Source organism: Corylus avellana, chromosome 4 (genome assembly GCF_965113065.1).
Source record: "Corylus avellana chromosome 4, dhCorAvel1.hap1.2, whole genome shotgun sequence".
Classification (NCBI taxonomy): Eukaryota; Viridiplantae; Streptophyta; class Magnoliopsida; order Fagales; family Betulaceae; genus Corylus; species Corylus avellana.
Window position 1 is genome coordinate 29,402,069 of NC_142493.1, and position 142,952 is coordinate 29,545,020.

At 35.6% G+C, this 142,952-nt stretch overlaps 11 protein-coding genes, 2 non-coding genes and 1 pseudogene across 16 annotated transcripts; 10 read left to right on the forward strand and 4 right to left on the reverse strand.

Moving 5' to 3' along the window:
- The first annotated feature begins 3,185 nt into the window (after positions 1-3,185).
- On the forward strand, positions 3,186-28,375 carry LOC132178526 (DNA topoisomerase, type IA, core). The gene is made up of 15 exons (XM_059590963.2): positions 3,186-3,338; positions 3,423-3,479; positions 3,863-3,966; positions 4,963-5,056; positions 5,885-5,984; positions 6,193-6,436; positions 6,914-7,076; positions 7,165-7,284; positions 14,590-14,669; positions 17,566-17,844; positions 20,498-20,666; positions 21,430-21,558; positions 21,678-21,890; positions 26,429-26,608; positions 27,604-28,375. The coding sequence occupies exons 1-15, from the start codon at positions 3,315-3,317 to the stop codon at positions 28,225-28,227; spliced, it is 2,580 nt and encodes an 859-aa protein (XP_059446946.1). The 5' UTR covers positions 3,186-3,314; the 3' UTR covers positions 28,228-28,375.
- LOC148586592 (5S ribosomal RNA) lies at positions 26,927-27,041 on the forward strand (annotated as a pseudogene).
- Positions 28,376-29,077: 702 nt separating the features above from the next.
- Positions 29,078-36,482, forward strand: LOC132177184 (coatomer subunit beta-1). Its single transcript, XM_059589430.2, has 6 exons — positions 29,078-29,256; positions 30,281-32,333; positions 33,236-33,745; positions 34,513-34,598; positions 35,865-36,115; positions 36,212-36,482. The coding sequence occupies exons 2-5, from the start codon at positions 30,288-30,290 to the stop codon at positions 36,067-36,069; spliced, it is 2,847 nt and encodes a 948-aa protein (XP_059445413.1). The 5' UTR covers positions 29,078-29,256; positions 30,281-30,287; the 3' UTR covers positions 36,070-36,115; positions 36,212-36,482.
- Positions 36,483-38,017: 1,535 nt separating this feature from the next.
- On the forward strand, positions 38,018-50,298 carry PDS3 (phytoene desaturase 3). Its single transcript, XM_059589716.2, has 15 exons — positions 38,018-38,249; positions 38,799-39,098; positions 39,184-39,316; positions 40,653-40,741; positions 42,288-42,345; positions 42,676-42,831; positions 44,409-44,557; positions 45,163-45,282; positions 45,982-46,195; positions 46,313-46,415; positions 46,918-46,965; positions 47,696-47,741; positions 48,772-48,959; positions 49,197-49,359; positions 49,929-50,298. The coding sequence occupies exons 2-15, from the start codon at positions 38,877-38,879 to the stop codon at positions 49,986-49,988; spliced, it is 1,749 nt and encodes a 582-aa protein (XP_059445699.1). The 5' UTR covers positions 38,018-38,249; positions 38,799-38,876; the 3' UTR covers positions 49,989-50,298.
- An 8,367-nt stretch (positions 50,299-58,665) lies between these two features.
- Positions 58,666-66,163, forward strand: LOC132177384 (Nucleic acid-binding proteins superfamily). The gene is made up of 10 exons (XM_059589670.2): positions 58,666-59,051; positions 59,530-59,689; positions 61,313-61,374; positions 63,277-63,436; positions 63,528-63,648; positions 64,555-64,636; positions 64,743-64,846; positions 65,524-65,602; positions 65,690-65,740; positions 65,825-66,163. Exons 1-10 carry the CDS (start codon positions 58,785-58,787, stop codon positions 65,906-65,908), a joined length of 1,170 nt encoding a protein of 389 aa, XP_059445653.2. The 5' UTR covers positions 58,666-58,784; the 3' UTR covers positions 65,909-66,163.
- A 1,612-nt stretch (positions 66,164-67,775) lies between these two features.
- LOC132177351 (large ribosomal subunit protein eL21z/eL21y) lies at positions 67,776-69,494 on the reverse strand. Its single transcript, XM_059589621.2, has 2 exons — positions 69,177-69,494; positions 67,776-68,143 (listed from the first exon to the last, which is right to left on the reverse strand). The coding sequence occupies exons 1-2, from the start codon at positions 69,411-69,413 to the stop codon at positions 67,886-67,888; spliced, it is 495 nt and encodes a 164-aa protein (XP_059445604.1). The 5' UTR covers positions 69,414-69,494; the 3' UTR covers positions 67,776-67,885.
- Positions 69,495-73,833: 4,339 nt separating this feature from the next.
- Positions 73,834-75,546, reverse strand: LOC132177352 (large ribosomal subunit protein eL21z/eL21y). Its single transcript, XM_059589622.2, has 2 exons — positions 75,204-75,546; positions 73,834-74,226 (listed from the first exon to the last, which is right to left on the reverse strand). The coding sequence occupies exons 1-2, from the start codon at positions 75,438-75,440 to the stop codon at positions 73,969-73,971; spliced, it is 495 nt and encodes a 164-aa protein (XP_059445605.1). The 5' UTR covers positions 75,441-75,546; the 3' UTR covers positions 73,834-73,968.
- A 1,847-nt stretch (positions 75,547-77,393) lies between these two features.
- On the reverse strand, positions 77,394-98,711 carry EMB1974 (NHL domain-containing protein). 4 transcript variants are annotated; one of them, XM_088515738.1, is made up of 18 exons: positions 98,624-98,711; positions 97,617-97,788; positions 95,381-95,501; positions 94,903-95,003; positions 92,906-93,062; positions 92,645-92,783; positions 91,135-91,225; positions 89,426-89,563; positions 87,700-87,800; positions 86,745-86,858; positions 81,591-81,817; positions 80,473-80,531; positions 80,196-80,381; positions 79,974-80,097; positions 79,684-79,742; positions 78,833-78,978; positions 78,557-78,721; positions 77,394-77,977 (listed from the first exon to the last, which is right to left on the reverse strand). In XM_088515738.1, exons 2-18 carry the CDS (start codon positions 97,717-97,719, stop codon positions 77,672-77,674), a joined length of 2,337 nt encoding a protein of 778 aa, XP_088371864.1. In that variant the 5' UTR covers positions 97,720-97,788; positions 98,624-98,711; the 3' UTR covers positions 77,394-77,671. The 4 variants fall into 4 exon arrangements, with proteins under 4 accessions (XP_088371864.1, XP_059446320.2, XP_088371865.1 ...); XM_059590337.2 differs by lacking the exon at positions 98,624-98,711 and adding an exon at positions 98,093-98,191; XM_088515739.1 differs by lacking the exon at positions 79,974-80,097 and having other exon boundaries at positions 78,833-78,892.
- A 65-nt stretch (positions 98,712-98,776) lies between these two features.
- Positions 98,777-98,849, forward strand: TRNAK-CUU (transfer RNA lysine (anticodon CUU)). Its single transcript has one exon. It is a non-coding gene; the product is annotated as a tRNA-Lys (tRNA).
- A 6,031-nt stretch (positions 98,850-104,880) lies between these two features.
- On the forward strand, positions 104,881-105,360 carry LOC132178381 (uncharacterized). The gene has a single exon (XM_059590822.1). The coding sequence runs from the start codon at positions 104,881-104,883 to the stop codon at positions 105,358-105,360; it is 480 nt and encodes a 159-aa protein (XP_059446805.1).
- A 4,184-nt stretch (positions 105,361-109,544) lies between these two features.
- On the forward strand, positions 109,545-110,180 carry LOC132176884 (auxin-binding protein ABP19a-like). Its single transcript, XM_059589041.2, has one exon. It carries the CDS (start codon positions 109,545-109,547, stop codon positions 110,178-110,180), a length of 636 nt encoding a protein of 211 aa, XP_059445024.2.
- A 9,372-nt stretch (positions 110,181-119,552) lies between these two features.
- On the forward strand, positions 119,553-121,355 carry LOC132177807 (uncharacterized). The gene is made up of 2 exons (XR_015911879.1): positions 119,553-119,840; positions 120,740-121,355. It is a non-coding gene; the product is annotated as an uncharacterized LOC132177807 (transcript).
- A 5,433-nt stretch (positions 121,356-126,788) lies between these two features.
- Positions 126,789-135,765, forward strand: LOC132177362 (MACPF domain-containing protein At1g14780). Its single transcript, XM_059589643.2, has 7 exons — positions 126,789-127,302; positions 129,730-129,968; positions 132,164-132,365; positions 132,444-132,521; positions 132,615-132,798; positions 133,377-133,543; positions 134,898-135,765. The coding sequence occupies exons 1-7, from the start codon at positions 127,051-127,053 to the stop codon at positions 135,603-135,605; spliced, it is 1,830 nt and encodes a 609-aa protein (XP_059445626.1). The 5' UTR covers positions 126,789-127,050; the 3' UTR covers positions 135,606-135,765.
- Positions 135,766-138,682: 2,917 nt separating this feature from the next.
- Positions 138,683-140,726, reverse strand: LOC132178668 (rho GDP-dissociation inhibitor 1). The gene is made up of 5 exons (XM_059591156.2): positions 140,087-140,726; positions 139,892-139,958; positions 139,218-139,436; positions 139,005-139,129; positions 138,683-138,906 (listed from the first exon to the last, which is right to left on the reverse strand). Exons 1-5 carry the CDS (start codon positions 140,357-140,359, stop codon positions 138,826-138,828), a joined length of 765 nt encoding a protein of 254 aa, XP_059447139.2. The 5' UTR covers positions 140,360-140,726; the 3' UTR covers positions 138,683-138,825.
- Between the last annotated feature and the right edge of the window lie 2,226 nt (positions 140,727-142,952).

Below are 142,952 nucleotides of genomic sequence, written 5' to 3' on the forward strand. Positions count from 1 at the left end.
ATGATAAACACTTCATTCAAATAAAATAGTGAGATCAAGCCTAAGCCTTACAAATATAGAGCCATCTGCTCTAAAAAAACAACTTCTGAGATACAACTAGAGGACTCCTCCAACCATGCTTGAGCTTCTGAGTTCCTTATAGCAAACTTTGCTAGTCTATGGGCTGCAGAATTAGCCTCCCTTTTAACATGTCTGATACTCCATCTATTTAGAAACCCTAGAACCCATTTGATGTCATCAATAATCTGCCCATATCGTAGCCAGCTTTTTTGGGGTTCACTAATCTCCTTCACCACAAGCAATGAGTCCCCTTCATTCATTTTCATCAAAGAGTCATTATCTTACCATGTTTCCAATTACTAATAAAATAATGATGATTATTAATATCATTAAAAATTTATTATTATTTTATTAGTAGTGGGACACGTGACGTGACAGGATAATGACATTTAGATGAAAATGAATGGCTTGCATTTTAAATTTTAGAAACTAAAATTTTCCTAAGAATTCCAGGGGATCTGGATCTAGGTAGGTGGATGTGCGCAGCATCCCTCAAGTCAAATCTCACCATTAACAACTGCAACTTCATGTCCACAGCCCCTTTCCAATCAAATTAAAAGAGGAAACCAAATAGAAATATATGGAACAGATTTGAACCGGAGAATATCTAGTTACTTATAGTAGATGAGTATTTTTGTTTTTTTTACTTTTTTTATGGGACAAAAATACTTCTCCATTATAACAAACTAGATATTCTCCAGTTCAAATAAACTAGAGTGGATCATAATTCGAAATATATATAAAAGAAGAAGAAGATTGGTGATACAAGGTTTTCATTTTTAATTGTGCTGCCAGATTATTATTATTATTATTATTATTATTATTATTATTATTATTTTCTAGATTTCTACCATTAACATAAGAAAATTCCGGTCAGCTTTTCTATCATTAATTTTGTCTGACCTATAAAGTAAGAGTGGAATGCATTAAGAGTTTGTTGGGTAATCGAAAATTTTGAGTTATTTTATTTATCTATTTATTTTTAGTAGACTTCTTGCTCAGCAAGTAGAGAGCTATGAATAAAACTGGGACAGTCCCTCAACCACACCTGGTCTAATAATATGATAATAGCATTCTTTGTCACTATATATGCAATAGCATTTGCCTCCCTACGGGTATGCCTAACAAACCATGACCGGAAGTTGTGTAGATAGACTCTGGTATCCTCTATCACTTGGCCGTATATAACGGCTATTTCTTGAAAGTTTTAATTTTAAATAAAATTATAATAATTATAATTCAGAGTTGCTTATGGTTTAATCCAATCTTAAACATATTCATCTATTACCAAATAAATTCACCATTATGGTTATGGATAACTTTTTAAATAATAAAAAAAATACTCTTGAGCTCTCATAAACATAATCTGGGTGAACTATAGATATTTATTTTACTAAAATTAAATTTATTACATTTCATTGAACAATGACTTTGAGAGTAAAAATACTAATTCTGCGTAGTAAACACACTAATTTTTTTATTTTTTTATTTTTTTTAATTATAGGTCAACTGCTTGAGAGCTAAACACAAATCTTTTGGTTCAAAATAATAATAATAATAATAATAATAATAAAAAACACAAATCTTTTCAGCCTAGCCATGTGGGCAAGAGGCCGTTTAATGGATTCCAAACCCATTAAATCAGGCACACTACTTTTATCTTCATGGACTTCACAGTCAAGCCCAAGTAATTGAATTAGCCCATACCCAAGTTAATGGTCGAATGAGCATACTGCCATATTTTTATAAGTAAAGCCATATTTAGTTAGACAATTGTATAATTGTCATACAATCAAAATGATGTGACTATGGAAATCAGTTTATCAGTAATTCTAAATATTTAACTCTCATCAAACTCGACTGGTGTAGCAATGCTCACCTGTTCTTAAATTTTTTATTTTTTAAATAAAAGTTGATCCAAGGAATGATGGACACTGTCACACCAACTCAGTAAAATAAAAGTTGAGTACGTAGCATTACTCTTTAATCGATAAGGCCTTATAGAAATAAAATATTAATAATTAATTTTCACTGTCATGTTACTCCACATATATGACAAATATATCTAGTATATATCATTACTCTTACAACCATCGTCAAATGGCTAGTGCTTTTTTTCTAGTTATCTAACCGGATAGCCTCTCATCTCTTCCTCTTTCCTCCCCTCCTTGTGAGAACATCGATCGGGGAGGAGCTCCTCTCCATCACCTCCTCCTCTCTTCACCATTTCTCCCACCTCCCCACTTTATTGTTTTTGTTTTTTTTTTTTTCTCCCTTTTTTGTTTGCAACTTGAAAGCTAAATCCATCACGCTCCTCCCACAAGCCACCCCTTCAGCACCACTAGCGTCCGCTGTTCTCGTTGTTAATGTACGCTCTAGCATGTGTTCACCACACCCCCCATTCTTGTGTGTGTACACGCTGCCATCTCCTCCTTTAGTTTTTGGTCCATGTGTCAAATCATTGACTCCTATCTTTCTTCGTCAATGGATTTTCAAATTCGGTACCTTAATTTTGCTTTTGAAAAACCCCAAATATGGCTATAATTTTTGCTTTTGTATCCACCAAGCTCTCCTTGTCCAGTACCGCCCTTATCGAACAATGTGGTGTTTGGCTTCTCTTTAGCGGCTCCTATCAAAACTTCTTTAGTGCTTGTTTTTTGTTGTGAAGCCTATTTTTACTTGTCGCAGTTGTTGTTGTGTAGATAATTCCGTCCAAGCAACATTGCCTCTGCATACCACTATTTTGTGGCAGCCCTAATTCTCGTGATGGTTCGATCATTTATTTGACAAATTTTTAATAATTTTAGGTTTTATTGTACTGTCTTCAAGAGGTAGCTCAATCGGCTAGGACCACACTTAATGAAGTGGAAGTCACTAGTTCGAATCCCTCTCCCCTCTTGTGCGGACATGTAAAAAAAAAAAAAAAAAAAAAAAAAAGGTTTTATTGTACTAATTTAAGGTTGTATTGGGACTCATGTTTGGATTTCCTATAATTTCTTTTTATTTTATTATTATTTTTGGCCACCCTTTGTTCTTATTAAATCTCCCATTTTTCCTTCCCTGAATGAAATAGAAAAAGAAAAAGAAAAGTCTAGTGAGATGCGAGACACATTAAAAAGTACACGAAACAGAGACCCAAAAAAGAGAGGAAAGAAACTTCGTTTAAAAGCTGAGTAGCGCCTTCGCCAAGACACAACCAAAAGAACGCAGAAGAAAAACACCTCTCTCTCTTCATCGGTGCAGTCACCGGCGAAATGGCTCAACAGAAAGTTCTCATGGTTGGAAAATCAGTTTAAATATCTTCTTTGTTACTATGTGGTTTTGTAGATTCTTATTACTGTTCTCTTTAATCTCGTTTGCAGGTGGCTGAGAAGCCCAGCATCGCTCTCTCCATTGCTTCCGCACTCTCCCGTGGCCAAGTATTCTCCTCTCTATCTCTCTCTTGCTTCTTGGTTCACGCTCAGAAACCCTAACTTCAATTAAGGCTCTGTTTGGACGCCAATTTCGACTTTCAGATACTCAATATCTCATTGTTTATACACCGCTATTTGTTTTTTCTTCCTTTCTCCTATTCTGTTAACCATGAAAAACTGGTTGATACAATTTTATTTTTGGTAATTGCGAAATTTGGTGATAAATAGTAATTTCTTCTATATGATTATGTATTTGAACCATTTCAGGACTACCGATTTTTTTTTTTTTTTTTTTAATTTTAATTTTAAATTTTTTTAAAATACCGCTAGTTTTTATTGTTGAATTTCAAGTGTTGTTGACACTCGAGGCAAATATTTGGATGCTACAGATGTCTACAAGAAGGGGCAGCACAGATGTCCACGAGTTTGATGGGATTTTTCGTGGATTTCAGGCGCGTTTTAAAGTCACCTCAGTTATTGGGCATGTTTTCAGGTCATTATTCTCTCAAATCCATCAACAAAAAAAGAAAAGTTTATTTGATACTACACTGTCTCTTCAATTGCTCAACATCAGAGGCACCATCGGCTGTCTAGCATGTCCTCGACCAGCCATAACCACAGAAAACTCGCTATAACCAATCCCACTAGCTTTGATTCCAAATGAGGCAGTCCACAGCACACTAAGCACTGTTGAAACTGATTTCGAGCAAATAAAGAGAAAGGAAGAGGAAGTAGATGGAAAGACACAAACCCAAAGTAGGGATGTAGAGAATAAGGCTATGTTTGTTTAAATTTTCGTTTTCTATCTTCTGTTTTTGTTCTCAAAACAAAAATATTAACAAACAATTCAAAACAAAAAACACTCAAAATTATTTTTACCACTATGTCACGTTAGAATACTTATTTTATTTTATTTTTAATTTAAAAAAAAAAACTCCCCAAATTAAACACATTAACAAATATACCCTAGTTCTCTTCACTAGGTTTGTTTTATCAGAAAAGTCTGCCTTACAGTGTTTCAGAACTTATTTATATAACTCAAAATCTCATAATAATTGTCTCCTAGTTCCAAGACTTTCTAGAGACAACTAGCATAATAATTACTTTTATTTTCAAGAGCAAGCAGTCAAAAGTCAGTTGAGACTTATTGACTCACATAAAGACTCTTGACCGTCTTAAATTTAGTGCAAACTCAAAATAAAATACTTAATAGTATAGCTGCCTCAAAAGTAGATTAATTAATAATAATTTGCTAGAACTTTAAGAAGTACTAAAGACACCCATAAACATGAAATCAAAGCTTGTTGGCTGCATCACATTGCAAATGCTACAAGTAGTATTTTTAATCTCCTATAAAGATATCACTTCAATTCACTACTGCTTTTGAATTATTTAAACTTTATTTGATATGAATTTTCATGCATTTGCACGTCTTTATAACTTGTGGTTGGATTTTTCAATGCTGTGTTTTCTCTTTGTCTGAATCTAGTGTAGATTTTCCATCAAAATTCCAAGATTGGGGAAAAACTAACCCATTGGATCTTTTCGATGCACCAATTACTAAGACAGAATCAAACCCTAAGGTATAGTTTTTTGAACCTTCCTTTCTATTTGTAGTTCCTTTCTCTCTCCATATGTGTTTTTTCTTTTCTCTTTTTCTTCCCCCAAATTTCTTCTGGAAGTTTTGTACAAGTTTAACAGGAGAGGTTGGAATAAAAGTTCCCTTGTTGTCCAAAACCAAAGCTCTTGCAGTAGTTGGCAGAACCTTTTACATGGTTTAATGTTGTTGATAATTATGTAAAAGCTGCATTATATGAAATTGTGAAAATTGAGTTATATTTACTGTTGTTTGTTTTCTATGGGAGTATTACGGAACTATACATATATGTGATGGGTTATATTATATAGTGCTTGGAACTTCAGGATGCTGTTATGAGTGTTTCTCCATACAAGTGTTTTCTGACTAGGATGAATGGATACATCCTTGTCTGTTTTCATGTCTACCAGCATGCACCAGTTGTCATCTCTTGCAAATGCTTGATCTTTTTTAATGCATTCTATAATTAAACTTTTAAGCTTTGCTTTTGTACTACATTATTGCCTTCTAGGTAATTTTTTTGATAAGTAATCAACAAATTTTATTAAAAGCGGGAGGCGCCTTTCAGTAAACAAGGAGGATACAAAAGGAAACAGCTAACTAGAAAAAAGCAAAAAACACTCCCCCGAAACCCCAAGAAACTTTTTAACCCTTACCAGGTTCCAGGTAATTTTATCTGCATATAGTTGTTAGTGTAGGTCAAATTTAAAGTTATAATTTGTTGTTTGCAAGTATAATACATTTGCCAGGTTGTTTTGGATTGTGCATACTTTCCTTCTTTTGCAATAATTTTGACAAGTTTTCTTGGTATAAGGCTCATATTTGTAGGCATTTAAGTCAAGAAGCTCGTGGCTGTGGTCATTTGGTCTTATGGTTGGATTGTGATCGTGAAGGAGAAAATATATGCTTTGAAGGTAACACTTGCCTCCCCACCTCCCCCACCCCAACCCCGCCTCTCTCTCTCATGCAAATTTATGTGATTGATTACAATTACAATTTTCTTGTTTCAATAACTAAATCTTAATCTTTAACAATATGAAGGCCAAGGATGTGATGTTGAGGGTGTTTGAAACATTGACCTGCATTTTGAGACCTAGAAATAAATTTAATTGTTTCTTGCAGTTATTGAGTGCACTGGCTTTCATACTAAGGAACCTAGAAGAATGGTTTATCGTGCACGGTTTTCTTCTGTGTTAGACAAAGATATTTTGAAGGCTATGGATAACCTTGTTGAACCCAATGGAGATGAGGCACTGGCAGTAGATGCTCGGCAAGAGATAGATTTGAAAGTTGGAGTTGCCTTTACACGATTTCAAACCACTTATTTCCAGGGAAAATATGGGAATCTTGACTCTAGAGTCATCTCGTTAGTTCTCTTCTTTCTGTCTCATGTTTTAATTTGTAGTTTATATATCTAACATCATATATTCCCTTTGCCTTTTGCACTTTTGCTCTTTGTTTTGATTAGGTGAATGTCAGGAAAACTCATATTTCTTCAGAATGTTGGTTAAAATATGCAAATTCCAGTTTGACTAGACATTCTAATATGAAACATTGAATGAGTAAACTGACAAGAGGGTAGAGAAAATTGCAGTCTTATTGATGGAGTTTCTGGATTCCTTTTGCTTTCTAATAATTGCAAAGGGATAAGATAGAAATATAGATATATGGCTAGGGCTTTCAGTTATACCCCAGTTTAAGTTTCTATTTGCTTTTGCTGGTCAACAAAATTATCACATTATCCTAACTAATTGATGACTGATACAAAATTTGTGAGAGGTTGTTTACTTTTGCTTTTAATTTCATTAATCAGTAACTCATGCTTATGAATTGCTTGTTTCAGCTATGGACCATGCCAAACTCCCACCCTAGGGTTTTGTGTACAGCGCCATTTGCAAATAACTACTTTTAAGCCAGAAAAGTTTTGGGTTTTGCGACCTTACATAATACAAAATGGTTATGAACTTCAGCTAGAATGGGAGCGTAACAAGTTGTTTGATGAAGATGTGAGACCTTATTTGCTTTAGCCTTGCAGTACTCTTTCTTCACTTTTCTCGGCAATGATAATCCGTCTCATACTTCTGCATATTGCAGGTCGCTACGATGTTTCAAAAGTTGGTAATGGAAGATGGAATTTTAGAAGTTACTGAAATATCAGAAAAACAGGAAAACAAAAGTCGTCCTTCTGGTCTTAATACAGTGAATCTTCTGAAGGTCAGAAAAATTTGCAAGATTGACTTGTCTTTTGTTATGATCTAATACCATTTGAGTTGACATTAATGTTACATTGTGCATATCAACGTATTTGAAGTGATGAGATAGATACGCAACAAGTATTTTTACAAGGAAAAGGGCTAGAGATTGATTACTATAGTACCTGGGAACAAAGGTTGCCTTGTTGAATGAATAGTTCAGCATGAGTGAAATGTTCACGTTAAACATGCTCTTTTACTTGAATACTCAATTCTGTCCTAGGTTATGGAGGAAATGAGAATGTATAATTTTTCAGCCATGTCTAGGCGTGTACAATGGGGAGGTAGGTGGAGTTAGGAGCTTGAGTTATTTGGCTAGTTAGGAGCTTGAGTTATTTGGCTACACACACACACACACACACACACTTATTTGGCTACACACACAATGGGGAGGTAGGTGGAGTTAGGAGCTTGAGTTATTTGGCTAGTTAGGAGCTTGAGTTATTTGGCTACACACACACACACACACGAGTTAGGAGCTTGAGTTATTTGGCTAGTTAGGAGCTTGAGTTATTTGGCTACACACACACACACACACACACACACACACACGAGTTAGGAGCTTGAGTTATTTGGCTACACACACACACACACACACACACACAGATATATATATATATATATATATATATATATATATATATATATATACCTGATTCAAATGATATTTGAGGGCATATTAGCAGTCTAACAATCTAGGAGGTTGAGGAAAGCCCAAATATATGATATTGTTCAATTATTTTCCTCATGTTTGCTGCACTAGACGACAAAAGAAAAAAGCTCTCTTCTCTCTCTTCTTTTCCTTACCGGAGAAGGTGTTGAGGAGGGGTTTTCTAGTCTAAGGTGGGCGGTCAGTGGTGGCTAGATGGGGTTATCTAGGAGATGGTCTACAGAATCTAAGGATTTTGAAATGCTGGTGAAGGATGGGGAAGCTGGTTTAGTGATTCAGGAGAAAAACAGGAGGTTTTTGAGGTCAGTGAAATTGAGTAGCAATGAAGCAGTTTGGCTTCTTCACATATTCGAGGAGCTGATGGCAGTAAAGGACTCAAGGGTTTTTCATGATCAATCTAAACCGGGCTATCCCAGAATACTAGCTCAAAAGTGCTCTAATAGATTTGGAAGCTTTTTGGTGATCGAAGAATGCGATGGGAGGGAGAGGCGCAAGTCAGTGATGGTGCCAGAAGGGAAGAACCAGAAGGGTTGGAACAAACTCGAGTCCGAAATTCAGATTGCTGTTAGATATTTCCAACCATTCTTGGTGGCTCCAGATAAGGATGAGGGGAAGAAAAGGAGGAGTTTTTCGGAGGTGTTACAGGCTACGGTACGTCCATCAGAAGACTTGTTCTTGACGTCGTCTGAACCCATCGCAAGGGTTCCGAAGTGGTTGTTGGGGGTGAATGCAAGTCACGGAGAGCCACAAGCGATGAAGAACAAGAAAGGTCCAGTCAACTGCGCAGGTCCGACGGCCATACTCAAGCGTCCAGCTGGGTTACCTCCGGCGAAGGATAAGGGGAAAAAGCCGATAGAGGGGGGCTGCTCGGAAGAATCAGAGAGACAGTGTTACACCAGAAACTTTCCGGCCATTTCGTCGCCGGTGCTGTCTGTGCCTCCGGCGAATGTCCCTCCGGCAAATTCTGGTTTGTTGGGTAGTGGCCCTTTGTCTCATGCAAGGGTGGCTGCGCAGGGACGTGAGGTACCTGATGGGAGGAATATTTCTGACATTGGACACGTGGATTTTGGAGGATTCGAATGCGTTAAACTTCGAAATTCTTTGGAAAAACTCCAAATGGAAATCAGCGTGTGCCTGGAACGGTTGGCGATGGGAAAATGTGGATATTGCGCTGGTGGGCTTTCGGGCTTTGGGCCTAAACCAGCTCCTAACATCGAGAGGGAGGAAGTTCAGCCCATGGGTTCGTTGGGCAAAACCCAATCGATGGGAAAAGGAAAGAAGTCGAGATTTAAAAGGAAAAAGAAGAAGAGGCCGGTGAGGGTGAAAAGAGTTCAGGTGGGCTGGACGACAAGCAAGGTGGGAGATCTTGGAGCTTCGTCGTCATTCGCTGGGCCTCAAGCCACGATGGGTCAATCACCGGCAAGTCTGCCGGCAAGGTCTGAGCAGGGACTGATGGGAAAAGTTTCCTCTAAAGTTGGTTTGGGGCTGTCCGGCATGGTGGATGGCGTGCTGCACCTGAAACCGCGACAGACAGTGACGATAAGGAAGGAAACAACGTCGGAAGGGGAGATAGGCGGCGGGAGATGCTGCGACTCTCCAAGGGGACCGAGTTCAGTAGTTCCGGCAGGCCAGGATCCTCGCGTATTGAAGGCGGGGGCTGGGTCTGGGCTTCCGGCAGTCCAGGATGGTTGGGCTTTGGTGGTGACAGCGGGTTCTAAGCTTCCGGCAGTATCTGATTCCCGGGACTCGTTGCCTCGACTTGAAGCACCGTGTAATCATAAGGCTCTGGAAGTCTGCGAGAGAGAAACAGGAAAAGGGGAGGTTGTTTCTATAGGGGCGGGGCTGGAGGTTGGTCTGATAGGGGGAATGGAAGTTATGGAGGGGGACGGTCTGGAAGCTCAACTAGAATCCCGGGATGATGTGGACAGGGGTCATAGTTCAACTAACGTGGAGATTTTTAATTCTCCACAGTCTGTGGAGAAATCAGCTACACCCAAGCAGAGCTTGATGGCAGGATGGGAGTTGGCAATTTTCGAAGGGGAGGATCACAGTCCGCTTCTAAGCTGTCCAACATTGGGACTTAAAGGAAAAAAGGGGAATCAACCCACTGACAAGGTCTTGAAAATGGTGGAGGAATTTAGTCATGTTGTGGGTATCTCATGCGATGGGTTTGAAGGGAAGCTTTTGGAGTTGTTTGCGACTATTATTGCAGAAAATGAAGGGAAAGGAGCAGGAATGATCTCAAATGGGGGAAAAAAAGGCTCAAGGGAACTTAATAATTTGGTAAGTTCTATCAATTATGATGGTAATAGTTGCAGGGCTAGGGTGAAGGGAAGGGCACAAAGAGATTATCCATGAAGCCTAGGATAATCTCTTGGAATGTGAGGGGGCTCAATGAGGGCAATAAGTGTTTGAGGGTGAAAAACATGCTCAGACAATGGAAGGCAGACATTGTGTGCCTTTAGGAGACAAAAATGGAGTATATTTCCAGGAGTTTTGTGAGAAATTTGTGGGGATGTGCGTATGCAGACTGGTGCTTTGTGGCAGCTAGAGGAGCTTCGGGTGGAATCTTATTGATGTGGGATAGAAGGGTGGTCACGAAGCTTGAGGTTTGTGTGGGGGAATTTGTTGCAGCCTGCTCGTTCAAGAATGTGGAGGATGATTTTGTTTGGGCCTTTGCGGGGGTTTACGGTCCGAATTTCGATTCCATTAGACATCGTTTATGGGAAGAGTTAGCTGGTCTCATCAGTTGGTGGGAGGTGCCGTGGTGTATTGGTGGTGATTTCAATGTCACTCACTTTCCTAGTGAAAGGGCGGGGGGAGCACGTCTCACACGAGCAATGTCGGATTTTTCGGATTTCATTTCTGAGCAGGGGCTCATGGATCTTCCCTTGGCTGGAGGTACATTCACTTGGTCTAATTCTTACTCACGGTCTAGGATTGATCGTTTCCTAGTCTCTCCAGAATGGGAAATCAAATATCCTGGTGTGTTACAGAAGAGGTTGCTTAGACTATGTTCGGATCATTTCCCCATTTTGCTTGATTGTGACGCCATGATTAGGGGTAAGAGGCCTTTTAAATTCGAAAACATGTGGCTGAAAAATGTTGGTTTTGTCGATAGGGTACGGGCTTGGTGGTCGTCTTATAGTTTTTTTGGCTCTCCAAGTTTTATATTGGCCAAAAAGCTTAAGGCGTTAAAGGAGGACATTAAAAGATGGAATGAGATGGAATTTGGTAATGTAAGTGCAAGATGCTTAGAGAAAGCGGAAGAATTGAAGAACATGGACAGATTGGAGGAGGAGAGGGAATTAGATGAAGAAGAGAAGGAAAGAAAAAGGGTGGTTATTAGGGAATTGGAGATCTCTCTTTTACAAGAAGAAATTAGTTGGAGACAAAAATCCAGGATTCGGTGGCTCAAAGAGGGGGACAAGTGCACTAAGTTCTTTCATCGGTTCGCCAATTCTAATCGTAGATGCAACTCCATTGAGTCCATAGCCATTAATGGATCTCTTTCCTCTAACCAAGACCTCATCAAGGATCAGGCGGTGCAATTTTACGAGTCCTTATTTTCGGAACGTTGTGATTGGAGGCCTAGGGTGGACAATCTTGCTTTTGATATGTTGAATGCGGATGAGGCCAACCAGCTAGAAGTTCCTTTTGATGAAAAGGAGGTTTTGGAGGTGGTTAAAGGCATGGACAGAGATAAGGCACCAGGTCCGGATGGTTTCTCTATGGCTTTCTTTCAAGAGTGCTGGGAGGTGATTAAGGAAGACATTATGGCGGTATTTTCAGACTTTCATACTCGTGGTAAGTTTGAAAAAAGTCTTAATGCTACTTTCATTTCTCTCATTCCAAAGGTGCCCGGGGCTTCCGAGTTTAAGGAGTTCCGTCCTATAAGTCTTATAAGCGGGACTTACAAGATTATTGCTAAAGTTCTCGCTAATAGGATGAGGAGGGTTGTGGATAGGGTGATTTCAAAGCCTCAAAATGCTTTTGTGAAGGGCAGGCAAATTACGGATTCGGTCCTTATTGCAAGTGAATGTTTGGATAGCCGAATCAATTCAGGGGAACCAGGGCTGCTTTGTAAATTGGATATGGAGAAGGCTTATGATCATATAAATTGGAAGTTTCTATTGTATCTTCTCAGGCGATGTGGTTTCGGGGAGAAATGGTGTTCATGGATTGAACGATGTATTTCGACTGCACGCTTTTCTGTATTGATCAATGGTACTCCCTCAGGGTTCTTCAGAAGTTCTCGAGGGGTAAGGCAGGGGGATCCATTGTCTCCCTTCTTGTTTGTCATTATTATGGAGGTGTTTAGCAGGATGATTGCTGCCGCCATTGATAATGGACGTATCTCGGGCTTTTCTGTGGGAGCCAATTTGCCTGAGAGGGTCACCATCTCTCATCTTTTATTTGCAGATGACACGTTGGTATTTTGTGGGGCAAATAGGGACCAAATTCGCTCTATTAAAGCTCTTCTCATTTGTTTTGAAGCTGTCTCAGGTATGAAGGTGAATATGGCTAAATCAGCCTTGGTTCCGGTAGGTGAGGTGGCTATTATGGAAGAATTGGCAGGGGTTTTGGGCTGTGGTATAGCGTCCCTGCCTTTGAAATATCTAGGGCTTCCTTTGGGCGCCCGGTTTAAGGCCAAAAACATTTGGGATGATACGTTGGAAAAAGTTGAGCGTAAGTTGGCCAGTTGGAAAAGGTTATACCTTTCTAAGGGAGGAAGGGTCACTTTAATCAAGAGCACACTCTCTAACCTTCCTACTTATTTATTATCTCTCTTTCCTATACCTGCTTCAGTGGCCAAGCGAATTGAGAAGCTTCAACGTGACTTTCTTTGGGGTGGTCTCAACGAAGAGTTCAAGTACCATTTGGTCAAGTGGGACAAGGTATGCTCTCCGATCTCTAAAGGTGGTTTAGGGATCAGGAAATTGAGAGTCTTTAATCAAGCCCTATTAGGGAAATGGCTATGGCGTTATGTGCATGAGAGAGAGGCTTGGTGGAGAATTGTAGTGGATGCAAAGTTTGGTTCCGAGTGGGGTGGATGGCATTCCGTCGACACTCCCGGCCCGCATGGGGTGGGTCTTTGGAGGCACATTAGGAGGGGGTGGCGTTTGTTCTCTAAACATATTAAATTTGATCCAGGAGATGGGTCTCATATAAGATTTTGGGATGATGTTTGGTGTGGAGATATAACGCTGAAGGAATCTTTCCCAGGCCTTCACAATATAGCTAATGCTAAAGATGCGTCCATTGCCGACAATTTGGAGATTATGGGTGGAACCCGCCAATGGAATGTTAGTTTCTTTCGGTCGGTTCACGATTGGGAATTGGAAGTGTTAGCCTCGTTCTATACTCTGTTATATTCCCAGAGAATGAGAAGGGGAGGGGAGGACAGAATTTGGTGGATCCCGTCTAGAAAAGGGAAGTTTGATGTTAGATCTTTCTATGATGTCTTGGTAAGTAAAGAGGCTGATCCTTTTCCTTGGAAGAGTATTTGGGGTACCAAGGCACCTTCGAGAGTGGCTTTCCTTACTTGGACGGCGGCGCTAGGAAAGATTCTCACTCTTGATAATCTCAGAAAAAGGAATTTTATCATAATCAATAGATGTTATTTGTGCAAAAATGATGGGGAGTCTATTGATCATTTGTTCCTTCACTGTGAGATCGCTCGATCCTTATGGTACGCTATCTTCAGCCGTTTTGGATTGTCTTGGGTCATGCCTAAGAAGGTGGAGGGATTATTTGCTTGTTGGTGGTCAGGAGGTCGCTCCAAGAGTGGCGTTGTTTGGAAAATGGTTCCTCAATGCATTGTGTGGTGCCTATGGTTAGAAAGGAATGAGAGATGCTTTCAGGATTCTGAGCGATCCTTGGAGGAACTCACGGCCTTCTTTTTCCATACCCTCTACTCATGGACAGCGGCTTGGCTCGCTCCTTTAGTTATTAGCTTTCTTGATTTTCTTGTTCTTTTCTCTTCTTCTAGTTAGTCGTTTCCCTTGTATACTTCCTGTGTACTAGGGTTGCGCCCCTCTGCGCTTTTGATATAAAATATTACTTATCAAAAAAAAAATGTTTGCTGCACTTGTATGATAAAGGAAAGCCCAAATATATGATATTGTTCAATTATTTTCCTCATGTTTGCTGCACTTGTATGATAAATGGGGTTTCCTAGGAGTATTGAATGTATTGGCCTGATCTTGTTTTAATTCTTATTTTCAGTCAAGTACCATTTGTTTTATTTTATTTAAAGTTTTTTAAATAGGTCCTGTGAGTCACTTAAGTAGGGGTAATAAAATCTTTTCAATGATTAGGCAACATTAGGGTTATGTTCTAAGTTATAAATACATTTTAAAGAAATTGTAAGCAGCCACGTCTGATTGGTTTGTTGGAATTAAAAGATGAGAGACGTTCTTGGGCCCAAAACAAACCCTAGAATTTGTTATTCCCTTTTTTAATCTATACGCTTGTGCTTCTTTATTTCTATGTGAGATTTTTTATTGAATTGACTTCAATAATCTGTTTATTTGACTTTATCGTAGACAATTTAATCCTTGAGATGATTTAAGTACCTTGCCTTAATTTATCCAGGTTGCTTCAAGTGCACTTGGCTTTGGACCACAAATGGCTATGCAAATGGCTGAACGCTTGTATACTCAAGGATTCATCAGGTCTTTTAATAATCTTTTTACCATTGATATTATTTTGTTTGGTTTATACCTATAATGAAAAAAATTATTTTGTTTGGTTTATATCTTTTCCCAGTTATCACATTGGTTGTTATGACTAGAGACTCTTTAGTTGGATTATCAAAGTTTGAAAGTCGTTGGTTTGCATCAACTACTACATGAGGCTTGTAAAAGCATTGTTGGATTAGTGGAGATTTTGTTTGTTGCGACCCAAGCATGCATTACATCTGTGCGATGTCCAAAAAGATTAGTCGCAATTAGAGCTCTCTGATTAGTAATAGTTTATATAGCTCATATTGACCTAGTACATGGTCCAATGCAGGACTCTATATGCTTGTGCAGTGCCCACTCAATTGAATCTACTTATTATAATGTATTATAATTATCCCTGCTCTTGTTGTTAAGGGAATTCCGTTACCCTATAGTGCCTTGAGTCTCATGGCATTACCAAGTTGGCTCTGATACCATTTTTCATTGCTTAGGCATGCTACATTTGCATGATATCCGAAAAGAATGTTACGGTGGGGTCTCCCAGCACTGACTTGTACAAACAAGTTCCACCTTGTATACACCAATATAAGACATAATGCATGCCTAGGCAGTGCCTTCACTATATCAGAGACGTACAATTTTACCATGTTGGCTTTGCTACCACAAGAATCAGAATATGAGAATGTGTAGATGTGGCTAGCGTATCTTTGGATTGTGACAAATGGTAGGCTAATTTTTGCTTGAGAGCACTGTATCACAGCTTGAGCGTTGATGAAGGGTCAGAAATTTGAGTGGGAGAGACTGGTATCCTAGATCAGATTGTGAAAGCATTACATAGGTATGTGTTGCATCCTAAATTGGCTGTATATTTAATCGAATTATGCTACATAAGTGATATAGAGAGCCCAATTATGTCTGTAACTTTAAAGAGAATCACACAGGTATTATTAGCATGTGCCTGAGTCACGACATTTTCTAATGTGGATATGATTCCTTAAAATTGTTCATTGGAGATTATGTTTATGTGGATACAAATCCTTTTTAAGTACTGAAACACCATTTATATACCATAACTTTCAGAATAGATTGTTTTGGCTAGTTGAAGGTTTACTGTTAACTCATCTTGTCGGAAAATTTTGTGCTATGCATGAGTTGCAAGAAACTTGTGAATCAGTCAAACCCTAGCCACCTCCCTATTTAAATGCCTTCCCTCTGCCCGCCTGCCTAGAGGGGGGGAGGGGGGTGGTGGTGGCGGTGGCGGTTTACCTAGCATTATGTATGTTGTACATGCACTTGTGAGGTTTGTGTCCTACATTGAGAAAGTATAAAGAGTAAGAGTAGTTAATAAACCTAAGTGGACCCAAGCCCATTAGCTTAGGCTTTTGGGCTAGAAGTGGTGTCCTAATATGTATATTGACTTACTCTTGTTTGACTCCCATTGGTGTTTGTCTCCCCAACAATTGGTATCAGAGCCCATGGTCTTCCGCTGCTGCTTATATAAGTGTCTTGCTTTGACGTGCATAGTTTGACTCCGGTAAAAAGAGTGGTTTCTCTTGGAGTACGCATGACACTCTTGTGTGTGGGGGAGTTTAGTCAATGTGGTAGAGACTCACAAGTGATAAGAGATTTGTTGTATATGCACTTGTGAAGTTTGTGTCCCACAATGAAAAAGTATAGAGAGTAAGAGTGGTTAATATACCTAAGTGGAACCAAGCCCATTAGCTTAGGGTTTTGGGCTAGAAGTGGTGTTCTAATATGTGTATTGACTTACTCTTATTTGACTCCCATTGGTGTTTGTTTCCCCAACAATGTATCTAATAAAATTCTAAATTTGAAAGCCAAAAGAATTGAACCTAGGGCTCTGAAAGTATTTGTTACTTTATGCACCATCAACGTCTTAAATATATTCATGAAGCATGTTAGAACTGTAGTTCTCATCTTTGATGTTGCCCTCTTTTTTAGTAATCTATTTGTTGGTCAATCTTTCTCGCTCTATTCTTCTGTTAGAGTCAGCTGGGAACTCATATTGTCTGTGGCTCTAATATTATTGTGACCCTCATTTAAGACACTTTTCTTATGTATGGTATGACCCACTTTCAATTAAACTTTGTTCGGATCCCTCATTAACACTTTTGCCCTTGTTTTCCAAAAGCTCGTCAAAGCCCAATACTAATATTGTATTCATTCCTGAAATCCTCCATCAAAGAAATACTGTGTCCTTGCCAAGTTGTTTCCTGTGCTCTCTATGTCCATGCTCCATAGGTTATATGCTTTCCTGATTCTATGTTGGAGGCCGTAAATCTAACTCCATGCTCTGGAAGTGAAAATCAGAAACTTATTTGTCTCGACACTGGAAGAAAAATAAAAAAAAAACAAAAGTGAAACTTATACATCTCTCTCTCTCTCTCTCTCTCTCTCTCACACGCGCATGCGCACACGATCAGGTCTTATACATTTCTTGATATATAGTGTTAGGATTATTCACTTATTATCCTTGCATGTATAAAACTGTCTTCATAGTAGTTTTCATTATAATTGATACTTTTCCTTCTCTGCCATAAGAAAACTTGCACCATGTTTGTGAGTTCTTGATGAACAGTCAAGGAAAAGATAAGATCTGTTCTTAGGTAAAGGAATGGAGAGAAAAGGGATATTTACCATCCTTTCTCTTGTTTGGATGTTCATCATAAAATTTAGGAAACTGACCATCCACAGTTTGGTTAATAAAAGGAAAAGAAAGGAAACAATGTGTATGATATCTCTTCTACCCGAAATAGGATTTTATGTGCTGCAATATCTTAATAAATTCCATGTCTTCAGCATATTATTAGTCCCTTAATTGTTTATTGTTAAAAGGACTGTTAATTATTTTTCTATGCTTCTATAGCTATCCACGTACGGAGAGCACAGCCTATCCTTCTTCATTTGAGTTTAAAGGCACACTTGGTGCACTAGCAAACAACCCTACATATGGCAATGATGTGCAGAGACTACTCACCGATGGGTTTCAAAAACCACGAGTTGGAACTGATGCAGGTGACCATCCTCCTATTACCCCAATGCGGTCAGCAACTGAGGATATGCTAGACAGAGATGCTTGGAGGCTATACCAGTATGTCTGTCAACACTTTATAGGGACTGTGTCTCCCGACTGCAAGTATGTAAGGTAAAAAGATATATTTTGTCATTTTTGTTCATTGTTTCAGCTTGTTGTCTTAGTTCATTAGAAGGCATTTTTCTTACGACTGCAAATGAGCCATGCCTTGAAGCTCGAAGGCCAACTTGATAACAGCTTATTTTTCCTAATATGTATATTGTTACTGGGTGCTCTAAGAAGAAATAAAATCCCCTCTATCAACCTGTTTTTGTGTTTTCCAAAGGGAGAACTTCCATCAATAACCAGTCAGCAGGTCTTAATAATAAAAAATATATGAATTAAAGGTTTAGGTCACGTTTGGTAGACATCATAAATTGGTCCAGGAATAGAATAATCATTCTTGTTGTTTGGTTCGTCTATTATTCTTGGGAATAACCATTCCACAGGAATGACTATTTTATTTTGAGAAATAGCCATTCCTCCCAGAAAGGAGAGAAATAGCTATTCCTGGGGGAATAGAATTGTTGCCCTATTCCTCCCCCCCCCCCCCCCCCCCCCAAAAAAAAAGCCTTTTGTTTTATTTTTATTTTTTTTGGGAAAAAAAAGGTCTCCATAGGGTGGTCGGCCACTCCAACAAAAGCACAGGGGATGCTCCACCCTCGATTGGCAACAAGGGTGGTGTGACCACACCCTGTCCTTTTGTTGGGGTGGCTGACACCCCCTTGGAGGTGGTCAACCACCCATCTGAACATTCTTTTTTGATAGGGTATTTTAGAAAATTTGAGCAAACTATAATTCAATTCTAGTTAAAAAATTTGGGCATTCTTGTGTTGTTGCCAAACAAAAGAATAGGAATGGTCATTCCATTCCAGTTTCTTATATTCCTAGTAATACCCATTCCTATTCCTATGGAATCATCATTTCAGTGTACCAAATGTAGCCTTAAGCTGTTACTTATAATGCATAATGATAGAAAACAGTCTCATGAAGAAAAACAAAATTTCTATCAGCCTACCTTTGCTTCTATACATACTGGAAAAGGATTTCAAGACAAAAAGAGATGCAGAGAGAGTCAGCATACCCAGATTTGCCTAGCCTGAATTAGTTTAGAAACTAGTTGGAGATACTAATTTTCTTTGTCAAAATAATCAAGACTCTTAAAGCAGCACCCATCAGTGTGCAGGAGTAGTTCAACGCTAAATAACAGAGGGTCCTTCATGTTCTTCTCTTCATCCTTTTTCACCTTCTCGTTCCAACACAACCCCACCCTGGGTCACAGAATTGGTCTTGTCCTTGGGCTGTAAGAGAGTTGTAGAAATCAGCTGCGGAGTCGTTGTGGTTTACTTTATTTAATCCTTTTTTGTTTGCTCAGCTTATTCTTTGATGAGAGATAGAGAGAAGGTTCGGATGCCGTAGCTGACATGATCGGCCATAAAATATTTTGTGGTTCTTTTTTTTTTTGAATATTGCCTATTGGTTAAATTATTTGATCTGACAAATAAAATATATTAAAGGACATGTTCTTCACTTGAGAAAGTTAAAGATTATATCACTTTGGTTACTATTGATGTTTCTTTTCTTCAAAATGATCAAAACTCTCTGAACCATGACTATCAGTGTGGAGGAGTATTGAAAGCGAAATAATTGTCTCCTTCATGTTGTCCTCTTCATCCGTCTCCACCTTTCTTCTTGTCCCAAGACAGCCTCCTCAATGACTTCATCTCCACTAGATCCCAACGCAAACCCTAGAATACAGAATCAGTCTTGCTGGGCTCTAGGAGATTTGCAGAAATTAGCCGAGAAGTCATTGTGGCTTATTCAGCTTAAATTTTTTTAATATCCTTTTTGTTTGCTGGGCTTGTCCTTTCTTCTGAGAGATCCAAGAAGATTTGGATCTGATTCTAACATGATCAACAATGTGATTCAAACAGCCTCTCAATGACTTCTTCTTTTTGTTATTTTTTTTTTTTGGCTTGAATATTGCCTGTGGTTGAAAGCTCTTTGATCTGACATAGTAGATATATTAAAGGACATTTTGGTCACTTTTGAAAATTAAAGATGACATTGAATTGTGTAGAGGGCACAGTTTTTTCTTTGGGAAAATAAGTTGATAGTGGAGCATCTATTGTTTCTTATCGGGAACCCCTAGTGCACCCGTTAACATAACCCTTTATGTAATTATTAAACAAGATTAAGCTTGATCAAGGCTAAGCTCAACTTTATTTGTTCCACTAACAAGGTTTGTGAACAAGCTAGTATAGTTCAAAAATATATTCATTTAGAAAAAGTGTATATATGTGTGTGCGTGTGTGTTCATATAGGGATGAAAAATTATATTAGTTGTATTTTAGATATCATTAGATGAACAAGGGCTGAATAAATTACAGTTTAAACTTCAAGGGTTCATGAGATGTCAAAGCTTGGGCTCATATTAAGCCTTGGTTCTTGTTTTGGGTAATTTATCGTGGTTAAACATGAATTCGTGAGGTAATTGACACATGGTCACTGCTTGCTCTCTCCCTCTGTTTTTAACTGTAGCATCTAGTTTTTTTTTTTCTTCCTATTTTCAGTCTTTTGTTTTCTTTCTCTATTCTTTTATGATTAATTTTGCTTATGCTCTTCTAGGTTCAAAGCTTTGCCTACTTAAGGAAAAGTTTCCCATCTTAACTAAACTTGATGTATGAAGCTGAAATAATCAATTTATTCTTTTAATCTATTCCAGGACAAAGGTTGAATTTTCAATAGGTGGAGAATCCTTCCATTGCACTGGGCAGCATGTTACAGTCGAAGGATTTACATCTGTTATGCCATGGTTGGGGGTAAATGAGAGAAATCTTCCTCGCTTTATGAAAGGAGAGAAGATAGAAGTTTCAAAAGTGGAGCTATATGAGGTAGGGATTTTATCCTCTACACAATTTTTATTTGTTCAAACTTTATGCTTCACATTTTTCAGTGTATTCAATGTCTGTTTTTATTTTTATTTTTTGAGATGTGAGAAATTCAAGATGTTTTATATTCACGCTCTTTTGGATTTAATTATATATGTTGCTTCTTCTTCTTCTTCTTTTTGTTTTTGTTTTGTTTTTTTTTTTTGTTTTTGAGGAAACTTAAGAAAACCTTCTTGAACTTCTACTCGTTTTGATACTACCCCCAAAGTTTAAAAACTCTCAATTCAAGGTATTGAACTTTCAATTACCCAATTCTGTTTGAATTTTCCGCTAAATCTTGTCAAAATTTCCAAAATACCAATTTTTTATTATAAAAAAAATAAAATAAAAAATTGTAAAGATTCAGGCTCTTTGCAATTTTTTTAATATAAAAAACATGGGTATTTTGGATATTTCGAAAATAGGGAGAATCCGAATGGAATTGGGTAATTGAAAGTTCGATACCCTTAATTAAAAGTTTTAAAACTTTGGGTGGTAGTGTCAAAACGAGTCGAAGTTTAAGAGGGTTTTCTAAAGTTTCCCCCTTTTTTTTTTTTTTTATAGAGGGAGAAGACGGGTGAGGGTTAGTGACTTGGGCTCTAACTTGCTGCATCTCCTTTAAGGAAAGGATGATGCTATTGTCTAGGACATAAAATGAGAATGAAAAAATTGAAAGTCTAAAACCAAAATATCTTGATGTAAATCTCTAAATGCCTAAAATCTACAGGGGAGCACCATTTCTCCAGATTATCTCAGCGAGAGCGAGGTGATTTCCCTGATGGAGAAGAATGGAATAGGCACGGATGCATCAATAGCTGTGCATATTAACAACATATGTGAACGCAACTATGTACAGGTTATTAAATCTTTATTTGTGCTAAATAACTTCCCTCATTTGAGACATTTAGTGAGTTTATGTGGAAAAAAATGTCTCTTTTCAAACATTTGGATATTTTCTTTACAATCAAATTGCAGGTACAAGCTGGCAGAAAGTTGGTTCCAACTGCCCTAGGTATCACCCTGATAAGAGGCTATCAATGTATTGATCCAGATCTCTGTTTGCCCGATATTCGCAGTTTCATTGAGCAACAGATTACTCTTGTTGCTAATGGTCAAATGAATCATTCTCATGTTGTACAGCATGTGCTACAACAATTCAAGCAAAAGTTCACTTATTTTATCAAGCAGGTTAGAAAAGTTCATCCTTTGTTACTTGTTCACTGTTATTATTTTCATATATTGTATTGGAGGATTGTAAAGTTGTTGTATGGTACATGCTAAGTCCCACATCAGCTGTGTACTAGGTGGAATTGGGTTGTATAAGTGATTCTTAAGAAATCCAATTATGATTTTTCTTTTTGGGTATACTGCAGATGTGGCAAGTGGCAATTGTGTCCCTAGGTCTTGATAAATGATATGACAACTAACCTAGTAACACCATGTAATACGGGAGTACTGCAATGTAATGTAGGCCTTGACGAGGTTAGAGATTTGAGTGGGCATGCACTAAAATCCCATATTAGGTGAGTACTAGGTGGAATTGGATTAGATAAGTCATTCTATGGAGTTTTAATTGTGACTAACCCTTTAATGGTATAGCTTAAATGTGGCTTATGTGTCGTCAGTGGCAGAGTTGTGAATTTACCTTGGGGAGGGCCGAGTACTTCTTTTGTATCTATTTGTTGAATATTTAATGTCTATCCTCAATTTATAATATGCAGTCTCATAGTTTTGCAATGTGTCAGCTCACATATGTATTCATAAGGTAATTGATATGAATGTAAAGACTGAAAGGAAAAAAAATTTACTAGTTAAAGTGTTTCTAACCTCGGAATATATAATTAAATGTAAATTTAAGGGCTTTTTTGGTCGTGGTCTTAGAGAAACAAGTGTTGTAGATTGTTTAATTTCCTTTTTTACACTTTTCTTCTCCGTGGGGTATGATTGTGGGATTAAACAAGGTCATTTGGAAGTCAAATCGGCTTGTCTCCACTTCATAGAAATTAGGATATCCAAACTTCTCAAAAAATGTAGTTCACATTAGAAGCATATCAACCTGGTGAGATTGAAAGTGTAACAATAATATAAAAGCATGGTAGAGAAACCAAGGAAGAGCTCAAAAAATGGTTTTCTTTAAAGAAAAAAAAAAAAAAAAATATATATATATATATATATATATATATATATAAGTAAAGATATATTATCAAAGCGCAGAGGGGCGCAACCCTAGTACACAGGGAGTATACAAGAGAGCGACTAAGAGGGAGAAAAAGAAGAAGAGAACATAAAGAGGAAGTCAGGGAAGCTGATCACTAAGGGCGCTAGCTAACTAGCTGTCCAAGTGAAAAGGGTGTATAAGAAAAAATGTAGAAGGTCCTCAATATTCCTAGACGAGTCCTCGAAATATCTAGCATTTCTCTCGATCTAGATGCACCACATAAGGCAAAGAGGAACCATCTTCCACACAACAGCACTACGGGATTTGCCACCCACCCACCAAGAAGCATATAACCCCTTGATGCTACCAGGCATCACCCAACACAAACCAAACCGAGAGAAAATGGCATTTCACAAGATACGTGCAACCCCACAATGAAGAAAGAGATGGTCAATTGACTTCCCATCCAATTCACACATGCAACAACGGTTAATCACAACAATACCTCTCTTCCGAACATTATCCAGGGTTAGAGTCTTCCCAAGCGCGGCCGTCTAAGCAAAAAAAGCCACTTTCGAAGGAACCTTGGTGCGCCATATACTCTTCCAAGGGAAGGGAGAGGGATCTTTAGAAGCAAGGATCCTGTAATAAGATCTAACCTCAAATTTTCCTTTTCGTGAAGCGATCCACCACATCCTATCCTCCCCTACCGCACGCATCAAGTGCAAATACAATAGAGTATAAAAAGAGGCCAAGACCTCCACTTTCCAATCATGAACCCTGCGAATGAAGGAGACATTCCATTGCACAGAGCCATTTGTACACTCCCTATTATCTGCAATAGACGCATCCTTATTGGTGGCAATATTGATATCCTCCCAAAACCTGATATTGGACCCAACCCCAGGATCCAATCTAATGTGGCAGTGAAACGACCTCCACCCCCTGCTAATGTACTTCCATAACCCCACCCCATGCGAACCACTGGGATCCCTGGATCGCCAACCACCCCAAACCGCACCATACTTTGCCACTAGAATCTTTCTCCACCAAGCCTCTTTCTCATGTGCAAATCTCCACAACTATTTCCCCAACAAAGCTTTGTTCATCATGCGCAAATTCCAGATCCCTAAACCTCCCTCAGAGATCGGAGAACAAACCTTGTTCCAACTAACCAGATGGAACTTAAACTCATCATTCATCCCACCCCATAAGAAATCATGTTGAATCTTCTCCATACGCTTCGCCATGGATGCAGGGATAGGAAACAGAGACAAAAAATAAGTGGGAAGATTGGATAAGGTACTCTTAATGAGAGTAACCCTCCCCCCCTTAGACAGATACAACCGTTTCCATGGGGCCAGCCTTCTTGCATACTTCTCCAACATGTCCTCCCAACTGGCCTTGAACTTAAACGGGGCCCCAAACGGGAGACCCAAATATTTCAAAGGCATAGAAGTAGAACCGCAACCAAGGATGCCTGCCATAATGCTTGCATTGTTCATACTACTAACAGGGACCAAGACAGATTTAGCCAGATTCACCTTTAACCCAGAAACGGCTTCAAAGCAAACAAGTAAGGCACCAATATTTCTAAACTTGATTAGGATTTGCCCCACAAAAAACCAAAGTGTCATCAGCAAAGAGAAGGTGAGAGACAATAACCCGATTCGACTCTCTGCTTCCCACAGAGAAACCAGAGATGAGACCCCTGTTTATCGAGACATTGATCATCCTACTAAACGCCTCCATGACAAGAACAAACAAGAAAGGAGAAAGAGGGTCTCCTTGCCTCACTCCCCGCGAGCTATCAAAGAAACCGGAAGAGGATCCATTGATCAAAACCGAGAAACGCATAGACGAAATGCAATGTTGAATCCAGGAACACCATTTCTCTCCAAAACCGCACCTTCTTAGAATGTAAAGTAGAAACTTCCAATTCATATGATCATAGGCATTTTCCATATCCAATTATATATATATACAAAAGTAATCGAAATATCATTAAAAAGTGCAAAGCGCAACCTAGGTACACAAAGAAATATACAAAAGAAACGCCTATTTAGAAGGAGAAAAAAGAATAAGAAAATCATTAAAAACAATAACCAAAGGAGCTACAAACGCAGCTGTCCAACTAATCACCTTTTCCACAAAGTCCTCTATATGCAAGTAGTGTCTAATTGGCATGATGACAATCTGGAGTAAGAGAGGGCGACGAGGGGGGCTAATTTTTTTTATTTTTTTAATCAAGTCCTTTCGTTATTGGTGTTAATTTAGTATAATTTTAAAGCAAGTTATATGTAATACATGCAAATATTTTACAGATATTTTTCCAATTACCTAGTGTGAGATGTTGCTTGTGGAGGTCAGCACTTAGACCACCATGAAATACAAAGGTTACCCTGAAATAAGAACACATACTTTGTGATGTAGGATGTGGTGGGTTTGCACCAAAGTGCATATAAGACTTCCAAAAGGACCAAAATATGGGTCAATACCATATTGGTCCTCCAATAATTAAAAGAGAGAGCTGCCTGTCTCATAGTCACAAGCAAACAAAAACGACTATCCAATACCTCAGCTGTTAGTGACATGAAGTGGTTAAGCAATTCCAGATCAAATGACTTGGCACTAGTAACTCAAATTAGCTAATTGCACTTATTTCATATTTTTTTGTGCATGAATTAGCCTATTGCAATAGTGGAAAGGTTTAGATGCTTTTCTGGGATGCTTTTGATGTGCATCTTGATGTCATATTTCTTATATACATTCAGTCTTGGTTTGTCCAAGAATAGAGATTAAATTTCATTCCTATCTTGATAAACAAGAACATAGTAGATTGGTTGCATGTACTGAATATAGCTATGCTGTGTTCTCTACTCTCTTTGAAAGGGGTTATAGTCTTGCATATCTCCTTCACCCTCAGTATTAGAAATGAGGGAACTCCCTATGCTCCCTCTTCAAACCATGTTTTAAAATTCTAAAAATCCCTCTGCCAGTCGAGCAAATGAAGCTGCCAGGCCGTTTGTTTGGAAGCGGACTCAAATCACCTTTACTGATTTGAAATCCTTGATAACCTTTAAGCTCATTTTCAGGAAGAAATATCATAGTCGTGGCTTTGAGTGCAAGTTTATTGGTCCATAGAGTAGGCCAAAGAGGCCTAGCTCATTGAGCCTCTCCCTGGCTCCCTGTCCTTCTCCCCCATATTTCAGTGCATGGATGTTCAGTCTCATTCTCAGTTTCCATTTAGTTGGCCAGTTCTAATATAATGTAGCAGGTGAAAGATCTTTGACAATAATTCACCTGACAGTAAGGCAAGTCTATCAATATTGAATTCATCATGCGTAGAAGTTTTTGGGTTTAGTGGGTAATTATCAAAGACTATCACTAGAAGCATCAAAATGATGTGCATGATGCATGACTTTTTAATCTGATCCAAGCCTTCACCAGATTGAACATGCTCTTTTAGATATTCTTTACTGTGGCATCTGGTGTACTGTTATGAAATTGCGATGCTTATGCTTAACTCATCATATATATCTTCTCTTTTGTTATTCTCCTGTTCCAGATTGAAAACATGGATGCGTTGTTTGAAGCACAGTTTTCTCCACTTGCTGACTCAGGACGTGCTCTTAGTAAGTGCGGGAAATGCCTTCGATACATGAAATACATCTCTGTGCAACCAGCACGGATGTACTGCGGAACATGTGAGGAGGTTTATTATCTTCCTCAAAAGGGAACTATCAAGGTAAGATTACTTATTTAGATAAATTAATTTTTATGCTTTTAACATGCAACTCTCAATATCTATAAAATTTTTCCTGTTTTTTAGTGCAATTGGCGGAGATATTTCAGTATATTCTAAGGTCTTCATAAAGCACATACTGTTAGTGTTGGTTTCTGGACAATGGTTTACCTTATAATTATTTCCATCCCACCCTCACTGTCTCTGTCTCTCTCTCTTGTATGTTACAAGACACAAGGTTGGGTTGAATGTATTGGTTCCTTGGACTCTGAGCTAATGAAATTTAAGTGCAAAATACAAAATGTGATTAGAATTAATAATGCACCGGATCATACCAGCACTAATGCACCGGATCCCATCAGAACTCCGCAGTTAAGCGCGCTTGGGCGAGAGTAGTACTAGGATGGGTGACCTCCTGGGAAGTCCTCGTGTTGCACCCCTCATTTTACTTATCAAAAAAAAAAGAATTAATAATATCTAACTTATACTCAGTCCAAAATCTATAGAACAAGCTGGTTTCATATAATGTGAAGTTTTGCCATATTAATGAACGCAATGGATTCATAACTGAGTAGTCAAGATGCTTGACTAATCATTTTTCCCACCTAGATATTGTTTTGGAAATGTTTTAAGGGATATGCAGGCCGGAATAAGTCTGTAGTAAATTTAGTCGAAATGCTGTACCTAATTATTGCTCCACCTTGGTATTGTTTTTGAAATGTAAAGCTTTCAAGGGATATCTTATTCAGATTTAGTATCATGGTTTATCATTATCAGCCTCAATATAAGCTCTAATAAACTTGTTGGAAGTGAATTACATTTAATCTTCTCAATCCCTGTAGGAAGTTGTAAAAGCCGAGAGTGAAGGGGCCTTGTATTTCTCCACTCAACTGACCTGTTCTTGCTTTTGTCCAGCATGTATTTATTGGCACTCTGTTCTAACATCCTTCACTGGATATCTTCATATTTGATTTGAAACCATTTTTTTTTTCTCGCAGTTGTACAAGGAACTTTCTTGCCCTTTAGACAACTTTGAGCTTCTGATCTTCTCCTTGCCTGGCCCAGAAGGCAAGTCATTCCCACTCTGCCCATACTGCTACAATAACCCTCCATTTGAAGGTGTTGATACGCTCTTTGGTGCCGTTAAAAGCAGTACTTCTGGCAAGTTGGGGAAGGGAGCTGGAATGCCATGCTTCCTCTGCCCGCACCCAACATGCCGACATTCAGTGATTGCCCAAGGAGTCTGTGCTTGCCCGGAATGTAGCGGGACACTTGTGCTGGACCCTGTAAGTGCCCCCAAATGGAGACTTTATTGCAATATGTGCAGTTGCCTTGTCTTCCTCCCTCAAGGTGCTCACAGGATTTCCACTACTCGGGAGCGGTGTCCGGATTGTGACACTACAATCATAGAAGTTGACTTCAATAAGAAGACGACCCCCTTGGAGGATGGAGCTACCCTTTATGTTGGTTGCATTCTCTGCGATGAGTTGCTTCATTCACTTGTGGAAGTGAAGCATGGCAAGTCATTTTCCAGGCGCATGAGAGGAAGAGGAGCTGGAAGAGGAAGAGGACGGGGTGGTGGGAAAAGGGTGGACCCCAAAATGAGTTTCCGAGATTTCTGAAATAAACCGTGAAACTATATATATATATATATGTATATATATATAGCACTTGAAACTGTTTGTTAATAATATTTAATTTTATGATTACCTCTTTGTGAAAGATTTGGGTTATATGGACTGCCAATCATTTATTGCAAGGGATTATGTCCTGTTATGTGGAAGGGTGAATGAAAAAAGCACGCCGCGTGCAAATTTTTTTTTTTTTTGCATTAAAATATTAAAATAATATTCGTAGTCTCAATTTTAAAAAATACCATTAGTTATCCAGAGAAATAAAAAAGGAGAAAACAAGAATATAGAAAATGAAAAACATGTTTTATTATTACGAGATTCCGACCAACAAAAATTACTATAACGAGATTACAGTTTAAAAATGGTACGTCATTTTTCGTTTTTCGTTTAGGGTAAGCCAAAAAAAGTAGAAATTAATTGTTGCATTAGAAAGATTGACAAAATCGTTAATATGTTACATTAGTATAAATCGAGTTTTGGGGAGTCCCGAAAGAGTTGTTCAATTGGATGGAGTCATTCTGAAGCGATAGTTATTAGTTTGAATCTTTTTTTTTTCTTTTCTTTCTCTTCTTGTATGAACATATGAAAAAAAAGAGTTATAAGGATGGTCAAACCATTCACTGGCCATTGAGGGTGGTCGAATTATCCTTAAATAATTAAGGATGGTTGAACTATTCCAATGACTATGAGAATAGTTTGGTAACTCTTATTTGGCGCTGAAGTAAATTATGTCACCTTTTTTATAGCATAAACTAATTTGTCCTTATTTTATTTTATTATTATTCTAGGGATTAATTACTTTACAAAACTTATAAAATTATCTATCAAAACTCTAACCGATAGGCGATGATACGCAAACAGTAGAAAGATTGGGAACAGAGAAGGAACTTTGCTCGCTCCCTATAACAATTCCTACGGTATAAATAGCCAAACGCTTCAGATCTAATTTCGTCGCAGTCTGCACGCGGAGTTCACATATTGCTCCAACTCTCTCGTTCAACCGTCTCATACCACAAGGTTCGTCTCTCTCTTCTTCTTTTAAAGATCTTGTTGATTGATGATTCGCCTTCTGTTTGGATGCTGAGAAATTCGACTAGAAAGGGGAAGAAGATAATTGAAATCTGAATCTCATTATTTTCATGTTGTTATGCTTATTCAAAACAAAAACAAAAAAATGTCGAATGCCCTCACGTGATAAAAATCTTAACGTTCGTGATAGCATGTCTTTTCTTCTTCTTTCTTACATTTTCTCGGCAACCAAACAGACTGTCACTGTGTCTTGTTTCCGGATCTGAAGCTGTTTAATTGGCGTTACAGGCTGGTTTTTTATCTGATTTTTTTGTGAAACGAAACATAGATACTGTAGTTTCAGGATTGAATTTTGATAATTGATCTGAATTGAGAAAATGATAAATATCTTGTGCCGTGCTTCTACGACATTCTATTCCCTTTAGCTTTTCTCGGCAACCAATTGGATGAATTGTTTGTTTCCAGTATTCATTTCAAGCCAAACTCATTTAGTTTTGGTTTGGAATTATAACTTCAGATCTGATGTGATTGGAATATTCTCTGACTTATTAACGCATGCTTTTGTCTCCAATTACGGTTGAACGCTTATAATGGAAGTAGCAAGTCTCAATGCATTTTTTTTAGTGATTGGAAACTTTCATTTCTGGTGATATGTAAAGGTTGAATGGAAAGAGTGGAAGGAACTTTTTGTGAACTTTAGGAAAAAGATGGCTGTTGGTATAGTTTGGTAGGCCAACTGGTTGTGCACATGGATTGGAAGAAAGTGGGAGGGGACACTTATGAAGCATATTGCTCATGTTATTTATAATGTTTTTTTTTTAGTATATTGGAGTATTGTAAATTATCATTCTAAATCTTGATGTATTTATTTGTTTTCTCCCCTCTGAAAATGAAATGTTTTTTAATGTTGAAATAAAGCATCTATGCATTTTCTATGGTTCTTAATTATGTTGCTCATATTTGAAATTCTTGATGTGAATTAATATGAACCAAATGTGCTTCTTGGAAGCAGTTAAGAAATGGAGAAATCTTGTACTCTGCTCATTCACTTTGACAAAGGAACCCCTGCGATCGCAAATGAGATTAAGGAAGCTCTTGAAGGCAATGACGTGCCTGCAAAAATTGATGCAATGAAGAAAGCCATCATGCTTTTGTTGAATGGTGAAACACTACCTCAGCTTTTCATTACAATTGTTAGATACGTTTTGCCCTCTGAGGACCACACGATCCAAAAACTTCTGCTGCTATATTTGGAGATTATTGACAAAACCGATGTGAAGGGTAGGGTCTTGCCCGAAATGATTTTGATATGTCAAAATTTGAGGAACAACCTCCAGCACCCAAACGAATATATTCGTGGTGTAACTTTGAGGTTTCTTTGCCGCTTGAACGAGACAGAACTAATTGAGCCGTTAATCCCGTCTGTTTTGCAAAATTTGGAGCATCGGCACCCGTATATAAGGAGGAATGCTATATTAGCTGTGATGTCAATATATAAGCTTCCACAGGGTGAGCAGCTTTTGGTTGATGCACCTGAAATGATCGAGAAGGTTCTTTCCACGGAACAGGATCAATCGGCTAAGCGGAATGCATTTCTCATGCTCTTTACTTGTGCACAGGATCGCGCGATTAATTACCTTTTGACTCATGTTAACAGGGTGTCTGAATGGGGTGAATTGCTTCAGATGGTTGTATTGGAGTTGATCCGAAAGGTGTGCAGAACAAATCGAGGTGAGAAGGGGAAGTACATAATGATCATTACATCTTTATTGGATGCGCCTTCGACTGCAGTTATTTCAGAGTGTGCCGGAACACTTGTTTCTCTGTCATCTGCTCCTACTGCTATTAGGGCTGCTGCAAACACTTACTGTAAGCTTCTTCTTTCTCAAAGCGACAACAATGTGAAGCTTATTGTGCTTGATCGGCTGAATGAGCTCAAGTCTTCTCATAGGGAGATTATGGTTGATATGATCATGGATGTGCTTAGGGCACTTTCTAGCCCGAATCTTGACATCCGGAGGAAAACACTTGACATTGTTCTTGAACTTATTACTCCCCGAAACATCAATGAGGTTGTTCTTACTTTGAAGAAGGAAGTTGTTAAAACTCAGAGTGGAGAGCTTGAGAAGAATGGTGAATACAGGCAGATGCTTATTCAAGCCATTCATTCTTGTGCAATCAAGTTCCCAGAAGTTGCGAGCACAGTGGTGCACCTGTTGATGGATTTCTTGGGTGACAGCAATGTTGGGTCAGCTGTTGATGTTGTTGTTTTTGTTCGAGAGATAATTGAAACAAACCCTAAACTTAGGGTTTCAATAGTAACAAGGCTATTGGACACTTTCTACCAGATCCGATCTGCACGTGTATGTACTTGTGCTCTTTGGATCATTGGAGAGTATTGCTTGTCACTTTCTGAAGTTGACAGTGGCATTGCAACCATTACACAGTGTCTTGGAGAGTTACCTTTTTACTCAGTTTCAGAAGAAGGAGAAGCTGCTGATTCTTCAAAGAAGGCTCAGCAAGTAAACTCCATGACCGTTTCTTCCAAAAGACCAGCTATTCTTGCTGATGGCACCTATGCTACACAGAGCGCTGCCTCTGAAACTGCCTTTTCCCTTCCTACCCTTGTTCACGGATCCTTGGCATCTGGCAACCTGAGATCCCTTCTTCTCACTGGTGACTTCTTCCTTGGGGCAGTCGTAGCCTGCACACTGACAAAGCTTGTTCTGAGATTGGAAGAGGTTGAGCCATCTAAAGTTGAAGTGAATGGGGCATCTACACGAGCATTGTTGATCATGGTCTCAATGCTGCAATTAGGACAATCTCCAGTTCTTCCGCACCCAATTGACAATGATTCTTATGATAGGATTGTCCTCTGCATAAGATTGCTCTGCAATACTGGTGATGATATCAGAAAAATATGGTTGCAATCTTGCCGTCAGAGTTTTGTTGAAATGCTCTCAGAAAAACAATTACGGGAAACAGAGGAGATGAAGGCAAAGGCTCAGATTTCTCATGCACAACCAGATGACCTGATTGACTTCTACCATTTGAAGAGCAGGAAGGTATAGAAATCTTCTGCATTTGTGATCAATTATGTGAATATTGGAATGTATGTGTGAGTTCTACAGACTCTGATGAACATGACACTGTCTCATAGCTTTTGTCACAGTTATCTGTCCTTCCACTTTTTTGTGATTATTTTAGACCTTCCGCCATAGATACAGAATCGGTGATTGACTGTCAATAGTTTTACTGATAGAATTCCTAGTAGTATCACTATAAATGAACATGAACAGAGTGCACGGATGTGAAGTTTTGTTGACCTTCTCCTGCTATGTTCTTGTCTTTTATATGCTATGTTGGTTGAATTCACTGTCGTTATTTTTTCTTTGGGATCCAGTTCACTGATTGGCATTTTATTTGAATCTTAGCATAAATATAAAAAAAAAAAAAGAGTCCATAAACTTGTTATGCAACCCTGTTGCCCCAGATCGTGTTTTTTGCCTCTTTCTTTCTAACTTTTTTTTGCATAGTTTTTGAATTTTCTTTCTATTTCCTTTTTATTTATAAGATCAGATCAGATCATAATAAATTTTTTTTTTTGATAAGTATCAAAAAAAAAAAAAATTTATTATTATGATCAGATCAGATCATAATAATTTAGGGCGGATATCTCAAGATGTGTATAATTTCCTTCCAAGTTAAATTTCTGAGGCTAATTTAAGAGGGTATGTTTACTAGTAATAGATGCCAAAAAATTATGGAGGTCTTATCTTTTCTTGATAGAAATATTCTCCTCTCTTCTTAACTACTTTGATTTTTGTGAGTATATTGGTGTTTCTTGATTTATGATGGTTAGATATGTGATCTTTTATTGATTAGTGTCTATTTTTTTTATGTATAACATGATGCGTGCTCACACACACACACACATATCAGTTTCCTGACTGCATTTAACTTCCAGGGTATGAGCCAACTGGAGCTAGAAGATGAGGTCCAAGATGATCTAAAGCGTGCAACTGGAGAGTTTGTGAAGGATGGGGATGATGCAAATAAGCTTAACCGCATTCTCCAACTCACTGGATTTAGCGATCCAGTGTATGCTGAAGCTTATGTGACTGTTCATCATTATGATATTGTCCTTGATGTTACAGTTATCAATCGAACTAAGGAGACCTTACAGAATTTGTGTCTGGAGTTGGCAACAATGGGCGATCTTAAACTTGTTGAACGTCCACAGAATTACACCCTAGCTCCTGAATCAAGCAAACAAATAAAGGCCAATATCAAGGTTTCCTCGACTGAGACTGGAGTCATATTTGGGAACATTGTTTATGAGACTTCAAATGTACATGAGCGAACAGTCGTTGTGCTAAATGACATTCATATAGATATCATGGACTACATCTCACCTGCAGTTTGTAGTGATGCAGCTTTTAGAACCATGTGGGCGGAGTTTGAGTGGGAAAACAAGGTATCTGTAATTCCTTTCTTTACTTATGCAATAAAACTGCTAATTTTTGCATAGTTAAAAGGGAGCAACTTACTAGTTATCGGGACTCAACCAAAGTCTCTACTAGTATTTTATGAAGCAGTGATTTATTTGCACCTCTTTCAGTCATCAATTCCTCTATGGTTGGGAAATCAATAGTTCTAACAGTTTGAAGTTGATGCCAAAGATTTGGTTCTAGTCTCAAACGGTAAAAAGATATGCCCTCAAGGCTGAAATAACATTGTAAGAAAATCAATCTTGCTTGAATACTTTTGGTAATGCTATAATATTAGCTTAAAATGAAAAAAGAAAAAAAGAAGACAACATTGGTTTTTGGCTTAATGCTCAAGAGCTTATATGTCTAAGGTGTGTGAACATTAGGCCTCCTATAATCTTTTCACACTCATGTAATTGTTGGATCAAGAATGAAACTATGCCAAAAACAAGCTTCTTCAAATGTTAGCATGGCATATTCAGCTTAAATTAAAGATAAGAATTGTTAACCCTAGTAGGCAGAAATTTGGTCTTTGTACTCATTGGGTTTCTCCTTTATATTCAAGCAGTATTTGCACTTTCATAAAGCCAGAGCTGCTTTTAACTTGCGTCCTTCCTCTATGTCCTTGCTTCTACTTTTTCACAAAGCTCTGCTTCTTTTAGTAGTTTTCCCCTTTCTGAACAAACATCTTCTTTCACAGTAGTGCTTGGTTAATGAATTTGATTAATGTGGATGTGAATGTGTTATGCTGCAGGTTGCTGTTAACACTGTAATTCAAGAAGAGAAGGAATTCCTTTACCATATTATCAAATCAACCAACATGAAGTGCCTAACTGCAACGTGAGTTATTTCTACTCGTTGGCTGGCTAAAATTCCAACTTGATTGGCAGTGAGCATGTGATAGGTGTGGGATTAGTGATCTCAAATACTGTATATGGATTTGAGTGCAAATAGTTACCATTTTCAAAAACATTGGGAACAAAAAGTAGTTGACTGAATTGCTTGTTATGGTGTGACTAGTTGTGGCTTCACATGAAAAACATTACAACTGTCTTTGCTAGTACATTATTCAAGTAGGAAGATGATAATATTTGCCTGGACTTCACTGCTTTAGTGGAAAGGTGCCTAGGCTTGATACTGAGGCTGAAACTTGGGCCAGGCTGGGATGAGTTTGGATTTGGATTGCAGTTTAAGCTGTGTAGGTCATTGTTGGTTTGTCTATGATGGAGTTGAATGGTGAAAAGGGATTCGTGTAACTCATTCCCAAGTAGTTAAGATTAAAGGGCTTGGTTAAGTAGTTTAGGTTGCCGTGTTACTGAGACATTCTCTTTCTATTTGTTATTTTTTCTCTTCTTTTTTTCCCAACACCCGCCTCGGGGTGGGGCACGTGCAAATGAAATGAAAAATGACTCATATTCCTTGAACTTTGTAAGTAATGCTATTTGGATAAATTTCATACAACATGCTTTGCACAATAAATGTTCATTACTAGTGTCAATAGGCCATAGTGATTGTGGGTTCAACATCCACTAGGTGCATGTAATTTACCAAGAAAAAAAAAATATTACAAGTTGAGTTGATGATTACAGTAGTGCAGCCTTATGATTAGTAATTTAACCAAGCCTTTCACTTTTATGACCAATATACATACGAGTATAATGTCATATGAATTAAAATTTATTAAACTATTATGATTGGGCTTGCATTTGTTTTTGTCTGAGACCTCTGGGGGAGATCAAGCCAATTTAAGTCGCATTAAATTATGTCGACCAACACTCGAGCTTATTTCTAATTTTTGAGCTCAAGCTCCTCCAATGGTTGGGAAGGAGGGCTTACTGAAGTTGCTGCCTTCCTATCTCAATAGTTAGACTTAAATTATAAAAAATAAAAAAATAAAAAAAATTCTGGAATGCGAAGCCAGAAACAGGAATGAAGGCATAAAATGTTTACCATGGAACAAGTACCCAAATTGCTGATTGAGGTGCTGTCCAGAGACAATATTCCCATATGTGCTCTGTTTCTCTTTGTCATGATATTAGTATTCGCTGGTATTCTATCCATCCATTTTTCCTTTGTTATCTTTTCTTGGGTGGTTTGCATTTTCAGGTCAGCACTAGATGGTGAGTGTGGATTCCTGGCAGCCAACTTGTATGCGAAGAGCGTGTTCGGGGAGGATGCTTTGGTGAATGTGAGCATAGAGAAACAGGCAGATGGTAAGCTGAGTGGCTACATCAGGATAAGAAGCAAGACCCAAGGGATTGCTCTGAGTTTGGGAGATAAGATCACACTCAAGCAGAAGGGTGGACGTTAGTCGTTAGTACAGTCAACATTAGTGTTACCGTTTCACATCATTGCTGGTATTCATGTTACTCCTCTAAGAGGATAATTTATTCTTTTCCTTTTTCCTTTTTCTTTTTAATCTGAATTTCTATTTCTAACTGCGATTTGTGTAGGTTCTTGCTCCCAAAGTAGGAGGATTAAGTGTGGCTTTTTGTTTTCTTCGTGTCATTGGATTCATTCTGGAGCTATACTTTTACGAGGTTGCGGCAACAATGCAGTATTTCTTTTACTTGCATCTGGACAAGATTTTTGCTCCAAATTTTCATAAAAATTCAATTGTAGCTAGTTTCTAGCTGTAAGGTTGATTCACAAATTTATACATACTGTGACATTAGTTTATATATCTACTTGGCTATTCTTGTGTTGCTATTTTCAACCAATTCATTGGGTGTTGATAATACTGTTCAGTAATGATAAACAATTACCATCACCTTCTCAGAAACCTCTAATTTTTTGCTTTTGATTCCTTTCAAGTTTTAACCGAATCAAATGAATAAATTAAGTGATAAACTCTTTTTGAATTCATCGAAAGGTTTAAATTTCTGTAGTTATTTGTATTATTGGATTTTTAGAACTAGAATATAGAGGGGAAGAGCTTGGGTTTATATGCTTAGAAAGTTAATGTTATCTTTGTTGCCTTGTTTAGAACGTTCCTTTGGTCTTTTCTCACCCATCCACTGTTAATCAAATTTCACCAGCAATAATAAACAAAAATAAGTGGTGGTTTCTGGTGTATGGCATTGGCAGGCAGTTGGTATGCCTCTAAATTAGCATTTCAAGCTACTTGGCGGTATTCCTAGCTTTTGATACTATTAGTGGATCTATCTTCTAAGTTCTATATGAGTAGGTGGAGGAAACGATAGAATCCACTAACTCTTCATTTGTCCTGCTCATACATCATGCCACCTTGAATGTCATCAGGAACTCGGCAGCGTTGGGTGATCCTTTGACAAGCGAATATTAGCAGGATGCTTTGTACATTTGGCAAAACTTGTTAATTAGCAAATTTAATTGTTTAGTAATAAATGTTGTTATATTTCTAGTAACACACTGTGATTGGGCAGCATCTTGGTGTACCACAAGGGAAAGGATATAAATTAAGTAATGTTACAAGTCATTCTTGTGTCCTATTAAGAATGATGTGGCTATTAAAATTACCATTGAGCTTGTGATTGATTATTATTGAATTTTGATCAAATTATAATTTTAATAGCCACTTCATTCTTTAAGGGACTTAAGAGGAACACAAGATGGACTTCTATAATTATTCAAATAAATTAGGAACAAAAATAGAAATACAAGTTTGTTTCAAAGAGTCCTTTTTTTTTTTGGACAATTTAATAGGTTGCAATACCTAATGTCAATTCCGTAAGGTAAATACTTTTGGACATAAATTTTTTTCAAACTAGTCTAGAGGAAATATCTTCCAATTTATTTAAAATAGTGTCAAAGTGTTTATAAATATTTAAAACACACATTAAATTCTTAAGGTCATTAATAGTTGTTTATTGACTTAGACTAACGTTTTAAATATTTATAGACATTTGACACTATTTTAAATAGGTTGTAAGATATTTCCTCTAGACTGATTTTAAGGAAATTTATGTCCAATACTTTTAACCATTCCTCGCTTAATAAACAGAAAAAAAAAAAAAAAAAAAAAAAATTGAATTTATTCATTTTTTAATTATCTTTTAACTAACTTTATAGTGAATGAATGAATTCACCATTAAATTTGTGTGGAGTTTACTTGAGTTTACAAATCTAATGGTTAATTTATTAAATTTATAAAATGGTATGAGAAAAAGATGAAAAAAAAAAAAAAAAAATTGACCTCAATCATTTCTATATAAAAATAATAATAATAATAAAAAATAGTAGAATCCTTTCGCTCGGTAATTGTCTCGACCTTTGTGAGCGTCCGTTAGAGAATATTCTTATCAGTGACCAAACCCAGTGCCAAATTGGGAAACGGCCAAACCACTAACTTGACAAGGACGAAGGCACGAAGCTTTAGCAAATTCCACTAAGCTTCAGCACTTCAAAACACACGCTATCAATTATCACCACATCCACCACTACCGCCTCTCTTCCAAACATCGCTCTCGCTCTCTCCTCGGAATTGGACCTCAGCTACCCATTTCGTTGAAGGTAAACGAAACCCACTGTAACGTTTATTACTATTCTTCGTTGAATTCTGAATTTCTGTTATTGGATGGTTATAGCACTGCCGCTTTCGGTCTTGTCTTGTTTGGTGTGTCCTGAGGAACATCGTATCTGATTTCTTTCTTCCATGAGCTAAGTTCTCTTTAACCTTGAGCTTCCCAAAGCGACAAAAACTACTTTACAAAACTGTAGCCGAACAGAAAGAGCCTGAGCAGAACTTCTCAAAATGATTATGGGAATTGGGATGGTGTGCTGGTTTTATCAAGCACTTGAATTCCGTTTATGCAAAAAAATTGCATTTCCTTAATATGCAATACTGGGGTTTTTTTTTCTTGGTGCTTAATTAGCATTTTCAATGCGCTTTTCATGCTTATGGAAGTAGAAATTTCGCATTGATCTCGAGCTTCTTTAAGCGTGGTGGGTAATCTTTCAAAACGCTAGGAAAATGATAACGGATTGCCTTCCTCGCTTTACCAATCCATTTGGATATTGATTTTGCGCAAAATTCAATTTCATGGTATGGTTATTTTGCAGGGTCTTCACTGTTGAAGTTGGAAACTGTTATTGTTAGTTTTGTGCTGAGAAGATAATTTTGAGATTGGGTTTGGTGAAATGACCATATGCGGGTGTGTTTCCGCCGCAAACTTGAGGTGGCAAAGTACTATGATAGAAAATCACACTCTGAAATCTGCCCCAAGATGTGGATTTCTTACTGGTTCAGAGAGAACCAATGCATTAGCATTTGGAGGTTGTGAATCCATTCGTCATAGTTTGAGAATTCCATGTACACATTCTAATAGATCAAGGACAAGGAAGGGTGTCTCCCCTTTGCAGGTTTGTTTTTGGAAGGGGAAATTTGGTTTCAAGATAATTCTCTTCAAGTTTCCTGGGGAAAGTTAGTTATTTGGTTATAATGCAGGTGGTATGTATGGACTTTCCAAGACCGGAGCTTGAAAATACTGTTAATTTCTTAGAAGCGGCATACTTGTCTTCCTCATTTCGTACTTCTCCCCGTCCAACTAAACCGCTAAAGGTGGTGATTGCTGGTGCAGGTGAGGAAAATTTGTTCAATCTTTGTCTTGATATATATATATATATATATATATATATATATATATATATATATATATATATATTCTTTCTTGAATCTTTCACACATTAAACCTGCATCTCTCAATTGAATGGCTCTTTGTGCTTTTTTCTAGCTGAGTTGTCCTGATTTTTTCTTCCCTTGGTCTCGGTATTTTCAAGCTTTCAAATTGCTGCAGTTCAATCACCATAAGATCTCCACGTCTTTCTAATAATGAATGGGTTTTGGTTGTGTATATGCACATAGGCATGTGTATACTAAGGGGTCTTAGCGGGCTTATGTTGCTACTTGCAATCTTGATGTAAATCTAGAGTCTCTGGCTATAAACATTTTTCTTGTTATTATGTGATAAATTTTAATTCTGTGCATCCTGGTTCATTTTGAGTTCTAATGTTGTTTATGGAAGATTTAGTTTATCTGGTACTACTGGATTGCCTTCTATAGGAATTTCCAACTTCATGCTTGGCAATGTTAATTGTCTTTTTTTGTTTCCAGGAGTAGCCTCTGAAGCAGTCACAGAATCACCGTAAAATTGGATTTTAATTGTTTTGAGCATATAGCATTGATTTCTGGGATATGAAGATATGGAATTTTAAAGTAATAGCTATCAGGCATGGAAAAACCTTTTGGACTGTCGTAAATCTAAGTCTGCTCATTACTTGGGATGTGTTATTTCAACCTTATTGATTAGGGATGGTTTTTGTTTAGGAAAAATTACAGTTTACCCCCCTAAAGTTGACAGCGTTTTTCAATTCGAACACCAAAGTTTCAATTTTTGCAATCCACCCCCCTAAAGTTCCAAATTTTTGCAATTTGACCAATTGTATCTAAAACTTCCCATATTGCCCCTAATTTTTTTTTTTTTTTTTTTTTTTATAAAAAAAATTTTAAAAAAAAATTCGGCATGGCCATAGCCACCCTTTGCCCATCTAGCCATTTTTGCACCCCCAAAATTTTTTTTTCAAAAAAAAAAAAAAAAATCAGGGGCAATATGGGAATTTTGGGATAATATTGGTCGAATTGAAAAAAATTGAAACTTTGATGTTCGAATTGAAAACCGTTGTCAACTTTGGGGGGATAAACTATAATTTTCCCTTTTGTTTAATTTCTATAACTTTTTTTCCCGGACATCTTTTCCTCCTTCATTGGCTTTTTTCTGTGATTGGTAAGTTTCCCACAATATAGTGAAGGCACTTTTTGCAGGTCAAATAATACTAGCTTTCATGGATGGTTACATTTTCATATCCTGTTTTTCATTTTTTCCCTTATTGGACTTATAATTTTATAATCTATTGCAGGTTTGGCTGGTTTATCTACTGCAAAGTATTTGGCAGATGCTGGTCACAAGCCAGTTTTGTTGGAGGCAAGAGATGTTCTAGGAGGAAAGGTTTTCATGCTGCTCTATCTTTGTCACACTTTTCATTGAGTTGACACCAAACTGGTGCTTGATTGCTCTTCATTTTTTCCTTGCTTTTTTACTTCTTAAAAACTAGAAGTTTTTGTGTTTTTATCAAATTTAAGAAATTGTCTGGTTTTTTAGCCTCAATGAGCAGCATTTAATTTTCGTTATATTCGATTGAAGGATTATATGTTGTGCTTGATAGTGAGGCTTCAATACTCATAAGGTTCTTTTAGGATCATATATGTAAGTTTTCCAAGATTCACATTTAATACTGGCAAAAAGCTGGAGATAGAAAAGCTAATATAAAAAGGTTTTGTAAATTGAGTGCTTTTTTCTAAGATAAATTGAATTCTGGGTATTGAGCACTGTTGTCTAAGAAAAATTTGTCTTTCTATGAGATTCATTGGGATGATACTCGGTCCCTTTCGTTGTTGCTTTGATAATGCATGGGATTGTTTTGTGATCATCAAGTGCCCTTCAACTTAAATGAATATAGAAGGCTATTCATGCTTTACCGCGTCAAATTATGGTAAGTTTAACTTGTCCAGAAAATGAATCTGAAATGAAATGCTGAGATGAATAATCACATGTAAGAAAAGATAGAACAATAAATTGATGGTATGTGAGAGGCTGACATACGCACAAATTTAACACAAGATGAAAAAGAAATTACTTAAAGATGATTTGTGCGGGTCAAATGAAGACCCTTGGTTAGAGTGATGATTTGAATAAGCTAGATACAATTTGCCAATAAAAGGGTGGCCGAAATAATGTGAGTCTAGTCAGCAGGATTCACATGGTTGCCTATTGATAATTCAGTATTATCAGCTAGATAGTTGAGTAATCTCTTACGCAATAATATCGGTAAATCTTCGTTGATCTGATCTTGGATCGGTATATCAAATGCCTGCAACTTTGGATCCTTCCTATACTTCCTATCTGGTTTCCTATCAGTAGCCACATGATGGGCTTTCCAAATATCATGAAGTTAAATTGAATCTTATGTTTCAACACAATGTGGACTAACATTGTTCTAAAATATAGATCTTACATATCAATTTCGAATGCAAGGGTTTTTGCTGCACATGTACTCTTCTTTGTGCTGAACTTTCAGAGTAATGGGGACCTTGTTCTATTCAGTTGTGGATGGTTTATTCTTTATTCCATATACAGGCTTACACCTAATCTTGGCATCATTATCTTTGGTTGCATATAAGATAAAATATCAATTAAGTAAAGGCTATGCAATGTAACCTTTTCTTTCATCGTCCTCCTCCTCTCCTCCTACTCCTCTGTCTTTCTCTTTCTCATGTTGAATTTGTATTGGCTTTAAGAAGTTATATATAACGTTTGAATTATGTATGGTAATAAATCTCTAAAGTGGAATGTTCTTTTCCATACGTAGGTATTAATAACCAGAACTTAAATTTAAGGGGCTATTGCACAATAATTGATAGCTTCCAACTTGATTATTCCATCTATAGTTGGGAATTTATTTTTCTTTGTTAAAGTTTGTCCTCCTTTACTATAGGTGGCTGCGTGGAAAGATGATGATGGAGACTGGTATGAGACAGGATTACATATATTCTGTAAGTTCTAGTACTTTTTAGTTTGCAATTTGTGACTAAAAATCTATTTCTTATCCACTTCTTTCTGACTTGGTGGAAACCGCCTGGTCCAAATGCTTTCACTCGTGTTTCTTCATTTTTACTTTATGGTTCTTAGTGTAGTATCATTATTCACGATGTTTGTTGTTAGTTTCATATGTAGCCTTTGTGGTAATTTTTAATTATACAACAATTTTTATCCATCTTCTACTTAGATGTTTACATTCTACCTTCTATATCAGTAGAAAACTGGGTTGTTTCTTTATTTGAATGCTTTTTTTTTTTTTTTTTTTTTGTGTTCTTGCTGGTAAGTTGGGGCTTACCCAAACGTGCAGAATCTGTTTGGAGAACTTGGTATTAATGATCGGTTGCAGTGGAAGGAGCATTCTATGATATTTGCAATGCCAAGTAAGCCAGGAGAGTTCAGCCGATTTGACTTCCCTGAAGTTCTTCCTGCACCATTAAATGGTAAGCATTTTGTTTCCACCATTATATGACTTATGGTACATATGTTTGTTAATACAACTATCAATATTTGGTCTTGTGCAAAATTTGTTGCTTCGATTATATGATGATTACCCCATGCTTTTGAATTGGTCTAAAAATCAGAACTCACTCTCCTTACACTATATCATCAGGTAACGACTCAAAAAAAAAAAAATTGAAACGCAGAAACAATTTTTTCTTTCTAGTTGCAGGATGATCATACCAATTTACAGCGATATTTCCCATGTCATGTATCCTTTTCCATGAAAAAAAGATTTTTGTTTCCTGAAAAGTGAGTGGTCCCACCGGGGGATAACCATTGACCTCCACTTCATTAGGTATGGGCCCCAATGGAGTACACTAACTCTCAGGATTAAGAAAGAAGTTATCAGCACTTATGACAATTAAGATATCTTATGAGAAAATAATTCCAACATCCTTCACTCCTTATGGAACTCTGTTCCTAGTTTTCTTGGTCTTTTCTTTTGAATTTATTTACTATAAACCTGTTACTGTATGTTTTGTTATCCATTTTATGGCATTCTTTAGTATCTCCAAATATTTAGCTGTTTCTCATTCTCTTGTATCTATCAACTTGTTAGATGACTTTTATTGGGTGATTGATTGTTAGCCTAATCATCATCATAATTTTTGTAATGTGCTTATCATTTTAAGAACAGGGAGAACAAATGTGGTCATTGAGTTTATGTGTGACTAGGTGCAATTGTGTAATTGTTGTTTACCGATATAAATAGTGAGATTCAAGAGGGAGAATCCTGGTACTCTCATAGATAATGTGTGTGTGTGTGTGTCATCTAGTAAAGCATGTTAAGTTATTCTTGTTTAGAATGTCAAGAATTTTTCATTGATTGAATTCTTTTATGCATATCTGATTCAGTTACTGTGACAACCTCATACTGGGAAACATGCCATGCATTACACACCTGGAGGCACTTTACCTGATGCATAACTGGGTTGGTTAGATTTTCGATTCCAAAAATTATCCGGACTGAGAACCTGATTTCCTATCCTTTTTCCTAGATGCTGGTCTTCAACTTCTATTTTATTTCCAACCACCAGATCCTTCTTCTTCCAAGTCTTATTGTTGAAAAGAAACTTCTATCTGCCAGTTTAAACTATGAACAGGGTTTATTGAATTCAGAACCAAACAACTATAAGGATGTAATGTATTCATGCACTGCATTAGAGTTTTCTGATCAGGATTAAAAAATTATAAAGTCTACTTAAAATGGAAAGCTTATTAAAATTAAAACCATGGGACTCCAGGCGTGTTTCACATAAGAGGATTTAACATACTGTGCAGCAATTGTTACATATTTTTGTGGCAAATATATGCAAGAAACTTCACTCATTGGATGGTGAATCTCATTTCTTGCTTCTGTTGCGTGTGAGCCACGCTGTTGTTAGGCCATTCTGTATATCTAGTAAGCATTTTGTCTTCCTTTATTATTTTCATTGCAACCAATATTATCTGCAAGTGTTCCATGTCACTGTCAACCATAAGGTTGTCGTAAATTATTTATGAATGTAATCGGCAGGAATATGGGCTATATTGAAGAACAATGAGATGCTGACTTGGCCAGAGAAAATCAAGTTTGCGATTGGACTCTTACCAGCAATGCTTGGAGGACAGTCTTACGTTGAAGCTCAAGATGGTTTCACCGTTAAAGACTGGATGAGAAAGCAGGTATAGTTCCCCCACACCCGCCGCCCCCCCCCCCCCCCCCCCCCTCCCCCCCAGCAACACAATGGGAGAAGCCCTCCCACTACTTATAAATCTGCCAAACCAAGTGATGGCAGGATTCAATCTCAAATCTTTTGTATGAAGCCAAGAGACTTGCCAATTGACGTTATTTGATATAGGATTGGTGGTTAATAATGGATGAAACTATACATTTAATGTTAAATGTTTGTAACTTGTGATTTAATCATGAACCTAAAGAAAGGAGTTCGCAGATCCTCTAGAAATTTCAAAACCAATGAAATCATGAATAATTTGTCCATCAGAATGATAAATAAGAAAAATCCAAAACACCCTCGTGATAACAAATGGAAATTCATGGAATTTACATTACTTAAGACGACTATATGGATTTTTAATGCTTTAGAATGTCATGGCTAACATTCTGATAATTTTTGTCAATGCCTACTTGATTCATTGGAATAATGACTAGTGATTCTAATTGTTCAAAATATTTTCTACCTCACTAGATGATCTTATTGAATTTTGTATAACTACTATGAGGTTGGTATATACTTCGCAAATGACACATGGTTTTGTCCTAAACACAGGGAATACCTGATCGAGTAACTGATGAGGTATTTATAGCGATGTCAAAGGCACTAAACTTCATTAATCCTGATGAACTTTCAATGCAATGCATCTTGATCGCTTTGAACCGGTTTCTTCAGGTATTCATGTTTTTCTTACCCTTGCTATTGTTCTAAAAATTTATTATTCTTTTATCAGACGTAAAATTGGTACAAAATAAATCAAAACGATTCTTTGTTGCAACATATATAATGTTGATGGAAGTTAAATCAACTTTCATCATCTTCTTATATATCATGTGCAATCATGGTGTATACCTAGTGAAATAATTTAATCAATCTGCACTGAAAAAATTAAATTATAATCATAAAAATGTTTGTCAATCACGAATAAAATTTTTCTTGAAGTAGCTTAAACTCACTGGATTTTTTGAAATATCATCTTGGTAATTTAGCTTTACTTGCTCTGACCCCAGGTGGGTTGAATTTTTTTTGAGGGAAAGGTATGCAGTTTGAGTCAAGTTTCTCTTTCTTCTCATATATTATCAGCAAACATAATCTTTTCTTGCTGAAGGAATCTACTTTTTTTGAGTTTGAACACCTCAGATGACAATCATAAATAATTGTTGTCAACCATGGTGACCTGGAATCTCATCCCATCCCTCCCAGTAATATAGTTTCTTACTTAGATGATAATTAATCGAGATATCATTGTGGGTGACTATTGATTTATATAATGTTGTAAATACATGACAGTAGTGTACATTAAAAATAAAAAGAACAACAATTTCTTTCAACATGACATTAGCTACTTTATGAATTATAAAAACACATCTCTAGGAGAAGCATGGTTCCAAGATGGCTTTCTTGGATGGTAATCCCCCGGAAAGACTCTGTCTGCCGATTGTTGATCATATTCAGTCACTGGGTGGTGAAGTAAGACTAAACTCACGGATACAGAATATCGAGCTAAATCATGATGGAACCGTGAAAAGTTTTTTACTAACTAATGGGAACGTGATTGAAGGGGATGCTTATGTATTTGCTACTCCAGGTATACTACTAACTTTTATGTTGATTCATATAATTTTATCATATTGCTCATTAAAAATATAATTTTATCATATTGTTATCCCAGCTTTCCTAATATTGTTATGACTGTTCTAATCAGTTGATATCCTGAAGCTTCTTTTACCTGAAAACTGGAAAGAGATTCCTTATTTCCAGAGATTGGAGAAATTAGTTGGGGTTCCAGTTATCAATGTCCACATATGGTTAGTGACAGATTCGATTATTGTTAACAAAATATAAAAAGCTTCTGACTCTCTCTCTCTCTCTCTCTCTCTCTCTCTCTCTCCATTCCATTCTATTCATATAAGAAGTATTGAATCTCTCTATATACATGATTAGAGATGGTCCTTTATTGAAACATAAGATACATTCAGTTTTTATTTGCAATGGGTTTGGCAAATGAATTCTGGAGATGGAGATAGGATGCAAAATCCATTGCAAGCCTTTTAAAATGTGATTTTCTGATACAACACAGGAATATTCTGTCTAATTGCCCTTCTCATATTGTCTATATTTCTGAATTTTACTGGAACTAATGTAATTATTTGATTTTTACATTGGATATTTTCTATTAATAAGATAAACAAATATTTTAATTCTTGTCATGTTATGCATCAGTTGCTTTTTGGTTTGGAGACAATGCATATCCTTTTATGTCCGTCAGTGACAGCTAATCTGTTAGCGCCCTGGTTTCGCCAATTGCAGGTTTGACAGGAAACTGAAGAACACCTATGATCACCTACTATTTAGCAGGTCCTGCGCTGATACTTGTCTCATTAATTGTGGTGTCTAGTAGAGATACGATTCGATTGTTTGCTTAGTTTGTCTCTCACAGATTTTGTGACTTACTATTGAACAGCTTAGTCTTCTGAGCGGTTTCATGCAATCTTAGTGAACCATATATATATATATATATATATATTTTGAGGTTTAGAATATTGACAATGAGCTCAAGCTAAAATGGCTCTCTCTTCCTCTATAAGGAAAGGAAGGTTGTAACTTTGAGACCCACCACGTGTTTGTAATTTACCAATTAAAAATAACAAATAAAAAATAAACAAAGAAGTTCAGAGCATTATTAATAATTATACTAAGGTTGCATGACAAAAAGTATCTTTTTTCTTCCTCATAGAAAGTGGAGTCTGCATTACAACCATTCTCGGTAATTATAATTTTGAGTGTAAGCTAGAAGATCATTTTATGCTCACTGATTTTAATCCTGTTTAAAACTTTGTAGCACTGCTCAATTAAGATTTGCTTACAAAATTTTCTAGGAATGGAGAAATTATTTACCGTCTTATACCTGCTAAGAACTTTCTTTCCTTTTTTTGTTATATTATTTTGGTTTTTTTCCCTAGTTTACCTGAGATAGGACAGGTTTTTTTTTTCCTTCACTTCCAGTTAGAGTTCCTTTAGGCTAATGATTTGATCAATTTTGCTTCTCCATCTGATTTCTGGCTATTTTCTTACCTTCCCCTTGCAGAAGTCAACTTCTCAGTGTGTATGCTGACATGTCAGTAACATGTAAGGTAAAAACTGGTATTAATATATATTTTTTATGTACTTTATGCACCAAAATGCTAATATCTTCATGCAATGTAGGCTCACTATTGAAATAAATAGTGTCCTAAACAAATTATTGGATGTTAATTTAAATTCTTGCTTCTACCCCTGAGAAAAAAGAAAACAGCAAATTTAATACGGTCCCCCCATGAGAGCGGCGTTTTTTGCTTGGTCGGCCATCCTAGAGAAAATCCTCACCATGGATAACCTAAGGAAGTAGCATGTCATTGTGGTCGATTGGTGTTGTATTTGTAAGAGAAGTGCGGAGTTTGTGGATTGTCTTCTATTCTATTGTGAGATTGCTAGTGCCTTATGAAATGCTATTTTCAGCCGTGTTGGGTTAGCTTGGGTTATACCTAGATGATTGGTAAACCTTTTCGCTTGTTGGAGAGAGTTGTGTGTCAGTCTTCAGAGTGTAGCAGTGTTGAAGATGGTTCCGTCTTGCCTTTTATGGTGTGTTTAGAGGGAAAGAAATGATGGAAGTTTTAAAGACCGCGAGAAGATGGTGGTAGAACTAAAGTCTTTCTTCTTCAATACTATTTACCACTGAGTTGCTGCTTTAGACTATCTTAATTTGCTTTGTTTCATGATTTTCTTGACCTTTTTTCTCTTTTTAACCAAGTGTATTTCTTGTATATTTTTGTGTATCTGGGTTGCACCTTTTGCGATTTTTAATGATATTTGATTACTCTTTAAAAAAAAGGGAATAGGAGAAACAACAGATAGGAAAATTTGGTATACTATGAGACAGGTTGCTATTTATGTCCGAGTGTTTTATGGACATATGGGCAGTTGGGTTGGTATGGTACAACATAAGTATATGAGTATGACTTATACATGGCATAGTGGCCATATCTGTGTCTGTATTTGTATTCTTGATTTTAGAAATTCAACAAGTATCCCTTCACCGAATTTCCTCATATATTCTAAGCTTAGTAATTAATTTAATTTTCCTTCATTAGCATTTGTTAATTCATGATTGATTGTTCTATGCAGGAATATTACGACCCAAACAAATCTATGCTGGAGTTGGTCTTTGCGCCTGCAGAAGAATGGATTTCACGCAGTGACTCAGATATTATTGATGCTACAATGAAGGAACTTGCAAAGCTCTTCCCTGACGAAATTTCCTCGGATCAAAGCAAAGCAAAGATTGTAAAGTACCACGTTGTTAAAACACCAAGGTTTGACTAAATGGCCAGATATTTGGATCTTTGGGATTCCTTTAAATAAATAATGAACATTTATAGATATAAGAATTTAGTACCCTTTATATGAGTAGAGCAAAGTAACAAGTAATATTGTTGAACAGGAAACGTGTTGTCTAAAGACTATTTATTTGAAATTTTTTAATTTAGAATTCATTGTAATCAACATGTTACTCCATTTTCCCTTTGTAACCTAACTGATAAATGTCTCAGGTCTGTTTACAAAACTGTTCCGGATTGTGAACCTTGCCGTCCCTTACAAAGGTCTCCTGTTGAGGGGTTCTACTTAGCTGGTGACTACACAAAACAGAAGTATTTGGCTTCAATGGAAGGGGCTGTTCTGTCAGGAAAGTTTTGCGCACAGGCTATTGTACAGGTAATTTTACCATAGGTGTACTATAAAAGGTAATATGATATAGTTATCATTTTTGGAAAAATGCTACTTTTAGTGTATTATGACAGTAGTTTCTTCAAAAAAAAAAAAAAGGTTCAGAAACCTTGTTTTCTTCAGATCCCGTGTCATATTAATAGACATTTATTGAAATTAAATTCATGAATACATAACAAGTACTTTTGTTCCTTCATTTTTCCATTTCTTTTCTCCTTTCTTTTTAATTGAAATTTCCTTGGCTACTCAAAAAGGAATCTCTGCTTGTCCCATGTAGTAGCACTAGGGAAGATCCTATTTGCTTGAAGGTTAAATTAGTTGGCAATGAGTTGTTGGATGCAAAACACGATGGTTGATAGAGCACAGCAAGGGGTGCTCTGGCTCCGAGAAAGTCTGAAAATTTTAAATATACACTAAAACTTTATTTTCACATTAATCCCTCAGAGGTGGGGAGTTAGAACAAAAATAAGGATAAATATGTATTGAAGCAAAGAGCAAGCATTTTGTTTTTTTGGGTGCTTATATGTACTACTTAGTCCTCATGTTGAAATATGCAGGATTATGAGTTGCTTATTGCTCGGGGACAAAGAAGGTTGGCTCATGCAAGTGTTTCTTGACAAAAACCTTTGGAAATGGAGGCAAATTTTGCCTTCGTTCTTGAGGATCATCAAAGAATAGTTATGGCTTCTAGGTCAATGACATATCAACCATTTAGGATATCTTTTCTGCCCTTGAGGGATTATATGCAATAACAACATATCGAGCTCTCTGATAGTGAATCTTTTCAGGATAAAAATCTCCTGTTGTGGTTATACTTGTATGATGCTTATCTTGCTGTAAGTGTACATAATTTGTTCTCAAAGATATATCCAACAGCCAATGCAATTAAGGTGAAAGTAAATAATTCTATTCAGCTTGTGTACTTAACCCCATGACCCATGTACCTCACTATGTTTTGCACTTGATGGGACCCAATATGAGAAAGGTATTCTTGGTTAGAAAAGAAAAAGAAACTGTATCTATCCCTATACTGAAAGCCCTGATTAAGAAGAGACAGAATACAATTTTTGTCTGTATAGAAAGTACTTTCAATCTAGTTTTCAAAGATAACCTAAAGAAAAGAAGTAAATCTGGATCAATTTTAGCTGGAAAATGATTTAGGAAATTGATTTTTCAAGTTCCAAAATGGTTGTTTAGGGCTTGTAATTCAAAGATCGATCTGCGTTTGCAAATCATCTTTTTCTTGGATCGATAAATTGTTTTGCTTGGAATATTCAAGTAGGAATGCGTGCGTGTATGAGGAAGAGAGTTTTCACGTGCATCAGTTCACCCTCCTCGAGTAAACTTCTCATTTTTTAAGCCCCCACCAAACATGTAAGGAAACAAAATTCCAAGCCTAGTCCTAGTAAACTACGCACAACACACCTTCCATGAAAATGCCTTCCTTTTCTTTTTCCCCACAACCAAGCTTAGCTGGCTACGTTCACTCCCTCACTTGAAAAGCAAGCCAACCTTTCTCTTTTCAGTGAACTACGTTCGAGGCTACGGATTTCAATGAGAGTCCACTTTTCGATCCTGACCATGTTCATTCCCCCCCCCCCCCCACCCCACCCATTTCTGTCGCCAGCTAATCCTTTCTTAATTTATTGCATTAGGGATTTCTTGTATAAATATGTGCATAAGGGCTGGTCCCTTTAGCTAGCTAGTTGTTGTGAGCTTTCTTGCTTGCTTATATAACTTTCTCAACCATGGTTGAGCTTGAGTTAAGCAATAAGAGCATGGCTAGAATCCCGTCCAGGAGAAAGATGCATTGCTTCACAAGAAAGTGCTCCTCCTTGGTTAAGGAACAAAGAGCCAGGATTTACGTTCTCCGACGCTGTGCCACCATGCTATTATGCTGGTATATTCATGGAGATGACTAGCTAATTCGCATTATTTTCTCTTCTCTCTTTTTTCTTTCTTTTTTTTTTAAAAAAAAAAAAAAATAGATCACTCTTTTCCTTTCAGCATTGTCCATTAAGCCGATCAGTAGTACTTTTGGTTGTATGAGCTGTGGTGTGGCCTTTCCTGCAACACTCTCACCTACGTGTCGTACTCTTTTTGACCTGATTGGTATAATTCACAATGGGTTTACGGTGGCACATGAGAGGTTTCTGGCTGGGGGCTGCATTCTTGCTTTTTGATCAATCAAACCATGTATTTGAGGGCATCGGCGGAGCTGACATGCTGGGATTCTTTTTTTTTTTTTCCTAAAACTTTCGAGTTGCTGGTGGATGGCACTCAATAAACGTTGCTTGTAACTTGTTTTTAAGCTGTCAAATCAGTCTTTAGGCCCCCCCTTTTTTTATTTATTTTTTTTTTTTCCTTTGAAAAGTGCTACCGCTACTTACTTCTAAAAGCATACTTTCTGACTTGATAATAAATTTAATGATATTTTTTACTGTTATGTCAATGAATGTGCACTTGAGAGTGTGATTAACATTTTTCTTTTTATTTTTCTCCCCATTTTCAAGAATAAAATAGGGAAGCCAATATATATTTGTAATGATCACGTTATTTTGGGCATACTTGAATAGTTGAATGCCATGGGTTTATCAATGATTTTGCAGTTTGCTGATACTTCTCTTTTCTTTTAAGAAGAGAGCTTGAGATTCAACTCATCGTATGTATGTATGAGATTTTTTAGAATTTGTTGGATAACGAGTACTTAAATAAAAAATAAGAAGATTGATAAGGATGGTAATTCGTATGTATTGGTTTAGCCACTTCAATTTTGCATACTTGAATGTCATGGGTTTGACCATAAAAGGATCTTCTCATAGAGTATCTGGTCATTTATATTATAAGGGCAAAATTTGAGATTTACAGGAATTTATTGAATGAAAGATATTTTGCTTAACATGACAAAAAGTCACGAGTTCTAATATCTTATGTAAGAGTAATGCTATATTAGTAAATTGTTATACTGTCATATAAATTGTCTGTGAAAATCAATCTTTGTATTGATGCTTGTAAAAGAAAGAACGAAAAAACTAATGATTGATTTTGATTGTTACATCCGTCATTCTAATTAAATTGTAGTCAGTAGTCTACTATATAATAACCATCAAGCCAACACAAATTCAACATTTTACCATATCATCTGGATCAATGGTTGGACAACTTGAACAACTTGGAATGTATTCAATTGGACTACCATAAGAATATATCACATGAATATATTTATCTTATCTACCAAATCATAAAGACTCTTGATCCTAAAAGAATAGTGGACTCAATTACAAAGTGTTTATTGTTTGATTTCTCCACGAATGAGATATTGCAGGTCAACACATCAATATACTGAATAATTGACATTGTGTTGTAAAATTAAAGAAAATAACAAGATAAGATAAAAGATTGCAATATATGAAACTAGTTCTTCAGGAACTATGTATTATTCTTCTCTATTATTGTGTGATCTATATACAACTCAATACTCCCTTTTATAGGCATAGAATCATAATGGAAGGTTAAGGAATATGAAAAGGAGAATATGAAACAAGAGGGTACATTAATGTATTACATGGATGTTATAGGAATTCTAAAAGATGATATGAATGTGTAGAATTCCAAGAGATGGAACTAAATGGTCATCCACCAAATGCATGAATGCATTCATAACACTCCCCCTTGGATGACCATACACTAAGAATATGCCTCGTTAAAACCTTGCCAAGAAAAACCCAGTGGGAAAAAACCTGTGGCGAAGGAAAAATAGTACAATATTCTTGTGTGCCTTCGTATGCTTTAGGATTGCCTCATTAAAACCTTGCAAAGGAAAACCCAGTGGGAAAAACCTTAGCGAAGGAAAAAGAGTACAATCAGCATAATCATTTTACTCCCCCTCTTTAGCATGAAGAGCTTCAATTGTTTATGATGAAAGATCCTTCAGTCGGCGCATTCCAATGTTATTCACCAACTTCTTAAATGTTGCAGTTGGTAATGCTTTGGTAAATAAATCTGCCAAATTGTCACTTGATCGTATCTGTTTAACATCAATATCACCACTCTTCTGGAGCTCATGTGTATAAAAGAACTTTGGTAAAATGTGTTTGGTTCTATCACCCTTAATATATCCTCCTCTGATCTGTGTGATACAAGCAGCATTATCTTCATATAATATTGTCGGGCTATCTTTGATTGTGGATAAACCGCACTTTTCTCGAATGTGTTGAATTACTGATCTTAGCCATATGCATTCCCGACTTGCTTCATGAATTGCAATAATCTCTGAGTGATTTGAAGAAGTAGCAACAAGTGTTTGCTTGACAGATCTCCATGAAATAGCAGTACTTCCACTTGTAAATAGATATCCTGTTTGAGATCTACCTTTATACGGATCAGAAAGAAAACCCGCATCTGCATATCCAACTAATTGTGAATTTGAACCTTTTGAATAAAATAATCCCATGTCAACTGTTCCACGAAGATAACGTAGAACATGTTTGACCCCATTCCAATGCCTTCGAGTTGGTGCAGAGCTGTATCTTGCTAATAAATTAACTGAAAATGCTATATCAGGTCGTGTGCAATTTGCAAGATACATCAGAGCACCAATTGCACTAAGATATGGTACTTCAGGACCAAGAATTTCTTCGTCATCTTCTCGAGGGCGAAAAGGGTCTTTTTTCACATCAAGTGACCGAACAACCATTGGAGCACAAATGATGAACTTTCTCCATGTAAAAGTGCTTCAGGACTTTTTCTGTGTATGTTGACTGATGAACAAAAATTCCATTTGAAAAATGTTCAATTTGTAAACCAAGGCAAAATTTTGTCTTTCCAAGATCTTTCATCTCAAACTCATTTTTTAAATACGTGGCAGTTTTTATGAGCTCTTCTGGAGTCCCAACAAGATTTAAATCATCTACATAAACTGCAATGATAGCAAATCCGGATTCTGATTTCTTAATGAAAACGCATGGACAAATTGGATTATTCTCAAATCCTTCTTTCAATAGATATTCACAAAGACGATTGTACCACATGCGTCCGGATTGCTTTAACCCATATAAAGATCTTTGTAGCTTGATAGAATAAATACTTCGGGATTTCGAATTATATGCTTCAGGCATTTTGTATCCTTCAGGGATTTTCATGTATATATCATTATCAAGTGATCCATATAAATATGCTGTAACCACATCCATTAAACGCATATCCAAACTTTCTGTAACTACCAAGCTAATCAAAAATCTAAATGTAATTGCATCCACTACAGGGGAATATGTTTCTTCATAATCAATACCAGGTTTCTGCAGGAAACCTTGTGCAACAAGTCTTGCTTTGTATCTCACAATTTCATTTTTCTCATTTCGTTTTCGTACAAATACCCACTTGTATCCAACAGGCGATACACCTTTAGGTGTTTGGACTACAGGTCCAAATACTTCACGTTTTGCTAGTGAGTTCAATTCTGCTTGAATTGCTTCCTTCCACATTGGCCAATCATTTCTACGTCGACATTCTTCGACAGTTTGTGGTTCAATATCATCATTACTTCTGGTAATGTTAAATGCAACTTTAAATGAAAATATGTTGTCGACAACAATTTTATTTCTATCCAATATTTCTCCTGAACTTACATAATTTATTGAGATCTCATTATTTTCAGGTACCTGTTCCTCTTCAGGAGGTAACTCTTCAGGAGATTCCTCTTCAAGAGATTCCTCTTCAGGGGATTCCTTTCCAGGAGAATTTTGTACAGAAAGTTTGGATGGATCAATTTTCGTTGCCTGTTTTGTGGGTAAGGCCTCTTCAGGAGCACCGATTTCATTTCCTTGTGCTTTTCTCTTCCGGGGAATTTTATCCTTTGCACCAATAGGTCTTCCACGCTTCAGGCGCGCCTTAGACTCATTTGCTGTTGTATTAATTGATTGTCCGACAGGGACTTCTATCTTCGCTGGAGTATTAGCAGCTGGAATGTGAGACTTAATTATTTTCTTGTTGTCAGTAAATGCATCCGGCAATTGATTTGCAATACTCTGCAAATGAATGATCTTCTGAACTTCTAGTTCACATTGATTTGCACGAGGATCAAAATGAGATAATGTCGAATTATTCCAAGTGATTTCTTGTCGTGTTTCTGGCAACGACTTTTCTTTCCCTAGTGATGGGAATATGTTTTCATCAAAATGACAATCTTCAAAACGTGCTTTAAAAACATCACCAGTTAAAGGCTCAAGATATCTAATGATAGAAGGAGAATCAAAACCAACATAAATTCCAAGTCTACGTTGAGGTCCCATCTTAGTGCGTTGAGGTGACGCAATTGGAACATATACAGCACAACCAAAAATACGAAAATGAAAAATATTTGGTGGTTGACCAAATGCAAGTTGCACAGGGGAATATTTTTGGTAAGCTGTTGGTCTGATCTGAACTAATGATGCAGCGTGTAATATTGCATGTCCCCAAGCAGAAACATGTAATTTTGTTTTCATAAGCAAAGGTCGAGCAATTAACTGAAGTCGTTTAATAAACAATTCAGCTAAACCATTTTGAGTATGAGTATGAGCAACAGGATGTTCAACATTAATTCCAATTGACATGCAATAGTCATAAAATGCTTGAGATGTAAATTCACCCGCATTATCCATCCGAATAGATTGAATTGGATAATCAGGAAATTGTGCTCGTAATCTAATTATTTGAGAAAGAAGTCTAGCAAATGCAACATTACGAGTAGAAAGCAAGCAAACGTGTGACCACCTAGATGATGCATCTATTAAAACCATAAAATATCTAAATGGCCCACATGGAGGGTGAATCGGCCCACATATATCCCCTTGAATCCTTTGTAAAAATGATGGAGATTCAACAATTATCTTAGAAGGGGATGGTTTGATAACAAGTTTACCTTGAGAACATGCAGCACAAGGATAATCACTTGGTAAAAGAATCTTCTGGTTCTTTAAGGGATGCCCATGAGAGTTCTCAATTATTCGACGCATCATAATTGTTCCCGGATGTCCAAGACGATCATGCCAAAGCATAAACATCTTTGGATTAGAGCACTTCTGGTGCATCACAACATGTGATTCAATTGTTCTTATTGTTGTATAATACAACCTGGAAGAGAAAGCAGGCAGTTTTTCCAATATGAGCTTCTGGCCCGAAATTATTGAAGTAATATAAAGATATTCGTCACTGCCTTCATTAGTGGTTTCAACATGATAACCATTTAGACGAATATCCTTAAAACTAATTAAATTTCTTCTAGATTTAGAAGAATACAAAGCATCGTCAATACAAAATTTTGTTCCTTTTGGCAATATAATATTCGCTCTTCCAGAGCCTTCGATTAGGTTTGATGAACCTGATATTGTATTGACACTAGCTTTGTTTAATATCAAGTATTGAAAATATTTCTTATCTCTAAGAATTGTGTGCGTTGTACAACTGTCTGCTAGACACAAATCTTCACCAATCATCTTGAAATTAATCATTCCATCAATATGACCCATACCTCTATATATAAACAAAATATATATTAAAATTTCATTAATCAAAAAGAAAATAACAAAATACAATTAAATTTAACAATGTAAACTCAATGTGATTAAGACACAATGAAAACATTTTAATTGTTATAGACATATTTATCACTAATGAAAAGATCAGTTTTTGTGTTAGAGTCTACAAAGAAATCAGAAACATTAAGATGAATGTTACCCTTTCCATTTAAAGTATTACGAAAAATTGGAGAATCTTCAGGATTACTGTGATTAACAAAATTCATTTCAATCTCCTTTTCTTTTAGGAGGTTTGATATAGGTCTACCAGATGTTTAGGCGTACGACAGGTACGTGATCTATATCTTTTTCATACTACACATGTAACATTTATCTTCATAGTTCTTTGTAGGTTTATTCTGTAAACCTTTGTTTTCATTTTGTTTCGCCTCAATGTGGTTCCACTTCTGGTGGTATGAAGCATTTCTTTTGTAAAAATTATGAGTTCGTTCCCTTTGACCTTTATAATTTTTTTTTTCTTCTACCACGTCTACGTCCACGACCATGGTTTCCTTTATTACCATGAAATGAGGTTCCATTTGCTTCAGGAAATGGTGTAGAACCCGTTGGACGAGATTGATAATTTTTCATTAATAGCTCGTTGTTTTGCTCAGTCACTAGAATGCAAGATATCAGTTCAGAATATCTTGTGAAATTACGCTCTCGATATTGCTACTGCAGGAGCACATTCGAGGCATGAAATGTGGTATATGTTTTTTCTAACATATCCATATCAGTGACTTTTTCTCCATACAATTTTAATTGTGGGCTGATTTTGAAGAGTTCAGAGTTAATCACTGACACTCTTGAAATCTTGCAACTTCAGGTGCATCAAATCATAACGAGCTTTTGGGAGGATAACTATCTTCTGGTGCTCGTATCTCTCCCTTAAATTATTCCACAAGATCAAGGGATCCTTTACCGAAAGGTACTCAGTTTTTATATGCTTCAGGCATATAAAATTAGAAGACATCATATTCATAACATTAGTATGATAAAATTCTAATTTATAATAAATCTCACATGAATCATAATATGCAAGTATTATGATAGCTTTATAATAAATCTCACATGAATCATAAAACAATAAAAATTTAATGAATTGAGAATACCTCACGGATAGCTTTTGATGTTGATGATCAAAAGAACACAACAATTGGCTAGAGCTTCGTGCTGATAACGTGTTGTAAAATTAAAGAAAATAACAAGATAAGATAAAAGATTGCAATATATGAAACTAGTTCTTCAGGAACTATGTATTATTCTTCTCTATTATTGTGTGATCTATATACAACTCAATACTCCCTTTTATAGGCATAGAATCATAATGGAAGGTTAAGGAATATGAAAAGGAGAATATGAAACAAGAGGGTACATTAATGTATTACATGGATGTTATAGGAATTCTAAAAGATGATATGAATGTGTAGAATTCCAAGAGATGGAACTAAATGGTCATCCACCAAATGCATGAATGCATTCATAACACATTGAGGATTGTAAGAATACTTAATTAAGTTCAGACTTAGCGATTATTAGAAGGGAAAAATTCATTAAAGCCCCCTGATATCATCACTTTTGCAACTTTAGCTTATAAAGTTTAAAAAGTAACATTCGGCCCACAAACTACCATTTTGTCACAAATTAGCCCCTCCATTAAGTTATTTCGTCCCAGGAGCGTATGAGATTACTGGGGAATGGGCCAGAAATGGATTTGTGGGCGTTAGATATGACACCTGGAATACTCACAGGCTCATCAGCCATCACAAATCCAACCCAATCCGATCCAAATACCCCCCTTGACCCCTCACTTCCACTCTCTTCTGCTATCGTCTCTTCTGCTTCCATTGCCGAAACATGCTAATATTCAGTACTGCGACGCTAGGATCAGTCTCGGGCGTTTCCTTTCTCTCGCACATCTTCACCAGCGATGCCACTTACACTCCTCCTCAGTTCCCTTCTCTCGTAAACCATTGCCACAAATCTCCCGCCAAAAGATACTCTTTCCACGCTGCCAAAGTCTCCGTCTCTGGCAACGCCAACACCGAAGTTTCCGAGCAATCCTCCGCTGCCCAACTTTCCGATGACTCGTCTGCCTTACCGGAGGCCGTTCGGCAAGCTCGGGTGTGTTTATTTATTACTATTATGAATGCAATTGTACCTCTTGGCCTTTGTTTATGGATGGGAAGTTACCATTAGATGATGAACCCAGGTGGAGAACCATGACGTTTGTTTGCCCCTGCAACTTCTGCAATTTTGCTAATCTGTTCATATTTGCGGTTTACCTGTAACATAGTAATTTCTATTCTGTGACATAGTACAATGACTCCCAGTAGTTGTTTGGCTTGTGTGCGCCGGAAGCAAGCTGGGGGTGGCTTGGATCCTCCAACTTCATATATTTACTAATCATCTTAGAACAACATGAATAGAAGGTGTAGTTGTGAAACAATCAATTAAAGTGGAAAGTAACTTGAGAACTTAGATTTGACATAGATTCTATAGCGCATTAGCAAAAGAGATACAAAGTTTGTCTCATTTCATTGGTTTTATGTCCCATTCTTCTAGGTGTCTGATCTAATACTTACTTTCTGCAAACAAGTAGATATCTGGTGATTGGGAGGTAGCAAGGACTTATAATGGTAGTGGATTCATGTACGAGGGCAGGATTGAAGGTTATAATGGTGGAGGCTTGCTGGTCCGGTTTTATTCTCTTGTAGGTTTTCTGCCGTTCTCACAGTTGAGTCCATCACATTCTTGTAAAGGTACTAATTTTGTTGGTTCTGGTCATACTTTGTTCTTGAGTGTTATTTTTTTTTGGGGGGTCTATTTTTCTATTCTCCTCTCTGTCTCGCTTTTTTATTTTTTATTTTTGTCTGGAAGTTGGTGTAAGATGTGGATGGATTTAAGCATGTTTCCGTTTTCCTTTTAATTGATAGTCAGAGAAAAATTTTAAATGCATGTAATTTGATATGAAACATAAATAATGTATTTGGCTGTCATGATGTAGATAATGTTTGAGATAGCAGATGGACAATTGACGTATAAAAATGATGATGACTTGAATTTTCATGGCTGAAATTCAGAATTGCAGAAGTATAATCCCCTGGGTTTTTTATTGCTCTCTCTCTCTCTCTCTCTAAAGAGTAATCTATATTATGAGATCGCGTTTTTTATTTTTTTAAGCAAATAACTAGTAATTTCAAGAAGAGAAACAAACTTGAAAATTGAACTCTGGAATGATAGATGGACTAGAGTAGCGAGTTTGAATCCTTAAATATATTTGCTTCATAACTTAAATACGCTCTCTCTTACAATCCTTATATTTAATCTTTCCCTGTTCATGTTTTAGAACAAACCTTATAGTTTTTTTTTTTGGATGAAGAAAATAAATTTAACCAAGAGGATATTGATTCCAAATCAAATGCAAAGCAGGTGGCATTAACTGCAAACAGCTCCTCTTAATTAAACTGAGACCCAGGCTACTAATTACCTATACATCTGAAACAAGCAACTAGGAGTCAAACATTCCACCAAAAACATAATCTTTTATCAAAAATATAGTTTCTGATTTTCCTGCAAATAGTTCACTTTTCAAACTTACATCGTCTGTTCTATAATTACCTGAGTGAATTCTCTCATTCCTTTTAGCTCAGATAGTGTAGAAGAGCAGCCAAGGTACTCTGAAAGTAGTCATGATAAAAGTTTTTTTTTTTTTTTTTTTTTGTTAAGTTGTCATTACAAAAGCTTTCCCCTTTGAGATTGGAGTAGCCCATCAACACCGTACCCGGTACCAACTTGTCTCATTTAATAGTCTTGCCTAAATTCTTTGAAGAAAACCACATTCATAATACAAGTGATCTCTGATTTCAATACTATCAATTGCACTTGTACAGAAAATACAATGATTATTTCATAATCCTGATGCATTAGCTTTTTGATATATATGACATTACTTAGAAAAATAATAATAATAATAATCCGGATGCATTAGACTTTCCCTTATAGTCAATCTGTTGTAAATAATAAGCCAAGCAAAAAATCCGTCTTGGAATTTCCTTTCAATACAATTTCATGTATTTTCCTTCTCAAATCTGCTTTTTTCTTTTTTTCTTTTTTTTTTTCTTTTCTTTTCTAGTTTTTAGTAGTAAAGTCTCCTATAAAGGAAATAGATGCTGGCATTTGTTAGTAGAATACTCTTTTATTTCAAAAAATTTCAAACTTGTGCTTTAGTTTTCTAGTCATGTATTGGTAAATATTTTCTTTTCCTGATGGCTTCATAGTTACCGTTCATACAATGAATTTTGTGGTGCCAACTTACCTTCTTTCATGGCAATTGAACTTCAAATTACTGACATACTGCAAAACTTTGTTGCCATTTTATGTAGAATCACGCAAAAGTATCCATGAGATTGCTAAGGATTTAACAGGTTCAGATATTTCTGTGAAGGTAATAACTTGTTTACGTGTAATACTTACAATTTGCCACACTTGAAAATTTACCTCCTATATCAGTCAAATCTTGTCTCTAAGGCTGTATCAAAGTCCATAATGTCTCAGTGTATACTTTTGATGGTTTAGAATCCAATTGCGAGTAATCGATGTTGAGCATGAATACCATTTAAGGAAAGCCAAAAACTGAGGTCTTTCACATACCTTTGTTGCAGCCAACACAACCAGAATAGGAACATTGGGAGATGTTTTAAGCCGTCCAGAATATTGCACAGGTAACACCAATTTGGGTGGTAAACTTTCTGTTAGGCTATGTGGAGCCTGGTTTGTATTCAACCCGGTTTGCACCCGACTTAGTTTGACGTTGAAAGTGCTACGGTTTAAATGGGATTTTTCTGAGGCTTAGTCCATGGGAATAGGATAGATTTCCTAACACCTTCCATGGGTAGACCCTCATTACTCACATCTGGAAATTCATTACCCAATGGTGATGCTTGCTACCCGAGCAAGAGCACACACAACTCACAGCATAGGAACACTAGAGAGTGAGATAGAGATCTATCAATGAGTGTGTTATGAGACTTGAATGTGAGAGCTGAGTAATAGCTCCCCCGTAACGTTGATGCTCCAGCTATCCAGGTAACGCCACATTTAGCATGGGCTGGAAACTGAATGAGCTGACAAAAAAGCTGGGTCAGGTCCACTGATGGGGGCCTGAATTTTGCCCAGGCTCAGCACAATTTGTAACACGCATCAATGTATCCTTGGGTAGACTCTTGCTTTTTAGAAGAGGGGTTCTCTCTTTATGAAATTGTTCTTTCAATACCATATAATTGAAAATGGTGCAACCTTATATACTCATTTTCTGCCATCTCTTTAGGATATATATTGTTTTAGTCTTCATTCTATGCCTGCCAATCATGTGGCTGAAAAGTTGTATATGTTGTCCTTAATTATTTTGTTCTAACATACCAGTCTCTCAAAATTTTTTTGTTAAGTAATTAATCTCATTGAAAAGCACAGAGGGGTGCAACCTTAATACACATGAAATATATAAGAGAATCCCCTATTCAATAAGAAAGAAGAGCAAAAGTTCAAAAAGTTAGAAAAACTAGAAAAAAGAAGACTATTATGAGTTGCTATCCATGTGGACCATGTGTAAAGGAAGTTGAATAAAATCATTTTCAGCTCTGTGACCAAAGTCTATCTATCTTTAAAGCTTTGTGCGTTCCGCTCTTTCCAAATACACCAAATTAAACATAAAGGAGCTAACATCCACACTTCCAAAATGTCATGATGCCTCACCTGACCTCCCCAACTCATCAACCACTTTCTCACCTTTCTAGGCATAACCCACTCAATGCCAAACAAATTAAAAAGGGAGCTCCATAAATCTTTTTCTACTTTACAATGAAGAAGAAGGTGATCGATAGACTCCCCACTCTTATTGTACATACAACACAAATCCACCATAATAATGTTTCGCTTACTCAGATTATTTAGTGTCAATATTTTCCCTAATGCCACCGTCCACACAAAAAATGTCACTCTCGAAAGAGCCTTAACTCTCAAAATACTTTTCCAAGGAAACAGGGAAACAGTAAATATGGTCAACATATGATAAAACGACTTCACTTCAAACTTGTACCTCTTGGAAGGGATCTAACAAATTCTATTCGCATACATCTGAAAATGTGTTAAAAAAAAAAGGGGGATTTTGCTCTCATCAAATTTCTCATGAAGTTGTTTACAATCTGAAAATGTGAGATCCTTCTGACATGATCTTACCCCTTTAACTCGTCATAGTGATCAATGATATATATCTTTCTTTCTTCTTTCAGTATAGTAATTCAGGAGTTGTTCTTAATATACATACTACCTTAGTTTCTTTTTGTATTAGGTAATCCAAGCAGATGAGGAGAACAAGAAGTTGATACTCTCTGAAAAGGAAGCTGTCTGGTCAAATTTTTCTGAACAAGTTAACATAGGTGATATTTTTGAAGCAAGAGTGGGTTCTGTTGAGGACTATGGTGCCTTTATCCATTTACGTTTCCCTGATGGTATGTTCTATTTTGACTCATGTGATTGTAGTTTTCCTTTGTATTTGTTATGGGACAAAGTTTAAAGTGGCATCTTAGAGCTGTCTTGCAGGTTTTTATCATCTCACTGGACTGGTGCATGTCTCAGAGGTTTCTTGGGATTTAGTTCAGGATGTAAGAGACATCCTAACTGAAGGTGATGAAGTAAGGGTGAAAGTTACAAGTGTTGATAGGTTAGTTCATGGTGCTTATTACCTGATTTCTGCCTCTCTTTTTCCCCCTTAAATACTGAATAAATCCAGAATCACATCAACAAGGTACTAATCATACCGAATCCTCATGTAGTAATGCAGATCATTAACTTTGTTGTATATTCAGTTATACCTAGTACATACATGCAGATTTTCACTTCCAAGTTGTGCTAGGTCATAAAAGCACACGTATAGCTTGTTTCAATTAACCATCTTAACTAATTTATTTAGAAGTACTTTATGTGTCAATGCAAACCTGCAGTTGTATATTCTGTCTACTTCTTGTGTACTCGGGTAGCGCCTTTGCTTTTAATGATATTTTGATTTCTTATATATATATATATATATATAACATGCTAACGTTCACCCCCCCCACCCCCCCCAAAAAAAAAAAAAAAAAAAAAAAAAAAAAAAAGAACGCCAAATCATGCTTTATTTGATCCAATTTTGACTAAAGAATGAAAACTTCATTCATTTTTTTTTTGTTTTCCTTCCAAAGAACTTCGACTATGCACAAAGCAAAATTTGCATGCCTCTACTGGTGTGTTCCTGATAGACAAGACATTCTTTGGCATTTTCTTAGACTTGTGTCATGAATTATCAGCAATCATGTTTATGAGGCTAAATTGTTGGGTGCTTTCTCTTGAGCTTCCCATGCCAATTCTTTAAGCAACTAAAGTGATGGACCTTCTCTGAAGTTGAAAACTGCTAAATGTCTCTTCATTTGGTATAGGCTTGCAAGGCAGTGCTGTATTATGAAGGGGAAAAGATCTGTTAATTTTCATAAGCTTGCTTATTTTTCTTTTTAACTTTTTGCTTGTCCTTTCTGTACATGAATGTAATCTTTTAGCACCAACCATGTGGGTTTTTGACGAACAATCTATTCAGGGAAAAGTCAAGGATTACCCTGTCAATCAAGCAGTTAGAGGAAGATCCACTTCTAGAAACTTTGGACAAGGTTATACCTCAGGTTTGTCATTGGATATCATCTTATGTCCTTTGGTCATGTTCTTGATTGGGACTATGTCCACTTAAAAAAGCATGTTTCCATTATGAATGGATAATACATTTCACAGGATGCCTCTACTATTCCTGATTCTTTGAGCAATAGCGACATCAGTACTATTGAACCGCTTCCAGGGCTTGAATCAATATTTGAAGAGCTACTACAGGAAGATGGGTATGAATTCATCGTTGCTTGACTCATGAAGAGTTTTTTCTGAAGTTCTATAGTATGGGTTAAACTCTTCTTTTTTAAAATTAAAAAAAAAAAAAAAAAAAAAAAAAATGTTGAATGAAGTAACCATTGTTCCATTGTCTATCTCATCTTCATAGTATGGCAACATGTATCACATTACGCAGTTGGCTGAGCGCATCTATTAATAAGACTTAATCTCCTCAGCAACTTGATTTGCCTCCCTTTCAGTTAAATATTAAGTGATAACCTTACGGGCCAGTAGACCACAAGTAGTATTTCTGACGGATGGTTTCAAAGTTGGTCAATCTGGTCCATCCTGAATTTAGACTAAGAATCGTTAGAAGGAAGTTGGGGTCCCTTAAGATCTTGATTTATTATGATTTTGGATGCTATATTTCTGTATCAATGAACTGTCTTTTGGATGACTATATTCCTGATCATTTGAAGGCATGCGTATTGTGCCTAAAACTTTGGAGAAACAAAATTTGCTGGATGCTTACTCTCCCTCTAGGAGAATCACAGGCTTCCTACTTTTGTGGCTTGATGTCTATAAATATCGAACTTGCTACCCTGTATTCTTCTTGAAATTCAATGTTAAAAACATAAGAATTTTTGGTTTTCCAGTAACTAATAACGGTATTTATTCTTCTTTGATCCAGCATAGATGATGTAAGAATCATTAGACAAGGGTTTGAGAAACGGGTGGTTTCACAAGATCTGCAGCTTTGGCTTTCAAATGTGAGTTTCATTTATTTGCATGAGACCATCTAATTTGTATACATCTTCATTCTTATATACCAACTTTGTCATGTTGCATTACCGCAGGCACCACCCACTAACCAGAAATTCACTCTCCTTGCCCGTGCTGGAAGGCAGGCAAGTCTCATCGAAGCTTCCCTCCCTCTCTACCTCTCTCTCTCTCTCTTTCTCTGACCGTACTATTATCTTCCTTGGGTTCAGGTGCAGGAAATACATCTGAGAACGTCGCTTGATCAGGAAGGAATCAAAAAGGCATTGCAGCGAGCATTAGAACGTGTCCCATAATTTATGCAATGTTCTTCTGTACAGAAGTTATAATCAATGAGTAATGCTGCACTTCATACATGTTTTATCACACTACTTCACATTGATTGATGTGACAAGCTGAATAGAGATAAAAAGTTTTGTTTTCTTAAGTAGCTATTTAATCCATGCCACATCAGCGGGTATGAAGTGGGTGTATAGAATATATTTATTCATTGTGAATTTAAAATTTGGCCATTGTGAGCGGTATATATGCCTACAGGTAACTTTGTTAAATTTTCAACTAAACTTTATTATTTAATTGCACGAAAATGCATTGATAGTTCAATTTCTAGTGCTAATTGTCGTATTGTTCCATACCAATACGCTAAATTTAACATCTCATCTAAAACGAGCAATAACTTCCAGCTGTGTACACAACAAACTTTCAGAACATTCATGTCTAATTTTTAATATTTTCTTTGTAGCATGAATATTTGTGGTGTTAAGAGGCCATTTGTCTTTTATGTTATCTAGTTCTTATTAAAAAAAGAAATTAAAAAAAAAAAAGAAAAGACAAACATGATCAGTCCAAGATTAGATTGTCCTAACATGAGGGTAATCCCCCAAGCATAAGTTTATATTATGTAATCCTACCCTGAGCATAAGCCAAAAAGAAACTTTTCAATTTGTGTCAAGTGTATAACATAATTGTATAGGGATTTGTTAACACAATGACTACACACCAAACATGAAGCGGAGAAGACATGCAAAAAGACGGAAGGTCGAAGTAGTTCATTGGGAATGACAGTGAAACCACCTCTATTTTTAAGTCAATAAGTGGAGTAAAAATGAAATTGTGGGTTAGAGGACCAGCTAGTAGTCGGATACTTAAAACGCCATCGCCGACTGAGTCCAAAGGGCCAGCCGGTACCTGGTACTCTAGGATTCATGCTCTGGCTTTTATCATTTCGATTTTTTTTTTTTGTGCCCTTAAACTTGAGTTTGATGCTGATGAACAATATGCTTCTAGAAACGTAATGTTAGTCTTTACACCTATTTTAGGGTTGAAGTAACATATTTTAAATAGCTTTTTATATTCACCACTTAAAAAACATGAAAATCTACTTATAACACACCACACAGCAAGTAAACCAACATAAAATGAATGTAATAAGAGTACATAGAGTTGAATTCCTCCTAGAATGTGCAACTTGCACGCTCTATCGGGCTAAACTAAAATGTTGGTAGATTGGGTGAACGAAATAAATTCCTTCTTAGAAAAACGACTTTTGAAGAGAAAAAAATATATATATATTTAGAAAATCTATCTCACCAAAAATTATAAAATTTAGAGGCATTTTTAAAATGACAGCCTCAAGCACAAAAGACACTTTTTTTTTTTTTTTTTTTTTTAGCAAATTCCAAATGACATATTAGACCTACAATTTTTTCTTCTTAAGATTTGCTAATATGAAAAAACACAATTTCCTATTATACACTCGCAAGGAAAAGAGATTACTCTTTATTTTTTGGGATAAATGTAATTTTGATCTCTGAGATTTTAAATTTCGACAATAGTTCATTGAGTTCTAAAAAAAGACCTAAAATTAGCAAAAAAGAACAGATTAATAATAGCATTTGAAAAATCGCAAAATCTGATAATTTATCAAATAATCAAAACAACCCTACAAATGAATGATTTGGCCACCCCCAAATATGCTCAAAGGAAACCACCCACACTAGCACATTACACAATTTTGTCAAACTTCTAAACCCCCCAAAAAGTTTCTTACACAATTTTGTCAGTACAGAAAAATTTAACTCAGGAGTAACTACTAACGCCGGAATAACATAATCCATGGAACTGGAATAAGATTTCAAAAACCATTTAAAATAAGATCCAGTATTCAATCAAAATTTTAATATAGCAAAGAGCATGCATAAAATCTGAGTAACTTTCCCAAAGTTATGAAACTAACAAAAAAACACAAACCCAAATAGGACAATAGCAAAGACCTAGTAACCACCCTTGAGATCATTGACAACATCGTAAGGAATGGGAGTGACAGTCTCCAATGTTGCACCTTCCACCATAAAACCCGGTTTAGGGCCCTGTGGCTGCCTCTTTGTGCTAATGACCTCACCTTTGGCCTTTGCCGCAACCTTCAGTTCATCATTCTTCAGTTTCCTCAGGCGGAACTCCTCAGTGCACCTTGAAGGTTGCACATGCTCCACACGCACGTGAATCCTCTTCCTGATGATTCTATTGCCCACCTGCAATGACATACATGCATCCAAATTATTTGAAAATTTTCTATCAGCTGAAGACATCCAGAGTACTGTAAACAACATTCATTACAAACCATCAAAAATGGTTGACAGGCCATCAACATAATTATCTAATGCTCCATGGAGAAATGAAAGAGATAAAAGTATTACAGTTAAAAACTAATGCTCCATGGAGAAATGAAACAGATAAAAGTATTACAGTTAAAAACTAATGCTCCATTTGTTTAAATTAAATAGCAGTCAAATCTTACCGGTGGCCACTGGCCGCAAAACCCACTAATGGGAACATAATATAACGTCTCTCAATATGCATCTTCACTACTAAAGATAAATAATAGCCAATCATAAAATATGGAGGTGAAACTCAAGTAAATGGCACATACATCCTCCCCAATGTCAATTCTTAATGCGCTTGACACCAATAATAAATGACTATATGCCTAGTTGGCTTATTTGTATTGTCTGTCAAAAGAAGAAATGGCTTCAACGGGACACATGTTGCAATTAAGACTAGCTTTGTGCGACGGTACAGATTCAATCCCGGATACAAAAAACTTTAGACCACCACATCTATCACACTAAAAAACAAAGAATACGAGCAAAATCATCGAAAACATCAGCTACAAATGCAAGAACATGTAAAATATTAATAAAAAAACCCAAAATTGTAAACAGAAGGTGAACCAAACATAAAACCCGAGTCTCCTGTACCATCTCCCAGCAACAAATATGTACTCCAATTAAACAAAACAGACAAACCAAACCAACATTTGCAGAAAAACCCAGACACCCAAAAGCAAAGAACATAAGCAAACCATCAAACACATCATCTACACAAACATGTAAAACAACCACAAATCCAAAAGCCAAACGGGGAAACAACCAAACAGGAAGTCTGAAAGCAAAAATCTTCTACATAATCTTCTGAAAGGCCATACATACTTAATACCAACAAATCCATACTACCATTTCCACAACGAAAAGAAACCCATAAAAGAGTACAGTGAATAGATGTTACCTGCTTGTTGATCTCAACGCCGATGGCGCGCTTGGTAACGTTCCAGACTTGGCCAGTGCGGCCATGGTAAAACTTATGGGGCATGCCCTTATGGATGGCCCCATTAACCTTGACGTCTACATAATCACCGATCTTATAACTCCTCAAGTAAGTTGTGAGAGGGATATACCCCTTCTTCCTGAAGGGCCTGGCAAAGAGATCTCGTGTACGAGAACGCAGGCCGTGACCAGCCGGCATGTTTGCTCACTCTTTCTCTCTCTCTCTCACGCTCTTCGGGAAGAGGAAGATATGGGTGTGGCAGCTAAAGCCCTAAAAGAGGGCGTCTTAGTGCGTGCTTTTATAGCTGCTGCGTCTAGGGTTTCAAGGCTTTACACTGGGAGTTATGGGCTGGGCCTCCCCTGACTTTTCATGGGTTGGGCAATCTCTAGTTGCTAATTTATTTGTTTGTTTGCTCATTCGTTTGTTGTTTTTTTTTTGCTACTTTTCAAATACTCTTTTATCTCTAAGGTTTCAAGATTTTATTTTTTCCTTCTTAAAGTTTGGTTTTTATTATAGGAGGTATTTATGATTTTCATAAAGATCAAGATAGTACCTCCGTTAAAATTCCGTCAAAAACTTAACGGAACGCCACGTCAGCACTAATCAGATGTCGCCACATGTCATATAATTATTTTAAAAAAAAAAGCTTAAAAAAATTATATTTTAAAAAAAATAAAAAATAAAAATAATTTAGGGTGATCCATCCCCATCCAGCCGTGGATCTTGTTCTTTTCTTGAAGGCATTTTTTAAGTTATTGTTTGTCTGTGTCATCGAAGTAGATGTTCATGAGCATTGAGAAGGGTCTTTCTGGTTTTGTACTAAAACCTCTGTAATTTATTTTTTCTATGAAGGGAATTTTTACTAAAAGAAACTCAATGAATTGTAGATGATTTTTTTTTTTTTTTTTTCCTTTCTTTCCGATGAATGAAACTCTACTTGTTTGTTGGTTTTTTTTTTTTTTTTTTTTCCTTCATGGCCGTGAAACTTTATAAGGCCTATAAAACTGTAGCAATTAATAATATTATTATTATAGTTTTCATGGACAATCTGTTGAAAACCAGAGGAATGGTAGCAGAAAAAGAAAAAAAGAAGAAGACGAAGTATAAAGTGATTGATTTAAACTGCCTACATGCATCCCAATTCCCATGGACGCATGCTTCAATTCGTTTGGGGGGGGGGGGGATATATAAAAAAATTTAATATTTTTATTTTTAAAAAAAAATTAATTATATTACACATGGCAACATCTGATTAGTGCTGACGTGGCATTCCGTTAACTTTTTGACGAAATTTTAACGGAAGTATCATCTTGGTCTTTATGAAAACTACAAGTATCTCCTGTAATAAAAATAAAATTCAAATGAGAAAAAAATAAAGTCTTGAAACCCTATGGGGCAAAAAAGTATTTAACCCAAAAAAACTACGTTCTCATTTAATATTAATCTTATTTTATTTTTAAAAACAAAGAGGTCTTAAACGTAATGTGAAAATCCTAGAAGAATGTCTATAATTATTTTTATATATTAGAAAAATGTGTTAAAAAAAATGATTTTTTATTGAAGCTATTGCTAGAAACATAATTGAAATGATAACCGTCATATTCATTAAACTAAATAACTAGTTGCTCTCGCTTCGTACTTATCTCCATATCCATATGTATAAATGAATTAGACTATTAAAGTAATGTTACTCTGTACTCTATTTATTACATTCATTTTCACACTCGCTGATATTATGTATTTTAAGTGATGAAGTTAATCGGTATAAATAAATATGATATATAGATGTAAATAGGAGCTAACCTCCACAGTGGCGGAGCCACGTTATTCCTTGGGGGTGCCCAAGGATTTTAATTTTTTTTTTTTTTTTAACCCAAGGCACCCTCAAAATAAAATAATAATTCTTTTTACAATTTTACCTACCCATTACCCAAGACACAGCAACCCTTCTCTCGCACCCTCATTTAACCCATGGCAATTTGAGTACATATTTATGAATTTTTATAGATATTTTTTGTGATGCATATATTGTGTGAATTACCAAATTTTTAGGGTGGAAAAAATTTTCAGGACGCTAAAAAAATTTTAGCGGCACCCCCAATATAAAATGGCTGGCTCTGCCACTGAACCTCCACGCTTCAAAGTACAACCTATCACACTCATTGTATATTGTGTAATACCTTTATTATAATTTCAAAATTAAAATTTCACAAGTAACGAATTAGCATGACATGTTTTACTACCAACGCTATTAAAAGGCTATGAGGACTTTGTTATTATAATTTGTGAAAATATTTTCTCTAGGGAACCTTCAGTTCATCATTCTTCAGTTTCCTCAGACGATAATCCTCGGTGCACCTTGAAGGTTGCACATGCTCCACACGCACGTGAATTCTCTTCCTGATCACTCTATTACCAACCTGCAATGACACACATACATTCAAATTATTTGAAAATTTTCTTTTAGTTGAAGACATCAAGAATACTGTAAACAACATTCATTACAAACCATCACAAAGTGGTTGACAGGCCATCAACATATAATTATCTAATGCTCCATGGAAAAATGAAAGAGATAAAAGTATTACAGTTAACGCTAATGCCCTTGTGCGCTAGGGCCATTTGAAACACCGAGCATTTCCCTAAGGGCATACCGCACAAGTTGTATCACAGCCGACCAGACTTGGCCAGTGCGTCCATGATAATACTTATGGGTACATGTCAGTGGTAAATGCCCGGTGTTCCAAAACGGCTTAGCGAATAGATCTCCAACCGTGACCAGCCGGCATGTTTGCTCATTCTCTCACTCTCTCTCTCTTCGGGAAGAGGAGGATATGGATGTGGCGGCTAAAACCCTAAGATGTCTTCCTTTTATAGCTACTGCGTCTAGGGTTTCAATGCTTTACTCTGAGAGATATGTGGGCTGGGCTTTCCTTGACTTTTTCATGAGTTGGGCAATCTCTAGTAGCCCTTTCTTCTTCTTTTTTTTTTTTTTTTTTTTTTTGGGCTACTCTACTTTTCAAATAAAAAAATATCTATGTAAAAAACTTCATTCTTATTTAATATTAATCCTATTTTATTTTTAAAATACAAAGTGGTCTTAAAGGCATTGCGAAAATCCTAGAAGATTGTCTATAATTATTTTTATATATTAGAAAAATGTGTTACAAAAAATTATTTTTTATTGGGTAAGAGATAGAGCTAGCATGGCTTTTTTGTGTTGAATCCTGTTAAAGTGATCATCACAAAGTGGTTGACAGGCCATCAACATATAATTATCTAATGCTCCATGGAAAAATGAAACTGATAAAAGTATTACAGTTAACGCTAATGTCCTTGTGCGCTAGGGCCATTTGAAACACCGAGCATTTCCCTAAGGGCACACCGCACAAGTTGTATCACGGCCGACCAGACTTGGCCAGTGCGTCCATAATAATACTTATGGGTACATGTCAGTGGTAAATGCCAGGTGTTTCAAAAGGGCCTAGCGAACAGATCTCCAACCGTGACCAGCCAGCATGTTTGCTCACTCTCTCACTCTCTCTCTCTTCGGGAAGAGGAGGATATGGATATGGCAGCTAAAACCCTAAGAGGTTTACTGCGTCTAGGATTTCAATGCTTTACTCTGGGAGATATGTGGGCTGGACTTCCCCTAACTTTTTCATGAGTTGGGCAATCTCTAGTAGGGCATTTTTTTTTTTTTTTTGGCTACTTTTCAAATAAAAAAACTACATTCTTATTTAATATTAATCTTATTTTATTTTTAAAATACAAAGTGGTCTTAAACGTATTGTGAAAATCCTAGAAGATTGTCTATAATTAATTTTATATATTAGAAAAATGTGTTACAAAAAATTATTTTTTATTTTTAGCTATTACTAGAAGCGTAATTGAAATGATAACCTTCATATTCGTTAGACTAAATAACTAGTTGAACTAAAGTAATGTTACTCTTTACTTCTATTAATTACATTTACTTTCACACTCGCTGCATATTTAAAGTGACTAGGTTAATCGGTATAAAATAAATAAGATATATATATAAATGTAAATAGGAGCATTACTTAACCAATACTCTTCAAAGTACAACCTATCACACTCATTGTATATTGTGTAATACCTTTATTATAATTTCAAAATTAAAATTTACATGTAAAAGTGAACTTTGTTATTATAATTTGTGAAAATATTTTCTTTAGGGAAGCACGTTTAATTATTGAATTAGATTGATATTAGTGCCCCACTCCCTGCCCTGCCCCTTCCCACACCCGAAAAAAAGAAAAATAATTGAATTGATAGTGGTAGCTATTTTTATTGAGCTAAATGAAAATTAAACTTAACATTGAGATGCCAATAGACTTAAGGGCTTCCCTTTATGCTGTTGGTAGTCAAGAAACTTACAATAAGAGAAGCTAGATAAAATAAAATCTTCAATTCTGTTAACTTCTATATCGACAAGCTAATATGCTCTTCTTTTTGCTTGTCACAGAATGATTAAAATCACTTTTTTGGGGTTTCTTGGTTCGGGCAGTACAGAAAATTTAACTATAGGACTAATTTTAACGCTGGAATAACATGATCCTTGGAACTGGAACAAGATTTCAAAAACCATTTACAATAAGATCCAACATTCAACCAAAATTTGAATATAGCAAAGAGCATGCATAAAATCTGAGTAACTTTCCCAAAGTTATGAAACTAACAAAAAAACACAAATCCAAATAAGATAAGACAATAGAAAAGACCTAGTAAGTTAGTAACCACCCTTAAGATCATTGACAACATCGTAAGGAATGGGAGTCACAGTCTCCAATGTTGCACCTTCCACCATAAAACCCGGTTTAGGGCCCTGTGGCTGCCTCTTTGTGCTAATGACCTCACCTTTGGCCTTTGCCGCAACCTTCAGTTCATCATTCTTCAGTTTCCTCAGGCGGAACTCCTCAGTGCACCTTGAAGGTTGCACATGCTCCACACGCACGTGAATCCTCTTCCTGATGATTCTATTGCCAACCTGCAACGACATCATGCATCCAAATTATTTGAAAATTTTCTATCAGCTGAAGACATCCAGAGTACTGTAAACAACATTCATTACAAACCATCACAAAGTGGTTGACAGACCATCAACATATAATTATCTAATGCTCCATGGAGAAATGAAAGAGATAAAAGTATTACAGTTAAAAACTAATGCTCCATTTGATTACATTGAATAGCATTCAAATCCTACCGGAGGCCACTGGCCACAAAACCCACACATGGTGACATAATATAACATCTCTCACCATGCATCTTCACTATTAAAGATAAATAACAGCCAATCACAAAATATGGAGGTGAAACTCAAGTAAATGGCACATAAATCCTCCCCAACGTCAATTCTTAATGCGCTTGACACCAATAATAAATGACTATCTGGCCTATTTGTATTGTCTATCAAAAGAAGAAATGACTTCAACGGGACACATGTAGCAATTAAGACTAGCTTTGTGCGACGGTACAGATTCAATCCCTGATACAAAAAACTTTAGACCACCACATATATCACACTAAAAAACAAAGAATACGAGCAAAATCATCAAAAACATCAGCTACACAGGCAAGACCATGTAAAATATTGATTAAAAAAAATCCAAATTTGTAAACGGAAGATCCAAACATAAAATCCGAGTCTCCTGTACCATCTCCCAGCAACAAATATGTACTCCAATTAAACAAAACAGACAAACCAAACCAACATTTGCAGAAAAACCCAGACACCCAAAAGCAAAGGACATAAGCAAACCATCAAACACATCATCTACACAAACATGTAAAACAACTACAAATCCAAAAGCCAAACGGGGAAACTACCAAACAGAAAGTCTGAAAGCAAAAATCTTCTACATAATCTTCTGAAAGGCAATACATGCTTAATACCAACAAATCCATAATACCATTTCCACAACGAAAAGAAACCCATAAAAGAGTACAGTGAATAGATGTTACCTGCTTGTTGATCTCAACGCCGATGGCGCGCTTGGTGACATTCCAGACTTGGCCAGTGCGGCCATGGTAAAACTTATGGGGCATACCCTTGTGGATAGCCCCATTAACCTTGACGTCAACATAATCACCGATCTTATAACTCCTCAAGTAAGTGGTGAGAGGGATATACCCCTTCTTCCTGAAGGGCCTGGCAAAGAGATCTCGTGTACGAGAACGCAGGCCGTGACCAGCCGGCATATTTGCTCACTCTCTGTCTCTCTCTCTCACGCTCTTCGGGAAGAGGGGGATATGGGTGTGACAGCAAAAAACCTAAGAGGTCGTCTTAGTGCTTCCTTTTATAGCTGCTGCGTCTAGGGTTTCAATGCTTTACTATGGGATATATGAGATGGACGGCATCATGGGCCTCCCCTGACTTTTTCATGGGTTGGGCAATGTCTAGTAGTCCATTTGTTTTTTTTTTTTTTTTTCTTATTTTTTTTTGATATGTCCACACAAGGGAAGGGGAGGGAAGATTCGAACTAGTGACTTTCGCTTCATGAGGCGTGGTTCACAGCCGATTGAGCTACTCCTTTGGGACTTTTTGCTACTTTTCTAATAAAGAAATATGCATGTAAAAAAGGGACAGTTTTCTTTCAAATTGAGTTTGAAAAACTTCTTTCAATTCAGCTATAAAAATAATATCTGTCACTTTTTTTAATAACATGTGATATGTACATGAGTTTTAAATATTATTTATTTCAACTTTGTCCATGTTATTAAAAACAAAAAAAAATGTACATCTCACATGTTCAAATGACATATGTCATTTTTATAGACTGAGTTTGTCAAAGTTTTTCCAACCCAGTTTAAAAAAACCTCTGTCCATAAAAAACTACATTCTCATTTAATATTAATCTAATAATCTTATTTTATTTTTAAAAACAAAATGGTCTTATACGTATTGTGAAAATCCTAGAAGATTGTCTATAAATATTTTTATATATTAGAAAAATGTGTTACAAAAAATGATTTTTTATTGCAGCTATTACTAGAAACATAGTCGAAAGGATAACCTTCCGTATATATAAATGAATTAGAGTAATGCTACATTGCTACTCTTTACACCTATTTACAACACTTTATTTCACAACCATTGATCATGCGTATTTTAAGTGACTACGTTAATCGGTATAAAATAACTATGATATATATAGATGTAAATAGCAACATTACTTAACGAGTAATCTTCAAAGTACAAAACATATCACACTCATTGTATATTGTGTAATACCTTTATTATAATTTCAAAATTAAAATTAGCATGACATGTTTTATTGCCAACGATATTAAAAGGCTACGAGGACTTTGATAAAAAAATTTGTGAAAATATTTTCTTTAGGGAAGCACATTAAATTATTGAATTAGATTGATATTAGTGCCCCCACTCCTTGCCCTTCTCACAACCGTAAAAAGAAAAAAGAATTGAATTGATAGAGTTTATTGACCTAATTGAGCATTAAACTTAACATTGAGATGCTAATAGACTTAAAATCAATGAAAGAGTCCTCAAGAAGTAGCTCAATTGGCTAGGACCACGCCTAATGAAGCGAAGGTTACTAGTTTAAATCCCTCTCCTCCTTCTCGTATGGACATATAAAAAAAAAAAATCAATGAAGGGGCTTTCCTTTATGCAGTTGGTAGTCAAGAAACTTACAATAAGAGAAACTAGATAAAATAAGAGTAAATTACAATTTGCAACCCAAGTTACCATTAAACTTTAAATCGCGGCAATTAATTCCCTTATTCGAAATTTTAATTTCAATTGGTCTTTTTTGTCCAAATCAATCGATAAATTGGATGAAAAAAAAAAAATTCGTACAATTTAAGAATGGATAATCCATTATCGAATCAAGGTGTTCATATGGAATTGGCATTCAAAACCCTGGAAAGGATTAATATAGCGTGTTTCGGGTTTTTGCAGATATTGGTGAGTGATTTTTTTTTTTTTTTTTACATCAAGGATACTTTGATCATTACCTTTGAATTAGGAACGAACTAAAGTTATTTAATGGTAGTTTAAAGAAGTAAAATATAATTTATCCATAAAATGATCTACAATACTTGACTTATTTTAGTTCCATTTTTTCTTCAATATTCTAATAGAAAAATAAATGCAATCATTTTTTTCTTTTGAAAGCATGTAAGAATACATGTCGTTCCACCAAACAATTAGTTATAAAAATAGTAGAATTATAATTACACTGGCTTGTTACAAAGTTGTTTCTTCAAAAACTTATTAAACATAAGAATTATTTAAATGAAATCAAAATTATAAGAATGATAAACATTACTGCACCCACGGCTTCTATCAGAGACTAAGAGACTTCAATCTTTTAAATAGAATTGGGCCAGAAAAAACCATTATTAATGACAGATCACAGAACATCACAACAAAATTGAATTACAGGAGTACTTACCAAACTGAAGCACTATGAGTTGAGGGAGACATTGACTTCAATGGAGTCGTCAGTTAGAATGATATCCTTTGAACTATCAGCTTTTGGGTGATCAGGAGTACTGAATTTTATCCTCACATGCAGAGGTCTAATGAAAATGAGGTCTCTCAAATCTCTGTTTGATTTTAACAAGAAATGAATGCATGAATCTCTTCCCACTCTTTCAGTTCTTTCTTGGTTCATGATATCCACTATCCTTGCTGCGTATTTCTCCTGATTGTCCTCTCCTTTATCTGGTGTTCTTCTAAGTTTTAGATGCAATACTGCACAAATAATAACCTGTGCCATTATTAAGAAAGAGAATAGTTAGTTTTAATTGGACAAAATAAAGTCTACACATAAAGAACAAATCCAATCAAGTATGAACTTGAAAATGTTATGCGCAAAATTTACACGGAAATGGTAGACAAACCTTTTAAACTTCAAATACTAAACATGGTTTAGATTTCAACATAAGTTACATGCTGAATTCACACTACAATGATATATCAAGAGGTTAATTTGTCTTTTGTTCAGATTTTGCCCTTTTGATAAGAATACTTGAGCCCATATTGGAGGTATAACCTATTCACTTGACAGTTCACAGCAACCAACCCTGTTTAATTGGCTTGACAAACTCACTTGAAACTGGTTTTACTTCTTATTACATTCAACTGATTAGGTTGTTTCTAGGTCAAATAATGTTATTTCCTGATCCCACAATTTAAGGGACAGTAAATGTTTTCACTCTGAATTTCAGTTTCAAGCACAGCTGACCAGAGGAAAAAAAATAGTTGAAATTTCTCACTGCTCCCAAGATTATGCTGCTTTAGAAGAGTGTAAAAAGCAAATAGAAATACAAAAAATTAACAAGCATACCTCACTTGTTCCGGGACTTGTATTGACAGCACAGTTAATGTGAACTCTCTCATCTTGAAATTTATTATCCTTAGTTGTATTATTATCTTCAACAATCAACTCTGGTTCAGGAGTTGTGAATGCAAGATTATCCAATTCATCATACCACTGCTGAGCAACACCAACCTGCATGCATCCAAGAGCTGAACTCCTAAGCAACTCAAAGGATAGAACTAGCAATTTCATGGTGGACCAAAGAAAGTATTTAAGAAAAGAAAGTACTGCGAGAGAGAGTACCTTCTCTGATGGTCCTGCTATAGCCTCTAGTCCTGAGACTTCAGTAGCAGCTCCTCTTGCCTGGCACCATATAGATCCTTCTTGTAATGGTTCTACAAGCTCAGTATCCACAGGGATATCCACAATTAACTTTATGTCAATCCTACCTGTCGCATGTGAAAAATTCTAAGATCACCAAAACTGGTTAAACTAAAGTTCACACCATGAGCATCTTCCAAATGAGAATGCCAAAATTTTGGCGGGGAAAAATTACCAATGACTGGCAAACAAGTGCTTATTTTTCTGCCTGGCACTTTAGCTCCCACACTAGTATTTTTTTTTTTTTACTCTCTCCCAGCACTTTCAGGAACAAGGAAAGTGAGTAGCAAAATCAAAGTTTTCAGATATACTGCCCAGCAAGGGTAAACACTTTTGATTTGATTGGCTGAACTTCCCAAAGGAGGAAAAATGAATAACAAAGAAGAAGAAAAGAAGCAAGCATTTCGCAGGGATGAGGTTTTACATTGTGAAGCGAGTTAAAAATTATTTCCAGTTTGCTTTGTTTTACTATTTTGAGATTCAGCATCATGAATCTGTTTTGAGATTCTGCCTAAACAAAAATCAAATATCACAACCAAATTTCAGAAAAGACCAGCACAACCTAGTTTCATCCTAATCTTGTTAAAAAAGAACGTTACTGACAAATAAAATTTAACACATAGCAAGGAAGAGAAGGCAAAAGTTAGCAACTTTTTTAACATCAGTGAATTTGAGTTCAACTGCCTTGGGAATCAGTAGGGCTATCAACTAACCTTGGCTAAGTGTTTTGACGACTATAAAATAAACATCTTCAAACACAGACTGTAAAATACCTGGAAACAAGCTGAAACATTGAAGATGATCAATCTGTGCTCCCCAAACTCCATAACCACTGTCAAAGCAGGCAGAAAACCAGGAAAGAATTAACCGGGGTTCAGAAGAAAGAAAATCTTCACGCTGCCATCACATTAGCCAGATACTGGATAAAAAAATAAAACTTAATGTGGGTTTCAGAGGGAACCATGTGCTTCATATTTGCATTTGTAAAACAAACACATCCACACTTCAATTTGGGTTCAGAATAAATGCGGGTCAATAACTTCAATTTAGTAGTCATACTTACACAGCATAAACTCTCTCCAAAGGGGAAAACAACCAATAAGGTAAACCAAGGATCCCAAAATTTGAAAAATGGATGTTCGAAGAGACACCAGATTCTCTATCAATTTTCAGAATCCTCTGTCCAACTTGAAAAACAAACAAAATGAAATAAGAACTGCAGACAATCTATAGAATATATTCACATAAAAAGGTAGATAGTAATCATCTAGTAGAGAACAGATACCTATGTCACAAATGACTATGTGATTCTCAAAGGTTGATAATGAAGATATGAGACCAGCATATGGGAACCCCTCTAGTGAACAGGAAGTATCAATCTGCAGTGGCAACCCATCACATGGCATCTGTTTCAAAAGGGATACTTTCTCCATGATCCACTGTTGACAGGTCTCCAAAATATTTGGAAACCCTTTTAATAATTTTCATAAGATACTATTAGACTTATAAGTTGACTTGTAATAAAAACAAGAAACAAGAGGCACTAGAAATTAATTCCAAACCTTTTATAACTTCTTTAATCTTCCCCGAAGCCAAATCCATGATCCATAGAGTTTCAAAGCTGCAAATAAATCCAGTTTATGATACCAGCCCCCCCAAAAAAATTGCATAGATGAATTCTAGATAGACATCAAGACACTTAGATGGATACTAGAGCATCATTAGCTAGCTCAAGATTATCGCCTAGGATTGTATTAGAATTTAAATTTCTGGGGCTTCAGACCCCAATTCCACAATTTTCTTCCCAAGGTTACCAACCTTCACACAAGAACCACTTACCACTTATGAGCGAGATAAATGAGTACAAGGCAACATACATTTTTCGGAAAGTTATATGTTTGCACTGCTTTGGTGGGGCAGACATTCGATAATTGCCTTTTTAATATGTTTTCACTCAAGAAAATGAATATTTTCTGTCCCTTTTTTTTTTCCTTTCTCCCGGTATAAGAGTTGATATAGCTAAAAGGTTATGGATATTTCAGAATTTACACATGTTGTATGACAACCTCTATGAGAAATTTTAAACATGTATACCACAGGTGCAACTAGTAAAACAACCTCAAACAAAATTAGTAGAATGCAATACTACAGATTCTTTTCCTTCACCACACTCAGAGGCTATGGACAGACATGCACAGCTGCTCAGTTCAGAAAATATAAGAACTACATCCTTTTCCTTCACCACACTCGAGAGGACAACAAGATACCAAGAAGAGCAGAAAATCACAAATGATGGCTTTGACATCTACATCAATATTATGGGTGAATAATGTGAAATGAATATAGAACAACAAATAAATTGGTTACCTTTCATTTTCGATAGTCTATATATTGAGTAATGATTTTTACTTATAAAAAAAAATATATATTGAGTAATGATTTTTAATACAACGAACTTTGAAAATGAGGAATGCCATAGCAAATAAGGTTGAAACAAATCAGGCACAGATACTACCAACAAGCAATAGCGGCGCACACCTCTAGAACACATGGACTAAATTGATTCAAGACAATACCTTACAAAGTTAAAAAGGGAAAACTTTAAGTGGAGCAAAGTCCAGGATAAGTAACAACCAACTATAGCTAGTATAAGATATATTTAACAATTTGTTTCCTTTACCTGCGGTTTATGACAAAGAAATTGCCATCCTCTGATTTCATCAGATGCCAAGGGAACATCAGTGATTTGGAATCAAATTCATCAGAATTTGTATCAACACTTTTTCCCAGACCCAGCTTGTTCATGATCCAGATCCACAAAGAATTACTCATTTTATCATTGTTGCTTGTAGGATAGAGAGTCTCTAAAATTCTCCTTCCCATATCAGCTTTCCTGATGGCATGGTTCTTAGTAGATAGGGACCAAAACAGGTAAAAGGGTCAGTGAGAAAATTACATAAACAGCGATATCTAACAAAATCATGCCCCCCCCGCCCCCCCCCCAAAAAAAAACAAGTGCAAAATAATAGAACTGAAAAAATAAGACTAGTTTTTAGAGCAAGGTATCCTTAAAAAGAAAAAAGGAGGTGAAAAAGTATATATTTATGTAAAAAAAAAAAACATTAATAATTTATTTATGTCTATTAAATAAACCAAATGCCTAAGTTGGCAATGAAGATCCAAATATATTGTTTGAAGGATAAAGTCACAAGAAATAATACAACCGAAAAGGTAAAAAGAAGACGAGAGAGAGAGAGAAGATCTCAACTGATGACAAACTGAAAAATTTATTATCATCATTGCAACAATCCTTTAAATAGTAATCAAGAAACAGCAAATAAAGCATGGAAGAAGTAAGATTTACGAGGATGTTGGCTTTACATTTAGAGTGCAGAAAATTGCTGCTTGGAAAAACATATTAAACAAAGGTTATAAGGTTTATTTCACTTCATGGCAGTAAATTTAATGGTCAACAAACAATAAATTTATATTAGGGGTTCTCTTGTATACTTCCTTTGCATTAGAGTTGAGCCCATTTGCACTTGATAATGATAACGATTCAACAAAATTACTTACAAAAAAAAACAATAAATTCATATAATCAGCATAGATAAGTAAACAAAAGAGTTTTATATCTGTCAGAGACAAATAACTGCAGCAGAAAGGAGTACTTAAGTTGGAGGCAGTGCAAGGAACAGAACACGAGAAAATTTGTGCCTTAAACTAATGGGAAAAGACATAGCACCTCTGATATAAGAAAAAGAGCAGCACCTAATTTCTTGAGATCTCTCTTGGATTGGGCTGTAGTTTATGTTCTTATTCTCATCTTCGAATTGGTTACATCTTGTATACTTTTTAGATTGCAGAAGCCTTAGGGTGTTGGTTTCTCTTATATATTTTTTGTGTGCTAGGGCTTTCCATAGAGAACTAAATGGTGAAGAACAATTTGCTGAGCTAACAAAACCTAACTAATTGGAATTGTGAATTCTAGTCGAGTATAATGCAAAATTACTTTGTTTCAATTATTAGCTGTTTGCTATTTGTAATTTATAGATGATGCAAGTATGCAATTCTAGTATTTTTTTTTTGATAAGTAATAAGAAGTTTTATTAAAGAAAGAGAAAAGCGAGAAGCGCCCCTAATTACACACGAAGTATACAAAGGGGGCCAAAGCGAGCCCAAAGCAAAACCCCAGCACACCCACCCAAAAAAAACCAAACAACCACCCAAAAACCCTCAAACAAACACACCAACGCAAAGCCCACTAACCAAACACCCTCATTCCTTCACAAAAGACTATGACACTATAATCCTGCCCTTCCTTCTCCTGGACGACGCACTAGCATTGCCATAGTTAACAGAGCTTTCTAAATTTAACAGCTCTCTTTTGCTTTTATTCCTAGGCCTTTTTCCTTTAGCCCTAGGCCGGGCGACGTCCATAACCTGAAGAAAATCTGCTGAATATGGATCCTCCTCTTCACCGCAACCCAACCCCCAATCAAGGGGATCGGGGGGCAGCTCCCCAAACTTGAAGGCTTCATCCAAGACTGAAGAGTTGTCACCCACTACTTCATCATCCTTAATAGCCACATGCGATGAAGACTGAGACTCCCTTATCTCTTTCGGACTTGGGTTAAGAAACCCTCGCCGTAGAAAGCCCCTCATTGGATTAGAGTTCTTAGAATCAGGCTTTCTTATAGAAACCTCCTCAGCCTTGGATGAAGCCTGAGCAACGAACCCTGCAACTGGTTGGTAATGTATCTGCGGAGCACTAAAAGATTCCACCGCCTCAAGAAGAAGAGAATCATTCACCCGAATTCCTCTTTCTTTCTTAGCTCTCCGGTAGTATCTCAATATTTGCTTATATATAGGAACCCCACTGCCCAGAGACATGCGTAACCTCTCTCCCAAAGCTAACGCCCCTGCAGAATTGGCATCATGATTTTCCGGCAGACCCATCTGCCCAGATGATAGTGTAGAAGAGGGCGGGACCGAGACACGTCCTCCTAAAAACCTCTCAATTACTTTCTTCATAGACGCCAAATTCTGTTCCTCCTCAGGGGACGACACCTCACGAGCTTCCTTGCTTGCCTGACGAAAAGACACCTCCAAGTCCTTCAGTATTGCCATATGCGTGACATCGTCCTTAACCACTTCTCGAAAGGACTCAATCAGCCATTTTTGTGATTTGTTCAGACCAGAATCAACGATGGCATCAGAGGTGAGCGTCGGCGAGGAAAGAGGGACAGAAACCTCCTCAGCCTCGGCCACTATCACACCTGCGGAAGAATCAGCAGACGAGGAAAGGGCTGAGGTAAGAGGGTCAGAAGGAGGGACACCGGCATGGACTGGCTGGAAGCCGGCATGAACAGGAGACACTCGCTTAAAAACCGAGGCTCTGTCCCCCCGCTTAGCTATCGCGGCCCCTGTCTCCCTGTGAGACAGATAATCATCACTGCCCAGAGCTATGTCTTGCACTAACAGCCCAGGAGCCTCAGCAGATGAGGGAATCACCGGAGATGTCACCGGCGAGGTCGACCCAGAACCCGCCGACAAAGCAAACCCAGAACCTGCCGACGAAGCAAACCCAATACCCTCCGACGAAGAACCCAAACTCGACATCACATGAGCCGCCGCACCCGCGGGAACCACTGCGTTAGAGACCACAGAAGTCGCCGAAAAAGACCCCGGATTGAACATCGGCGAGGCAGAAACGAGCGGCGAAGACGACTGCTCCGATAGGGCAGACCCAAGACCCGCACGAATCCCAGAAGCAGACTTGCGTCCAGCTCTCCGCCTAAACCCAACAATAAGTTTAGGCTTCAGGCCCGTCCTAAAGCAAGCCCGGTCCAGAACAGGCCCAGGCTTCGCAAGAAGCTTCTTCCAACGACCAGGACCCCAAGAGCCTTCAAACCAAGAATTGGGCTTAAAGCCCAGTCCGATAGAGAAGACCCGAATCACATCAGCCCTAAGATTATTCAGATACGCCTTCAACGAGCGCACAACCCTAATCAACTTCGTCGCTAGATCGCCGCCACCACCCTTAACCAACTCAGGACAGCCCACCATCGGAAACTGAGCACCAACCGGCTTCACATCACCAGAATCCTCGGACAGCACCGCCGCATAGGACCGATTCGAAATAGCATTCGGTATACCCCCTAGACCCTTCGTCTTCGCTGCGAGAGACACCAAAAATTTCCGTAGTTCATCCACAAAGCAGCGCCAACCCCAACCTTCACGGCCCTCAGGGAGCCAAATCACCCCTTTCCGAACACCATCAGCAAAGACCCCGGCCACTAAGAACCGACCGGCCTTATTGCAGCCCTTATGGATCTTCAAAATCATCTCATCCTCCCGAAATGATTTGGCGAAGAACTCCGACCCTTGAGATTTCAGCGCCTCCTCCACCATGTCCGCCAGCCAATCGGAACATCGGAGGCTCAGAGAAAAAGAGCCAGAGAACCCTTTTCTCTTTTCTTCCAAGCGCAACTCAGGCTTGCCCGCTTTCGCCCAAAAAGAGAACGATTTAGCTTCCACAACAAATCTTCGCTCCATCCTGTCCATGGCAAACGCATCCCACGATCCCGTACCTGGGTCTAGCGGAAACGCGCCTGCACGCGCCTCCGCTAGAGAGGAAATAGAGAAAGCTAGGAGAATTCTAGAGTGAGAGTCTCTCGTCTAGAGAGAGAGTCTCTCATAGATTCTGTCAATTCTAGTATTAATAGGGAAAAACATAGAATTTGTCTACAAAATCAAATAATTAATAGACCTCGGAGCCTATGATCTTCAGAAAACATATCTCAGTATATTCTGAGTCAAGGCAGAGTCATTAAGAGAACTAGCAGCAACTTCCCTTTGATTTTCCCTACGTTTAAGGAACAAAACTACTTTTTGCTTCTCTATCAAAATATATTTCACAATAACTTCACTTACATTTTCCTATACCATTAAAATATTATTTCTTTACAAAATACAAGTTCCCTACCTATCCTCACATTTTTCATAAAATTCAAACACAATCCCCAATGAAAGACAAAAAGAAAAACAATGAAAGAGAAATATTTATATTAAAATAATGTATGGGGAACCACTTATGGTTTCCTACACATTGGAAAATACTGTAGCTACCCAAGGGTGTTGGTTAAATTTAGGGAAACTGATGTGGGTGAGTTTTTGTGATTTTTTTTAAATTTTTCATAAACATAAGGAAGGGAATAGGCTATAGGGTATCTACTGCTAATACTCAACGGGCAAGAAAAAAAAAAAAACTAAAGAAATTTTTTTTGAAATACAGAAAAATTGAACATGGAAAATAAAAACTAATACAAGGGACAAGAAACTTGTTGCCAATCAGACTTGCTGGAAATCAGAAGACTTATGAACTTCAAACGTAAGGCGCTAAAAATCAGATTATATGACCTTAATGACATCATTACTCATTTATTCATTCACTTCGCTATTGGTTGAAATATTGGTAGTCTTTATTACCTTGCGTCTGAAATGAAAAGGCAAAAAACTGTGGTCCATTTACAAGGGGAAGTAAGGAAGGCTATTCTTATAGATAAAATCTGTTACTTTTTCCCTCTAAAGTCTTGTAAAATCCCTCAACAATCAGATAGCTATCAGAGCTGTACAAAGTTTTGAAAAGCAGGTTCTCAAAGAAATAGTTATTCAGCACACTTTCATCTGTCTAAATATATGATTTTTATGAAAATAATAATAACTCAATCCTCCCTTACACCAGTCTTATTCCCAATACATCACACTTTAGGGTCTCGATTCAAAATCTATCACTAAACAATTCACTAGTCAGCAAGATTCAAATGCATACCTCTGAATCCACAAAATACAGGCAATCCTCAACAGCATTATAAAAGGAAGCTGCTGGACGGAGCAACTTGGCAGACTCAAATTCTCCATCCTCAAAACCAGGGGAGGAACCAATCTGACATGTAACAACGATATGTTAATCTAACTTTCCATTTTATCTCTGTACAAATTCTAATCGAATATACAAATTAAGCAAGATATGATTTGAAAAAAATAAGGTATATTGGAAGTTTTTCAGACCAGTATCTACATCTAAGAAGTACATAAAGAAAGCTAGAACTGCAAAAAACTAATATCATAAAGAAGACCCTTCTAAAAGTACACCCCAAAACTAAAAGGTAGTTTTCTTTGAAAAAGCAAAAAAGAAAACAAAACAAAAAAACGATATTAAAATATGCTTTTTCAGCACATGATGACCATAAAATAGCTATAAAATATTAATTTAATGAGCATTACTATATCAAGTGGATATATATTAACTAACAACGAATTCCTTAAGGGAAAAGAATGGCATCTCATGTTAATAAATAGATAAACCTGAATGGTGGGGCGAAAATGTGAATATTAAAACCTAAGGAAAGCAACAACAAAAAAGTAATTTAAATGTATCATGAAACCCAAAAACAAAATGGAAACAAAGAGGACCTAGTAAAGATTATGAAAAATTACATAATACGGAATCCCAAAAGAACAATCATACATGACATTTGGAAATGCTTTCCATGAAATTCAGAAGCACTTATGCAATCTTCTCTCTACCCATTAGTGTTTCCCTAATCCTTTTAGTGTTATTATTTTGTGGCAAACGTATCCACTAATTTACTTGTGTAAAATTTGTCTGTGCGTGTGTGTGATGATTCAATATCCATTTTATTTTCATTAGAAAACGCCAAACACCAGAACTTAAAGCTGAATTGCATTTTGACATGAAATCACTAACAGAGTTCCATACATACACAATCCAGAATCTTTCCACCGCTGTTAAATATGATAATCCGATGATGATTGCTGTCCGAAAGGAAGAGGCGATTGCCACGTTCGTCTGCAGAGATGCAGCCTGTAATAAAGCATGGCAGATTTTGAGAAAACTGAATTGCTATTTATCGCATCAAGTAGTAAAGATCATACACCATACTCATCTCAATAAGACAAAGCGTATCAAATTAACTAATACTCATTAATTAAAAACATTCTCAAGATTTGGCATTAATGTGGTCTTGTTTCAAAAACAAACTAAATTTCATTAAAATATCTATGAAGGTTTAAATCAAGTGAAACGGATCAAAAATAACAGGTATCAAGTTGATCTTGAATTATGTTGAGCAATAGCTTGAACTCGAACAAGTATAGGACCTAATACTTCCTTAGCACACACCAATTCAACCAAAATCAACATCCCATCTTTGATTTAAAATAAATATATCACGATGTTATTGATTTAGTCCAAGTCCTTGCTAACAATCTACACTTAAGTGGATTTCAATTTTCTATTTTTTGGTAGATAAGTGGAAAGTAGATTCGCAAAGTCAACACAAATATCTTCATTAAGATAAACTGGGGTTTGATGGTTCATAATAGGACATGAATTTTTGCCTCTCACATGAATACAAAAGCGCGCACACACATTTCCAGAACAAGCTATACATGCCACTTTTTCAAACAAAAAGAAAAGGTAAGTAATACAAAAGGTAACTTGACCGCATGCAGACACACTTCCAGAACCACAACTTTTTTTTTTTTTTTTCGCATCATTTGCACATGCGTCTAATTAGAGATAGATGCAAATTCAGTGGATTAGGGGAACCGTCACCCACCACAATGTTTCTTCGTCATTGAAGGAATCCACAGAATACAAAAACTTATCTTGGAAGTGTGTATGCTTCAAAAAACTAATCTTTAAACCGTCACCCACCTCAAATCTTGTATACTTCAAAAACTCCTCCCAAAATCCCTCCTAATGAATTTTCAAAGACCAACCCCATGCAACCCATAAACTTCATTAGAAAGCCACCCACCCCACCGACTATCATATTTAAAGTCTTACCACTGCTCTCCACAGAGCCTAAGCGTAGCACTATATAACCACTTCCCTAGAAGAGGCCAGTGTCATGAGGCTAAAATGAGTCACCAGAGATAATTTGGACATATGCAATGAAAGCTATGCACCAATGTGAAAGAGTAATTCTACTAATATGGAAGAAGCAAAAAGGGCAAAAGGGACGCCATATATGATGTGGGTTGAAATTATTATTATTATTTTAAAAAAAAAATGGTTGTTAGAGAGATGAATCGAAGGTGGTCCGATAAGTGGCATAAACGATCCATTTAGCTCACACTAATTTATTGGGATTAAGTTTTTATTGAGTATTTCAAATAGGATTTGACCATGGGGCCATTCAAAAACCATAGAATCGTGTCTTTAATCAAAGCAAGTTAGAGCTAACATCTTTAACAAAGTCAGGAAATATGATAGAGGAACATGAAGATCATTCTTTTCTTTTCTTTTTCCCAACTTTAAGTGAGGCAATAATTCTTAAAAAGCACAATAGAAAGGGGCAGAACCTAGTACAAGGGGTGTATATCATGAAGATAGTCAACAATTCAACATTTTCATAATACCCCAAAAGGCAAATGCAAACAAATGGCAACTCAACAACAAACCAAGCATAGGAAGCATGTCACCTGGGAAGTAAAGAAGCAAGTTCCGCAAAAAAGAACATAAATATGGTTCCTTAATGATCTCAGCTTGCTTCACCCAAGTGCTTTTCAAGTTATGGACCAACCTAGACTCATCAAGTTGTGCACCTAACTCTTCAACGGCTGCATAAAAGAGCACCAAAAGAGAGAAAATGATATTGAAAATGCATATTTATGTATATCCACCAGATACGTGCATTAAAAAAAAATCAACAAACAATATTCACATCAGGTCAACAATAACAGAATGCAACAATTAACCAAAAAAAAAAGGAAGAAGAAGAAGATGGGGGTATGTGTTAATGACTCTGATATTCATTTTTTATTTTCATGTGTATGAATTCATTGGGAAAGGCCAAATAAGACAGAACCAGGAACAGAGAATGTGAGCATGGGAAACTCCCTGAGAAAAGCAAAAGAAAGGAAAGAAGTACATCGAATTCAAAAATAACTTGATATATAGCTTTACACAATCTCTTTTTTTATTTCACATAGTTAATGGGATGTTTCTCCTTAAATTTTAAGTAAATTAAAACTTACTCCCCTGTGAAATATTCTAATTACAATTTACCTTCTTGACTTTTCAAAGTGGCATTAAATCTACTAGAACTTTGGACTAAGAAAAATGTGCAACATTTTGCATCCAAACTAGAAGATCAACAGCATGTGACAGTCACATGACTAAATGAACCCTAAGTGACACTCAAACCTCAACATTATCAAACCCTAACACTGAGTTCTCCCAAACCCAGTTCTGCTCTTACATTATAAAATAAAAACTAAAAAAAAAAAAAAAAAAAAAAACAAAATAAAAATGTACTTCCTAATACTTATCAAAAAAAAAAAAATTCCCCTTGCTAATTAAACTAATAAAGACATAACAGTCCAAAACCCCTATCCCAAATACAAGTTAAGCAGAGCCCCTTCTTCTGTTTGCAATAATACTTATCAAAAAATTTTTTTTTTTTTTTTTTTTTTTTTTTTTTTTTTTCAATAAAACTGGCTTTTACTTATCAAAAAAAAAAAATAATACACTAATTTTTTTCTTTTCCTGTTTTTTCTTTTTAATTTGGGTAAACAAATTTCACAAACCCATACAAGATTGAACTCTTGATCTCACTCAACACCCCCAATTAATGAGAGGAGGATAAACCATTTATCAAAGACAATTGAGAATAATTAGCGTTTCTATGGGTTACCAGAAATCGGCAAACTTCATTGGTTACCTTATGGCACACTTGTTATGTTCAAAGTTTTGATCTGACCTATATACCACATCCCCCCACAAGCTTCAAGAGGTTTTGTCTCCTGGAAGCAATGAATAGCTACATCCAAACCAGCAAAGACCAATTCTCGTAATAAGATTCTGAGGAAGAAAAATCTTTCTTGCTCCATAAAGCTCATTATCTCCCAACAGGTTCTTGCATAATGAAGCTTACAAATTCATGAAGTAGTTGAACTTACAAGAAGAGATTAAACACACTTAATAATTCTGCCCCCACTCCTGCCTAAAAAAGTGAATAAAACTATTTCATTGGTGAAGTGGGAGAAAGTTACAGTTGGTTCCCACCATATTAACTGGAAAAAAAAAAAAAAAAAAATCTACCTGGGAACTTCATGCTTATATAAAAATAGACACTCGCAAGGAAGTAAATTTGGCACTGTTGCAAGATCAGACATGGGAACAAGAATACCTTTGTTTAAAACTTCAAGATCCAGGTCCTTCTCATGGTAAAATACATGACTCTTAGAATCTTTAAATAGAATGTAACAAGCATTTGCCACCTACATACATCAGCACGACATTAATGTAAATAAAAACAACCATCAACAGCACTAAAACATCTGCAGTATAATAAAGAATAGAACATGTAAAGAAAGCAACACAACGAATTAACAAAGCAATGATTAAAAAAAAGAGTAGATGATCCACTTATCTATTAGAGTTGATTATGTTAATGAATTATTTATAGCTCAGAATATCTTGAACTATTTACCAAAGTCATATATATCAACAAATATGTTTTCAAATGCAGCAAAAATCCATAACTTTGATGTACAACAATTTTAGGATATAAAATAAGGGTGGGCCATTCTTTCCCTTTGAACAGCGTATAGAGATCTAAGGCTCCTTTGAGGGTGGCTTTCTTCACGTAGAAAGCATCTTTAGGGAAAATTCTCACTATAGATAACATCAGTGTCATATCATAGTAATAGGCTGGTGTCGTATGTGCAAAAAGTGTGGAGAAACTCCTGATCACCTCCTTCTTTACTGTGATATTGTGAAAGACTTGTATAATTTCGTTTTTAAGATATTTGGTGTAGAGTGGTTATGCCTAGGCAATGGTGGAGCTACTGGTGTATTCGAAAAGAAGGTTTAGTTGGAATGACTTTAATGTTGTTTTAAATGTAATCCCTTCTTGTTTAATGCGGTACATGTGGAGAGAAATGAGAGCTCGAAGTTTTGGTGATTGTGAGAGGACAAGCTTGGATCTATAGCTTGGTTTCCTTAAATCCCTCTTCGAGAGGATCTTTGTTGACGCCCTTCTCGATGTTTCTAGCTTTGTAAATTTTTGTACTCATTTTCCTCGTTCTAGATGTTACTAGGTGTTTCTCCTGTACACATTCTATGTATTTGGGTTGCACCCCTTACGCCATTTAATAAATTTGCTTTACTTATCAACAACAAAAATAAGGGTGGACCATGGCCACTGCCACTCAGTTGGTTCCGCAAGGCTTTAAGTAAAATATGCATCATATGGTTGAAGAAGAAATGAAATAAAATAAAAGCCACTGAATCACTTTTCTATAGTTCTTTGTATCATCCCCTACTTGTCCTCCACTCCATAGCATAGGTCTAGCCCATGCTTCATACCATTCAAAAATGTATTACAGTTAAATCTGATGAGGTCCAAATTAATAATATTAAAAACATATTCAACTGGCTACTAACAAATATATACACACACACACAAGTATTACATGCAATTATATAAAAGCATACCTTTAGAAAAATTCCAAGCATGACTAACTTAATTAATTACAAGATCTTCCATTTCACCTAACCACATGGCCAGAAAATAAAATTCAACTGGAACAAGTTAGCCAGCCTATGACTCTATACAGCATAAGGAAGACTAGATTTTTTGTTGGCAAAAGATCTTACTATAGTTACAAAAGTTGAACAGAGAATTTTTACCTTACCTGAGGGAATGTCTTGCTAGACAATAAAATCGGAAATGTGATGTATTCATTCATTATTAGTTGGACTAGGCGTGTTTGATCAACAGAAGATAAAACTGAACTGCCACACTGAAAACCCATAATATGGAGCTGAGGGGACCTACAACAGGGGAAATGATGCACGTGCACCGCAGGGAGAGAGAGAGGGGGGGTGGGGGGCTTTAGGATAACAAAATCTGTTACTCAACATAAGTGGAAAGAAACTATCTGACATTATTCTACCTTTGCTGAAGTGACTTTACTTTTTCAAGCATGCAGGGAGAATTGGAGCCGTTTAGTAAACTGTCAAGGAACCGTCCAGCAAGAACCAAGAAGGTTCCACCTCTCTTGATGGAATTGTTGTTTTCCCCAAATGTATTCAACCAACAATGATAGGGACCTATGCATTCATATGTAAAAAAATTAAATAAGAAAGGGAAGCAGGAAAAGAAGCATTCCAGAACTCAATTATTATTATTTTTTTTTTAATTTAAAAAATCAATTAAATATAAGATCCCAAACATACTAGGTAAGAGTAAAACAATAAAAATTCATATCTACAGCTTGCTTCAGCAAAGGACATATAAATCATATAAATAAGGTAGACAGGAATGTTGATGAGAAACCCTCAATAATTAGAATCGAAAGTTTATACAATCAATAAAATCAAGAAAGAAGAGAAACAGGGGACACTGGTTACAACAGATATCCAACACACAATGTTCTAAATAATTTAAGACGTAATCAACATAGTAGAATGCTAAAGCAGAATTTCATTCCAAATAGTAATACTTTTGTGTCCGAACTTCCTTTTCTTTCAAGTGAGAAACCCAAATACCGTCTTCACATCATTCAGCGAACTCCGAAAAAAGAGTGAAATAGAAGATCAACCGATTAAAAATAATTTTTGCACAGAACACTATGCCCTATAATAAACCTCCTCTTAATAAGATTATCTACTGAGTATTTTCTATAGCAGCCACCCAACCAAAAAAAAAAGGTAAACACAAAGGAGCTAGCCTCCATATTTTCAAAGCATTCCAGTTTTCCAATTGTCCCCTCCAACTTCCCAACAAATTACTCACCCTTCAAGGCATAACCCAAGTAACACCAAACAACTGAAGAAGTGCACCCCACAACTCTGTTGTAACCTCACAATGAAGGAGTAGGTGATCTATAATCCTAGGTAACACTCAAACCTCAAGATTATCAAACCCTAACACTGAGTTCTCCCAAACCCAGTTCTGCTCTACATTATAAAAAAATAAAAAATAAAAACAAACAAAACAAAAAAAATGTACTTCCTAATTTTCCCCTTACTAATTAAACTAATAAAGTCATAACAGTCCCCACATTTCTTACACATCAACACCCCTCTACCATAATAACAAACATCTTTCATAAATTCTCCAAAAGTTAAGATTTTCTCTAAAGTTGTCGTCCACACAAAAAACACCTCTCGAGGGCGCCTTAACTTCAAATGATATCTTTTTAGATGGAATCCAACAAATTGTATCATCACCTCCATGCCTTAAAGAATACAGCAACTCAAAGAACCTAGAAACCCCCCCCCCCCCCCCCCAAAGAAAGTCCCTCTAAAGTTTTTCCAGTCGATTAACCACTCTTACCATTATAGAGAAAATGAACAAATAATACATCAGTAAATTAAAGAGAGTACTTTTTATCAAAGACTCTGATAAATAAAGCTTCTTCCAACCCGCCAACCTATGCTCTACCTTTTCAATAATGCCACTCCAAATGGTGGAAGCCTTATAGTGAGCACCCAAGGAAAGACCCAAACACTTCATCAGGAACCATCTCTGACTTAGAAAAGTTTATCTTCAACCCCGACACCACTTCAAAACATAAGAACAGGCATCTCAAATTTTGAAATTGTTCTACACTAGGCTCACAAAAGATTAAAGTATCATCTACAAACAACAAGTGTGACACTACCATCTCCTCATGATTTTTCGATACCACCGAAAACATAGATAGAAGCCCTCTATCCACCATAGCAGACATCATCCTACTTAATGCCTCCATAATAACCAAAAACAGTAATAGAAACAATGGATCCCCCCTTTTCTTATTCCACGCGAACTACTAAAAAAATCCGAAGGTGAACCATTAATGAGAATGGAAAACCGAACTGTAGATACAACAATCATTACATCACTAGAGCAAGAAATAAAACAAAAAAAGAAAAGGAAATATATCTTAGGAAACAAATTCAACACCTTTAGGCTCATCTACAATGGAGTTGATGTGAGACAAAAGATCAGTTTCAGGGGGACATTCATGTGATACTTCCGTTATTGTTTGAGAACCTGAAAGAAGACTGTCAATCATAAGTTAGGAAAGCTATCGAAGCTACAATCTCCAAAACAGGGATAAAAAATAGACCAAAACCCCAAAATTAATCATTCACAAACATAAAAAGATCCGCACACTTAATTGAATAGCATAAATCCATTTCACTAAAACAAAATGGAATAGGCTGTAGATATTTCGTATTTGGCTAGTCCATGACCATCATCAGCAATATGAAAATTCCAAGATGAAAAACACCACAAATCCACAACTAAGCAGTATTGGAGAAACCATGCACCAAACACAGGTATTACGCAAAAGAAAATATCAGCAACAGATAACAAAATAATATGCAAATTAAACTAGAAGATATAGAATACTGTAAACAAATCGAGATTTAATTACCGCTTAGCATGATAATCAGTCTCCACGATCAATCTGTTATGTATTTTTGAAGAATGCGGCAGAGGGATTACTGAAAAATGCGACAAGTTCATATCTTTTCCAGATTGTTGAGGATAACCACCTAGCAAAAATAGAAAGCACTATAAATCTTAGGTTGTCATCTTTCACTTCTATAGATACAAATTGAAGACATAATACATAACCAAAGCAATAAATGCAATGCTGTTCCTAATGAAAAACAGCCCCTAAAAGGCACTCAAGGCCTCTGTCATGACAGATTGTATATAATACCGATGCCTTCTAAATTGTGACACAATAGAAGGCCTACACCTCCTACCAAATCAAGTTTAAGATCCTAATGAAAGGAGGCTATAAAAATTGATTGGACTACACCTTCTATCAAATCAAGGTTAAGATCCTAATTGGAAGGAGATGATAAATAAAAAGCAAAATCGTAACTTAGAAACCAAATAAAAGAGAAGAACAAATTAGTAATAACTTCAAAAAGAAAATTACTAAAATTGATTGGACTTATTGTTCTCTCAATCTCAATAAATGCAGGATATGCCAAAGCTTTTCAGGAGTAAATGGGTTAGGCCACAAGAGTATCCACATTTATACTTGTGGAAGTAGTAACTAAGGGTCCGTTTGGGATTGTGATTTCAAAAGTGCGATTTTAAAATGTGCGATTTGAAAACATGATTTTTAAAAACGTAGTTAAGTGTTTAGTAAAATTGTGATTTGGCCTTTAAAATCGCAGTTTAGCCTTTAAAATCGTGCGTTTTCAAAAAAACGCCTCCTTTTTATAAAAAAATGCAATCTCAAACAATCAATTTTCTGCGATTTGGCTTAAAATCGCACATTTCGTCTATGAAATCGCAATGTCAAACGCACCATAAGTAAATGTTTGGTCATAATTATTTTATGTTATCTAAAAAAAGATAATTGAGTGACTAATTATTTTATTGGAGTTGCTTCCCTTCCCACTATCTTTACTTATCAAAAAAAAAAAAAGATAATTGAGTGACTAATTAAATGCAAAGAAATTGATGAGCAGTAATGTTCATTTAACTTATACATTTGAAAAATTTTATTTTTCTATTGATATCTTAAAATTGCAATAGTTTGACATATAATCATCCCACGATTAAATTGTCTTTTGGTTAAAGTGGCTTTCAATCAATTTTATTTTGGTTAACCAAACACTTATTTTGACATAAAAACTTACCTAATCTATTTTTATAAGTCATTGTGAATTGGTGTTGTATGTGGAAGCAAACTGGTGAATCAGTAGACCATCGGTTACTTCAAAGCAAAATTATAGAGGATGTGTGGTTGCTTGTTTTTCTTCTGTGTGGTGTCAAGTGGCTTATCTATTCCAATGTTGAGAAGGAAGTCTGGTTCATTTAGGAGCAAAGACGGAACATTGTGCTTCTTATGTGGGTTTCTGAAATTCTGAAATCTTTGTTTGTTTGGATGTATATGGCTGGAAAGAGTATTGCTAGGACTACATGGAAAATTGTGTCACTCTCTTGATCACATTCCCTTAGTCTAAGGCAAATAGTCTCTACAACTTTTACTGCAGGTGGTCTACAAATTGATGTGGCAATCCACATGACACTTATCATGTCAGCGACTAAAATATAGATTGTCACATAGCAATCTCCACGACAAATGCCATGTTTACAAACTGATATGACAGTCCACGCAGTACTTACCATGTCAGCCAATAAAATGTGGAGTGACACATGGTGGTCCACATGGCGCATTTCCATAAAGTGTGAACAAGGTTGTAAAGGGGTTGTAGTTAAAGTCATTGTACTCCAACCATTTTCTGGTTGGCAATTATTCCTCAGCTTTATTGGATAAAAGCTTCAAGGGATACTACACCTTTTTCAACAAGTTCTTTATAAACTAACGTGGCACTTACTACGTCAACCACTAAAATGTAGATCATCACGTGGCACTCATTTCCATAATTTTCATAAAATGTGGATTATCACGTGAGTTTGTAAGGGAGTTGCAGTAGAAGGTGTAGTATTCAAACGATTTCCTTGTTGGATTATCTAGATTACCTACATTGGTGATTGTCATGTACTGCGATACTTTAGCACACGAGCTTTTTCACTCATAACAGGAGATTTCAAAGTGAAAAGTTGCATTTTCGTTCGTTCTCTTTTTCTGAAGAAATAAAAAGTAAAATTTAGAAGGGGAGAAAGTAATTTTTTTCACATACCGGTGCTCCTATGCAGTCCACGTCGAGACTTGTATGGAATTAAATGTTCCCTCTGTTTGAGCAGATTTGAAGTTGATGAAAGAAGGTATTGCAAAAGTTTCATGGTTCACTTCTCAGGCACGTCAAACAAGAGAAAATATGGCTTTTGGTTTCTGAAGCAAAATCTTCAAGACTGCAGGAAAATGTGAAACAGTACAATATCATTAGACTCTATTAGTGGCATCATTCAGACATTTTGAAAACATGCATATGAAGCGCATGCATTACAAGCTCATTAGACTTTTAAATCCCTTCCCTCTCAACATAACGTTTAATGTAGTATCATGTTAGTGCCCCACAGCTGTGTTTAGTAGACATAGCCACTATATTTCCCAACCACACCAGCATATGGGCAGATGAGCTTTTGCTCAAATAGAACGTCCTCTCCGGTAAGAGTTAGATGAAGTGGGTTAGAAACCACTTAATGCGTAACTTACCAATAATAATAGCAACCGGCATACAGGAAAAGACTAAGCCTAGCCTCCACATATAAACCTTCACAAAATATGACCCAAGTCGGACATTTCCTCAAACATGTTGCGAGCAAGACTCAATCCCTCCACCACCCGTTGATCCAACCCATGACTTGGCCCGCACAGACCTTTACTACAACTACATATTTAATTTTATACCCAAAAAAAAATACCATATTCAAAAGCGCAATATGGAAAGAATGTAGCCGTTATCTTCAGTAAACGACTGCTCTATGCCTAAGTTACAACAATGGCATTAAAAGTTGAACTTGTATTAATTGGGCGATCATCATAAGAGAATACAAATAATTAGGATGAAAGATGGAGTAAAACGAAGCTGGAGAAACCTAGAGAGCATGTAAAGTAGAATAGGCTAGAAAATGACAAAAACAAAAACGCCCTCTCAGATTTACGTCCAAAGAACGAAAAACCACAAAGAAAATAAAGTAAAAAACTTCCATAAAGAGCATAAGTACAGGACAATAATGAAGGTACCTGTGACTCTGTAAGAGAGAGAGAGAGCGAGAGAGAGAGAGTGGGGGGGGCTGAACAAGGCTGCCTGCCGCTGCTTCCTATGTTTCCGGTTAAGACATTGTGGTGATTAGAAAAATGAACAGTAAATTTGTGTTAGTTACTGCTTTCAGGGAGGCCCGTCTAGCTCAGTTGGTAGAGCGCAAGGCTCTTAACCTTGTGGTCGTGGGTTCGAGCCCCACGGTGGGCGACAAATGCATTGGTTGAATTTTTTTTCTTTCTTTTTTCTTTTTTCTTTTTTCTTTTTCTTTTTCTTTCTAATAAAAAATGGAAGGGGGAAAGGATTACAAGAGAGTTTCTCTCCCACTCACTGAGGATAGAAGAGGGAAAGAAGCAGAAATGTTTCCAAACACATTGTTGGAAGTGGCCCATCATCTTGAAACTTTCGACAAATATTTTCATTATTTTGGTTGGTTGGTTGAAACCTCAATCAAATAGATGTTTAGACCTTTTTTTTTTTTTTTTCTTATTGTTTTGGATTTTTAATGTTTTAAATTTGTAATTATTTTAATTTTTTATTTTTAGAGAAATCGAGCTGATTTTACTAATAAAGGATATTATTAGACATCCTAACACTTTTTTTCAAATTCTCTTTCCCAAATTATCTGGTTCATTCAATAAATAAATAGATTTATATTTTTTTTTTGTTTCTTAAATGAATGTGGGGTCCAAATCATTTGGAAAATTGAATTTAGGAAAAAGTATTGGGATGCCAAGTAGCCGTCATTAATAAAACAACTTAAGCATAACGCTCTACAGATATGATATCAGAGATACAAAGAAAAACTTTCTCAATAAGACCGTTTTCCATACTCAAAAATAAAGTTTCATTTGCTAAGCCGTGGGCAGCACCATTTAATTGTCGTAGAACATTATTTACCTTCCATGCATGCAAGACCCTTTTTTTTTTTTTAAGTGAAACTCAAATATTACATTACTCAATATAATGTTGTTCAGCCATTACAATGTCTCAAATGCACAGGGGAATGGAGTCCCTCCATAAGTGTTCTTCATTCAAGTTCAACCCATCTTTGCAATCCGGTGTGCCGCTTCATTAGCAGATCATTTTACGTGCTAGACTCTCCACGACTGACAACTACGCATAAAAATCTTCGCATCTTTCATCAGATGTCTGAGTTATGCCCAACTACTCTCCTCACGTTGTAGAGCTTGAACCACCTCTAGAGAGTCTTCACCCTCAAGAATTACATCGAACAGCCCCATTGGCCTGATAAGCTATACTGCTGCTATTTGAATTATGAGAGACTACATTTGAGATATGAGATAAATTACAAATAAGTAATGGACTTAATATTTTAATAGCTTGAATTGACAATATATTATGAAATATCAACATTGTTTCTCCCTTAAATTAACAAATTCGAAATTTTATATTCAAGACAAAAATGATGAAATTATTTATAAAAATTGATTAATAACCAATTGACCACCTATGTCACTGTACTCACTTATCAAGTCTGGCTTCTTCCCCAAGATCGGTTTCACTCGCAAACTGGCCAGTCAACGGTTTAGTCAACGAAAAGCAAATACAATACAAGTACTTACGTGATTTGGATCCCCTTATATCTTTTAAAATATGAGATTCACATATTCTAAAATTTTGTTCATTCATTTTATCTAACGGTTTAAACAAATGTAAAAGCTTATGTTACTGAGACGAGACAAGTGGGTTTTACATATTAAAAACTAAAATTAATTACCTCGATAACACACAGATTTCTACATTTATTTAGATCGTTAGATTAAATGGATAACTCGAATTTTAAAATTTTAGAAAATAAGAGGGATCGATCTGTAGGAAATGAGCTAACCAACCAAGCCCGGAAATAGGGGAAAGACTACCAAAAGACTCCTCCACTTGGTTACTGAAGTGGTTTCTACACCTGTTCTGCTTTCTATGTTTTGAGTTAAGACTTTACAGTGACTAGAAAAACAAACAGTAAACTTATGTTAGTTGTTATTGTCAGTGGTGCCGGTCTAGCTCAGCTAGTAGACCACAAGGCTCGTGGGTTCGAGCCCCACGATGGGTGATAGGTGGGTGATAAATGTTTTGTTTGGTTGGTTAACCCTGCTTTCTTTCATTTTCCCAAAAAATGGCTTGTGAGTTTTGTTTATATTAGTAGACCTATGATTTAACATTAAAACAAATGATCATGGAATCCATCTTTTAAGACAAAATTTAATATTTACTTAGAAAATGATTTTTTAAAATATAAAACCAAATGCAATATTATATCACATATTAAAAAATTTCTTCTCAATAACATATTTAAGTTCAATTTTTTAATATTTGCTAGACGTGTTTTATATCCTATATGCAAATTCTATGAAACATGAAATAATTTTTCATTCAAAATTAAAGTATATATACTATATGCGAATTGAATGAATATATTAGTCATTGATTTTTATTTTTACAAATCATTGTTGATCAAAAGATTGATTTTCACTATCGGATCATCATAGTTATATGATAGTCAATATGATTTTATTTGAGTGGAAGAAAGATAGGGAGAAAGAAAATAAGGTAATAGGCTGGAAATGGAACGCAGAAAGATACAAATCAAAAGGATTGAGAACCAGACGACAAGGCAGGTGACCTTCTCGAAGCGGTGGGCAGGGCTACTGAAGAAGACTCACGAGCTTTCGGTGCTTTGTGATGCACAAATTGGGCTCATCGTTTTCTCAAGCACCGGAAAGTTGTGCCACTACTGCACTCACCCCATTAGGTATATATATATATATACAAAGCATGTTTGATTTCTTTTGCATCATCGATCTATATATATATATATAGAGAGAGAGAGAGAGATATGATGCAAAAGAAATCAAACAAGTTTTGTATATATATACCTAAAAGGGTGAGTGCAGTAGTGGCACAGCTTTCTAGTGCTTGAGAAAATGATGAGCCCAATTTGTGCATCACAAAGCACCGAAAGCTCGTGAGTCTTCTTCAGTAGCCCTGCCTGCCGCTTCGAGAAGGTCACCTGCCTTGTCGTCTGGTTCTCAATCCTCTTGATTTGTATCTTTCTGCGTCCCATTTCCAGCCTATTACCTTATTTTCTTTCTCCCTATCTTTCTTTCACTCAAATAAAATCATGTTGACTATCATATAACTAGAATGATCCGACAGTGAAAATCAATCTTTTGATCAACAATGATTTATAAAAATAAAAATCAATGACTAATATATTCATTCAATTCGCATATAGTATATATACTTTAATTTTGAATGAAAAATTATTGCATGTTTCATAGAATTCGCATATAGGATATAGAACACGTCTAGCAAATATTAAAAAATTGAACTTAAAAATATGTTATTGAGAATAAATTTTTAATATATGATATGATATTGCATTTGGTTTTATAAAAATAATAATAATAATAATAATAATAAAAAAAGATATTTGTATTCATTTTCGAAGTAAATATTAAATTTTGTCTTAAAAGATGGATTCCATCATTTTTTTTTTTAATCTTAAATCATAGGTCCACTAATATAAACAAAACTCACAAGCCATTTCGAGTGGAAGAAAGATAGGGAGAAAGAAAATAAGGTAATAGGCTGGAAATGGGACGCGGAAAGATACAAATCAAGAGGATTGAGAACCAGACGACAAGGCATGTGACCTTCTCGAAGCGGCGGGCAGGGCTACTGAAGAAGACTCATGAGCTTTCTGTGCTTTGTGATGCACAAATTGGGCTCATCATTTTCTCAAGCACTGAAAAGCTGTGCCACTACTGCCCTCACCCCTTTAGGTATATAGATACAACACTTGTTTGATTTCTTTTGCATCATCGATCTATATATATATATATATATATATCACTTCATTTTCCCTCTCTCATGCTAGCTTGCTTGTTAGGGTTTTTCATTTTAGCCTCTTCAAAATATTTCTCTCTGACCGAAGGCGAATTAATAAACCCCCATTAAATAAAGATTGACCAGCTTCATGAAACTAAGAGTGAGTCAAGGCACTCAAGCTGGTCAATCTTTATTTAATGAGGGTTTATTAATTCGCCTTCGATCAGAGAGAGAGATTTTGAAGAGGTAATTAATTACTAAAATGAAAACCCTAGCAAGCAAGCTAGCATGAGTGAGGAAAAATGAAGTGATATATATATATATATATATATCTCGATGATGCAAAAGAAATCAAACAAGTTTTGTATATATATATATGCCTAAAGGGGTGAGTGCAATAGTAGTGGCACATCTTTCCAGTGCTTGAGAAAATGATGAGCCCAATTTGTGCATCACAAAGCACCGAAAGCTCATGAGTCTTCTTCAGTAGTCCTGCCCGCCGCTTCGAGAAGGTCACATGCCTTGTCGTCTGGTTCTCAATCCTCTTGATTTGTATCTTTCCGCGTCCCATTTCCAACCTATTACCTTATTTTCTTTCTCCCTATCTTTCTTCCACTTGAAATGGCTTGTGAGTTTTGTTTATATTAGTGGACCTATGATTTAAGATTAAAAAAAAATGATGGAATCCATCTTTTAAGACAAAATTTAATATTTACTTTGAAAATGAATACAAATATCTTTCTTTCTTTTTTATTATTATTATTTTTATAAAACCAAATGCAATATTATATCACATATTAAAAATTTATTCTCAATAACATATTTTTAAGTTTAATTTTTTAATATTTGCTAGACGTGTTCTATATCCTATATGCGAATTCTATGAAACATGCAATAATTTTTCATTCAAAATTAAAGTATATATACTATATGCGAATTGAATGAATATATTAGTCATTGATTTTTATTTTTACAAATCATTGTTGATCAAAAGATTAATTTTCACTGTCGGATCATCATAGTTATATGATAGTCTACTAAATAGCACTACTCATTAATAGTGTCATGTATTCATTGATGATTAGTTGTAATTTAAATGTATAGACATTGCTACTTAATTGGTGAAAGATGCCTTTTTTTTCTTTTTCTTTTTTCGAGTAAAAGAAATGCTGCATGTAACCACTTCAAGTGTTTATCATTGAATTTTGAATGAATTAATCTATATGATATATCAATGTTTATTTTCATTAACACATCATAATTAAAATCAGCATTTAAAAATAAGTATTTAGAAGTTTCCCATAATTGGAATTTGGAAATGATCATTGTACCCGGTTACATTCGTTGGGTGTGGATCCGTCGACCGACCCGATCAGCCATGGGCCGCGAGTCATTTGGCGAGGAGATTATGAGGCACCTCTGACACGCGTAACACTGCATGCAATAACAGGCTTATCGAGCTCCACAGCACTATCATGGTTGGTGCCAGCCAAGAATGTATAAGAGGATAAAACCAGTGTACTTGTTGTTTGAGAAGCAGCAAAATCAAGAAATCATGTCCACTTACCTAGAGGTTCCCGGCGAGCTGACTCAGACCGGCACGGCTTTCCTCAAAACGGCCACCGCCACCATCCAAAACTTTGCTCCCATCAACAAGATCCACCAGCACCTCTGCGCGTGCGTATTTCAGGGGGTAGCCGCCCCGGCCACCCCTATGGGCTGGTGCTCCTCCCACTTGGAGTTGCTGCCGCCCTTCTAATACACATATATAAGAAGATGAATTAATATGGTATTTTGTTCTATTTTAATTTCTCGTTCTAACAAAAGGAGTTAGAGAGTCGTAAGAAGGCCACTAGTTCTTCCACTCTGGGGAGCAGTACCTTTTGGAAAAAATTATGGGCTCTACCGGTGCCTAATGTCGAGAAAAATTTTTTATGGAGGGCCTGCAAAAATATTCTTCCGACTCGGGAAAATTTATATAAACGAATGATTATTTCAGATCGTCTTTGTCCGGTCTATGGTTTGGAGGAGGAGACGGGTTTACACATTCTGTGGCAATGCCCATCCGCCATGGATGTATGGTCTATGGGTAATGCAAAATTCCAGAAGTGCTTCTTCTCTGGAAACAATTTCCTGCAGTTGCTGGAGTTTATGTTCGGAAGGTGCGGCTAGGAAGATCTGCGGTAATTCTCAGGTATGTCTCGGCGGATTTGGCTGAGAAGAAACGACTTGCTGCATGGTGGAACCTTTGTTCATCCGAAGGTAATTCTAGCACAGACAAATCAGGCCATTGTGGATTACGACCTGGCCCCAGCAGCGTGAGACAGCAGCTCAGTTCTCTCGTGCAGCACAGACCACGCCCAGTACTCGAATTTGCTGGCAAGTTCCGATGATGGGGTGGGCAAAAGCGAACTGTGATGCGGCTATTACAAGACAGCACGAGCGTATGGGGCTCGGGGTGGTTGTAAGGGATTCTTGGGGGAATATATTGGCAGCAAAATGTGTGACCCAAGCTGGATGCTTGGCTCCGGCAGCAGCGAAAGCGATGGCGTTTCTTTTGGCTATACGTTTATGTCATGAATTATGTCTCCCTCAAGTGCATTTTGAAGGGGACGCAAAAGCCGTGATTGATGCTGTAAACTCGAAGGAGAAGGATAGCTGCTGGATGGGGCACATCATAGAGGACATAAAATTGGAACTCCAGGTGTTTCAAAGGTGGCAGCTCACTTTTATTAGGAGGGAAGGTAATAATGTGGCTCACTTATTAGCAAAATATGCTATGGAACATACCCATGGATTTTGTTGGAAAGATATACCCCCTGATTGTATACGTGAGGCTGTGCTATCAGAGCAAGTTACTCTAGATGCCTGAATTATAATGAGAAGTCTGCTTTTATCAAAAAAAAAAAAAAAAAATTTCTCGTTCTAAGTTGAGTTTTCAGCTTCTTCTGAGTGGCCGGTGACCACATTAAAGTTAAACTCTATATATATATTTTTGTTGGTGTAAGTTTCTTTTAAAATTAAAACAAATTACTTACAATAATAGCCCCAAATATTGTTCCGCATTTTATTTACAAATCAAAATAAAAGAAATTAAATTGCAGCCAAGGAAAAAATAAGAGAAATGTTAAGCTTACAAAATATTTTATAAAATAAAATTTTACAACGGAAGGAGATAAATTTAAATTTTAAGAAATTTAATTATCTAGTGCTATATCAATTTGTAAGAATTTTTTCTTAAAAAATATTTTGTAGATTTAGCATTCTTCAAAATAAAAGCACTCTAGAGGGGTCATTGGAAATGAACATAATCGCTCATGCTCGGATTTAGTTTGCGATCGGTTTATTTATCAAATGAATAAAGCTTGAGTACTAAGATAAATATACTAGTTTGTGACTGACGTAGCGGAAGACTTGGTAACCAAAAGGTTAGAAGCTTCTTCGCTTGATAATCAGTGTTCAATCCTCACATTGACACACAATACAATCCGCAGATTGTAAGATAAGTTCTCCACAAAGAAGTTTGAGAGAATTCTCATAAATATTTCATTGATTAAAGTTGGAATGTGTTGAATGAATCGTACAAGCTCCTAGTTATGGGAGGACTACAAAAAAAAAAAGAAAAGGTTTTTGTTGACCAATAGTTTCTGACGTGTCAAGCATATTGACACGTCAAAAATTACTGATGTGTCAGAAATTGGCATGTCAAAAATTATTTTTTGACATGGCAGTTTCACCACGTCAATAATTTATTGACGTATCAAAAAGTGGCACATCAAAAAAAAATTTTGACGTGTCAATTTCTGACACATCACTAAAGTTTAAAAAATATTTAGAAAAATCATAATTTTTTTTAAAAAGGTTTCCGAAAGTTTTTTTCAATTAAATTTACTTCATGTTTAATTTATCATCAAAAATTCAGTTGCAACTTAAAACGCATATAAATCCTTACAAATGTTGAACACCCATATATATCTAACTATTGAAGGAAAATTTCCAAAATCTCTTCATGAATTCACTTCACAAGTACTCCGATCTCTAAACATCCAGTAGAAATTCCTAAAATACTTCAAACTCCCAAATAATGTGGAAGAACAAATCTAAAAGTGGGTTGGCAAATTTAACAAAAAAAAACCTTTTATATAAGAGACTAATAGATATAGAATAACTCAAATTCAAGCATTTATACCTTAAAATCCCCAAATATTCAGACCCATTCCCTTCTCTCTCCATTTCTCTTTCTTCTTCACCTTTTCTCCTCTTCTCTCGCAGGTTCCTTCTCTTCTTTTCTTTTATTTTGTTTAAGCTACAAACAAGGGAGGTGGGTGTGAGAAGAAGAAGAAGAAAATATATATATATATATATATATATATATATATATATATATATAAAAGTGAGAACCGAAAGACAAGGAGAAAGAAGGAATTTGGGAGAATAAATTCGTAGAAAGGAGAAGGAGAAAGGAAAGAAAATAAGGAAAATATCTCATCTAGAAGAGGAAAATAAAAAGAAAAGAAAAAAAAATGACAACTTATTTGAAAAGGAAGGTTGTGGGCGCACGCGGGAGGAGAAAGAAAAAGATGAGGAAAAAGGACAGAAAAAAAGGGAAAAGGGGTCCAGCTGGTCTCGCACCTTTTCGATGAGGTTTCTTGACGTGTCACATAAGCACATATATATGGTTATTATATGTGCTTTGAATTATTTAATTTATGGTTATTAATTAATATTAGTTAACAAAATATAAATGACTATTAATTAATAATAAAAATTATGCAATGCTTTCACTATATATGGTTATTATATATATGTACTTAATTTGTATTCTTTAATTTATTTGGAAATAATTAATATTTGGTAATTCTTGACGATTCTTTAATTTATTTGGAAATAATTAATATTTGGTAATTCTTGACATGCCACATGTGACACGTCAAGACAGTCATCATATAATTAAAACATTGCATAATTTTTATTATTAATTAATAGCCATATATATTTTGTTAACTAATATTAATTAATAACCATAAATTAAAGAATTCAAAGCACATATAATAACCATATATAGTGAAAGCATTGGATATAAGAGACAAGAGCATTAACTAGTTTTATAAAATTTTAATGGGTTTGAATATATCTCTTAACATATGACGACATATACCAATTATACATATACTAATTAAATTTTGTTACTTAATATAGGTACCAATTAATATTGTTATCTAATTTTGTTAATCAATTAATTAAATTTTGTTACTTAATATAGGTACAAATAATTAATATTATTAATTAATTAATATTTGACGTGTGAAATAATAGCACGTCAATAATTATTGACGTGTTACATTTGACACGTCAAGAAAATATATTGAAAATAATAAGAGAAATAAATTATATGATCACTTATTTTTTAAAAAATACTATATACTTAAAACTAAGATAATACATATATGTCTTAATATTCCTACAATATTGAAAACGTGATATGTATTAATACTATATCACTTTAATTAATAACCATATATATTTTGTTACCTAATATTAATTAATAGCCATAAATTAAAGAATATAAAGCACATATATATAATAACCATATATAGTGAAAGCATTGCATAATTTTTATTATTAGTTAATAGCCATATATATTTTGTTACCTAATATTAATTAATAACTATAAATTAAAGAATTCAAAGCACATATAATAACCATATATAGTGAAAGCATTCCATATAAGAGACAAGAGCATTAACTAGTTTTATAAAATTTTAATGGGTTTGAATATATCTCTTAATATATGACGACATATACCAATTAAATTTTGTTACTTAATATAGGTACCAATTAATATTGTTATCTAATTTTGTTAACCAATTAATTAAATTTTGTTACTTAATATAGGTACAAATAATTAATATTATTGATTAATTAATTATTGACGTGTCAAAATGTGACACGTTAAGAAATTATTGATGTGTTACATTTGACACGTCAAGAAAATATATTGAAAATAATAAGAGAAATAAATTATATGATCACTTCTTTTTTTTTTAAATACTAAATACTTAAAACTAAGATAATACATGTATGTATTAATATTCCTACAATATTGAAAACGTGATATGTATTAATACTATATCACTTCAATTAATAACCATATATATTTTGTTACCTACTATTAATTAATAGCCATAAATTAAAGAATATAAAGCACATGTATATAATAACCATATATAGTGAAAGCATTGCATAATTTTTATTATTAATTAATAGCCATATATATTTTGTTAACTAATATTAATTAATAACCATAAATTAAAGAATTCAAAGCACATATAATAACCATATATAGTGAAAGCATTGCATATAAGTGACAAGAGCATTAACTAGTTTTATAAAATTTTAATGGGTTTGAATATATCTCTTAACATATGACGACATATACCAATTAAATTTTGTTACTTAATATAGGTACCAATTAATATTGTTATCCAATTTTGTTAATCAATTAATTAAATTTTGTTACTTAATATAGATACAAAAAATTAATATCATTAATTAATTAATTTTTGACATGTGAAATAATTGCACGTCAATAATTATTGACGTGTCAAAATGTGACACGTCAAGAAAATATATTGAAAATAATAAGAGAAATAAATTATATGATCACTTATTAAAAAATAAATAAATAAATAAAATACTATATACTTAAAAATAAAATAATACATATATGTATTAATATTCCTACAATATTGAAAATGTGATATGTATTAATACTATATCACTTTAATTAATAACCATATATATTTTGTTACCTACTATTAATTAATAGTCATAAATTAAAGAATATAAAGCACATATATATATAATAACCATATATAGTGAAAGCATTGCATAATTTTTATTATTAATTAATAGCCATATATATTTTGTTACCTAATATTAATTAATAACCATAAACGTGATCCACAGTGTTATCCAACTTCTATATAAAATAAACCCTAGCTACTTAAAATCTTAAATCAACAAACTTACTTTTCTCCCATTATCTTGTATGTGATGAGGATGATATCTCCCATTATCTTCACCGTTTCTCTCCTGCTTTCCTCCGCCTGCCATGCTGCGGTGCAGGACTTTTGTGTGGCAGACCTCACAGCTCCTCAAAGCCTTGTAGGCTACGCTTGCAAGAAGCTAGAAACGGTGACGGTGAATGATTTTGTTTACTCCGGCCTAGGTGTTGCTGGAAATACCTCAAAACTTAAAGTTGCAGTGACCTGGGTAACCGTCCCGGAGTTTCCTGCCCTAAACGGGCTTGGAATCTCTTTGGCTCGTGCGGACTTGGCGGTTGGTGGAGTTTTTCCAATCCACACACATCCTAGAGCTACAGAAGCCATAATTGTTTCGGAAGGGAAAATCACTGCTGGGTTTGTTTCCTCGACTAATACAGTTTACTATAAAACTCTAAAGCAAGGTGACGTCATGATTTTCCCCCAAGGATTACCACACTTCGTAATGAATGCCGGAGCAACTCCAGTCCAAATATTTGTTAGCTTCAGTAGTGAAAATCCTGGTCTCCAGGTTCTCGACTACTCTTTGTTTTCAAACGATTTTCCCTCTGAATTGGTAGCAGCAACAACTTTCCTTGACATTCCTCAAATTAAGAAGCTTAAGGCCTTTTTTGGTGGCACTGGTTAATTAATTAAGCTATTAATTTGGAGATCTACGTACCATGAGTGGTCATTGTAATTGTATGTACCCATTGCTTTACAAGCTTTACGTGTTTTGTGTCATCCATTAAATAATTAAATTTGCTTATTTTTATTATATTTAGTTTGTTTTGGCGTAACATGATTTTCAAAACATATTTTATGTATTTTTGAGTGTTTGGTACGACGAAAAATAATAGTCGACGGAACCCTGTTTTAAATTTTTCAGAAAAATATCTTTCATTGAAAACATTACGTAAAAAAAAAAAAAAAACAGAGCCTTAGTTTAAATTTTTTTACATATGGTATAGAATTAGAGATCATGAGTTTGAACCATATTTTTGTCAATTTACCCCCTCTAAATTAAATAATTAAATTTAGGTATTCTTATTAGTTAGTTTTTTAGGATAATTAATAGTGATTTAACAGATAGGAATTAATCAGCCTCAATTCTTGTTTGATATGACATGATTTTCAATTAATTCCAAGTGGTCTCCGAATCCCATTCCTAAGTTGAACAAATCTTTTAAGCAGGGGAGGATAATGGATATATAGGGCATCAATTCTAGCTATCATTGAAATACATCATTCCTAACACCAAATGGAATGGAACAAGAAAATTAATGGGAGGATAGATCTAGTATATTAATGGGAGGATAGATCTAGTATATATATATTCTAAGGCTAGTAGGCTACACAATACCAAAAAAGAAAAGAAAAGAAAAAAAAGGTGGGCTACACAACTTTAAAAGTTTAAAACCATCATTTAAAGTAGATATTTTATTTTACTAGTGTTTTTCTCGTGTCCTCGTAATCTTATGTAAAAATTATTTTATAAAGGGAAAGATTAGGTGTTCTTCTAGTTAGTGTTGTCCTGGTGTCCTCTCAACTGTGATGTGACTTTTAAAATCAATAGATTAAAAGTCAATAATGATAATCTCAAATTTAATTGTGATTTTAAAAGCCACATCATAGTTGGTGATTTTAAAAGCCACATCACAGTTGGTAGGACAACAGGAGAACACTAGAAGAACACCTAGTATTTTTTTTTTTATAAAAAACAAAAAAGAAAGTAGCTCTTTTTTCTCTCACTTGCCACTTGGTTTTTATAAAATAATTTTCACCTAGGACGGGGAGGACACAAGGAGAACACTAGGGGAGAACCTAGCATTTCCCTTTATAAAAACTAAGTGATAGAAATAAGATCAACTTTCTTTTTTATTGTTTATAAAATAATTTTCACATAGGATCAATAGGACACGAGAAGAACACCAAAAAAACATCTAGCATTCACCTTCCAAATGAAAATTTTCCAAGTAAGACCATATTCGACACAAGAACCTCATCAAACTAATTAGCTAACTAATAAATAGTTGAAAAATCACATTTATCTTTTTTAGTTACTTATTTTATTTTATTTTTTTAAAAAAGTAGCTATATTATTTTCGACATTTTAATTATTCACTTTTACTATTTCTTTTAAAAATTATTTTTCAAATATTTTTTATTCATTCTCCAACAATCATATCTATGAAAATATCCATCACAAACTCATTTTATCCGAACTGAAGCAGCTCTGTCTTCCCTTCCACGTCAAGAATTATTGACGTGTTAAAATGGTACGTAAATAATTATTGACGTGCCAAAATGTGACACGTCAAAAAATTATTGACGGGTTACATTTGACACGTCAAGAAAATATATTGAAAATAACAAGAAAAATAAATTATATGATCACTTATTTTAAAAAAAAAATACTATATACTTAAAACTAAGATAATACATATATGTATTAATATTCCTACAATATTGAAAACGTGATATGTATTAATACTATATCACTTTAATTAATAACCATATATATTTTGTTACCGACTATTAATTAATAGCCATAAATTAAAGAATACAAGGCGCATATATATAATAACCATATATAGTGAAAGCATTGCATAATTTTTATTATTAATTAATAGCCATATATATTTTGTTACCTAATATTAATTAATAACCATATATAGTGAAAGCATTGCATATAAGAGACAAGAGCATTAACTAGTTTTATAAAATTTTAATAGGTTTAAATATATCTCTTAATATATAATGACATATACCAATTAAATTTTGTTACTTAATATAGGTACCAATTAATATTGTTATCTAATTTTGCTAACCAATTAATTAAATTTTGTTGCTTAATATAGGTACAAATAATTAATATTATTAATTAATTAATTTTTGACGTGTGAAATAATGACACTTCAATAATTATTGACATGTCAAAATGACACGTCACTATTTATTAATGTGTCATTTTGACACGTCAATAATTATTGACGTGCGAAAATGCGATACGTCAATAAAGTTTTTATTGATGTGTTACTGTAGCCACGTCATTAATTATCGATGTGGCAAACAGTGTGTTACTGTTTACCACGTCAAAAAACATCATATTTTTTTGTAGTGGAGTAGGGAAATATTAAACTATTTTAAAAGAAATAATAAAATATTATTGGCCATAATATTATTGGCCTAACAATGGCAGCTTGTCATTGGTTCCCTTAATCCGACATTAGCCTGTCATTGGTTCTAGGTGGCTGTAGTGTCGGTTCTGACCCTGTTTTGACAAAATAATTGCGGCCTTCCCAGCTTTAACATTGCAGCCCAACTGTTGCAGCTCTAACATCGGCCTGTTTGCCAATGGCCCTGGGCTGGTACTGTACTAGGGCTCGTACTGTAGCACTTTTTTAGGAATATGTGTTTAATTGATTTTAGTGAAAATGTTTTGTGTGAAAAAGTTAAAAAATATATTTTATATGAAAAAAACTAAAAAAATTGTTTTATAATGATTTTTTTATTTGAATAATAATAATAAAAAATGATTGATGTAGTATAAAAGGTAGAGATGTTAGAATTAATTTTAAGGTGAAAAGATTTTTTTTTGGGATTGAGGGAGGGCCTGATACAATACCAGCCCAGGCTATTGGCAAACAATGCCATCAACACCCTTCTATCAATGCTTCCCATCTGATATTGCGGCCTTGACACTCTCGCCCAATACTGACATTATTCCTTATTTATTGGCAGATTCTGTCAGGTGTCAGATATGATTCTCGGGTGTTATGCCCAAGGGACAAGTAGTCCCGGTTGAGGGAGAAGTTGACCCTGGGTTAGATGCCGGGTGGACTGTCCTACATCAGATTGGCTTATACTATAAGATAAATATATAAATTTTCAAATGTTAATAATTACTATAAATTTACGGAAAAAAAAATGACAACATTTAATCCATATGTCTAATGAATAAGTTCAAATTGTATGAAAAATAAAATAGACAAAGTTTGAACAAATTATCTAATTTGGTGGTAATCAATCTTAATTTGTGTTAATATTTTTCTCGACACAATTACAACTGTATCCCTATGTCACATAAATATTGGTAGCTCGCTTGAAAATAGAAACGCGTATTATGGCCCGCCTAACAAAATAAAGGGCCGCAGCGAATTAAAAGCTCTAGCTGGAATTAAAGGCTGTCCTGGTTTATGACTTTGTAAAACCACCGACAGCAAGCCGATGGTCAGGAGTCAGTACCCATGGATTCAGTGGGTTGAGTGGGTTGACCTTGAACCAGCTTTTCCAATGCAATGGACAAGACAGCTGGCAAATGGAAGTGGAACCGCAGTAATTGGTTTGTTTTGAAGATTTCTTCTTAATAAAAATTGAAAAATAATTTTCAATAAATAAATAAAATATTGCACTACATTGACAATGCGTCACAGTGGACCGTGGTTGTGATCTCACGGTGGCTGACCACCACATCTGTCGGTACTGTCGTTACGGGGCCACCAGAAGATGGCCACTCCCATATGGTGGCCCCAACACCAACCCATTTTGTTTGTGGTTTTTTATTTTTTATTTTTTTAAATAATTATTTATTGCTCATACATGTAATGAGCAACACCTACAACTGAAAAAAATTGTATAAATGAACAATATGCACCATTAAAATATATATATATATATATATTAAATTATTTTAAAAATTGGATTTCGTAAAGAATTTTATAATTTATTTTGAAAAGTCCAAAAATCTATTTGAAAAAAGAAAAAGAAAAAAAAAAAAAACAAGGAAGAAGCATTTTCTAGCATTACGACTTACGAGGGGAGGGAGAATCAGCGGCTTTGGAAACCCCTGGTATTTCTATTTCCCAACCGCTCCCATCATTACTCATTAGCACTTCGAATATGTCAACCGGTAACAAGAAAAACGGTGGGCTTATATTATTTATATACAACCAACTTCTCTGAATCCAACGATCAATCGATCATCACCTGCTACACAAACATCTGCTCTTCAAATGGCTTCTCTTTTGCTACTGCTGTCCCAGCTTGTTCGTCCTCAAGCCACGACTCCAACTATACTCGCAAGACTTCCCCCCTCCTCCTCTGCTTCTGCTTCCGCCTCCCGTGTTGCCGCTGCTATGCGTTTCACCGCCCAAAAGCCGCCGAGGGAGGAGGCCATCAAGGATAACACCGCCTCGGAAGAGATGGTAGAGGAGAATCCGCAAGAGTATAGGGTTTGCATCGAATCAGTTTGGCCATAAATCTTCAAATCTGAGTTCTCGCATAAATTATTCCTTATTGTTGCAGTTCAATTGTGTAAATATTTTCCGAGTGTTCCTACTTTTTCAGTGATCAATGCTTCAATTACTCTCTCTCGCTCGTTTTCTTCGTTTTTTTCCCCCCTTTTCTGCAACATCAAATTTTGAACCTTAAGACTTGATTAGAGAAATTCTATAGTCTTAAATCAGCATCAGGACTCGTATCTATCAATTTGGGAGGATTCATTTCACTATATTCACCGTTAAATCGTTTATTACTCATTCATTAAATAAAAAAAAATAAAAAAAAGTTGACGAGCAAAGCATAAATTAAAATTTATTTAAATAGAGAATCAAATAATTGATGAGAAATATATTACATTAGAGAATCAAGTGGGTTTTTTGTTTGGATTTCATCGCTTTGAATCTTTTACATGTTCGGGTTTTTTGTTTGGATGGGTGTTCACGGCCAAAATGATTGTTTTTAACGGCATTTTTTTTTTTTTAAAGTTCACGTTAGCCTTTGAAGTTAAAAAAGCCCAACTTAAAATTCCCGCCTTCCGACAAAACTACCGCAGATATGCGGTAGTTTTGTCTACCGCAGGTAAGCCTGTCCCAAAAAGGGGAGGAGGGGAGACTAAATTAATATATATATATATATATATATATATATATATATAATTAAAATTAGTATTCAATCAATGTTAAAAAAATATAAACAAAATAAAAAAAAATAATTATTTTTTAATATATTCAATTTTCAATTTAATCTCTAAATGTAAAGTGTATTATTAATAAAACTTATATGAGATAAACATCACATCGTAAGGACCAAATTTTGGACCGCTGTTAATGGGCTTGGGCCGAACTAATAACTTTTGGCCTAAATTTAAATTTTCATTTTTAAGCATATTTAACAAGGAAAGAATTCAAAATTGGCGGGTGGCAATTACACTCGTTGCAGTCTTACTAAAACTATTTTTTGATTATTTTGGTGAGGCAATTTAATAAAAGTAGTTCAAATCTTCACTTTACTTAAAAAAAAAAAAAGGGGGAAGTGAAGTAAACAGTACTCACAAAATATAAAAATTACTCTTCACTTACTTATTGATTAAACAACTCATTTCTCTCTTTTCTTTTTTGCTTTTCATTTCTCTATTTTTTTTTAAAAAAAAGAATAAACAAATCTTTGAAAAATAATATTTAAATAAAATGGTAAAAGTTGATTGTTAAAATAGTGATGCAGCGGTGGGTGCTCTAAAATAAAAAGGTGAGTTGTTAAAACAATCAAAAGTGTATTTTTGGTTATTTTGGTGAGTCTACTAAGAATGCTCTTATATATATATATATATACATTTCAATCCTAATCCTCAATTTGATGACATGTGGTACCCTACTAAACCCAGAAGAAAAATATTGAAGTGAGGACAAAAGTGAAAGAAAAAAAATTTAAAATTGCATATGACTTGCACATGACCATTTATCGTCAATTTTAACTTTTTTGACTGACAAAATGTGACTTTTGTCATAAGATGGTAATTTGATAGGATCAGGTGTCGTAGTTAATAGTTTATGGGAAAAAATGCAAAGGCAAGTAATTACCCCAATATTTTCCTCTACGAGGTTTGATACGAACACCACACAAACTTAACTCTAATTTCTCTTCTACGTATAAAAAAAAATTGAATTTTAAACCAAACAATTTATCTTTTTTCCCAAATTTTTAGAATCCAAAAATCTTCTCTATCAATTTTTTATTTTATTTTAAATGACTCATAAGAGAGAAATTGGCCATAAATTAGATTTATGTTGTGACCTTAACATTTTCCTTTACATTTCAATCCTAATCTTCACTTTGATGACATGTGGTGACAGCATTAATTGTTGTGGTTGGGAGTTTGGGGCTGGCGATGGGCGTATACTTGAATCTTCAATATCAATGACATTAATTAAGGACAAGCATTTTGTGTAGCATCCCCCATCCCCCAATCTGTGCAACTCAATTATTAAAGTTTTATTTATGAGAAGGTAGGTAGATAATTCAGTATATTGGAAAGAGAAATGCTATATTTTCAACAATTACTTGTATTTTATCCACTTATTTCTTTTTAAAGAATCGAATGATATTCATTATCTCAACAAAAAAAACAAAAAAAAAAACACAGGACGATCCAAAAGATCATTCGAGAAGGAGAGGCTGTTTCCCCTTTACAATATCACCACGGCTTGGTGGGATATCTTCTAACCAAGTAGATGAACATCATTATTGGCATCCCTACACACGTGGTTAAAGCTGACTTTCTCCAATCCACATGATTAAAGTTTTATGCTTTCTATGAAATGCCCATAGGAGCTGAGGTACGATCCTTCATGTCAATGGCTTTGATAACTAGCATAGCATAACCTTTTCGTAAAAGATGATTGCCTGCAGAGCCAGTATAGTTTCTGCAGTGGTAGGGTTGCCTGGTTATGCGCCGGACATGTACCACGTGATGTCTTGTTGATAAAAATGAGAAATTTAGCTGTGAAACCGTATCGCATCAACTTTAGTGATAAATGCAACTTTCAGAAAGGGACCGGCAAATAAAGAGAGATATGGGTGTGTTTGAGAAAGTTATAAGAGAAAAACATATATACAGAAAATTGATTAATGTTATATAAAGCAGGAGAAAATTTACTTTAAATTTTTGAACTATTACGTGTTTTGACGTACTTTCAAATTTTGAAACATATTAGTTTGAGACCCTGAACTTTTAATTACAGTTAATTTGAACCTTTCAAAAAATTTAAACTTCTCTGTCAGATTTTAAACGTTAAAAGTGAGACAATGATATTTATACCCTTAATTTTTTCATAAAATTTTAAATTTACCATTAATTTCAAATTAAAAATACAAAATATTATAAAAAAAAATTAACAAGGTGACCCACGGTTGGACCACCTTGTGATCCTTTTTTTTTTTTTTTTTCATTTTTGTTCCATTTTTTAAAAAATAAAAAGAAAATTGGAGCGTAATTTTGTATTTTTAAGAGTTTTAACGTCAAAAATTGATAAAATTAGATAAATTGATTACAATTGAAAGTTCAGGAGTCCAAATTGAGATGTTTCAAAGTTCGGGGTATGTCAAATCACATGTAGCATTAAAAATTATCATAAGATTTAAGATAAATCACTATTAAATTTTATATACAATAATAATTTTTAATGTATCCTTAAAAAATATGCATTATAAATGGTAGTGATAGTGTGTGTAATATTTTTAAAAATAAAACAACATCTTAACTATAAAATAAATCATTTTCGTTTCACTCGGCAAAATAACAATTCTTCGAGCATAACATTTCCTTCTCCCACATCCACTAAACAATTTCATGATATTCAAAAAATCAGAAAAAAAAAAAAAAAGAAAAGAAAAGAAGAAGGAACAATTAAATGATTTATTTCTCTTCTCCGGTGAATTAAATGGTATTAAATACCATTTGCCCCAAAAAGGGGACAGGAAAAAATTATGGCAGACGACAAGTGGTCAACTAAAGTGGTTATAAAAAAAAAAAAAAAAGGTGGCCCGTGTGTGCTGACGTCATGGTCCCTCTGACAACTGGCAAATATTATCCGGTGGGAGAAATTCGATCCCTCTCTTTGCGCCTTAAACCAGGCTCAAATTCTTCAACAAAATTCCGATGCATCCAACGGTCCGTGTTCGCTCCGCAGAGTCCGCACAACACATGCAAGTGTATATGTTTCCGGTTTCCCAAAAAGTTGAACAGCTGGTCCGTTCAAGTGCCAAGTTAGTTGAGGACTTTAATGGGATTTTTAGAATATTTTACAAGAAATAAGATATACCACATTTTATTTTTCTATTAAAATGTGAAAAAATCAGGAGAGGGAATTTACAAAGTCATTAGTTCAAATATTTCTTTCCCTTTTCTCTCCCTTAACATGGTAAAAAAAATACAAATTATTAATTTATTTTTAACAAAGAATGATTTAAAGAATTAACTGAAACTGCCCATTATAGAATAGTAATAAGATAAAAACCATATATATATTTTTTTACAAATTTAATAGATTAATTATTAGATTTGTGAACTCATGTGAACCCCACACTAATTAAATGGTGGATTTATCTATTCACACTATAGAGATAGTCAAAAGATTGTTGAAAAATAATGAATTATATCATTTATCATAAAAATATAATTTAGACAAATGATTCACGTAAATATTTTTCTATCACACAAATTCAATAGTAGATTTTTATAGTATCTTTTTTTATCTGCTTATAGTCGTATAGGAGAGGCTTAGACGGTGAAAACCACAAGTGCTCCTTCAAGTTCGACTAAGCCATAACATAACCGAACAACACCAGAGCATCAATGAAAATCTAATGCGAGTAATACTAATCATACATATGTAGAAATTTTTTATTGCGAAAATTTGAACTTACGCCCTAGTTTATGCCTTGACTACTTTGAAATTTTTTTTAGTCATTGAACTACCGTTAAGGTAAAAGAATGATAGATTAATTCATTTACTATAGAGATGGTTACAAAATTGTTAAAAAATAATAAATTCTATCATTTCTCTACAATTTATAACATTATTCATATTCTATTATTAATATTTTAAAATTTTAATTATTTTTTAAAATTAGAAATTAAAATTTCACGTCAATATTAATTATTAATAAAATAGAATTTTTAAAAATAGAATAGTCCAAATTTAAAGATTTCAACAAATCTCTAAAACGTGAAACATGTTGACGTGAGAGATACGTGACCGACACAAAAAAGACGAAAGCGGTACCAGGGACAGGCAATACCCGGTAGGGGAGCCCCGGTTGAAAAAAGGCAGGGATTTACGTAATTGCTTCTTAATTCTTATCCGGCCAGTTTCGTTGCAAGGCACCGGGAAAAGGAAACGAAAGAGGAGTTTTCCCGCGAAGAATGACAGGGGTTAGTCTCGAAGAGTTGAAGAGGAGAATGGCGGAGTTTGCAAAGGAAAGGGACTGGGATCAGTTTCATAGCCCTAGAAATCTCCTTTTGGCTATGGTAATTAATTTTTTCACCTCTGATGGTTTTTGTCTTGCATCCTTCATGGTGTTTTGGCTAGGAATACATGTTTTGGAGATTCAACTCCTTTTGCTCTGTGATATGGAAATAAATTAATAAATCATACTAGCAAGTAACTTTCTGATAGAAATTCATTAGGGAAGAAAATGACAAGAAAAGAAAGAAAGAAAAAGAACTTGGAGACCAATGGATCAACGGCAACTCTCTCACTTAAATGCTGTTTCCACATGCCTTTTGGCATTAATCCCATAAACCCATTATTATTACGATTTATATATGTGTATATATAATTCTTGTATTCAGCTTCGAGACGAAAAAGTGGCAGGAAAAAAGTGGAATACTCTGATCCACCATGGGCGATGTCTTCCTTTCCAACCATTTTATTATTTTAATATTCTCACATACCCATATGTATATTGACTTAAAGGACCCTTTGGAGATCCTGGCAGTTCTATTAGCATTAAAAAAATGTATCTGTTTACTTGAAGCCCAATACCAAGTTTTGGTCATATAGAATATAAAAATCCAGCTTCCTAGCGAAATCTCAATATTGTAACTGAAAGAAACTGCGTTCGCTTCTATTGTTTGATTGTTTATATATATGCTCATATCTCTGCTGATCTTTTGAATCACTTTATCAAGTGCCTAGGAATCGATCAAAGTAGGTTTAAGATGGCGTTTGTAGGGCATGAATTCATAGGTGTACAGGAAAGAATGTTTGTTAATTGTTATGTTATGTGTACTAGTTGTTTCATGTGATAACAAGACCCCCCCCATTCGCCTTACTCGGAAAGAAAGGTATATAATTGAGGTTTCATTTTCAATCGTCTGCTTTACTTTTTTGTTTTGGTGCATCTGGGTGTGCTTGTGAGTTTCAGGTGGGAGAAGTGGGAGAGCTGTCCGAGATATTTCAGTGGAAAGGGGAGGTTCCAAGAGGACTGCCTGATTGGAAAGACGAAGAGAAGCAACACCTGGGTGAAGAACTGTCAGACGTCTTGCTCTACCTTGTCAGGCTTTCTGACATATGTGGCGTTGATCTTGGTGAAGCTGCTCTTCGTAAGATAGAGCTCAATGCTCTTAAATACCCGGTCAAGGGCTCCTCCAAAAAGGCGAAGCTCACGCAAAACAGCGCAGCTGATGACAACAATGGTAATTTTAATGGCGGTGTTACAGGCATCAGCAATAGTGACAGCTAAGGCAGGGAGTGATGGGGTTTGATCTTTATGTTCCCTCTTGACTTATTTGCACCCTTTTTAGCTTCTCAAAGCCTTCTCTTTTATTGTTGTTTATGGGAAAATGATTCTCAGATGTTATATTATAGTGTCTTGTAGTTATTTTCTTAAGGATGATTTGGTGGGGTTGCGTGGAGATTAATAGGGGAGATTAGTGGTTGGGGTTTCAGGTTTGCATTAGAACGACTTGGGGTGGCGTGCCACTGTGTTCCGTGACACTGTTCTTGGTGCTATGTGATTGCTGTTCTTGGTTGGGGTTTCACTTTATCTGTATACTGTTTGAAAGTAACTTAAATGGGACTCATGGGTTGTGTCATAAACCCATCATTTGACGTCCTCCAATGAGAAATTGCGACCTCAGCTTTATCACAATTTAAGAGAAGAAAACAAACACATTCAATCCCATCCAAATTTTTAAAAAATTAAAAAATTTCACTGCACATATATATAGATGTGATATGTTGTGTTTGTTTTCCTTTTCTTAAGTTGTATTAAGTTGAGATGTCAATATCTTATACGGGGCCAGAGTCTCTTTAAAAGCAGCTCTCTTGATGTTTTAGGGATAGGTTTGGTTACTTTTGGAGTCAGATTTGCACCAATTTCTTCACACTTGCGGCTTTTTAAATTATTTTTGAACAAAAATCCAATAAAGATTTTTCTTATATCCAATGAAAGTTTTAAAAGTAAGCTTATAAAGAAGGGATGCGAAATAGGTATAAAGAAGTGAGAGTAAATGTAGCATTACTTTTAACATCTAACTTGCATTGCATTTTGTTGTAAATCTCATCGTCCTGAGAAGTATTTGTTTGTTTCAGATCCACGGTATGGGATTTTTTGTATACAAATAAAGTGCGAATTTGAATAGATTCATTTGAAATAGTCATGACCTTCATTTGGCTTACATATGGTAAATCGAACCCATACTTTTAACTTTGCAGAAAGATTACTAGTTTCATGGCTATGGCCTCTGTATACACTCTCAACAGTTGTGGTTTAACGTGCGAGAGGTAAATCCAATGTTCTGACCTTCACCTTTTCCAGCCCTTTGCTGACACTCAGAAGTAATGGTGTATTGGTATAGTCTTGGTTCAATCAATTTGGGATCACTAAAATTAAGCCCTTTGGTCCCAAAAATTAAGGGCTGCGGGGTTGTATTTGACCTAAACAGGTGGGTTATGCATCTTAAATTGGTCCCGCAGCCTCTTGTGTTGTCTAAATCTCAGTGAAATTCAAATATTGTAATTCTTGGGGATGCTCATAATTTTCTTGTTCGTAGAATTTCTATACAATTTTGAGATACTTTCCTGTTGTTATTGCTTGAATTTTCTTGATTAATAGTTGTTAGAGAAATGGCATATGATTAACTATTTTAATTACTCTATACAAAACAAAAGCAAAAACAAAAAGGAAATAAAAGGAAAGACTTCTACAGTTCTACTGGGAAATTGTAAGAGATGGGGGGAGTCTTATGCATAACAAAACTTGTTTAGTGATAATCTCATGGAGGATCAAGATTTTCTTTTCACCTGCAATTGTATTTTCTCAATTTTTGTGTTCACAGGAGATAAAATGATTGACTTTTAATACAGAATTTTGAGTTAAGGTGTCACTGTACATAGTAACAAACAATAGGGAAAGCAATACCATGGAAATTCCTGAAAAACAAGTGGGGTGTAATGAGGTGTGAGAAGTAAGATTCATAGAAGAAGAAAAAAAAAAGTTTGGTGAGGGAAAAAAAACCAACGACTAGAAAACACATAGGATTCTTCCCTTCTTCCCTTCCCAGTCAGTCTTCACTCTTGGTAGCAGTACTCAGTGTTTTCTTTGTAGTCTCTTTCGGACTACATTTCTGGCGGTTTTGTAGATCTAAATTTAAATCTAGTTTTTCAAACTCAGATATACTTGTCTTTACCAGCTAAGGCGTGTCTTATCGGGAATGTCTACGATGCCGTACTCCTTTGCTGCTGCTTGTATTGAGAATTTTGCTTTTTTCGTTTTTCATTTTATTTTTTTGTTATTTTTGTCTTGGTCTTTGGGTTAAGGACGTGAGTTGTTTTCCTGACCTTTTAGGCCGAAGAGGAGTAGATCGGTGTGGGGATTATCTCTCACAGCCGGTAAATAAAGTTTGAGATTTTGGGCTACCCATATCTTAGATCTACCATGTTTGGAGTAGATCTGTTTCATAATTATAATTGTACATGAGTTAACGGAAGTTGAAGTCATAGATAGTACTTGATTGTAAGAATTTTCTTGTTATATATATGATTTTGTAATCTCATAGTTTTTTGCTATAATTTATCAAATCTTTATGCTCTATGATGTAAGAGTTTTATACTTTTATACTTTTGATCATTTATTAATGAAATCTGACAAGATTCCCGGTCAAAAAAAAATAAAAAATTGAGGTGTGCGAAACTATTGTCCCACATGACATGGCACATGTGAGAAACTATTACTCTTAATATTATATGGTTATCTAATCCTATTAGACTAGTCAAATAAGAGAAGCGGTTTCATAGACTCTTATTTTGGTGGGAAGCGGAGTTATAGTTAGAACAAGGAAATCGTTCTCTCTCTAACCTATAAAATTACACAATAGGATCAATTGAGATAAATATTTTTTAAAATCATTTTTGACGCTTACCTTTTCAGATCAAGATTCAATGAAGGTTTTGTATGTCTTGAAAATCATGACGGCTAATGTTATATACATTTATTTTACATGAAAAAGTAAGAAAAAGGTGGAGAGAGCAAAGCACAATAGTCCTTTTAAAAAAACAGTAACAAAACAATGGTGGATATTACATCTACAATTAGCTTTGACTAATGCTATGAACACTTGGTAAGAGCTTTTTGTTTAAGGGGGAGATTGTTAAGTGTAAAAATGTGAGTGAAAATAATTAAATCTCACATTAAAAATATATTATAAAAGTGAGTCGTCATTATAATACAATTGGGCTTCAACCTATTAACCTAAACTCTTTTGGGGATCATGCATCGAGAATTGGGCCCTATTTTACCAATCAATAACTCAAAGATTCAAGCAATTGGACACAAATCACAATCAACCTAAGCAACAAATCACTTGCAAAAGTTGTTCTGCTGATGACGTTTTCCTAAACAAACATCAACATCCGTATTGGTTGTGTTCTTCCTTAAAGGCTTGCCAACTGTTCTAGATTTCACACAAATCTTCCTAAACATATCTCAGGAAAAAATTCATCGTTTTAATATGTGGTCGGACAGTTCAAAATTTATTTAAACTTTATTATATTAATTGTTCAAATCGCTAATGATTTAGACCGCTAATTAACTGGTGTGAATTCAATTCTTTGTTTGTGTGTTTAATTTTGGGTTACAATCACTATTTCCATTATCCCTCATTTGGATCACAATCAATCACTTCTAACATATCATCATCACCATTGTCTGCTTCTTCAAATGGGAAACCTCATGTTCAATGGGGGGGGGGACATGAGTCAACAAAGGGTTGTTTTTTCTCGTCGGTATGTTCAGGAAAAGCTACAGTGAGTATCCCCCCAATTGTTTCAACTTGTCGTGTACCATCGCACTGACATCCTTATCCAATGCCTTACCAATTCTTAAACTACAAGCTTCGAGACTTGTATATAAATTGACCACCATATGTAGACATGTTTGAATTTGAAAATTATTTTTATGTTTTAATGAGTGTTTTTGAATTTTGAATTATTTGTTAATATTTTATTTTAAATATAAAAAAAAAAACATTTTTAATTGATTTAGTTGTCACCCAAAAAGTAATTTTTTTTAAACATGAAATTATTAACATTTTTAAAGTTTTATTTATTTCGACGTAAAATATTTTTATTATTTTAGTGTCTATCTATGATCGGAAAATTTGGATAAATATTTTTATTTATTTAAAATATTTTTAGTTAATCGTAAAACATTCTCTTGCTTTCTTTGAAATGGTTTACATTTTTCACACACAAACTCCTCTCTTCGAATACCTTCTTCAATCGAACACTTATACCACGACACACCCAGGCGTCACATTCTCGTCTGCCGACACCAACTTATGAAAAAAAAAAAAAAAAAACATTTTACAGTTCCAAAATATTTTTGGTTGGTCGAATAAAGTTTTTTTAATATGGCTAAACACCAAAAAATGATATAAAAATGAAAAAGAAAATGATATAAGAATGATGTGACTTCTAAAATCATCACTAGCCACATCATTCTTAAAGTTATAAAAAAAAAAAAATCATCTAAGAAAGTTTTTCTACTTTTAACTTTTCATTCAAAAAAAAAAAGAAAAAAAAAAGAAAAAACTAGCAGTGTTGTACACGTGCGGACGAGGAGATAAGTAGATTGTAACGACTGTGTTTGGCATTGGAATAGAAAAAAGGGAATGAAACGATACTGTAGCAGATTTGATTGATATGAAAGAAAAAAAAGTAAGGATATTTTGTATAAAAAATTGAAAAAATTTATTTTGTAGTTATTTTTTTATTTGAATAGTAATAAAACGTAATTGATGTGATTAAAAATAATAATTTTTAAATTAATTTTAAGAATGTTTTTCTTAAAATTTTTGAGTCCCGTATTATCCGGCCTTTGCCCAACAAAGCCAACAGTGACAGGTTGGACCCGACAAATTAGGTAACCAGTAGATAATCAGAGTTGACTTTAGATTGAAGGGAAGCACCAGTCAACACCACGTGGGGCCTTCTTGTATGATTCCTTGACACGGTGACACCCGGATGACTATAATAACGATATGCAAAGAAAATCACATCAAATACAATTTTTTTTTAAGTAGAACAAATACATATTTTTGTTAATGTTATTTAATAACATGTGATACGACTGCTAGATAATTTAATTTAATGATTAATAAAATTAACTAAAATGTTATTTTAGCTAGTGGGGCTAGCCAAAAAAAAAAAAAAAAAAATCCTATACGATTAGTCAATTTGACTAAAAAATTGGCTAGTTGTTACGGTGCTGAGGAAAAAAAAAAAAAAAAAAAAGGTTCCTATAGCACTAGTCACTTTAATAATGCATAATGAAAAAATCAATTTGATTCTTACTTCTTTTTGAAAATTGTAAAGTAAGTAAACAAAGAAAGCATATTTTTAAAGGAATGATGAAAGTGAATAATTAAAACGCTGAGTCAGAAGTAAGTGCTTTAGAAAAAGGATTTGGACCAAGTGCCGTTAAAAAAATATGTGTTTCAACAATTTGTTTAAAATCACACTTTTTATTTATGAAATCGAATTAGGATCTTCTGGAGAATATCGAGTTAAGTATAGTGGAATGGTATTTTTGTCTCCGTAAAAAAACAAAAATACCTCTAAATTATAACTAACTAAATATTATCAAATTTAATTGAAATGGAGAGGATTATGTTTCTATGAAATCGCAATGTCAAACGCATCGTAAAACTATTTATTGAACACCTATTTCAAATTTAATTGAAATAGGTATTCTTATAGGCACGCCAAAATAAAATAACTCTCCTTCTTGCTGTTTTGAATGAAAAAAGAGTGTTGAGATTTAATTTTGCTTTCGTTTTCTTTTAGTTATAAAGAAATGGAGATTAAATGGGAAAAGTTGAAAAAACTATAGCAGTGTACGTGGTGTATTTAAAGCACAGGAGCCAATCAAACCACTGCAAATACTACTACTGGTGTTGTAGATGTGGCAGTGTGGCTCTTCGCTGAAGCTTCCTCTTCTGTCTCTTCTACTCAACGCTTCCCAAATATTCAATACTCGGTATTTAATAAGACCTCTCCAACCCACTCACGTCTCTTCCAGAAACCCAGACCTCAGCAACAACGGCGTTGTCTAAATGGCAGCTATTGATGACTTGGTCAAGGAAGGCATGCACGGGGACTGGGCATTTTCAACTTTGAATACGAATTCTTAGACCATTCTTCTTCTTCTTCCTCTTCTTTCTGACTTTTTCTTGGATGGGGGAAGAGGGTGCCGAGAAGCCCATGGAGATGAGGGCGTTGGAGGCGTTGGGGAAAGGCTTCGATTTCGCCAGTGATTTCAGGCTCAAGTTTGCCAAGGGCGGTGGAAGGTTGGTGGTTGTCGATGAGCTTAACAAGAGGGACGTTGTCATTCCTGGCGGTGCCACCATTTCAGGAGTTCCCCAAGATATTCGATTTGATAAAGGGGATCGTCTCCGCTTCAAGTCCGATGTGCTTGAATTCAACCAGGTATTTTTTATTTTTTATTTTTTATATTTTTAATATGCGTCTGTAGAGGTTTGATTAATGTGGCAATGCTAAAAAAAAGAAAAAAAAGAAAATCTTATTGTGGGTCAAGCGGAGCCAAGCAGAAAATGAGCAAAGAACTCCTATCTGCCTCTGGAGGAACAGCACTGGGTTTCACAAGGTAGAAAGGGCTTATTTGAATCTGGCAAGAATCAGAGGAGTATTTTGTCATGAATATTGGCTGGAGAGCTTGGCTATTTGTTGGAGTCTTCCAGTTCGACTCTGTGATTCAAGTATGTATTGGAGGCATTACTTGTGAGAAGGGCACTTAAAACCAGATTTTGTCGACCAGAAGCTATGGTTAAAAGGACCACGTAAATCGTAACGTTGGTAAAGCGGAGCCTTTTAATGATAATTGCCGACTGTGATTGGGAAAAGAGATTGAAAAACAATTTGTGATAGATAATTGTTGGGTATGCAGTCTAAAATGGATATGCTAGGAATTCCTGATTCTTCACGCTGTTATAGACTTTTATCTGCGGTAATTTCTGGACTTCCTCCTTCAAATTGGAAAGTTGAAGCATTTAATAGGACTTGATGAGCTAGTGCCAGCAGCGTCAGCATGGTGGTAGAGGATCAAAAAGTCGATTGCCAGGGAGTTTTTACTATTGATAAAAAGGGGCATGACGAAAGAGTTTGTAGGTATTGGTGGGGCTGATGCAATTTTCTTCGAACCATAAGAAGTTGTGGTAAAGGCTTTTGCCGAATATAAAAATGTTTTCTGCTCATAATAAAAATGATACATGAAGCCATTTTTGATGCCCAGATTTTGACCTCAGGTGGAACTTATTGGAGAACATATGTGTTGCACAAATTCTAAATCATGGTTATACGCTGGATCTTTTAACAATATATGACCTGCAGAAGAGAAAGTTGAAGGGGATCCAATGTCCCGGTAGCTTCCTCAAAGGAAAGCTTCTAGCTACAAATATGAGAATTACTATTGTGTTAGTAGTAGCCTTTTTAAAGAGAATAGTGTGGATTTGTAGGAATATGTTGTCAATTAAGGAGAAGTGCTACACAATCAAGGTTCAGGTTTGACTTAGAAATGGAAATACAGTTTTATGCCAAGTGTGTAGAGAGGTCATGATGAATGTGTTTGCAGTTCTAATATGCTTACGAGTTTCATGCTCCTGAAGGGGATGTGTAAAGATATCAATTCTAGTATCTACGACATTGGCGCGGTAATGGTGGGAAAAAAAAAAAATTCATTGCATAAGTTTGGCTAAGTTGTTAGCGAAAAAATAAACTAATAGGAGAGAAGATAAGAGAGAGTTATTATTTTAATCTGGTGTTTCCAATTAAACAAGGACAGAGGTTTCTCACATGTCTTGATGGAATCTACCAAAAAGTGAAGGGGGTGGGGAGAATAGAAAAGAAGTTGATGGACTGCTCTATGCTCAAAGTTAATAAAAGCTTCAGCTGCATATCGCAGCCCTGAAGAATGCTAATGGAAGGGTTAAAACAGCTGTTTGGCAATAATTTATTTATATGTCCAGTGTTATTGGTAGATCTTTACTCCAAGATTTTGATTGTCATCTAAAAACTACTGAAAATGAGAAAGATAAAGGGGTAGTGACCTTTTTAATAGCCTCACAGAATCGAAGGTGGATTTAATAAGAGGTCACTTTCAATGATTGTGAAGGTTAAAGACATTATCACTATGCTCCTTTTGCAACATCTTTTTTTGGGTTTCTGAGCACTTTAGCCATCAAGATTCAGTATTTTCATTCCCAAATAAGTCCTTGCAACCTGTAAAAACTTAATCCCTCGTACCTTTCCAATCCTTTGGCTGCTGAAATCTATCAAGATAGTAGCCTAAATGCCCTCTATTGGTGCATGCCCTTACCCACGTCATGTCATTTTGACATGGGTATGACAAGGTGAAGTGAAGGGTCCAGGTAACATTGCAGTGCTCTAAGATTTCGTAAGAGATTGTTATAGCTGGAAATTGGGAAGTAAAGGGTGAATCTGGTGCTAGATATATAGGGCTATTGTCCTGCAAATTGCGGTGGTAATTCTAGATATATATAGCTGTTGTTGTGCATTTTCATTTTAATTATGTATTTATTTGGCTGTGGAGTTGTGCAATTTAAATTTGGTGTGACCAATGATATACATTAGGTTGCAAAATGTTATCACAATAGTTACAGGCTGCTCATGGCATTGCATGTTTATGTTATTTCTTGATGTGAGATGTCTTTTGTGGGATTTTGATTTTTATATTCTTCCTGTAAGTGCAAATAAATGACTAGATATTGGGGTGGCATAATAGGTATTTTGGTATGATCTTGTGAAGACATTCTGTTTTTAAGCCTTATTTATAGCAAATTTTCCTATGTTTCATTACATGTCATTCTTTCTTTGCAGATGTCAGAGTTGCTTAATCAGAAATCTTCAATACGAGGAAAAATTCCGTCAGGCTATCTTAATGCTATTTTTGAATTAAGCGGGGACTGGTTTAATGACGCTGCAGACACCAAATATCTTGCTTTTGACGGATACTTCATCTCATTGTATTATCTGCACCTAACAGCATCTCCGTTAGTACTGCAAGAGGACGTAAAGAAGGCTGTTCCATCTCGTTGGGATCCTGCTTCACTGTCTAGGTGGTTTTCCCCATAATTCTATCTAATTATCATTTTGCATTAAGAATATCTCATTATGTATAAAAAATTGCACATATGATGGGAAGAATTATGCTTAAATTTTAACACACATAAAAAGAGAAGAATGCTTGCATAAATGCTGAATATCAGGACCATATCTAGATTATCCCTCCGAGGATCCCACTTCAGTAGGACTAGAGTAATTGCCTTTTTGTACTGAGTGAACTCATTAATACTTTCACTTGCATATATATCTTCCTGTCCTAATCATTTTCATTGTTGGGCTTGTCTCTAAGTTGAAGTAGGGTGAATTCTTCTTCACTCAACTACGTGCAAAACAAAATTTGATGCATTTGAGGTTTAACGTTATGGGAGTGCGTTTGATAATATACTTATTACTTATAAAAAAAAAAAAAAAATTATGGGAGGTAGAAGAGTCTGGAAAGTAAAATAATTTGGAGCTGAATGCATTTTAACAACATTATCTCGAGGCTGTTTTTTGTGCTGAAAGAATTCCTGATCTGATTGGCTGACTGCCTTAAAAATAGCTACCTTTTACTTGTAATCATTTACTTCTTTAACTGTGATTCTGTTTTTTCCCCTATTTTTTCGTTTCTAGGACATCTTTAATGCCTGTAAATTAAAATTTTGAAAGGTTCTATTTTCTGTATAGAAATAATTAAATAGTGCTTATGATGTGTTTATGTTCCAGACATATGGAAAAGCAATAACTTTCCATTGTGTAAACTCTGTAATAATGAAGATACCACTTGAGCATGAGGAGAATAAGAACTTTTGAAAAACTCTGGAAAATGCCAGTCAAAAAGCTATTGTCGGACTGGATTTCTATAGAACATAACAACTTGTCAACCATAGCATTTTTAGAGTCAACGGAATCACCTAGAGCTTCTTAACTACCTCTTGTGTTTCTAGATTTATGCTCTTCTTTTTCCACAACCCATATACTTCTTGTGTACATGGGTTGCGCCCCTCTGCTCGTTGTTTGAATATACATTATTTATCAAAAAAAAAAAAAAAAAATTTTTGATAAGTATTTATCAAAAAAAAAAAAAATTCGTCTTATATTCTTCAGATCTTATTTGTACTGTTTCTCCAGTTTTACAATTTCTTGATAGTTGTGTATCATACTTCTGATCTGCACCATATAATCCTAGAATTCTCTTTCCTTATTCCATACATTTTGTTTAAACCCCCAAGCTTTTTGAAATTTATGGTTCTTGTGGAAAAACCTATTTAAAAGGAAATTTAGGAACATAATATAATTTTGTTAGTTGTAGGATGTACATTTGAAGCTCATCATGCATTCCCTTGAATAAAGTGTAGTACTTTTATAACATTTGCATGCTTCTGCTTAAGCATAAATATATCCTCATACTAGTCGAGGACTCACAAGACATTTTCCTTCATAAAAAACATTTCATGCCGTGAATCCCTAAATATCCTTTGTTGAATTCAGAATCATTACGGTAGCACTCACCAAAGGCTCCATCCAAATAATCAAGCCCATGAGAGTGAAGTTATTAGTGTTCTACTCTTTTAACTTTTTATCATTCCTAAATGGGGATTAGACATTATAAACTTTACCTTCTTCCTAGCACCAAGTGACACATTCAGTTTCAAGTGGAATGATGAAAAACAGAAAGCAAAGATTAATTAAAAATGAAGGACACCCTTTCCCCCATCAAAAAAAAGAAAAGAAAAAAAAAAAGAAAAAAAGAAAAGAACTAGAAAGAAGCCATGTTTTAGTTGTCCTGATTGAAATAATGTGTAAATGAGTTGAAGGGGAAAGACTGAAAAACAGAATATAACAAAGAGATGTTTTGCCAACATCTAGTGTTAGTTGGACTTTGAGGGAATTTAGTTTGCCTCCTACTTGTCAAATTGAAGCTTCTTTTGTTTGTTTCTACTTGTTTGTGTTTTGTGTGTGTGTCATGTCGTGTGGTGGAGGGGAAGGGGATGGAATATCAGTTACTGAAAGCAGCTTTGTGATATAACATTTTTTTGAACTGGATGTTTATTAGTACCATCCTATTTAGGCTCACCTAGTTTCTTAATATTAAACAATCTACTAGATATGTTTTATTACTCCTCGAAGCATGTGGGGACAATGGGTCATGCTTGACCTTGGGCTGCTTTCGGAGATGGATGCTGATCAATTTAATTTTATTAGGCAGGTTCATCCAGACATATGGGACACACATGATAGTAGGAATGGCTGTTGGCGGTCAAGACTTACTTTGTGTTAAGCAGAAACCCTCCTCACCCATTCCTCCTGCCGATCTCAGAAGATATTTGGAAGACCTTGGAGATTTCCTATTTTCAGATCAAAGAAGCCCTTCACTATTAGAGAGGAAAACAAGAGATGGCAAACAGAAAGTATTGCACTTCATCCTACTATTTGATGTTGTAATTCATTAGATGTATATGATAAATGAATGTAATTTAATCCTATAGGTTCCCGAGGTCTTTAATCGTGTACTACATTCAAGCACAATGCAGTTGAGCAGTACTTCAGAAACATCAAGCAAGGATGTAAGCCAAGAACTCAAAAGTATCTAGTATATACTATGGGTAACAGTTGTGGCTTGTGGATCATATTTTAGTTTATTTTCCAACTTGGAACAGGGCCTCACTATCATTTGTTCAAAAAGGGGAGGGGATGTGTTCTTGCATGGTCACTCCCATTGGCTCCAGACAGTGCCTGCCAAACCTGAAGCAATTCTCTTCAAGTTTGTTCCTATCACCTCTTTACTTACCGGGATTCCAGGCAGTGGTTATCTTAGTCATGCAATCAACTTGTATCTACGCTGTAAGTGCTCTAATTCCTGTCGATAGAATAGAGTTAAATGTTAAGTTTTTTAGTTATTTACTAATATCCATTGCACAGTTTTCACTAATACATAACTATTACTCATGATTGTTTCTGGTTAAAATTTATATCTCGAAAGTTGGAAAATGTATTTTTGCAGGACTGCAGAGGCCAGTGAATGTAGAAACATTTGAGAAATTATATAAAGTATTGGTGAAAAGAAAGAAGAAAAAAAATCCAAAAAAAAAAGAAAAAACCTTATTGGCTTCATGTTGTTGTTATTGTTTTTTCAAACAATGACATGAAGATTTCTAAAGTGATAAGAGACAAATTGGCTTATCTTCCCCACAGGACTGACTATTGCAAAGAGCATAAGTTCCACTTGAACATTTATGAATTGGTAGAATTCATTGCAATATGGCATTGTAAAGTATCATATCACCTTTTCTTCATTAAGTTCCTATTTCATTTTCTGTATCTGTATATTAATTTCATGTAATAGTGCAGCTTTGACTTATCATTTGATTATCAAAAAACATAATGGGGCAGCTTTGATTCACTTATTCTTCTTCTTCCAGACAAGCCCTCTCCAGAGGATTTACAGCACTTCTTGGAGTTTCAAGTTCCTAGGCAATGGGCACCTATGTTTTGTGAGCTGCCCCTAGGGCATCAACTGAGAAAGGTGAATTGCCCTCACCTGCAATTCAGTTTCATGGGTCCTAAGATCTATGTCAGCTCTACCCAGGTACTCTCACCCTTTTTATATATGTCTGTATCCGCTAGCATACATGCACATGTTCTGTCAACCCTTTTGTGCCATTTATATAGGTCAGTCAGTTTTTATGTCTTGAATTTTGCTTGATAATATTCCATATAATCTACAAGTGGAAATAAAGGAGATAAAAGATCCTAAAAGCAAAAGCTTTTTGTCAAGAATTTTTTCTTTATTAATTCTTAGTTTACAAAGTATAGCTTCCAGCAAAAGAAACTTGCAATTTTATACCAAACAATAAAGCCCAACTTATTCAACTATCTTTCTTCTTTTTATTTTTAATTTTAATTTTAATTTTTAATTTTTAATTATTAATTTTTTTAATTTATTTAGTTTGCCATGATTTTCCCTTATGCCTTTTTGGCTGGTTATTAGAGTAAGAGACACATATGTGCGCAGGCACACACACATGCATCCAAACGTGCATATGCGTGCACACGCACATGCACAGAATTTTGGTTTTCCGAATGAGCCATTGGTTTCTTGTGCTGCATTAGTAGTTAGAAATTACCTGGTAGTAATATAGATGCAAAACCTCTTTATTAATAATGTAAATGTTAATGACTTAAATTGTTGTCTACGCTGATGACTTTAGATATGGCCATAGCTTTTTGAGTGGCATTCTCATGATTAATCCCCCTCTTTTTATATTTTATATTCTCTTGTTTCAATAATGGTTATGAGAGACTACAAACCACATACACACTGGATCATACTAAGTAAATTACAATAGTAGGGTTTCTGTAAATTGAAATAGGCTTACTACTATTTTGCAAGTAGGTGTTCCAAGGAAATTTTTACCAATTTAAAATTACCAGGGCCAAACGCAACAATAACAATATTAATAAAAAAAAATCCACATTATAAAAGCACTAGATAAACGTATCAAGCACATGGATTTTTGTTAACGAAATGGAAAACTTTTGAAGAACTCTTAAAAAAAAACCACTCTAGCAGCGCACAGCCACCAGCAAATTCCACTATAGAAGAAAATTGTTACAACCTGTTTAAGAACTTAACTCCTTTCCATGAAATGTTATAATGCAAGCCTGCCCTTACAGTAATGATTTTCAAAGTTTCAACTTTCAAAGAGAGTGTATCAGTACTTTTTCCCTTGAGTTAGCTACTTGTGCATGTTTCCTGAAAATGTTACCAATGTCTGGTTGGTACCTCTACCATCATAGTTCTAATGTGGTTCAGTTTTATGCCACTTCTATTCCATCATAGTTCATTTAATGTTGGATTACTATTTGTAAGAGTTGAGCAATATAAAACTTCAATTGTTCATTTTGGTAATTTTATGTTTATATTTTTTCTACCATTTCAGGTTTCCACTGATGAAAAACCGGTAGTTGGCCTACGCTTGTACTTAGAAGGGAAGAAATGCAACCGGTTGGCATTACATGTACAGCATCTCTCAAGCCTTCCAAATACAATGACCCTTTCTTTGGGTACCACAACCACAGGCAGCTCATTTCTCTGGCGAGGTTCTGATAATCATGAACTTTGTAACCAGTTCCTAGAACCTGTCAAATGGAAGAGATTCTCAAATGTGTGCACAGCAGTGGTTAAGCATGATCCCAGCTGGCTGCAGGGAGATTCAAGTGGTGTTTATATTGTAACCGGTGCTCAGCTCTTTAGTAAAGGAAAGTGGCCCAAGACGGTACTTCACCTACGTCTTCTCTTTACCCACTTACCTAATTGCTCCATCCGAAAGACAGAGTGGAGTGGTGCACCGGAAGGTTCTCGCAAGTCAAATTTCCTGATGAATCTGAGCACAACATTTACATTCACACAGCGGGCTGTTGCTGGTCCACAAAAGCACACTCCAAATATGCTGAACTCTGGTGTATACCCAGATGGTCCGCCTATACCTGTTCGTTCCACTAAGCTGCTTAAATACGTGGAGGCGGCGGAGGTGGTGCGGGGACCCCATGATGCCCCAGGGCATTGGTTGGTAACAGCTGCTAAGTTAGTCACCCAGGGTGGTAAGATTGGTTTGCATGTAAAGTTTGCTCTGTTAGACTATTGGTGAATTTTAGTTATCATTGTATAGTTAAAGGGAAATTAGTTCTTCTCATTGATTTTATTTGGTTGATTTGTCCATTTAAAAAGTTTTGAAACTGATGACATGTAGAATTGCTATAGCAGCGTATTTCTGTGCAGAAAATTACATTGGATGAGTGGCTTTTTTATAGGTGGATGTTGACGATTTTGTAAGCTGAGAGTCAGCTAAGTCTTGGATTTTCTTAATTGCAACTGCTTTGTAATGTGGCATCTTCTAGATTGAAACATAATAGATAAACAAAAACAAAGAAAAAGTACATGAATTTCCTGCCCAAATTCAGGCAAGAAATTTTAGGGAATCCCGGTCCCGGGGCAACGTATTTTTCTTCACAGCAAAATGGCTGTAAAAATTCTGTATTGATAACCTAGTATTCCTTTCTATCTTTCTGAGCTGTTTGAAAGAGACTACTTTCTTCGCCAGAATGGACAGGAAGTGACTGTTACAGGCATGCCCTCAAAAGTGAATAACAATTTGGTAAAGCCGATTGGATGGCCTGGACATAATGATAGTGGAATGTGATTAAAAAAAAAAAAGCACCAAGGCTTCATGAAATAATTCAGCTACATGCCAAGTGCAAGCCATGATAATGTCTGGTCAGAGGTCACAACCAAAACGAACAAATGAATACTGAAATATTTGGAGAAGCTGATGAAAGGAAAGCACATGTGGGGCTCTGGGCACCCAAAGTTAAATTCACTAACCCTAGTTCATAATTATTGTATTAAACATCCCATTTTATGCAATTGATAACGGTACTGGGCCTATTAAAGTAAGAATTAAAGTAACTAGAAATTACTCAAATGATTTGATTTTTCTCGTGTGATGGGATACCAAAATCTGGATGAGGATATATTCCTTTCACCGACTGGGACACCCCCAACGTGCAGCCACAGCTGCCATAATTTTCATACTACCGAACACACTCATGCTCTTAACTGCCATGATGATTCATATTTAGTTTTGCCAACAACTAAACAAAGCCTTGATTGATGGGAGTCTCAGATTGGGAATTGGATGTTTCAACGGATTGGCAATATTTGGTTTCGACAAGATTTTTGGTTGGGATAATTATTTATGAATTAATTATAAGCAACCAACTGACTATATTGAAGACTCTCTCTCCTCTCTCCCAAAAACCTTTGAAAGAGAAACTTCCCCTGCTCCGAGCTCGGACGTTCTTCCCTCCTCTCCTCCTCCCCAACCAAATGCCCCCCCCCCCCCCCCCCCCCCACCAGCCTCTTTAGACTGGTGTTTATCTTTTGTTGCGTTTATCCTTTTAGAGGCCAAATGTACATCCATTCATCCTCCTCTATCATCCACACACCACCATGGGTCTTTTACAGTAGATCCATGGTATCCTGGCTCTTTTCCGAAGAGTCATTTTGGTCTTTCATATTTTTCATATTCGAATTTAAGCTGTAACATAATCTGATCTGGTTGGGCTTCAAACTTACTGTCCTAGAAGGAGATCCCTCAACCGTTGTAAATATACCTCTTAGTCTCTACATTTCTCTTGGAAGCTGATCATTGTTAAAGTAATGGTTAAATAATTAAATTTAATTTTTTCTATCAGCTTAAGCTTTTGGGATAACTGATAATTTAACATGGTATCAGAGCCAAAGGAAATAGGATCGAACATTGACTCTGTCAATTTCACCCCCCATTTCAATTAAATATTTCACGTGTTGAGCCTCACCTATTAAAAATGAGTTTGAGCCCACACGTGAGGTGGAGCGTTAAAGATTAAATTTTCCTCTTCATATCAACTTAAGCTTTTGGGATAATTTACATCTTCCTATCAACTTAAGCTTTTAAGGTAACTATAATTTAACATTCAGAAGCTACGTTTTAGAACATCTCCAACAGTCTTTGTAAATTAGTTTTTTAGCATTTAGTCACTATGCCTTATTTTCTTGTTCCAGCAGTCCTTGTAAAATATAACTTTTCCCAACAATTACTACAGTAAGCTTTCATATTTGAATAGCTACTTTTAAGTAATATTTTATTATATTTTTTTCTTTCATTCTAGTTTTGGAATCTTTTCTCTCGTTCTCTCTCTTTATGGGGGAAGAAAAGGAAATTATAAAAAATAAAAAATAATACTAAAAATAATATTTAATTAGAGTAGATAATTAAAATAGATGTTCTATTGGAGTGTGTAATGAAAAACTAGTAGCTAAAATGAAAAAAGTTGTATTGTAAATAATTAAAATGAAAACCCTTGTTGGAGATGCTTTGGGTTCTGCTACAACCAACTTTGTTGGCAACATTCCTATTCGCCTTTCACCTTTGAGGTCTCCCTCTAGAGTAGTGGGAGGCTAGTGGTCCGTCTACATTGTGTTTTTTCATTGGTTTGCTTGAATTTGATTATATTTTTTCTGCTGTTTGTTGGTGTCATGTTGGATGTCTGTTGTTCTGTTTCTTCTGTTGTATTTACAAAAAGAAAAAAAAAAAAAAAAATGCAACCCTTAACTTTGGCCAAGAACCACCCTGTCCATGTCACATCATCCTAAACCAGAGGTGCTAGAACTATTGATAGGGGCTATAACAAACAGAGAGATAAGGAGATCAGGGTCACAAAGTAGTTTTCCCAATACAATTTTTTTAATGTTCTATTATGAGGATAAGGAACACTAGATGATTCCTGTAACATCTTTTTCTCTTTTCCTTTTCTTTTTCTAGATCCATTGGAGGAGGCAGCATGTGTTCATCATATAATAAAAGCGTTTGGACCACCAAAAAATTGACCTGCCCTTTGGCACTTTGCCCAAGAAAGCCTAAGCATGGTAGTTAAAAAAGCTAGACCTATTGGGTTCCATGGACCATATGTTTTTTGTCACTTGGGATCCATTTTCATCCCATCTTCACCCATTCAAGAAAACATCAACTAAATTTGAGACATCATGGGACTGAACTCCCACTCCTAGTACTACAGCTCAACCAAACACCAAAAAGGAAACTTGTAATTAGAAAAAACTTAAAAAGAAAGGTGAAGAAGAAGAAGAAGATGATGATGAAGAAGCATTCCATGTAGAGTGGTGCAGTTAAAATTGAATTAAAAATGGATTATCACTTGAACCATTTGTAATAATACAAGCACAACAAGCCAGAGGAAGAATCTTTCTCCAAAAAAGTGATTTCTTGAAGCACTACCAAGCCAGTGCCAATGAGATTCCAGATAAGAACATCAAAAGGGTTTTGGCCAGCTCTTTTGAATTTCAAAGCAGTAACTCACGTCCAAATAGCATTTGCCATCATCATCCACAAACTGAGAAAAAAACAAACAGAGCTAAATCAATGCAGGTATCTTTCTCTCTCTTTTTTTTTTTTTTTTTAAAAAAAAAATTCGGGTCAACAAGCAATTACCTTGGTTCTTGCATAATACGAGCCTCTTGCAAACAAGCCAGAAGGGGTAGTTTCTTCTTGCATTTCATACGTATAAGGCTGCTGCTGAGGACTAAAAGTTCCCAACATTCTCTTTGAATTCTCCACTGTCAAAAGAATTTCATGAGTAACTTAAAGAGGATAGTGTAAAGCTGTTGAATTGGTATGAATGCCAATGAAAGGCTGCTTCTATACCTCTCACTCCGGTCTTCCACACAACATTGGTGTATTTGAGGCCAGAGACAATGTTGTTGGAGACAGTGAAGGTAAATTTGATGCTGTACCGGCTTCCTTCCTTGAGGCTGAAGAGAGTGCTTTTAGAATTGTTAGCAAATGGAATTGGCAAAACCAGATCTGGCCGGCCCGGGGAGAGTATTGTGAGGCTTTGTATCTTCACTTCTGGCTCTTTAGTCTCTGATTTCAACAATAGAATGTAAATCTTTTAGAACATAAAACATTTGGAATTTTCTTTCCTTTTATTTTTTATGCCAAAAACCCTTTGAGAACTGAAATATATAGGCATATAATTTAGCAAACAATTTTGAGCTGTTTTCTGTTTTTTTAAAAACTATTTTGAAGAAACAGATGTCTTTCCCACTGAATCAGAAAGAAAAAAATGGAAAATAGGGTACAAATATCTGCAATGGGCTTCAATGGAAACAGAGAAAAGGGAGGAGTACCTCTGGCTGTGAGTAGTAGAGATTCTAAGACTAGTACAGTAGACACTGAAAAATGATCAGATTATATGGCACGTTGTCTTCTTAACTGAATTAAGAGTATATATACTTTCCATGCAATAGAGTCTTCATTGTAAACCCAAAAAGTGAGAGAGAGAGAGAGAGAGAAAGAGAGAGAGAGAGAGAGAGTACCTCCAACCGCAGAGAGATCAACACTTCCAAGAAGTTGTTCCTTCCATTTCCTCAAACTTTCATCATCCTTTAGGAAACAAAAAGAAAACCAATAAAACCAGACACCCAAAGTTTTGTTCAATCCACCCATGCAAATTAAACTAAAAAAAGAGAAGGAGAGCCAAATGCAGAGATAAAAAAGGAGTAAAATCATACTTTATCCTTCTCAAGCTGTTCCTTGAGAGAAACTTGAGGGCCAAGATCCAATTCCTTCTCAGACTTGATCAACTTGGCAACATGCTCTTCCTCTAGCTCATCATCATCATCATCGTCATCATCTTCATGGCCATCATCAGTGTGGGGAAGCTCATGACCTGGTACTTCATCACCAGCCTTGCTGTTCTTGTTATTCTTGAGCTCTTCTTCCTCCATTTGAGGATTGAAGGCAACTTCCTTGGTTGCGGAGATAGCTCCCACAGCAGCCGACATTGTCCTCAACGAAAACACCCCAAAAGAGTGAGAATTGAAGGAAGCTTCCTTCAACTTTGTGCCAAATTTAGACTTGGCTGCTTCTATATATGTTTTACTCTTTTTCTCTATCTGTCTTGGGGAAGAACGCTGGATTTGGAGGACCTCAGAAAATAAAAGAGTCTACTTTTGGAATAAGGTGGTGAAGGTAGATGATATAAAGCTTGGGGAGAAACCGCTAAAGATGGAGCAGGTGAGAGATAAAGTTATAGCTCAACTGTCAGGACCCTTTGTTTGGAATCCAATACTTATAACACATTGCATGCTACATAGCTCTACTATGGTCACTTCATTTTAAATGAACGGCTTAAAACGTAATGGCATGTAAGAGAGAAAGGTTGGTTGTGTTGGATGTCATCTGATTTGGTGAATGTAAATCTAATATGTCATTATATATAGGATACCTTTATTTACTTGTATAAATTGGTACCACAATTATGACACACCGCATCATTACTTATTCTAGTCAACATTTCTTTTTATTATATCCAATTATACTATCTTACTCCCTCTCTCTCTCTCTCTCTCTCTATATATATATATATATATATATTGATGCATAAAATTAACTAATGACCGCCTACACTTAGTTTTGATCCGGGATTCCAGCAAGACAATCAAAGTTAGAGTGGCGTGCCGCGAAGGGGGGAGGAGAGCGGCGGCGCCACCTCCGATGCTTAAATTAGTTAAGCATAGAGACGAAAATGAAGGAGATAGATTGAGATTAGGGTGTGCCGTCTATGATTGATTTTATGCATTAATTGTTAGTGTCGTATGTGGGAACAACAGCTAGTCTTAAAGGTAAAAGGCTACCCATGAGTAACAATATATATAAAAATTCTCTCCTCTTAGCTCGATCTATTCATATAGTTACAACTGGATAAGAAGAAAGGAATTAGGAGAAATGTATTGTGGAGTAAATTTTGGTCGGTCCCCACAGAAAAGCTCCACATGTACAGCATGCGGGCAACAAGAGAAACATCCAAGACTCTAATTTGATTCTGTGTCTGGTGGGCGTACAAATTGAGTGATAATGTACGCAGTGTTTCGTGTCGTGCATGTCTTAATTGTGGATTTGGCGTGTTTCAAATGCATCTTCCTCTGGTCCTCTTGTACGTCTATTGAGTCCCATGTTGTTGAAGAAGGAAGGCTAGAGATCAGAAATACTTGTACTACAAGTCATTGAATCGAAGTGTACAGCAAGGTCTCTCTAAAAGTGACTATCAATGGGGCAAGCCGTCATTAATGAGAATAAGGGATTGTCATTTTTGTGTATTGGGGTGATCACTCAATAACATTTGGGCACGTCATTCTAGGTTGTGTCCAACCCATTTTAGCAAACTGAAACCCATAATCAATGAAAGCCCAACTAAGAAAATATTTTAACACTCTCCCACTTTGGTGACATTGACCGTTAGCTTAATTTTAAAAGCGTTTTCTTTTAAAATGACTCTCGGGTTGAATTACTTAAGTACAAGCTAAATGAAAACGCCTTAGTCAATCCGGCCCATCAAGAACATTAACATTGAACCTACACCATTTCTTCAACATAAAACCACTCTATAATCACAAATGCTAACTTCTTATCGACATGGATTGTAGAGCAATATGATAGTATATAGTACAAAACTAACACACAAATGAGTGATCAATAATTGTGTTAATTCCTATAAATCCTTTTTATGTTTTCCAACGAAAACAATGCTTCAAAATTATGTCTTTTGTCCTTCATATCTCGAGATATTTATTGATGTCATATCCAATGGCATAGGCCATAATGCACAGCCGATATGCTAGAAGGACATAACCAAAATGAGTATTCAGTATGCTTAAAAGACAAATCAATATGCATATCTAATATGCAAATTCAAAATGTGTCACTCTACAACCCATTGTAAGCTAAAGTTTTATGTCTCCTGATGACAAACAAAACAAAAGCATGTCATTGCACCAACTTACCCGAAAACATTATGGGTTACCCAATTATCCCAAAATGGATCAGCAACCAAAATTTTCTGTTCTTTTCTTGTTGAGAACAGCAACCGAACCAAAATACAGGGAGCCTGAATACCAACATACAAAGATATCCCACCGCTAAAAAAAACAGAGCTTGTTGTGGATTGTTTGTTGAAATTAACGTAGAGTTGGAGCTTTTGTTTTTCTTCGACTTCTTCTTCAATGGAAAACCAAAATTAGGATAGGAAAATGAAGGTGGATGGGTTAGCTGGAGGTTGGACGTCAAAGCTGGAAGCGGCGTCAAAGTGAAAGGTGGGACGGTATAACTTATCCACACTGGTTGAACTTGCAGCTCCGTCGATGCTATGTGAGATAAATAAAGAGAGAAAGAGAGCTAAAGAATGAAGATAAACAAAATAGGAGGGGGCAAAATACAAAGGAGAGGAGAGGGAATATTAAGACATTTTAATGTTTTTTATTTTATTTTTTTGGTGAATTCACATTCCATTAGCCTCGGCCCTCAGCTAACGGAATGTGATTTTGAGCTCTTTCAAGCATTTTACCTTTGGTGAACCTAGTGTGAATGCTCTACTGTATA

Excerpts from the sequence above, each read along its gene's own strand:
- LOC132178381 (XM_059590822.1), top strand. The coding sequence starts at position 104,881 with ATGGGGTGGGCAAAAGCGAACTGTGATGCGGCTATTACAAGACAGCAC.
- LOC132177362 (XM_059589643.2), top strand. The coding sequence starts at position 127,051 with ATGGGGGAAGAGGGTGCCGAGAAGCCCATGGAGATGAGGGCGTTGGAG. Across the intron at positions 127,303-129,729 it reads ATGTGCTTGAATTCAACCAG|ATGTCAGAGTTGCTTAATCA; the intron begins GTATTTTTTATT and ends CTTTCTTTGCAG. Across the intron at positions 132,366-132,443 it reads CAAGAGATGGCAAACAGAAA|GTTCCCGAGGTCTTTAATCG; the intron begins GTATTGCACTTC and ends TTAATCCTATAG.
- LOC132177351 (XM_059589621.2), bottom strand. The coding sequence starts at position 69,413 with ATGCCGGCTGGTCACGGCCTGCGTTCTCGTACACGAGATCTCTTTGCC. Across the intron at positions 68,144-69,176 it reads GCGTTGAGATCAACAAGCAG|GTGGGCAATAGAATCATCAG; the intron begins GTAACATCTATT and ends ATGTCATTGCAG.
- LOC132176884 (XM_059589041.2), top strand. The coding sequence starts at position 109,545 with ATGAGGATGATATCTCCCATTATCTTCACCGTTTCTCTCCTGCTTTCC.
- LOC132177352 (XM_059589622.2), bottom strand. The coding sequence starts at position 75,440 with ATGCCGGCTGGTCACGGCCTGCGTTCTCGTACACGAGATCTCTTTGCC. Across the intron at positions 74,227-75,203 it reads GCGTTGAGATCAACAAGCAG|GTTGGCAATAGAATCATCAG; the intron begins GTAACATCTATT and ends ATGTCGTTGCAG.
- LOC132178526 (XM_059590963.2), top strand. The coding sequence starts at position 3,315 with ATGGCTCAACAGAAAGTTCTCATG. Across the intron at positions 7,077-7,164 it reads ACAAGTTGTTTGATGAAGAT|GTCGCTACGATGTTTCAAAA; the intron begins GTGAGACCTTAT and ends TGCATATTGCAG. Across the intron at positions 17,845-20,497 it reads CCCGACTGCAAGTATGTAAG|GACAAAGGTTGAATTTTCAA; the intron begins GTAAAAAGATAT and ends AATCTATTCCAG.
- EMB1974 (XM_088515738.1), bottom strand. The coding sequence starts at position 97,719 with ATGAAACTTTTGCAATACCTTCTTTCATCAACTTCAAATCTGCTCAAA. Across the intron at positions 86,859-87,699 it reads GTGGAAAGATTCTGGATTGT|ATTGGTTCCTCCCCTGGTTT; the intron begins GTATGTATGGAA and ends GTTACATGTCAG. Across the intron at positions 78,979-79,683 it reads ATGTTTCAGCTTGTTTCCAG|GTAGGATTGACATAAAGTTA; the intron begins GTATTTTACAGT and ends CACATGCGACAG.
- LOC132177384 (XM_059589670.2), top strand. The coding sequence starts at position 58,785 with ATGCTAATATTCAGTACTGCGACGCTAGGATCAGTCTCGGGCGTTTCC. Across the intron at positions 63,649-64,554 it reads AAAGTTACAAGTGTTGATAG|GGAAAAGTCAAGGATTACCC; the intron begins GTTAGTTCATGG and ends CAATCTATTCAG. Across the intron at positions 64,637-64,742 it reads TGGACAAGGTTATACCTCAG|GATGCCTCTACTATTCCTGA; the intron begins GTTTGTCATTGG and ends TACATTTCACAG.
- LOC132177184 (XM_059589430.2), top strand. The coding sequence starts at position 30,288 with ATGGAGAAATCTTGTACTCTGCTCATTCACTTTGACAAAGGAACCCCT. Across the intron at positions 32,334-33,235 it reads ACCATTTGAAGAGCAGGAAG|GGTATGAGCCAACTGGAGCT; the intron begins GTATAGAAATCT and ends TTTAACTTCCAG. Across the intron at positions 33,746-34,512 it reads AGTTTGAGTGGGAAAACAAG|GTTGCTGTTAACACTGTAAT; the intron begins GTATCTGTAATT and ends GTTATGCTGCAG.
- PDS3 (XM_059589716.2), top strand. The coding sequence starts at position 38,877 with ATGACCATATGCGGGTGTGTTTCCGCCGCAAACTTGAGGTGGCAAAGT. Across the intron at positions 46,416-46,917 it reads GTTATCAATGTCCACATATG|GTTTGACAGGAAACTGAAGA; the intron begins GTTAGTGACAGA and ends CGCCAATTGCAG. Across the intron at positions 46,966-47,695 it reads GATCACCTACTATTTAGCAG|AAGTCAACTTCTCAGTGTGT; the intron begins GTCCTGCGCTGA and ends TTCCCCTTGCAG.
- LOC132178668 (XM_059591156.2), bottom strand. The coding sequence starts at position 140,359 with ATGTCGGCTGCTGTGGGAGCTATCTCCGCAACCAAGGAAGTTGCCTTC. Across the intron at positions 139,130-139,217 it reads GTGGAAGACCGGAGTGAGAG|TGGAGAATTCAAAGAGAATG; the intron begins GTATAGAAGCAG and ends TTCTTTTGACAG. Across the intron at positions 138,907-139,004 it reads CGTATTATGCAAGAACCAAG|TTTGTGGATGATGATGGCAA; the intron begins GTAATTGCTTGT and ends TTTTTTTCTCAG.